The sequence below is a fragment of the Rana temporaria genome, chromosome 4, assembly GCF_905171775.1.
Source record: "Rana temporaria chromosome 4, aRanTem1.1, whole genome shotgun sequence".
Taxonomy (NCBI): Eukaryota; Metazoa; Chordata; class Amphibia; order Anura; family Ranidae; genus Rana; species Rana temporaria.
Window position 1 is genome coordinate 292066377 of NC_053492.1, and position 144179 is coordinate 292210555.

A 144179-nucleotide genomic window follows, 5' to 3' on the forward strand; every position below is an offset into this window, starting at 1 on the left:
TTGTTAACCCTCAAAAGTTGCATGAAAGTCATACCTGAATGTTTTACATTCAACAGTGGGTCCTTTCCAAAGGGACAAGTCACATCCATCCAAAGTAGCATCAAAGTTGCACTCCAAAGCCCCACGCCTTTGGAGTCGTACAAGTGTGAATGGAGCATTACTGCTGCCAAAAGACAAATCCCTGGCCTGCTTTTTTTGTAAACAAACTGGCATGGTCATGGGGATATCTGGCGGTCCCTTTGGTAAAATCTTCTTCAACGTGGGGACAAGATGCTTTGCAATTGGGGAGTGAAGAGGGGGCTTTGCCACCCTCCGCTCCCCTCCACCAAGGTAGTCTCCCAATGCTGAGGGCATGTGGACTGGTCTGGTTCAAGGATTCAAGAGTGCTCCGGTGGGGCTAGTGCCTTTTGAATAGTGGCCTCGGACTGAGGTTTTATGCCATATGGGAGTCTGCTGTGCTTTATGTGTGAACTGTCATTTGCACTGGGGGAATGTTTCGGTGATATATTTATGAGCTGTGTACTTGCTGTGATTTTCTTTTCTGTTTAAAAAAATGTTTTTGTTTTTCTCAATAAACATCTCTGATTTAAAAAAAAAGGATTCAAGAGTGAAAAAAAACACACGTTGGCTTCCCTCCCTTTCCTAGCCACCCAGGGTCAGGTAAAAATCTTTGCCATTTTTTAGGTGTACTGTTCCTTTTAAAAAATAAGGTGTGGTATCCTCCTTAAAAGTAACCTGGCCCTTGTTCTTGGTGTCCACATCACTGCCTGTGTGATATGGATAATTCCCATAATTTGGTGAGTGGAGGTGTCCTCTTATGTTTGTAGGACAACCAGGTGACATTCCATCCATGTTCCATGTTCCCCTCCTCGTGGGTAACACTCCCTCCATGTTCCCCTCCTCATTGGGTGCCAAGCGTGGGTCGCATGGAAGACCTACCCAGGGGTGGGTTCTTCTGGGCTATGCTGAGCACCTTGAACAGGGTCACTTGCCTTGCACATGGGGTACCTTTACTTGTGCTGTCCACGTACACCAGGGGTGCCCAACCAGTAGCCCGTGGAGCCCTCTGATGTGGCCCGCGACCTCTGCTCTGGGATGGAATAGAATACTGTTATTAAAGGTAAGTTTATAACTAAAATCAGAGTGTATATATGGGAATATCTGTTCTGCAGTGGTTACTAGGCTGCTTTCAAACTTACCTGCACTGGGCCATAGACTTCTATTACCTGCGAGTTTGGTATGCTTACTAAAAGTGCACCACACCTACAGGATATAATAGAAATCTATGTCAAAGTGCAGCTAACCTGCAGGAAAGCCACAGGTGAACTGTGCTGCACCCGCGGTGCGGGTAAACAGTGCATCAGTGTGAAAGCAGCCTTAGGCCCCTTTCACACGGTCAGTCAGACCCTCTATTCACATCTACGGAGTGGCAGATGTAAATGTCCATTTACAAAATCCTACCTCCAATCCCAAAAAGTACAGTGGGCTCTACAGGGTAAAGTGGGCTGCCATCCACCTCCGGTCATTGTGGCCTACGACAGGTTACAAAGTGTCCCTTGCTCTTCAAAAGGTTGGGCACCCCTGCTTTGTACACCGTACTGACGCTTTTGCATTTAGGGACAGGGACACACTGTGCCTATGTCCTCTCCAGCTGTCCAGCATATCTCCGCTATCTCACTAACAGTAATGGGATGGGGTCCAGCTAAGCACCTAGCATGGACTTATACATGCTCTACATTAACTCTTTCTCTTCCTTACCTGTGCACAGGTTGAGAACCTCTGTGGCGCTGATCTGCTACCGTTGCTATGGGAGATGGACCGCTCACAGAGAGAGTGCCGACAACAACTTCTTCTGCAAGAGGCTATACCACCTGTCACCTGTAAACACTTCATGACAGGCTGCTAGAGAAACCTTTGTTACCCTTGGTAACCACTTGCTTTAATCCGCACCACATTACTCATGCAGTGCTGCTGTCAATGATCTTTCTGACCCAGGCTGGAAATGATATGTGTGTACTCAGGTTACTTACATTACACCCCTTTAGTAACTTCAGACCAGGCAAGCACAAAGTTTCAAAGGCTTTACTGAAAAACATGGCCATTCCACAAAACAACAGTAACAGTCTTTCTTCTATCTTCCCCAATCCCTAACACTAGGCTTGTAGCTGCCACAGCATACCTACACAGGATGAGAGTCCATTCATGGCAGAGTCTATTGTGGCAGGTCTCCAAAACTGGTATCTTCAGGGAGGACTGCAGGTCCCAGCAATCCCACTATATGGTGGATGTGACAACAGGCATGCTTGCTCTCTGAGGTGGAACTGCTCCCCCTTCGCTCTTCTCTGTAAGCAGTTGGAGATTACAGCTTATGTGGCTTGTCTTTCTCTTCTTTCCCATGTAGCAAAATGTCCCTGTCTGGGCAGAGCCCTCCCGCTTTTATGAACAGCACAATGAGAGAGGCAGAGGTCAGCAAAAAGTGTGGGAAACCAGGTTAAATGTTACCCTCCCGGGTGGGGCAGCAGCTATTTCACTAACCATAGTTTCAACCAGCTTACAGATTTCTGAAGAGAGATTATGTCAGACCAATGGGAGTGATGGTGAGCTGTCCCTGCAGGAGGAGATGGTGTCAACAAGGAACCTGGTTGGCAAGACTGAGGTGAGTATAACTGACTTCACAAGGCAAAGAAGACTTTACTTTGGAAAGGATGGGTATTGGGGGGGGGGGGGGGATAATATTTTTTGGGTGGAGTTGGGCTTTAAGTTCTTGTGGCATCTTCTGATATGATTTATCCCTCAAACATTTCACTATTTTAATTGCCTATCTCTTGACCTTCTATGTCTTATTGATATCTTTTTGTAAGGTATCCAGGACTGGGCACAGTATTCTAACTGAGGTCTAACATAATATCTATATAGGAGAATCAAGACCTCCTTCCTCCTGCTGGTGACCTCTAGTGATACATCCCACATATCTAACCACTTTCCCTACAGCTTGGCATAATGTTTGCCCATTTTGCAATCATCTAAAATAAGCAGCCCCTTCAGAGGATATCCCATACTATTGCAGGCTCCACAAGGAGATTGTGAGTCTATAGGAGTCTAGACAAAAACATACCGTACATTTTTTAGCTTGATTTTTTCCACAACATATAAGAGCTTTAAATGAGAGACTTTTTCAGAATGGAAATAATATGAACCAATTCTGGGCTAGCTCAGTGCTGTCATCTGCTTGATTTACTATTTTCCATTGTTTAATTTGTTTCCGCAACTTTTTTAAAGCAGAACTCCAGCCTTACATACAGTCTTGCAGAGTTGTACAGCCTCGTTTTCTGTACTGAAATTGCTTATTCTGATTTCACTGCATACTATAAGCTTCCCACCATGTTCATTAGAACTAAAATGCAAGTAAGAAAGAGCCTGCCTCATTTCCTGGCTGGAGGACAGCAAGCATCACCTAAACCAGTGTTTCTCAACTCCAGTCCTCAAGGTGCCCCAACAGGTCATGTTTCCAGGATTTCCCTTAGATGAAACGGCTGTGGTAATTACTAAGGTCTCGTACACACGACCGAGTAACTCGTCGTAAATGAAACATCATTTTCCTCGACGAGTTCCTTGTTAGGCTTGTTGAGAATCTTGACAAGCTTTCTTTGCGTACACACTGTCAAGACAAAATCTTGTTGTTCTCAAACGCTGTGACGTAAAACACGTACGACGGCACTATAAAGGGGAAGTTTGATTCCACTGGCGCCACCCTTCTGAGCATGTGCGGGTTTCTAAGCATACACACAAACTTGTTTCTCATCGAAAACCAGCCCGACGAGGAACACGACGAGGAAATTGAGACTCCCGACGAGGAGAAAGAGAACTTGTTCTTTTTTTTTCTCATCAAGTTCCACGACAGTTTTCTCGATGAAAAACATACACACGACCGTTTTCCTCGGCAAAAAAGCTCTGCCACCAAGTTTCTTGATGGATTCTGTCGAGGAAAACGGTTGTGTGTACGAGGCCTAAGGCAGTAAAACTGATTAAATTGCCAGTGCAAAACAATGGAAAGCCTTAAAAAATTACCTGTTGGGGCGCCTTGAGGACTGGAGGTGAGGAACACTGATCTAAGCCTTTCCTCCTGAGCCTTACTGTTTAGGGGTCACTACTTTCATTATATTTCACGTTTTTCAACCATGGAGGCTAAGCAAACATCACATGTGGGCAGGGGCGGACCGACAACTCATGGTGCCCCCGGGCAATAGGAGATTATGGGGTTTCCGGGCAATAGGAGATTATGGGACCCCAGGCAATAGATTATGGGGCCACACAGTATACATACACAGTATACAGACACAAAGTACACACACACAGTATACATACACACAGAATACACACACTAAAAGGGCAGCTATAATCTTGGATTTTTTTTAAAAACACATATTTTTACATACTGTCCCGGGTTTTACTGAGGCTGGCAACCTTGATGGGGCCCCCTAGTGGCATGGGGCCCTTGGGCAGTGCGCCCCTGCATGTGGGTGTTACCTATGGCAGTCTTTATGCAAATACAGCATAGGCATTTTGATATTTGTATAACTCCTCCCAAGAGCCAGCCAACGGCTTGCATTAGGGTTAAAAGTACTGATGTATGTTGTTTGAATGTTTTGAGGATGCTATGAACAGGACCCTGCTATCCCCTCACACCAAGCATCATCTACCTGCATTGCATTGAGAAGAACGGAGACCCAGTGATGATGTCACAGTGTTCATAATAGCTAGATAATATAAATATAATGTTGTTTTTTTTTTAATGTATTTAGCATTTTGATGGTTGGAAAAGGAGGAACCAATGAAGGAAAAATATAAGCTTAAGTGTGCTAAAACTTTACTGCTGCAGACCAAGTCAACAAGATGAAAATCAAATGACTCATCGGTGATGAAGAGTTCAGATTTCTGGTCTAAATTTTTAAACTTTGGTACTATCTTGTTTTTTGTCTATAAAACCATTAGTTAACAATCTTGGAAACTGATAAAAAGTGACGAAATAAAAAAAAAATATATCAATATTAAACAATCATATCATTGTAATGTAAAACACATAAAACACTATGACACAGATACAAGATAACACTAAGTTCTTAAGTGAAATATAATATTTACCTTAATACAGACATAATAAGCAAGAATATTTTTGATGAGGCCTAACGATAACAGTCATTTTTATATATGGGGAGTCTAAACAAATGTTCGGAAAATAGGCATAGTATGCAAAAACAATTAATGTTTGTTTGGGTTAAAATAAATATTACCATATGAGATAAGACATGGCAATGTTGTCAAGGGCAAAAAAAAAGCAGATACAGTATGGGAATCCTTGCTTTATTGATAGGATGTGAATTTTACTAAATATTGTTATGAGACAGAATTTTGACAGGAAGATGTCACCATAATTACCCTTTAGAGGAATTTCACCAAAAACTTAAATAAATACAAGACTTCCTAATTGATCCACCTTTTGAATGTCCTCCGAGCAATGGGAAATAAAGCCACCAACAATAGGACGTAGGTTTTCCAGAGTGGATATTCAGACATCATGATGACAATAGAGGATCTAAATGCCTCCTTCGTCGACATGACTAAGGATTACACAAAAACCTGGTACTATGGGGTCCAATTCCAGCAAACCACTTGGATATTGTATAATTTGAGAAAGAGAAATGAGAGTACAAATTGGCAAAACAAATTTAATGGCTTGTCTACAATTTCTCTGTCAATACCCCCTTTAAATTAATCTACCTCCCCCAACCACCTTCTGCTCCTTTACTCTTCAATTTCCACATATACCCCAAGGTAGCTAACTATCTCTCCCCCAGGTCTGTCTCCCCATACACACTATGAGTTTTCCTGCAGGTTTTTCTCTTCAGGTTTACCAAAACCATCTAATATGAGGTCAAACCTTAAGAATTTCAATTTGTATGCAATCAGGCAGGCCCTTGCACTACATGGTTTTGGTAAATCTGAAGAGAAAAACCTGCAGGAAAACTGATAGTGTGTATGGGGCTTAAGACTCCTCTACATAGACAGTATCTATATTTGGACTAATAGGTAAACACTTCTTAACCTCCTGAGCGGTGTTCCCGAGTCTGACTCGGGGTGAGATTTTTGGGCTAAAATCGGTAACCCCGAGTCAGACTCGGGCTTGCCTCGCTGGATGTACAGGGAGTGTTTACTTACCTTGTCCCTGGATCCAGCGATGCCACCGCGCTGTGTGAGCGAGCGGGACCTCGCTCGATTCACACAGCATCCTCCTGTGCCGCCGATCTCCGTTCCCTGCGACGTTACGACGCACGGGGACGGAGAACGGCGCCAAATTAAAAAAAGTAAACAAACACATTACATACAGTATACTGTAATCTTATAGATTACAGTACTGTATGTAAAAAAAAAACACACCCCTTGTCCCTAGTGGTCTGCCCAGTGTCCTGCATGTCATTTTATATAATAAAAAACCTTTTTTTCTCCCTGCAAACTGTAGATTGTCCATAGCAACCAAAAGTGTCCCTTTATGTCAAAAATAGTTTTAGATCAGCTAGAAAACAGCGATAATAAATTATAATCACTTGCAGAATTGTGCGATAGCGATTTGTGGGGAAATTCGTCATAAAAAAAAAAATAATGACAACGACAATTCTGCAGCTGAGCAAGTTTCAGTGATTTTGATTTGATTACATTATTGAATAATTTTTATTATAATTATATTATTATTTGTTATAATTATTTATAGTTATTTATTATATTATAATTTATAATTTTGTTTTTAAAAAAATGTCATACCCGGGATGCCTATTAGAATCTTGTTTGGTCAGATTTAAGTGAGTTATTCCTAAGAATTACAGGCCTACAGTATAAAACGCCAAATTTCCTTGCAAATAATGGTACCGCTTTCAGCATGTTTTTTCTGAAAGAATCATACCGCCAGGGAGGTTAAGGATATAAAAAGTTTAAAAACATTTTATATGCTACACATTAAACTAGATCAAAACATTAATTAGATCAAAACATTAATTAGATCAAGACATTAATTACTAACCAAGTTAATTGAATATGGTGCAGTTACTGCCTATAAATAAGTTGGTGATATGCCTAGATTGTGAACTCTCTGATTCCTACTGTAAAAAATGTATTGTACTTGTACTGTCTGCTCTCATGTTGTAAAGTACTGCATAAACTATCAGCGCTATACAGATACTTTATAATAATAATAATAATAATAATAATGCATATATATGTGAAATGTCAAACTACTGTTATCATCATGTTCTGCCTTGTTCCTATTCAATGGAAATATTAAACAAAAGATGGAATAAATTATATAAAAGAGAAACTAAGAGAGTTAAGGGGATTTTATTCAAGTTTTTTTAAAATTAATACAATATAAAAAATCACATAAAAAAAACACCAGCTGCATTTGAATCACACATTACCTGAGTAAAAAAAAAAAAAGATAAATAGATAGATCTAGATAGATACAAACTGTTCTACTTTCTCCTTAAATGGTTCTCAAAAAAACATAGCACTGTGGCGGATGATCTGCATGATTTTTGAGGAGCCAGCCTCTGTTTGAATCAACCGGTGTCCGACCAATGCCCTATACACACGATCGGTTCATCCGATGAAAACGGTCTGATGGATTTTTTCATCAGATATCCGATGAAGCTGACTTTCATCAGTCTTGCCTACACACCATCAGTTAAAAAACCGATCGTGTCAGAACGCGGTGACGTAAAACACAACGACGTGCTGAAAAAAAAATGAAGTTCAATGCTTCCAAGCATGCGTCGACTTGATTCTGAGCATGGATTTTTAACCGATGGACGTGCCCACAGACGATCATTTTTTTCTATCGGTTAGTTAACCATCGTATAATTTTAAAACAAGTTCCTAGTTTTTTAACCGATGGATAAAAAAACGATGGGGTCCACACACGATCGGTAAGTCTGATAAAAACGGTCCATCAGACCGTTCTCATCAGACAAACTGATCGTGTGTACGCGGCATAAGTCATAGGCCCCATACACACGATAGAATCCATCCGCTGAAAAATCCCAGCGAATGGGTTTCATCGGATAGATCCTATGGTGTGTACACTCCAGCGGATCTGTTTCCGCGGATATTTATCCCCTGGGATGGATTTCCAGCAGATAAATATTTGATGACATGCTATCAAATCTATCCGCTGGAATCCATCCCAACGGATGGATCCGCTGGTCTGTATAGACTCACCGGATCCATCCGTCCGAAGGGATCCCCCGCATGCGTCGTAATGATTCGACGCATGCGTGGAATTCCTTATATGACAGCGTCGCGCACGTCGCCGCGTCATAATCGCGGCGACGACGCGACACGTCATCGCCAGAGGATTTCGGCGCGGATTTCAATGCGATGGTGAGTACACTCCATCGCATGGAAATCCGCACAAATCCTCGAGAGGATTTATCCGCGGAAACGGTCCGCTGGACCGTATTCGCGGATAAATCCTCTCGTGTGTATGGGGCCTAAGAAATATTTCTGAAAAGTTTTACCATTTTTTTATTATCTTCAATACATTTTTTTAAACTGGAGATGTAACCTCTAGATGCTTTCCGTTGAAACTCACAATTATTCGATGATTTTTTTAAGCTTTCCATCTACTTTATTATGTGAGTGTTTGTCATTTAGGTCATTTGGAAAATCACTAGTTCTGTGAGGGGAGAAATGAGGATACCACACTTCATAATATTACTCTTAGATTTCAAATAGATGTACATCTCTTGCCTCCCTCCCAAAAGCCATTTAAGCATTTCCTGAGGCAACTGTACTTTGCTTAAGTGGATAGCCTTCATTTTCATATACGATAAGTACAGAGCGCTCCAGAAATTTAAAGCACATAGCAAGCTGCAAAGGCGATGCAGTGCGAAAATATATCTTTCTGTTAATGATTTGCCAGCCTCTCACTTTGTCACATAGATTTTAGAATAATATATGTGGGGCTCATCTGTTGTGTTTTGATATTTCATTATTATATCATCTAAAGTAAAACTTTTTTAAGCCCCTGTAGATTTCTCCTATGAATGTATTGAAGTCTGAACTACATAACTATAGTGAGTCTTAGAGGAATAAAGGGAGATTGTCCTGAAAAACTAGGACACATTATAGCCCAAAGCATATTTTACTGTGACTATATATAGTATATCTTCATAGCAAAAAAAAAAAGCCCTTTAATACACAGAAAAGCAAAATAAATGTAACATAGAAAAATGAATGGAGAGGTACAAGTGGAGTTTTGTTTTTGCATTGTTGACCAGTCTGAAGTTGGCTGAATGCATTGAACACAATCCCTACACCTATGTACCCAAACATTATCCAGTTATGGTTCGATTTTCATGAAACAACACCTACTTTGTGTCAAGAAATCCAGACAAAAAGCTCCAACAAAATAACATAGTAAAACTCAAAAATTTTGATAAAAAATACTTTACTTTGTGTAAAAAAACATAATTTTAATAGTGCAATTATACATGGACCTTAATGATAACATTTGTGTAAAAGTATAATGCCTTCTAAAATCTCCCAGTTTATAAAATTTTGTGTATGAGCGTGCTTGCCGCAATCACCAAATTTCTGACCGTTGTTGCCGTTGAACAAGATAATAGTGAAGGCAATGGGGAGACACATTCATTTTCTTCTAATGTATAAGATTTCACGTCGGGTGGTGATATGAGCATTCCGTGAATCTGTAAGAAAAAAAAAACATTTCACATAGATGAAAAAATATCGTTAGTTCAATTGCACAGTTCCAGTTTTTGTTTTTAAGTTTTCATGGGGATTAGAGATAAGATTTTTTTTTCTTTTAATCTGGGTTTACCTAGGCTTATGGGGGAAAAGGGAAAATAGGTGTTGTCCATCATGTTTCCTAACTGCATTCCTTTTTTTTTGTCAAGCACACTTGTAAAGGAAATGCAAAATGCAAATTTATAGTGGGGGCCAGCTATTGCTGTCAGCACAGGCAGCATACCGCATACATAATACTCGAATGACAGGTTTTAAAGGAAACCTTGAAGTGTGATATTAAAGCCTTGTTTTTTTTATAACAAACATGATAAACTCCTGCTCTGTGTAGTGGTTTTGCATCCTTCTCTTCTTGGGCCCCCCGCTGACACTCCTGGCCTCTCCCTCCTGCCAAGGGCCTCTACAGCAAGCAGCTTGCTATGGGGGCACCCAAACAGGTTCACTCTCAAGCCGCTGCTCTCTGTGTCCATTCAGAGATGTGGCTTGGCCCCACCCCCTCTCTCCCCATTGGCTCACTGACTTTGATTTACAGCAACGGGAGCCAATGGCACCTGTTGCTGTCTCAGCCAATGAGGAGGGAGAGCGCCGGAAAGCCGATGCTCTCATGCAGCATTGCTGGATCTAGATGGGGCTCAGGAAAGTATTAGGGAGATGAGGGGGGCTGCTGCACACAAAAGTTTTTTTGTATCTTAATGCATAGAATGCATTATTTAAAAAAAAACTTCTGCCTTTAGAACCACTTTAACCCAACTCTGAAAATGATCTCTTAAAATGTATCTAATATTAAGAAAAAAAATGTATATTACAGCTTACCAGTGTTTAGATACAACAACTGCATTAGTATACCGTGCATGGAATTGAAATATGAAACAACTATATCAACTTCTCCAAATATCTTATTTGAACTACATAACACTCTCAATTGCCATAGGGATGATGAGAGAGGAAGGTTTAGTAGTCCAAACCAGGAAAGCAGACAATGGTGACCTCACTGTGCAGTAAGTGGCAGGAACAATAGGTGAAAATAAAAGAAAATAGCCTTAAAAAAGAAACTAGTGACGTCAAAGACAGCTAAATTGCAATATAATATAATATATACTGTAATCCAATTATAGACTAATTGAGGGCTGACCAAAAAAATCTAACATACTATATACCTCCACCTATGCTACACAATGCAGATGGATGAATCCCCCTACTGGGTTATTGTATTCTGACAGCCACTGGTGGCAGCTGTACAAAATATTTGTACAGCAGCTGCATATGACTAAAGGCAGCATCTATCTGTTCAGCTAACAATTTAATTGAATTTGATTTTTCAATCAAAGGATGTTGGGCTGGAGGGGGCCAGCAGAGTCACCCATTAAATGGACTTCTGCTGGTTCATCCTTTGTGATTCCTGATACTATTTGTGCCCCTCCTCTCAGCTGGATTCCAAGTATGGATATTTTTGCTAAGTTACATTGGTCCTACTCCTACTTTGATCAATGTACAGTACATATGCATATTTCATACCTGAAAAATCCCTGTGGAAGCTGAAAAATCTTTGTAGTAGGCAATGCACACTACAGTGATCACTGTTAGCTTCCTGGTCCTATGCCGATTGGCTGTCCTCCTCCTATATCATATTTATTAGCGTATAACACACACAGGCGTATAACACGCACCATAACTTTAAAAGGGAAGTTTCAGGAAAAAAACTTTCCACAGCCCCCTGCGTATGTATAATACGCAGGCACAGTTTACCCTCTATTTTCAGGGTAAAAAAGTGAGTGTTATACGCCAATATATATATATATATATATATTGTTGTACTTTTTAATTTTAGAATATGTATAGATTACATTTTGGAGGATATTACTGAAAGCCTTATGATACGGTCTTTGCTGAATTCTGAACATAGCATAGGTACTGTTTGAGAACCTGGGGCTTGTTAACAAGGGAGTTGGCAGTTCCGGCCAACCTGTAAAGATCACCAGACGTCACTTCACTGGAGTACAAAGTACAGGTGGGCTGTACAGACTTGGAATTATATATGGAATATACTATATAATACAATCATCCGTTCATTAAGCATGATTGTTATGCATCTGTGATGCAGCGGTCAGTTATTTTTGTGCTGTGTACAACAGATACCAGTAAATTTCCTGAGCACATATATTGTACAGTACAACTGGCAGGGAGGTGGCTGAACAAGGCAGAAGAAATTATTATTCAAAGCACTGGAAAAATTGCAACAGGTAATCAGATCAAATGTTCTAACAGTTGTGGTGTGGGGCATGATCCAGCAAATTTCACATGGCAACTTGTCAGTGCCATGACAAGCATGAAACCAGCACAGAAAAAGTGACTCATTCTTTCTGAACTAAAGCCCAATGCAAAGGCAGTCATATTCCTCCAATATTTGAAATTCCTTCTGCTAAGCAAACCTGGCAATCAGTTCTCCCTGGAGCTTAGTGTTTATAGCCCTTTATTACATTTAATTTGCTATTTATTTTGGTAAACGCAATGTAGTACTTGATTAGATTACAATGCTGGGGGCTTAAAAATCACAATGAACTGCACCCCTTCAACTTCTGGATGGTTACATGATGTTTAGGGTCTCTTTGCCTCTTCTTCAGTTCTCAGAGTCTCGAAACCAAGAGTAAAATATATCCACATGAACTGTACATTATTACACTGTGAGTGTAGGACACCATGGCCCATGACAACTTGTGCTAAAAAAAAGTTGGGGGTACCTCATGCTTATGTGCTTAAACGAAGTGCTTAAACAAAGTGAAATTATTTAATAATACAGTACATGTGAATATTAAAGGGGTTGTAAAGGTTTGTTTTTTATTTTCTAATAGATTTTTTTAAGCTAGTGCATTGTTGGTTCACTTACCTTATCCTTCCATTTCCCTTCTAAATGTTTTTTTCTTTGTCTGAATTTCTCACTTCCTGTTTCTCCTCAGTAAGCTTGCCCCCATCATCTGGCTGGGGTTAGTTAGCCAGAACAGCTTACTGAGGAGGAACAGGAAGTGAGAAATTCAGACAAAGAAAACAAAGAAAAAAAACATTTAGAAGGGAAATTGAAGGAAAAGGTTAGTGAACCAACAATGCACTAGCCTAAAGGGTTTGTAAAGGGTCGTTTTTTTATTTTCTAAATAGGTTCCTTTAAGCTAGTGCATTGTTGGTTCACTTACCTTTTCCTTCGATTTCCCTTCTAAGGCCACGTACACACGATCGGTTAAACCAATGAGAACAGTCTGATGGACCGTTTTCATTGGTCCAAACCGATCGCGTGTGGGCGCCATCGGTTATTAAATACCAGAATTGCATTCCATACAGAGTTAAGGGGGTTACAAAGCTGTCACTTGTAAACACAGAAACCAGACTTTTGTGTTTACAAGTGATTGTGGTGAGCCGGCACCAAAGGGTCTGAGCCAGAGGTGGTGGAACTGGGTTCCCCCAAGTTCCCCCTGAAAAAAAGCCCTGTATTTAACCATCGGTTAAAAAAAAACCAACTTGTTTTAAATTTAACCGATGGATTCCTAACCGATAGAAAAAAAAAACGATCGTTAGTAGGCATCGGTTAAAAATCCACGCATGCTCAGACTAAATTAGGGGACGGGAGCACTCGTTCTGGTAAAACTAGCGTTCGTTATGGAGATAGCACATTCATCACGCTGTAACAGACAGAAAAGCGCAAAGCTTCTTTTACTAACACAAAATCAGCTAAAGCAGCCCCAAGGGTGGCGCCATTGGATTTGACCTTCCCATTTATAGTGCCGTCGTACGTGGTTTACGTGTCCGCGTTCTGACACGATCAGTTTTTTAACCGATGGTGTGTAGGCACGACTGACCATCAGTCAGATTCATCGGTTAACCGATGGAAAAATCCATCAGACCGTTCTCATCGGATTGACTGATCGTGTGTACGCGGCCTAAATGTTTTTTTCTTTGTTTTCTTTGTCTGAATTTCTCACTTCCTGTTCCTCCTCAGTAAGCTGTTCAGTAAGCTGTTCTGACTGCCTTTCCACAGCTCGGATGATGGTGGAAAGCTTACTGAGGAGAAACAGGAAGTGAGAAATTTTGACAAAGAAAAAAAACATTTAGAAGGGAAATCGAAGGAAAAGGTAAGTGAACCAACAATGTACTAGCTTAAAGGAACCTATTTAGAAAATAAAAAAACTAACCTTTACAACCCCTTTAGCTGCTCCCCAATAGTGTAGATGTCCTATACTATGCGTAGTGAATATATATGTAAGGGGACGCTAGTGAGTAAGTATAGTAAATTGGCAAAACGTATTCATGAGTACTAAGTAATCCATGACATAGTTATAAAGTGAAAATAACTACATAAACTATGACACCCAAAATACAAATAAAAAGAATGTCCTTAGTATATGTTCAACAAATCTTCTATATTCAATCTTCACTTAAAATAGTGGGAGACCATCGCCAACTAAATTGTATCCAAAATCACCCAGGAGTGCTCGGGTAGATGTCCACTCACCGGAAAGACCAGAAAGAAGGTCAGTTAACGCTATACTTAACACATTCAGAGGCAGCTGCAGGTTATACCACAGTTCTAGATGTGGGGATACCTTCTTATACTGCACAACAGTGTTTTCTACCTCCAGCTCCTACATTATTACAGGACATACATGCCAGTGGGAAGAAACAATGCATGTGGCAGGGGAGTATTTACTTTACCCATCCAAAAAGTTGTTACTATTGAAGTGTGAAAGAAAGTGTGTGTGTGTACAGAAAGCAAAATAAAATAAAATTATTTGCACCTGTATAGTTAGTTTTGCGGAAGGTTTGAGTACTTACCGACCATTCTCCACTTTCATGTTTAGAACACCTCACATTTATTGGCATTTTCCTGACTCGCTCATTGAATGCATTTCCTTTCTTCCTAGACCACTGAAATGTGTTCATAGCTTCTGTAAAGGTTAGATTATTGTATCGTTTTGGGCTCTTAATTATTAAAGGCCAGGACCTGTAGGTGAAAAACATTTTTTTTTAAGTATACATTAATAAAACATCTTCAGAATCTATCATTACTATTAAAGTGAGGCATGTTAACCACTTCCAGACCGCCCACTGTATATAAACATCAGCACTTTAACCACTTGCCGCCCGCCAATGACAGATTGACGGCGGCAAAGTGGTTGTAGAATCCTGACGACGTCATATGACGTCCTCAGGATTCTGAGCCGCTGCACACCCCCGGGGGCGCGCATCGCGGCGATCGTTGTTGCAGGGTGTCAGTCTGACACCCCGCAACACCGATCTAGGTAAAGTGTCTCTCACGGAGACACTTTACCACGTGATCAGCCGTGTCCAACCACGGCTGATCACGATGTAAACAGGAAAAGCCGGTAATCGGCTCTTCCTCAATCGCGTCTGTCAGACGCGAGTAGTGGAGAGCCGATCAGCTGCTCCTCTGACAGGGGGGGTTTGTGCTGATCGATTATCAGCACAGCCCCCCCTGAGGATGCCCACTGGACCACCAGGGACGCCCACTGGACCACCAGGGATTCCACTAGATCACCAGGGATTTAAATCAAAGGTATACCACCCTAGACCACCAGGGATGACACATAATGGATGCCAATCAGTGCCAAAATGGATGCCAATCAGTGCCCACAATGGGCATCACTGATTGGCAGGCATTGTTTGGCACTGATTGACATCCATTAGTACAAAACATTAGTTAGTGCCCATCTATGCCCATCCATGCTGCCTATCAGTGCCCACCCATGCCGCCTATCAGTGCCCATCCATGCCACCTATCAGTGCCCATCCGTGCCACCTATCCCTGCCCATCCGTGCCGCCTATCCCTGCCCATCCGTGCCGCCTATCTATGCCCATCTGTGCCGCCTATCCGTGCCGCCCATCAGTGCCCATCCATGCCGCCCATCAGTGCCGCATATTGGTGCCCATCATCAATGCCACCACATCAGTGCCACCTCATCGGTGCCCATCAGTGCCACCTTATCAGTGCCAGTCAGTGCAGTACCATCAGTTCCCATTAGTGAAGGAGAAAACGTACTTATTTACAATGTTTTATAACGGAAACAAAAAAATGTTTTTTTTTTCTAAATTTTCGGTCATTTTTTTATTTATTTTTTGCAGAAAAAAAATCCCAGAGGTGATCAAATACCACCAAAAGAAAGCTCTATTTGTGGGTACAAAATGAAAAAAATTTAGTTTGGGTACAGTGTAGCATGACCGCGCAATTGTAATTTAAAGTGCAACACCACTGAAAGCTAAAAATTGGTCTGGGCGGGAAGGTGTATAAGTGCCCTGTATGGAAGTGGTTAAAGATGGATATCTGTGTTATGGCAGCAGGTAGCTGCCATAGCACAGGTATTTATCTCTTCTGACCGGTCCGGTTTACGATAACGGTGGTCTCTTCGGCGGATTTGATACAAGATCACCGTTATCGACATTGTGGCCCCCTCCGCCGCTTACCGGACCTGTCAACAGCGGTGGAGAGACGATGTGGTCCTCTCTCGTGCTGGGTATGGAGACGAGTGAAGGAAAGATGGCCCCCACCCATCTCCATACCATAGCAGGGCGGAAACAACGTCAAAACTTCAATTGCGCCCATAGCTCTTAAAGGGCCATTTTTTTTTGTCATTTTTTCAGATGACAACATTATTAATTTTTTATTATTGTATTTTAGTCCAAATATGAAATCTGAGGTCTTTCTGACCCCAGATCTCATATTCTCATATTTAGGAGGACCTGTCATGCTTTTTTCTATTACAAGGGATGTTTACATTCCTTGTAATAGGAATAAAAGTGACACATTTTAATTTATTTTTTAAAACAGTGTCAAAATATATATATATATATATATATATATATATATATATATATATATATATATATATATATATATATATATATATATATATAATTTATATTATAAAGCGCCCGTCCCGACGAGATCGCGCACAGAAGCGAACATATACGTGAGAAGTGCCCGCATATGAAAACGGTGTTCAAACCACTCGTGAGGTATCGCCACGATCGTTAGAGCGAGAGAAATAGTTCTAGCCCTAGACCTCCTCTGTAAGTCAAAACATGCAACCTGTAGAATTTTTTAAGGGTAAAAGTTTGTCACCATTCCATGAGCGGGTTAAATTTTAAAGCGTGACATGTTGGGTATCAAGTTAGTCAGTGTATCATTATCTTTCACAATATTAATAAAATTGGGCTAACTTTACTGTTGTCTTATTTTTTTATTCAAAAAAGTGTATCTTTTCCAAAAAAAGTGCGCTTGTAAGACCGCTACGCAAATATGGTGTGACATAAAGTATTGCAATGACCGCTATTTTATTCTCTAGGGTGTTAGGAAAAAATGTATAATGTTTGGAAGTTCTAAGTAATTTTTTAGCGGAAAAAAAATGTTTTAAACTTGTAAACACTGAGTCTGAAAAAGAGGCTCGGTCCTTAAGTGGTTAATTAATCAATAATAATATAAGCATGGTCAAAGGGTAATGGTATTACATACAGGTATCAACTGTATGCATTTTCCTGGCACCTAAAATCAATAAATATTTTGCAAGTAATAAGAAAAAAAATATAGGATTTGACATCAGCTTTAACTGCTACAAAAACTGTATTTACTTACGTAACTGGCCTGTATATGTCTTTCACACCAATGAACTGAAGTTGCTCATTTATTTCAGGGATGCTTTCACATCGAGCAAGATTAATCTTTGGATAGTAAATTAAATAGGAAAGGCACATCTCATCTCTTGCACTTAGCCCACCCTAAAAAAATTAAGAATGTAGAATTGATTGGCGTTGAAATTTCCAACCGATTGCAAATTTTTATACAATAATTTGTTAGTTAGCCCCATAGGCGTGCGCATGGGGTCTGCCAGTGTGCCTGGGCACACCCTTCTTCCCCCCCATGCGCTACTGGCTCCAGGGGCCCAAGCAGCATGGGATTCGGGTGTGGGCAGGAGAGGGGACGATTGGTGCGGCAGGGAGGCATTCATAAGAACCAATCCCGTTATGTGTCTGTCACTGCAGCAGCTGCCCCTGCTGCCATCTTCACCTGTTGCAGGGAGAGACACATAACAGCATTCGTTCTTATAAGTGCCCCCCCACCACAACTATCACCATCCCTGTGCAAGATTTGATCCCCCTGCTGCCCAGGCCTCCCCTGTGTGCTACCCACCCCCCCCTGCAGCGCTACTGGCTTCCCTTAACTCCTCTCCTACCAGCTGCTGCAGGGCATGGGATATTCAGGATAGAGGGAGGGTAAGGGGTCGGCAAATATGTAATTTACTGGCCCATTCCTTTTGTGAACGAACACAATGAGCGATTGGTACAAATCAGTTCTTCGAAATAATTAAATAGCTGCACGTCATTAATAAGTTGCTAAAACTGTTCCCAATACAATACATTTAGATATGTTTGATATACTCTTTCTCAAACTATGTCTGTTTCAGGATTTGCAAAAATTAGAACTTTTCAAAGGATTATTTTAATGTAGACATTAAAAATATTAGGCTCAATTTACAAAGCTATCACACCAGAATAAGTATCCTTATTTAAAAAAAAGAGACAGTTACTTTTATAGTCCAACAGAATTTTAAATTGCAGACACATGGCTGAAAACAGATTGCTTTGGGCTGGTGTTAGAGAGGAAGTAAATCCAGAAAAAAAACACCACCCAACTGCAAGAGAAAGGCATAATGAGCTAGTACTACTAGCTCATTATGTAATACTCACCTCTAATCAAAGCCCGCACAGCCGTCCTCTTCCAACGCCCGGGCAGCTGACATGTTGCCCGGGGGGTTACTTCTGCGTATCGTGGCTCCGGCGCTCTGACTGGCCGGAGCCGCGATGACGTCACTCCGGCGCATACATGCATGAGTCGGCAGTGGCGGCACGGCCTCAATGAGGAACGGCACACTACAGTGCGCCTGCGCCGCTTGACTACAGTGCATGCGCCGTAGACAGCGGCGCCCGTGATTATAGTAAATATCTCCTAAACCATGGAGGTTTAGGAGATATTTCAAGCACCTACAGGTAAGCCTTAATCTAGGCTTACAAAAATATGGAGAAACAGTGCAGCGCAAAACTAATACGAATCATATACTCATAAGAATAATGTATAAATTAGTGAAAGTCCATAAAACGAAATCCAATGTGCCAAAAATTAGGAATTTTCACCACGTGATAATGTAAAGCCAAACTTAAAAGTGATCTCTTCACCGATAAAGATGGGTACTCTCACCTCCACACCTGGACCACTGTGTTACCAGATGGTCAAGTAAGCAGATTTCCCAAGCATAGGTAACCAGGAAGCAGGGTGGTGACTCAGATCCTCATAAGGCAAGTAATCACAAACTAAGTGCTCTCTGTTGACTTGGGTATTTATTAAAAAGTTTAAAAATTCAGGCTACTCACATTTAGCCAGTGATCAATCGGCATTAAGAAGCAGGACATACAATCTTGAGTTGTCCAGGACGGCAAAGAGCGACGTAGTGACAGGCTCCTGAATCCCCATACGCGTTGCGTTTTACAACTTCCTCAGTGGGGCGGAGCCTGACACGTCACCGGCGACAGAGAGCACTTAGTTTGTGATTACTCTTTAATGGTAATGGTAATCGAAATGTACAGAAGGTTATAGCTGGCAGAATCAAGTTCCATATAATAGGGCTAAATAAATAATGCTGTTCTGGAAATAAATAATGGTACCTATGTGTCAATTCTATCTATGAAGTATCATTATAGGCAACAATGTGTATTAATTGCATCACTCTCTCTCTCTCTTACCCACGTCATTGTGGATCGGCTCTTTGTATTGTACTGGCATTCTGTAATGATGTGATCGCCCTGGAAAAAAAGTGGATTAATTGGTTGACTTTAGAAATGCAGTTGTTTAGTATGAATACATGCAGGTTTGTAAATTAGTGTATATTGCTTATTGTTTATCATTATTGATTACTAATGACGCAAGTTGAAAAAATTCTATGTAAGAAATTTTACAGGGGTTCGACAAAAATATGAAAACACTACATGATTCGCAGATGTAAAAGTGACATGTAGACGTGATGTAACATTCTTTTGCTTCTGCTGTGTGATGAGACACCTAGCTAACAGGTGGGAAGCCTCACTTTCGTCATTTACTGCTAGTAATACGGAGTCATGTCCAGAGCTTACTGAGTTTTAAAGAGGATAAATGGTTGGTGCCCACTTAGCTGGTGCCTCTGTGACTGAAGTTGCCAATTTAATTGCGGTGTCGCGAGGTACAGTATCAAAGGTTTTGACGGCATATCCAGTTTCCGATAAAACGTCATTTTATGAAACAAAAAAAAACGTCATCAGATGAGCATAAGCGAGGTCGACATGGTCAACTGACCGAAAGAGACAAAAGGACATTGTGCAGGATTGTGACCTTGATTTTTGCATGAAGAGTGGTATTATTAACTATTCACCAATCACCATTGTCCGCCATCCAAGACTTATATTTGTCAATTCCCAGGAGAATTCAGGCCGTCTTGGATGCCAAAGGAGGTCTAACACCATATTAGGTAACAATTTTGTTCTTTTACCATACTTGTTTTCATAATTTTTTCTAACCCCCTGTATATAGCATATTTGAGCTTCAGATAATAGGCAGAATTCACAAAGCTTTAACATAGGGATAAGGCTCTCTCAAAAAAAGTATGATTGAAGCTGCCATCTTATGCCCTGTACACACGATCAGTCAATCCGATGAAAACGGTCTGATGGATTTTTCCATCAGTTATCTGATGAAGCTGACTGATGGTCAGTTGTGCCTACACACCATCGGTTAAAAAAACAATTGTGTCAGAACGTGGTGACGTAAAACAACGTGCTGAAAAATATGAAGTTCAATGCTTCCAAGCATGTGTCGACTTGATTCTGAGCATGTGTGGATTTTTAACCTATGGGCGTGCCTACAGACGATCGGTTTTTATCTATCGGTTAGGTATCCATCAGATACTCTTTAAAGCAAGTTCAGTTTTTTAATGGATAAATAACCGATGGGGCCCACACACGATCGGTTTGGTCTGATGAAAACGGTCCATAAGACCATTTTCATCAGACAAACCGATCGTGTGTACGCGGCATAAGCCTTTGTATGATCTGTACGTAGTTGCCATGGTGCTGCACATGTGATCAGCTATGACAACAGCCTTTGATTGACTTGACATTTCAGTTGGGAACTAACATAAACACACTAGTACCGGTAACAGCTATCATATTAAAGCCCCCATACACACTATTAGATTTTCTGCAGATTTTTGTCTTCAGATTTACCAAAACCATGTAGTGCAAGGGCCTGTCTGATTGCATACAAATTGAACCTTTTAAGATTTGACCTCATATTATATGGTTTTGGTAAGTCTAAAGACAAAAATCTGCAGAAAATCCAATAGTGTGAATGGGGTGAATCATTGTGTTTAGTTTCACTTTGAATATATTTTCACAGGTAGCTCTAGAGGCTTAAAGTGAACCTGTGGCTGAAAAAATAAAATAAAAATTTTAAGCAGGCACTTAGAGGTGCTTACACATTGCTTTAAATTCCCTTTTAGTTAAAGCCAACCTTCACCCATTTAAGTAACTCATTTGTATCTGACTGCTGCCCCCTTGTAATGCTGCCACATAGTACTTTTGTTTTTCTCACCTAGGTGTGCACACGTGTGCGCAGATATGCTGCAGGACTTTGGGACCACCAGAGAACTGTAGCAAGTCTGTGCATGTGTAGGGGGTTTTCCCACACATGCAGAAAGAAGACAAAGGTATGAGGTCCCCAATGTCAAGGGTGCCTCTGCATGCCTGGGAACCCACCGCATGTGTGCAGGTGTGCTGTAGGTCTCTGCTGTCTGCTGGTTCCCATAGTCCAGGCAAAGCCCATCTGTGTACCCACCAGATTTTTGAAAATGGATGGGGCCAAATCATTGTGGCCTGAAAACTCTTTAACCAGAGAGTTTCATGCTAGAGTTAGGCCTCGTACACACGACCAAGTTTTTTGGCAAAAAACAGCAAGAAACTTGCTGGGAGATATTTTTTTGCCGAGGAAACCGGTCGTGTGAACATTTTTGTTGAGGAAACTGTCGAGAAACTCGACGAGCTAAAAAGAAAGAATGTTCTCTATTTCCTTGACGGGAATGGAGAAAATTGGCTTGTCGAGTTTCTCGAAGGCTTCACAAGGAACTTGACGAGCAAAACGATGTGTTTCGCCGTTGAGTTTCTCGGTCGTGTGTGCGAGGCCTTAGTGTTAGGGATAAGAATGTATTTTAGATGTTCACTTTTAGAGGATAAGGATACATTTTAAGGACTAATTTTCTGAGTTAAGTTAAGCATTATAGTTCGATAAGTTAAATGTTCAGGACTTTTTTAAGGGGTCTGCTGTTGGGAACATGATTAATTGTTAACACTCTTTTTAAGGAGTGCTTACAAGTAAATGGCTAAATATACAATTAAAATACATATATGAGAACAAAATGGTTGATTTACTAAAGGCAAACATACTGTGCACTTTGCAAAGTGCAGTTACACTCTACAAAGTGCAGTTGCTCCAGAGCTTAGTAAATGAGGTAAAGCTTCACTACACAAAGAGTACCCAATCACGTGCAAGGAAAAAAAAATATTTTTTTGCTTGCACATGATTGGATGATGGAAGTCAGCAGAGCTTCTGCTCATACACTAAGCTCTGGAGCAACTGCACTTTGCAAAGTGCACAGTCGAATTGCCTTTAGTAAATCAACCCCAAAGTGTTTATATTTTTGACCTTCCTGTCCTCAGATTTAGAATTATCTATTCAACAACATATGCAACCTGGTGACTAGACTTTGTTTTTCTGCGGTAGCCATGGAAAACACCTTATATTGATTATACACAATGGGGGAGATTTACTATAACTGGTGCAGCTGTACATGGTAGCCATTCAGCTTGTTCAATTAAGCTTTGGTAGACAAACCTGGAAGCTGGTTGGTTTCTGTGCAGAGTTGCATCTGGTTATGCACTCTCCTGCTTTAGTCAATAACCCCCAATGTACAGTTGTATAATTTGAAGCTGTTGAAATGATAGATTTCAATAAGAAACTGAAAATGTCTGCTGGGCCTATGAGTGTATGCAGAGTCTGTATACATCCCTGTGTGCGGGGGTATGGTGGTTGTTAAAAGAACTCAAAATGTGTCTTGGTTTGTGTTTGATTTTCATTTGGAAGGCTGGGCTGTTTTTCTTCTAAAGAAGATACACAATGCTATTATTAAAATAGTGTTAAGAAACCTATATTCTGAAAGCATGCCCTTTTTTTTATAAAACACATACAGGTAAGATGGTTCTTTCTTCATCCAGATATTGGAACTCTTGAAAATTGAAATCAAATTCATTGTCATAAGCAAGTAACTTCTGCTCAACTCCTTTCCTGAAATGGCGAGTTCGGAGGACATGACCAGCTTGATGAGCATGTAGAAGAACAGCAAATACATGGATACCATCTGGCTTTTCATAGTTCAGGGCCTAGCAAAAATAAAAAAATAACATTTTATTGTACAGATGTCCTAATATCCTACAAGAAAAGATTTGCTTACATTTCCCTGATAAATGTGGTTATGGATAATTTGATCCAAAATATTTTCTCTAAATGACATGTTCCTAAGAACACTGAATGTCAAAGGAAAAAAACATTTGTTGCTGTCAGAATTTTTTTTTTTTTTACATCTTTGACACATCTGGTACATGGGGAATGGAGACAATTATCAGCTTCTTGATTTGGCCTCAAATAAAGGTTTTGCTTTTATATATTTAGTGGAAAATGTACCATAGTCATGTAAAAATTAATGAACTTCAGAAAATGCCATCATTGTTTTAACTGTTAATGTCTTTTCCCAGAAAAAATGCTGTATTGGCTGAAAAAAAATCCAACCCAGTCAATAGACAGTCATTGTCACAAAAAACTCAACATGTAATCCTAATGAATTTGCTAGGACAGCACAATTGTATAAAGCCTCGTACACACGACCGAGAAACTCGACGGGCGAAACACATCGTTTTGCTCGTCGAGTTCCTTGTTAGGCTGTCGAGGATCTCGGCGAGCCAAATTTCCCCATTCCCGTCGAGGAAAAAGAAGACATGCTCTTTTTTTGGCTCGACGAGATCCTCGACAGATTCCTCGTCGAAAAGTGTACACACGACCGGTTTCCTCTGCAAAAAAAATAAAAACAGCAAGTTTCTTGCTGTTTTTTGCAGAGAAACTCGGTCGTGTGTACGAGGCCTTAGGTTCCCATAAAACAGGGTTGTGCAGATTGGCTCTGGTGTAGATTTAGTTCAGTTCAGAGATGGGTTTTTGCACCTTGTTTCTTCACATATTTGTATGTATAACCATGTTTTACAGCTCTAGCTGTTTAGCACCTAGACTGAGCATTAATTCATGAACAGAAAATATAAGTATTTGCATTGTGATGGAATACCGTATTTGCCGGCGTATAAGACGACCTTTTGCACTTAAAAATATGGCTCAAAAATTGGGGGTCGTCTTATACGCCAGATGAAGACTGTGGGCGTCTATTTTTTAAAAGCCGCGCTTCCTCCTCATGCTGTTCTGTGATAGGCGGAACACTCAGTTTCCCAGCAGAGCCTGTGTTCAGTGTTCCGCTTATCACGGACATTGTCTCGTCCTTGGCCTCGGACGAGAGGACGTTCGTGATAGGCGGAACACTGAACACAGACTCTGCTGGGAAACTGAGTGTTCCGCCTATCAGGGAACAGCACAAGGAGGAGGAGCGGCTTTTAAAAATGGACGCCTGCAGTCTGACTCACTCTGCTAGGCATAAAGGAATGAAGATCGGCGAAGTGAGGTGAGGCAATGGCACGGTGAGGCAATGGCACAGTGAGGTGAGGCAATGGCACAGTGAGGTGAGGCAATAGCACAGTGAGGTGAGGCAATGGCACAGTGAGGCAATGGCACAGTGAGGAGAGGCAATGGCACAGTGAGGGGGGGAAGGGGGTTGTCTTATACAGCGAGTTTATCCCAAAACCAACATTTTAGCTGGAAAATTAGGGGGTCGTCTTATACGCCCAGTCGCCTTATACACCAGCAAGTATGGTACATCGAAAATTTGATATTGAAAAGGCTCTGAACAAGCAGAGAGCCCATTTCACCCTCAAAAAAGCCCAGCTATGATAAAATTTGGCAATTTTAGCTATTTGTGAGCACCTTTTAGTTAACCCATTATTTAATTTCTAAAACAAATTCTGTTAAACAATTTGATTGGTAATGTGGCAGTCATTAAACCCACCTCTTCCAAACATTCCACAGTGCAGTGTCCTTCGGAGCTGAATGCAGGCATACCCGGTGGGACCATGTGATATAGGCTAACCCAAATGCCTGCCTCTAAAACACCAGCATCATATTTTCTTGTGTGCGGAGTATAATAGAGTTTAAGTCCTGAGTTATCAATTAAACCTTTCAAAACAAGAAGAAGACACGGTTAAATAATACAAAAACGATTAGACTATACTGTATGTATTAGTATGGAATGGACATAATCCAATCCAGTGAACACTGAAATTACAACTTGCTTTGGAAATTAGCCTTTATATTGTTCAGGACTACAAATTACATATTTTAAAGTTTTAAATATTAACCATTTATGCAGATGGTATTTGGTGAATATAAAAGGTAGTGGGTTTCTTACTAAGCTGTAAATACTGTATATCAAATTACACACACACAAAGACAGGCACGAAAGTCAAAAGGAGGCTAAGGCAGGCCATACACAGTGCAAATTTCTTTCCTGCAACCAACCCGCCGGGAGAAGACAGTGATTATCACTAGTGGGTATAGCAGGCGCTAGCGATAATTGCAAGAGAATCTGGCAGTCTGGTTGTATCCAAGTTAACCACTTAAGCGCCGGACCATTTTGCTAATCAAAGACCGGGCCACTTTTTGCGATTCAGCACTGCGTCGCTTTAACTGACAATTGCGCGGTCATGCGACGTGGCTCCCAAACAAAATTGACGTCCTTTTTTTCACACAAATAGAGCTTTCTTTTGGTGGTATTTGATCACCTCTGTGGTTTTTATTTTTTTGTGCTATAAACAAAAATAGAACGACAATTTTGAAAACAATGCTATATTTTTTACTTTTTGCAATAATAAATATCCCCAAAAAATATATAATTTTTTTTTCTTCAGTTTTGGCCAATACGTTTTATTTTAAATATTTTTGGTAAAATAAAGCGCTCAATAAGTGTTTATTGATTGGTTTGCACAAAAGTTATAGCATCTACAAAATAGGGGATAGTTTTATGGCATTTTTATTAATATTTTTTTGCTAGTAATGGCGGCGATCAGCGATTTTTATCGTGACTCCGACATTATGGAGGACACATCGGACACTTTTAAAACCATTTTGGGACCATTGTCATTTTTACAGCGATCAGTGCTATAAAAATGCACTGATTACTGTAAAAATTACACTGTCAGTAAAGGGGTTAACCTGTAGGGGGCGCTAAAGGGGTTAAGTGTGTCCTAGGGAGTGCTTGTAACTGTTAGGGGGCGTGGCTTGCCGTGACAAGTCACTGATCGTTGTTCCCGATGACAGGGAACACGATCAGTGACAGTGTCACCTAGGCAGAACAGGGAGATGTTATGTTTACACTAACATCTTCCGGTTTTTCAGCTCTGTGACCTGATCACGGGACACCTGTGGCGATCGGGTCCCGTGGGCATGGTCACAGAGCTCACAGCAGGGTCGCAAGCACGCCGCCGCCGGCATCCGCAAACTAAAGGGGATGTACCTGTACGCCCATTTGCGCAGCTGTCATATTCTGTCGACGTACATCATCGCGTGCCAGTCGATCAACATTCAGTCAGCCCATTAACGGTTCAGCAGGAACCAGACACGATTCAAACCATGTATGGCAAGCCTAATGGCACGTACACACGATCATTTTACGGCATGAAAAAAAACAGCGTTTTTCGGCATGTAGAAAAAACTTTGTTTTTTCCAACTTCATCATTAAAACGACGTTGCCCACACACAATCGTTTTAAAAAAATGCTCTAGCAAAGCGCGGTGACGTACAACACGTACGACGGCACTATAAAGGGGAAGTTCTATGCGGATGATGACACCCTTGGGGCTGCTTTAGCTGATTTCCTGTTAGTAATAGACGATTGGACATGATCATATTTGGTCAATGACAGCATGTAAAAAGTATTGGTGTTTTCAATGTCAACCTTGAAGTTTTATAAAAAGAGAACTTTCTCACCACTGTACCCAACTTTTTTTTATATATTTTTTGTTGCATTGGTACAAGTCCAACAGAGCAGGGCCCAGTTCCCAGTGACCTTTGTTTAACAATCCCTTGCCTATCGGCTTTGAAAATGGCCAGAATTGATTGTTAAGACCCCCCCCCCCGTTAACTTCAATATAGTTCAGATTTATGTTTGCAATCATCACTAACTACTTATTGAACTACAGTTTGATGCAGAAAGCATGTCTTCTAGGTCCTTTCTTCAGCAATACAAAAGGCCTTTACCTCAACAAAACTATGTTCACCAAAAAAATACTTAATACTAATTACATCTATTTATATTAATATTAAGGAATTAAATGATGACATTTTTGTGTTAGGCCTCATACACACAACCGTTTTCCTCGACAGAATCCATCAAGAAACTTGGTGGCAGAGCTGTTTTTCTGAGGTAAACGGTCGTGTGTATGTTTTTCCTTGACAGGAGTCTCAATTTCCTCGTCGTCTTCCTCGTCGGGCTGGTTTTCGACCAGTCATTTTTTTTTTTTACATTTCCTTTAACCCCCTTAGCGGTAAACCCGAGCGTGACTCGGGGTGGGTTTCCAATGTTAGGATCGGTATCCCCGAGTCACGCTCGGGGTGGACGTGCAGAGTGTGCAGCGGCGCGGCTTACCTGCTCGCTGAATCCACAGGCAAGTTACTTACCTTGTCCCTGGATCCAGCGATGCATCCCCGCTGTGTGAGCGAGCGGGTCCTCCTCGGTCGATTCACAGTGTCCCCGTGTGCCGCTGATCTCCGTTCCCTGCGACGTTACGACGCACGGGGGCGGAGAACGGCGCCAAATTAAAAAAAGTAAACAAACACTATACATACAGTATACTGTAATCTTATAGATTACAGTACTGTATGTAAAAAATACACACCCCCCTTGTCCCTGGTTTTAGATCAGCTAGAAAACAGTGATAATAAATTATAATCACTTGCAGAATTGTGCGATAGCGATTTGTGGGGAAATACATCATAAAAAAATAAAAGTAATGACAGCGACAATTCTGCAACTGAGCAAATTTCAGTGATTTTGAGTTGATTACATTATTGAATAATTTTTATTATAATTATATTATTATTTGTTATAATTATTTATAATTATTTATTATATTATAATTTATAATTTTGTTTTAAAAAAAAAATCATACCCGGGATGCCTACAAGACTCTTGTTTGGTCAGATTTAAGTGAGTTATTTCTAAAAATTACAGGCCTACAGTATAAAACGCCAAATTTCCTTGCAAAATAATTGTACCGCTTTTGGTACGTAATTCCAGACAGAATCATACCGCCAGGGAGGTTAACAACTAGCTATGAACAGGTAAAAAAAAAACGCAAATCGCGGCAAAATCGCGGCAATTTGATTCTATTGCATGCAAAACGCGTGCTTTTTGCTGGAAAAAAAGTCCCTGACCCTTTCCAAAAACGCAGAGGCACAAAAAAGCATTGATGTGAACATGTTCCATAGGAAACCATGTTAAAAAAATTCCTTGCATTTCTGCAAAATGCAAAATGCACCAAAAAAAGCATTAGTGTGAATGGAGCCTTACAGACTGAAAAGTGCAAATCGTCTCTTCCCAAACTTTTACTTAACACGCAATAACACGAGATTAGCAAAAGCAGCCCCAAGGATTGTGCCAGTGGAATCGAACTTCCCCTGCCGTCGTATGTGTTGTACGTCACCGCGTTTGAGAACGTTGAGATTTGGTCTTGACAGTGTGTATGCAAAAAAAGCTTATCAAGTTTCTCAACAAGCCCAACAAGGAACTCGTCGAGGAAAATTATGTTTCATTTACAACGAGTTCCTCGGTCGTGTGTACGAGGCCTCAGTGTGTTGAGAGCATCCTATACTGTCAGGCCCCGTACACACGTCCGAGAAACTCGACGGGCAAAACACATCGTTTTGCTCATCGAGTTCTGTGTGAGCCGCCGAGGATCTCGCCGAGCCAACTTTCCTCATTGAACAACGAGGAAATAGAGAACATGTTCTCTATTTGGCTCGACGAGGAACTCGTCGGCTTCCTCGGCCGAAAGTGTACACACGGCCGGGTTTCTCGGCAGAATTCAGCTCCGATCGAGTTTCTGGCTGAATTCTGCCGAGAAACTCGTGTGTAAGGGGCCTCATACAACTGGTAGTTTTGTGGGGCATTTTAGAGGACTTTTTAGATGACCTTATATATTATTAATAAATATGTTTGCATTTTGATAATAACTGATTTTTTTTATTATCTTAACTTCTCATTGTTAGTTTGGTTATGTTACCATATACCTGATTATGTGTCCTCTAGGCTACCCACTAAACACAAATCTCTTGCAATCCTTCTTAACATGCCTTTAAGGAACACGACTTCAAGTATGATATATCAAACAAGCTCCAACTTACACTTGTTTATGTTACTCATTATCTAAACATTTCTCTCTTCAACCTTTCAACCTATTCATGTGATGGGTTCATAATATGCTATTCTATTATGACAAGCACCACTTCATTACAATGGTAAAGAATCCCTATTATTTTAACTGCTACATACCTATAAAATGCTGTACTCAAAGTGCAATTCCTATTCGCATTCCTTTCTATGAAACAAGTAATCACCTTTCCTAATATACTCTTTTCTTATTTATTTAGTACTTTGTTATCCTGCCATTTTTCACCACTCCTGTGTATTTCTGCTCTCAGACCAAAGACTTTTGTTAATGGGATTATTTAAATAAGGATTGAAATTGAATTAGATGCCAATGGACTTTGTTTTAAAGCTTTACCCAACTACTTTACCCAAATTTCTGTACTGGAGAATCTCAAATACAAATATACAACACATTATTTGCTACTTGACACGATCAAAGCAATGACCAAAATGCAGCTGTATATACTCGAGTATAAGCCAAGTTTTTTTTGCTGAAAATGCCCCCCTCGGCTTATACTCGAGTCACCTTTTTGGGTCCGATCTCCTAGGCTTTGGGGACCCGGTACTTGGCACACATGTAGCCCCACTCTTTCTCTACAAGTGTGCACCGCTTTTTTCAAAGCCGGGCACCCCTTCCATAGACTCCCATGTTAAACGGTCATTTCTCCGGTAACTTTGGGGACCCAAAGTGCGGTTGTCTGGGGGACCTACGGTTGGGGAGCACCGATTTTTCAAAGCACTCCTTCCATAGACTCCCACGTTAAACGTCAGTCTAGTCATGGACACAGAGAGGCATGGGCACAGAGAGGCATGGACACAGTGAGGCATGGGCACAGAGAGGCATGGGCACAGAGAGGCATGGGCACAGTGAGGCATGCACATGGACACAGTGAGGCAAAGTGAGGCACAGTGAGGCATGCAGATGGACACCCTAGGCTTATACTCGAGTCAATACGTTTTCCCATTTTTTTGTGGTAAAATGAGGTGCCTCTGCTATATTCGGGTCGGCTTATACTCGAGTATATACGGTAATTTGGTTAAGAGTTTTAGATATAGCTCACTGTTGAAACAATACTTATTTTCACTTACTGGTTTCACAGGCTGTAAATAATAGAATGCTATGTGCACACACAGTTAGTGTCCATAAATATTCCAGTAGACAAACTGATGATGTAGAGGTGGTCCTTTAGATGTCTCCTTGTAACTAAATCGTTTTCTTTTAATTTAATAGTTTGTTAGAAAAAAATGGCAGATTGTTCTTGATGACTGACCACTAGGAAAGAGAAATTCTGCCTCAGCTCAACTCCTAGAGATACAAAAAAATCACTGGCGCTCAATGGGAAATAACTAATATCCCATGAAATACTTGAAACCCTCGTATGGGCTGAGAACAGTCCGTGCTGCAGAGATCCGGATACCCTGAAGTACCACAAATACACAAATACACCAAAAAGGAAAACTCTGCGCTCCTGAAAGTTCACCAATTATAAATCCACTTAATGTTTGTGAAGAAAAAAACATACATTAACACTTTAATTTTCGGAAGATCCAGTCCTTTATATGGTTAAAAAAGGGAAAGTTTCCACAATGTGCACAATATGATAAAAAATATGATAAAAAAAAAGTATAAAAAAAACTTTCCAAATGTCTGCATCAGACCAGCACCCTCTTCAGACTTCAAATGGTTAAAGCTTGCGGTTTTTGTGGGCTGTCTAGCAAGACATCATTAGTGCAAATGGTGAGCACAGTACATTACCCAGCCAGATGTAAACATCGATCGAATGTCCTTCTCCTGGCTGATGTAACAATGTCCGGGATCCTAAGCTCTCTCCTATGCGGGTCTGGAAGCTTCACAGACCCGATAATGTGACTGCTGGAGACACAGGGTGGATCAGCCTATCAGAAAGGACGCTCTCCCTGGGTGAACATGCAAGCGTCCCACGTCTGAGACACTGTTTCAGTAAACCAGCTGTACTGCAGGGAGAAGTTTAGGCGCCCTCCAGTGGGCAAATTGCAGTATGCGCTTGTTGAAAAATCAACAGCGTTGCATGGCGATTAAAATAATCGGATATAAAAGTTCTTATGCATGAATAGGATCTTCCATCATAAAAGGGGGATATTAAGAGGGGTCCTAGACGACGCGTTTCGCCCTTACAAGAGCTTTGTCACAGTCAATAGGACCTAGGTATAAAGTTTAATTAAATAGACTAAGATAGGGGGGGGAATTTGAGGAAGGGGAGGAGAAAGGGGAGGTGTACCAAACCGAGAGATTTAACCCTTTGGACATCCAAAAAGACAAACAGACAAATAAATCACATATATATTGCAAGAGAATTATTTTAAAAAAATATATAGCAAGAGAATTCGTTTTTTAAAAAAAACATATTAGCATATCATAAATTACTAAAAGATAAACAGCAGTTTTTTTGTGTCTTAACTGGTCACTAGATCTCATTATAACAAATCTATATTGTTGCAACATAATATCCACAATAGGTTGTATGGGCACTCTATCCAGATGGTGCCCTCTAGTGGCAATTCATAAAAACTATATTCTAAAAAATGTTATAGAATATAGAATAAAAAGCTATATATAAAATAGGAAGAGTTAGATAAGAACGTTAACTTCAATTTCCTCATTTAACCCCTTAGGTGCCAAGCTGTCGAACTTATGTATCCAGAAGACCTCCCTTCTGCAAAGAAGGGAGAATCTTTCATTGGTAGTCAGAGTTCCTTTCGGAATGTGCTCAATTACAAAAACTTCAAGATATTTAAAATCCCTGTTGTGACAACGATCAAAGTGCCGAGGAACGCTGTGTTCAGTACAGCCCTTTTTAATCAGGCGACGATGATCGCCGATTCGGGCGCGTAGAGCTCTGATAGTTCTGCCAACATAGAAAAGACCACAGGCACACCGTAGGACATAAATAACAAATTCTGTAGAACATGTCACAAAATGTTTGATACCAAATGATTTTCCAGGAGATAGATGAATCTTCTCTGTGCCATGGGAAATGAATTGGCATGTCAAGCATGCCCGTTTTTTGCACTGAAAGATCCCCTTACGGTCATTAAAATAGCTTCTAATATCTAGTGGAGAACCTGATGGTTTCTTCTGAATTTTACTAGGGGCTAAGATATTTTTGAGTGTACGGGCCCTCCGAAAAGTAACCTGCGGGATGGCTGGAAGTATAGGAGCCAATCTTTGGTCTAAGTGAAGTATTTTAAAATGTTTCTTTATAATATTGGCAACTGATTTGTAACAATCATTGTATGTAGTAACAAATCTAGTGGTATATTCACTAACCCGTTGTTCTTTGGTTGTTACCGTCTCAGGGGGTTTCAGAAAAAAAGAAAAGGCCTCATTGACTAACTTTTCAGGATAGCCCTTCTCTTCAAATTTCTTCTGCATTAGGATGCTCTGTTCAATATATTCATCATCCCGAGTACAATTCCTTTTGAGTCTATTGAATTGTCCTTTTGGAATATTCTTCTTCCACACAGGATGATGGCAACTGTCATAGTGCAGATATGAGTTACCATTAGTTGGTTTGTTATGATTCTTGGTAATTATTTTATCTTGTTCATGTGTTACCACTAGATCCAAGAAGACTATTTCAAGGGGATCTATTACATATGTAAAGGATAAATTGAAAGTATTGGAATTACAATACGAGACAAAGGAGAGAAAAGTCTCCATTGTCCCACTCCAAATGAGGATCACATCATCAATGTAACGTCCAAAATAAACTATAAATTCAGCATAGGGATTGTTTTGCCAAATATATATGTCTTCCCATTGGCCCATGGTTAGATTGGCATATACAGGTGCATAATTAGCTCCCATCGCCGTCCCCTTTAATTGTAAATAAAACTGCTCACAGAACGTAAAATAATTGTGTTTGAGACAGAACTCCACTGCCTCCAATAAAAACTGGGACTGTAAAGAATTAAAATCTCCACTCTTGTTTAGGAAATATTGGACAGCTCTAGTTCCCACTTCGTGCGGAATAGAGGTATATAGCGATGCCACGTCCAGAGATGCCCAAAAGTATCCTGGTTCCCATTTGTAATGTTGGAGGGCGTCTATCACTTCTTTTGAATCTTTTATGTATGACGGCAATTGGAGAACCAGAGGTTGTAACATATGGTCGACAGACGAGACAACAAAAAAGAGAGAGTAGAAAGGAACCAAGTACTGACACCATAAAAATCTACAATCTCTCTTCACACATATTGTCTCCCTTCGAAACTCGGGTCCTCCAGAAAGGGTTAAGTTTCTCACCCTCTAATGGCCCGAATAAATTTGGCTTATTTAAAGACCTACATGTATTTATCAGGCAGCTTACTTTGAAGCGTCACTTTGCGACTAATCCTTTGGTGCACCATAAAGGTAATTACAACAGCCAAATGGTGGCAGTAACACCTTTGCCATCAATTATGCCGGAGGAAGAGGTACTACAAATCCTCGAGGACCTATGGCAGGATGGTCACGTAGAGGGGGATGTCGCCATATCACAGGTGGAGCCCCCTATGCTAACCACCACTTTTAAACCCAAATCCACATTTTACCCCAGTTCCTCTAAAGGGCCGTACATCGAGACCTACTATCAAGCGGTCTACAAAGATCTGGTCGTTTTGTGTGAAAAACCAAAAAATACAAAACATTTGAATTTATCATTTGAGGAGAATCAAGCTCTTAAAGTTTTAAAGAATAATGCTGACCTTATTATTAAACAGGCGGACAAAGGGGGCAGCATAGTGATCCAAAATAAGGTAGATTATCTGAAAGAAGCCAGCCGTCTTCTAGCGGATACTGACACTTACCTTAAACTGTCTAAAGACCCTCTCCCCGAATACCAACAGCTACTGAAAACGCTGATTTATACAGCGTGGGAAAGTGGTGTGCTCACGAAAAGAGAAAGGCAGTTTTTCCTCCCCTTTGAATGTAGTACCCCCCATTTTTATTTTTTACCGAAAATTCACAAATCTCTTGTAGATCCTCCAGGCCGCCCTATTATAGCCAGCACGAACAGCTTCCTTAATGGCCTTTCAATGTATATCGACCATATGTTACAACCTCTGGTTCTCCAATTGCCGTCATACATAAAAGATTCAAAAGAAGTGATAGACGCCCTCCAACATTACAAATGGGAACCAGGATACTTTTGGGCATCTCTGGACGTGGCATCGCTATATACCTCTATTCCGCACGAAGTGGGAACTAGAGCTGTCCAATATTTCCTAAACAAGAGTGGAGATTTTAATTCTTTACAGTCCCAGTTTTTATTGGAGGCAGTGGAGTTCTGTCTCAAACACAATTATTTTACGTTCTGTGAGCAGTTTTATTTACAATTAAAGGGGACGGCGATGGGAGCTAATTATGCACCTGTATATGCCAATCTAACCATGGGCCAATGGGAAGACATATATATTTGGCAAAACAATCCCTATGCTGAATTTATAGTTTATTTTGGACGTTACATTGATGATGTGATCCTCATTTGGAGTGGGACAATGGAGACTTTTCTCTCCTTTGTCTCGTATTGTAATTCCAATACTTTCAATTTATCCTTTACATATGTAATAGATCCCCTTGAAATAGTCTTCTTGGATCTAGTGGTAACACATGAACAAGATAAAATAATTACCAAGAATCATAACAAACCAACTAATGGTAACTCATATCTGCACTATGACAGTTGCCATCATCCTGTGTGGAAGAAGAATATTCCAAAAGGACAATTCAATAGACTCAAAAGGAATTGTACTCGGGATGATGAATATAATGAACAGAGCATCCTAATGCAGAAGAAATTTGAAGAGAAGGGCTATCCTGAAAAGTTAGTCAATGAGGCCTTTTCTTTTTTTTTCTGAAACCCCCTGAGACGGTAACAACCAAAGAACAACGGGTTAGTGAATATACCACTAGATTTGTTACTACATACAATGATTGTTACAAATCAGTTGCCAATATTATAAAGAAACATTTTAAAATACTTCACTTAGACCAAAGATTGGCTCCTATACTTCCAGCCATCCCGCAGGTTACTTTTCGGAGGGCCCGTACACTCAAAAATATCTTAGCCCCTAGTAAAATTCAGAAGAAACCATCAGGTTCTCCACTAGATATTAGAAGCTATTTTAATGACCGTAAGGGGATCTTTCAGTGCAAAAAACGGGCATGCTTGACATGCCAATTCATTTCCCATGGCACAGAGAAGATTCATCTATCTCCTGGAAAATCATTTGGTATCAAACATTTTGTGACATGTTCTACAGAATTTGTTATTTATGTCCTACGGTGTGCCTGTGGTCTTTTCTATGTTGGCAGAACTATCAGAGCTCTACGCGCCCGAATCGGCGATCATCGTCGCCTGATTAAAAAGGGCTGTACTGAACACAGCGTTCCTCGGCACTTTGATCGTTGTCACAACAGGGATTTTAAATATCTTGAAGTTTTTGTAATTGAGCACATTCCGAAAGGAACTCTGACTACCAATGAAAGATTCTCCCTTCTTTGCAGAAGGGAGGTCTTCTGGATACATAAGTTCGACAGCTTGGCACCTAAGGGGTTAAATGAGGAAATTGAAGTTAACGTTCTTATCTAACTCTTCCTATTTTATATATAGCTTTTTATTCTATATTCTATAACATTTTTTAGAATATAGTTTTTATGAATTGCCACTAGAGGGCACCATCTGGATAGAGTGCCCATACAACCTATTGTGGATATTATGTTGCAACAATATAGATTTGTTATAATGAGATCTAGTGACCAGTTAAGACACAAAAAACTGCTGTTTATCTTTTAGTAATTTATGATATGCTAATATGTTTTTTTTAAAAAACGAATTCTCTTGCTATATATTTTTTTAAAATAATTCTCTTGCAATATATATGTGATTTATTTGTCGGTTTGTCTTTTTGGATGTCCAAAGGGTTAAATCTCTCGGTTTGGTACACCTCCCCTTTCTCCTCCCCTTCCTCAAATTCCCCCCCCCTATCTTAGTCTATTTAATTAAACTTTATACCTAGGTCCTATTGACTGTGACAAAGCTCTTGTAAGGGCGAAACGCGTCGTCTAGGACCCCTCTTAATATCCCCCTTTTATGATGGAAGATCCTATTCATGCATAAGAACTTTTATATCCGATTATTTTAATCGCCATGCAACGCTGTTGATTTTTCAACAAGCGCATACTGCAATTTGCCCACTGGAGGGCGCCTAAACTTCTCCCTGCAGTACAGCTGGTTTACTGAAACAGTGTCTCAGACGTGGGACGCTTGCATGTTCACCCAGGGAGAGCGTCCTTTCTGATAGGCTGATCCACCCTGTGTCTCCAGCAGTCACATTATCGGGTCTGTGAAGCTTCCAGACCCGCATAGGAGAGAGCTTAGGATCCCGGACATTGTTACATCAGCCAGGAGAAGGACATTCGATCGATGTTTACATCTGGCTGGGTAATGTACTGTGCTCACCATTTGCACTAATGATGTCTTGCTAGACAGCCCACAAACTAAAACCGCAAGCTTTAACCATTTGAAGTCTGAAGAGGGTGCTGGTCTGATGCAGACATTTGGAAAGTTTTTTTTATACTTTTTTTATCATATTGTGCACATTGTGGAAACTTTCCCTTTTTTAACCATATAAAGGACTGGATCTTCCGAAAATTAAAGTGTTAATGTATGCAGCTTTTTTCCTGGCGTCTGTACTAGCTTTAAAGCCCGTTTTTTAAAATGTCCATGGAAATTAAGCCTAATGCTCCAGCAAGTTCAATAATATTTAGTGAATTATCAAAAATGTCCAAAATCACAAACAACACCACGTGAATTTTCCAAGAAACTGTCTCTAGTAGTGTTCCCTTCACCACGCTTAGGAAATGCACTTACCAAAAGTTGGCATGCACTTTTAGTAAGTGCATTTCCAAAGTGTAGTAAAGGGAACACAGACAATTTCTTGGACGATTCACGTGGTGCTGTTTGTGATTTTAGAAATCTTTGATAATTTGCTATATTCTACATGTTGATGTGTATGTTTTGTTCCTAGAAACTGTTTTTACACTTAGGCCCCTTTCACACTGGGGCGGAAGGTGCGGTGGGCAGTATAGCGCTGCTATTTTTAGCGGCGATATACCGACGGAATTGCAGTGGTATTCAGCCGCTAGCGGTGCGGTTTTAACCCCCACTAGCGGCCGAAAAAGGGTTAAAAAAAGGGGTAAAACCGCCCACAATGCGCCTCTGCAGAGGCGCATTGTTGGAGGTATAGCCGCGGTTTCCTATTGCTTTCAATGGGAAGGAGTGGTGGAGGAGCGGCTTACACACCACTCCAAAGATGTGGCTAGCAGGACTTTTGGAGCGGTCCTGCTAGCGCACTGCTCCAGCGTGAAAGCCCTCAGGCTATCTCACTGGAGAAACAGCAGCCGCTGTTTAGGGTCGGTCTGCAGATGCTATTTTTAGTGCAATAGTGCCTGCAAACCACCCCAGTGTGAAAGGGGTCTTACACTAAATAAAGAATTTACCAAAAAAGGGCATAGGAAACTGGACACTGTCATGGGAGACAACAAGGAGGGGGTCCTTTTAATGTAACTTCAATATCAACATGAATAAAATACCAATCCCATGAACTACATTCTTTGGACATGCCTTTAAAGGGTCACTAAAGGAAAAAAAAATGTTTTGCTGAAATGACTGTTTACAGGGTATAGAGACATAAAAGTTAACTGATTCCTTTTAAAAATGATTAAAAATAGATTAAATTCAATCATATAATGTGCCTCTAGTTTCACTTTCGGTTTTAAAGGTACATACATGAAGTTCCGGGTGAGAGGTGAGTCGGGAAGACTCACAGAACAAAAACAAACAAATCCAGGGCAGTGTTTTGTTTTTAAAATGAATCTGAGTTTTAGACACACAGTAATGACAGCTTAGACCACCGTAAAAAGCTCCCAGTACCATGGTTATAATGAAACAGGCAACCAGGAAGTGTGGAGATCACAGCAGAATTACAGCTACTTCAAAGCAAAAATGAACAATGAGGACATGAAACCAGTACTGCAGTAAGGTAAAGGAAGCTATTTAGCTAAAAAAAAAAATTCCTTTAGTGACCCTTTAAGCTGTATGTGGTGTTACAGAACAGTGTGATTTTCACGGACAGCATCAGCATCTCTATATGCTGGCGTCACATATTTTGGACAAATTAGGTGTCCGTTTAATAAAATGTGAAGTTTTTTCTCCGTTCAGTTCACAGCAGTTCACGGCAGTTCTCATGAATAGAATTATCTCCTCTGCAACCAGTATAATAAACTGAGAACTTCAGGGCCAAATCCTCAAAAGGGATACGCAGGCGGAACTGCTGTTCAGCCTGCGTATCCCTGTGCCTATCTTTGGAACTGATCCTCAGAATCAGTTTTCCAAAGATAGGCAGAAGATCCGACATCTGTAAGAGACTTACACTGTCGGATCTTAGGATGCAGTACCGCATCCGCCGCTGGGGGCATTTCGAGTCGAAATGACGCTTTGCGTATGCAAATGAGGACTTAGGCAGATCCACAAAGCTTTTTAGCTTTGTGTTTTCTGCGTAAGTTACGTTTTGCATGCGTAAAATTAGGGATGCTTTTACAAGGTGTAAACTAGTAACACCTTGTAAAAACATACCTTTTTTTCGATCGCCGCGTTTTTTTTTTAATTTCAAATTTTATTTTTCGCCGCGTAACTTTTTTTTTTCCCGACGCAACTTTATTGTCCCGTCGCAATCCACAAAGCCCGACGTAACGTAATTTTGCGCGCTGCCCGTCGGGAAAAATGACGTCACACGCATGCGCAGAACGTCCGGCGCGGGAGCGCGCCTCATTTAAATTGTCATCGCCCCCTGGATGAGAAGACCGCCTTGCGACGGAGGCACTTAGGTTACACAGCCGAAAATTTCTAGGTAAGTGCTTTGTGGATCGGGCACTTAGGTAGACATTTTCCGCCAGTGTAACTTAACTGCTAAAAGTTAAGTTAGGCAGGTTTTTTGAGGATTTGCCCCTTCAGTTCTCAGATAGTGAACAGAGGTGAAGTTTTTTCTCTGAAAACAGCCGAGATCTGTGTAAAAGTGGGTGGACTGCCTGTAATCTCGTGAGATATTGTGAGATTATGGTGCAGCCGAATTCAAAAAGTGAAACTAAAGTTTAAAAGAACATGTAATTAATGTTTTCAGACATGTGATAACATATTATATATATATATATATATAAATACTGTATGTATGTATGTATGTATGTATGTATATATATATATATATATATATATATATATATATATATATATATATATATATATATATATATATATATATATATATATATACATACATACATATACACATATATACATACATATATACAGTATTTATCAGCCTATTGTGCGCACCCGCGTTTAGCGCGCACCCCTACTCTGGACGTGAAATTCCTGAATTTTATTTATTTTTTATTACTTACAGTTTTGGTGTCTTGCCTGGCGTCCATCGGCGGCCTGGTCCGGTCCGGTCCAGCGTCCGTCTGCGGCCTTCGTGGTGTCCTCCCCGCTGCTCCTGCGCTGTCTCTGAGCCGATCCCTGCTTCCCGCGCTGTGTTTGAACGCCTGCCGCCGACAACATATACCCGAGCGCAGTACACTCGAGCACGCTCGGCTTCTCTCGCATAACCTAGAAGGGAGCCGAGCCTGGAAGCGGGAAGCAGGGATCGGTGGCAAAGTTCAAACACAGTGCGGGAAGCAAGTATCGGCGTATATCGCGCACCCACAATTTTGCCCTGATTTTAAGGGCAAAAAAGTGCGCGGTATACGCTGATAAATACGGTATATATATATGTGTGTGTGTGTGTGTGTGTGTATGTGTGTATGTGTGTATATATATATATATATATATATATATATATATATATATATATATATATATATATATATATATATACACACACACACACACACACACACGTGTATATTGTTGTTAATATTCATTTTTAACCCACTGGTGTTGAAATTAGGAAGAAATAAGCCTTCTTCCTCTTATCACACCAGCTTCTCTCCCAGATTCTCCACCTCTGAGCTGGTGAATCTGGAAGGGAGATATTTCAGGTGAAGAGCTGTGAAATCTTCAGATCACGGTTTATTAAACTGGCCGTTTGTGACAAAACATCCATGTGATGTGATGTGAAGTGGAGAATGTGTTCTCTGCTCCTTATCACAGTTTATTAAACCGGCAATGCTCTGTGATAAGCAGTGATCAGCCGTGATCATCATGATCTCGGCTTATCACGGTTTATTAAACGTACACCTAATATAGAAGCAGCCCCCCAATCTTGAGAAAAAGGTTGATCAGTGGAAGTAGCAACAACAGAACTAAACACTTTAGGAAAGCTTGCTTCCGTTTTAGCAGTACCACACTGCATTGCCTTAACTACTTGGTAACCGCCCTATAGCCGAAATACGGCTACAAGGCGGTTCCCTAACTCTAGGAGGGCGTCAATATACGTCCTCCCAGAGAGTCAGAATTGCGCGCCCGAGCGGGCGCGCACACGCGATCACCGGCGCTCGCTGGGTCCACGGGACCCGCAGCAACACGGATCGCGGTAAGGAGCCAATGGAAGCGGCTCCTTACCACGTGATCGCGCCGTCCAATGACGGCGCGATCACTTGTAAACAAACCGGCGTCATGTAATGACGCCGGTTCCTCCCTCTCCTCTCTGTACCGTTCGGTACAGTGTGAGAGGAGAGGGAGGGGGGGGGATCGGGCGGCAGCAGCAGCCGCCGCACTGTGGGCTGGATCTGTGACAATTGCAGTCACAGATCCAGCCATCCCTGCGCAATACTCTGCAGTAAAAAAAAAAATGATAAGCGCTAAAGTAAAGTGCAATACTCTGCAATACCCCCCCCCATACTCTGCAATACCCCCCCATACTCTGCAATACCCCCCCCCCCATACTCTGCAATACCACCCCATACTCTGCAATACCCCCCCCCATACTCTGCAATACCCCCCCATACTCTGCAATACCCCCCCCCCATACTCTGCAATACCCCCCCCCCCCATACTCTGCAATACCCCCCCCCCATACTCTGCAATACCACCCCCCCCATACTCTGCAATACCACCCCCCCCATACTCTGCAATACCACCCCATACTCTGCAATACCACCCCATACTCTGCAATACCACCCCATACTCTGCAATACCACCCCATACTCTGCAATACCACCCCATACTCTGCAATACCACCCCATACTCTGCAATACCCCCCCATACTCTGCAATACCCCCCATACTCTGCAATACCCCCCCAATACTCCGCAATACCCTCAATACTCCAATACCTTGCAATACGTCGCCTATGGGGATTTTTAAGTAGCAACGTTTGGCGCAATTTCACGAGCGTGTGCAATTTTGAAGGGTGACATGTTGGGTATCTATTTACTCTGCGTAACTTCATCTTTCATATTATGCAAAAACATTGGGCTAACTTTACTGTTTTTTTTTTTTTAAGCACAAAACATTTTTTTTTTTAAAAACACGCGTTCAAAAAATTGCTGCGAAAATACCGTGCAAGATAAAAAGTTGCAACAACCGCCATTGTATTCTCTAGGGTATTTGAAAAAAAAACATATATAATGTTTTGGGGTTCTATGTAATTTTTTAGCAAATAAATGATGATTTTTACATGTAGGAGAGAAATGTCAAAATTGGCCTGGGTGCTCCAGAACGCCTGATGGTGCTCCCTGCATGTTGGGCCTCTGTATGTGGCCACGCTGTGTAAAAGTCGCACACATGTGGTATCGCCATACTCGGGAGGAATAGCAGAATGTGTTTTGGGGTGTAATTTGTAGTATGCATATGATGTGTGTGAGAAATAACCTGCTAATATGACAGAAACTAGAATTTTTTTTTTATTTTTACAGAATTTTCAGTCTTTTTTCTTTTATAGCGCAAAAAATAAAAACCGCAGAGGTGATCAAATACCACCAAAAGAAATCTCTATTTGTGTGAAAAAAAGGACAAAAATTTCAGATGGGTACAATGTTGTATGACTGAGTAATTGTCATTCAAATTGTGAGAGCACCGAAAGCTGAAAATTGGTCTGGTGATTAAGGGGGTTTTCGTGCCCAGTGGTCAAGTGGTTAAAAGGTTAAAGCAGTATTAAACCCCAAACCAAACAAGTAATATATTGCAGCTTGCCAATCCTTAGATGTGGGGGTCGCATTTGTTTTATTTTTTTAGCTTTTTTCCCTCAGTTTTTACCTGGTGACCTGCCAGTAACACACCTCCTGTATTAGAGTGGATGCAGGAGCCTGTAGGGTACATTTTGACAGCAGCATTGTCAGTCTGAGGGGTGGGGAATGCTAGATGGACTAGCAGCTTTAATACAAAAATTGAAGCCAAACACCAGCTAACACTGCAGTTATACAAGCAGTTACAGCAAGTTTTTTTTTTTTTTGGTTAAAGGTTTTACATAAATAAATAAAAGATGATCATTGTCAGCACCTCTGCTAGTGTTAAATAGTTTGTCTCATCTCTGTAACTTATACCTTATGCTGGAGAGCTAGTTCTTTTGAAAAACAACAGACTTACTGGCTGTATCAACAAGAAAATATACAAGAAAGAAAGCCTAAAAAGGAAAATTAAGGCAGCCATCACATCTAAGAAATTGATTTATTTAATTAATAAACGTTTAATTTTGGGTTTAATACTACTTATAATTCTAATAAAAAGTCAAAACAGAGTTCACAAAAACACTTCATTTTCATTTTTATTCCAAATTATCCCCAGAATATTTCAAATATAGACTTCATGTATGTGTTTGGTAGAAACTGGATAGCATGGGGACAGTCCACAAGCTCTTGAATAGGCAACAAATAGAAACAAGCTAGGTTTTATCGTGCAACCAAAATATTGTATTAGGGGTGAGACAATAGCCACAAATTTTCAGCAAATGAAACCATGGAACACTGCACTTGTTTTAGGTCATGAAGTTAACTATGTTTAATTTGAGTTTTAATCAACTGCAGCCACAGTAACTCTGTTCGGGGTTAGGGGGAGTGCTATGCCGCGTACACACGGAAGAAAAGTTCGATGTGAGCTTTTGGTTGAATATTCCGACCGTATGTATGCTCCATCTGACTTTTTCTGTCAGAGTTTTCTGGTTCTCAAATATTCAGACGGGAAAAGTTCTTGTCGGAAATTCCGATTGTCTGTATGCAATTGCGACGCGCAAAAAAAACATGCATGCTCGGAATCAATTCGACATATGCTCGGAATCATTGAACTTCATTTTTCTCGGGTCGTTGAAGTGTTGTACGTCACCGCATTCTTGACGATCGGAATTTTGTGTGACCGTGCGTATGCAACACAGGCTTGAGCCAAAATTCCATCGGAAAAAAATCCACGGTTTTCTTGTTGGAATTTCTGATCGTGTGCATTAGGGGGAGGAGAACAATGAATGTGACTTTCACTAAACATTCACTGACTGTGAATTAACCACAATTTTTTAAAATCCATGCAGATAGAACATTCAGCCGAAGTGAATGTTTGGCAAGGTTCAGATTCTTTGCTTTACAAATATGCCTCTCAGGCCGCGTATACACGGTCGATCCATCCGATGAGAATGGTCTGACGGACCGTTTTCATCGTTCACCGCTGAAGCAGACTGATGGTCTGATGTGCATACACACCATCGTTCCAAAAACCGATCGGGTCAGAACGTGGTGACGTAAAACACACGACGTGCTGAAAAAAATGAAGTTCAATGCTTCCAAGCATGCGTCGACTTGATTCTGAGCATGCAGGGGTTTTGAACCAATGCTTTTGTGTACTAATCATCGGTTTGGACCTATCGGGCAGCGGTCCATCGGTTCGATTATAAAGCAAGTTCTCTAACTTTTGTCCGAAGGACAACAGACCGATGGGGCGTACACACAGACGGTTTGGACCGATGAAACTGAACTTCGGTCCGTTTTCATCGGTTTGGAATGATGGTGTGTACGCGGCCATAGAGATTACAATCCATTTTAAATTGGGACAAGCCTCCTTACCTTCTTGCTGAGATGGATTATCATAGTGGATTTCCATTAAGACATATGTTGGGTCCTCAGGCATCCCAATTGACAAGCCAACATTAGGTGGGTATGTGAATCCCTGTAACAGTTTTAACACACGAGAACAAAAATAATAAGTAAAAACACAAAACAACAGCAATCTATAAGTGTACTACAGGCTGGGAAACGGTAAATGAGTGAATGAATTTGTAAGGAAAATGAATGGAATATTGCATGTAATCATACAGTATATTCACAGAAAAATAGAAACAAATCTGATCCACATCTTGTGCTGAAAAGATCATTGTGTGTTTTGAAGAATAGCCTGTTATCTGATTTGTCATATATCTGGTACACTTGTAGTAAAGTGATGGTGAGAAAATAAAAGCTTACCTCTCCTCCGATAGCCCAAGCATATAGTACTGTCTCACATGTAAGAAATACATCAGGCATATTGGGGTGGTAGCATTCATGCCCATATTCAAGGACACTGTCATTTGCATCTCTTTCACATTCGTACAGTAGTATGTGATGTACCAAACTCTCGTGACCCTTTTGTATTAGTGGTTCAACCTAGAAAACAGGTGTCAAAAAAGATTACGTATCTCATAAAGCTCGCTAAAACACCATACGACAAAGAGGAGAACGTGTACATGTGTTAACCACTTCAGCCCCGAAAGGATTTACCCTACTTCCTAACCAGGCCATTATTTGAACTGCGTCGCTATAACTGACAATTGAGCAGTCATGCGACGCTGTATGCAAACAAAATTGATGTCCTTTTCCCCCCTCACAAATAGAGCTTTCTTTTGGTGCTGATTGATCACCTCTGAGGTTTTTATGTTTTGCGCTATAAACAAAAAAATGTTAAAGAAAAAAAAAAAGCTATATTTTTTATTTTCTGCTATAAAACACACCCAATAAAAAAAAAATTAAAAATTGAATTTGTAGGCCAATTTGTATTCTTCTACATATTTTTGGTAAAAAAAAATCCCCAAGAAGCATATATAAATTGGTTTGCACAAAAAGTTATAGTGTCTACAAAAAAGGGTATTGATTTATGGCATTTTTATTTTTTTACTAGTGATCTGCGATTTTTAGCGGGACTGCGACATTGCAGCGAACAGATCAGACACCTAGCTGACATTGTTGACACTTTGTTTGGGAACCAGTGACATTATTACAATGATCAGTGCTATAAATATGCACTGACATTGTACTAATGTGGGAAGGGAAGGGGTTAACATCAGGGGACAATCAAGGGGTTAAATGTGTTCCCTCACTGTGTGTTCCAAACATATGGGGGGTGGGTTGCCTGGAACAACACACAGATGTGTTTTCCTGCATAACAGAAAGACAGGATATATGTGTCATCCCCTGTCAGAACAGAGATCTGCCTTGTTTACTATGACAGGTCCCCGTTCTGTCAATGCGGGGAACGATTGCGCGCAGCCTGTGGACATCGAGTCCACTGGACCCGCTGATTGGCTCCCCGCTGGCCAATGGGCGTGTGCACGCACCCAAAAATCGCAGTGTACGAGCCCGACGTACACCTATGGCGATTTGCACAGCCGAATCTTGGCTGGTCGGCAAGAGGTTTTCTTTGACCAGCAACAATATTTACACAAAGATTTTTCATATTTAGATTTGATCTTGTGTAGTGTTATTATTGTGGTTGCTGGTATAAATACATGTTTGGCACATTGATGCGAATGTAAAATCTGAGCCAAAGATTCAAAAACAGAGGAGTTAAGAATTAAGCAGAGACTTTGCTTTTTAAGTGTCTTCAGGAAATGTGGCTTCATGTAAAATGTGAGATTGTACTTTTGACCAGGTCACCATCTTTTGTGATACGGCACTGCATTACTTTAACTGACAATTGCGCAGCCTTGAGAATGCTGTATCCAAATAATGGCCCTTTTTCCCAACAAATAGAGCTTTCTTTTGGTGGTATTTGTTCCCTTTTTTTTTTTTTACCCATTATACAAAAAAAGACCAACAATTTTGAAAAAAAACAACAATATTTTGTACTTTCTGCTATAAAACACACTCAATTAAAAAGGTGTAAAAAATCGAATTTCTTTATCAATTTAGCCCAACGTGTAATCTGCTACATATTGTTGGTAAAAAATAAATAAATAAATGTGTATATTGATTGGTTTGTGCAAAAGTCACAGCGTCTACAAACTATAATATATATTTATATTTTAATATTTTTTTATTTTTTACTAGTTAAAAAATACTAGTGACTTATAGCAGGACTGCGATATTGCAGCGGACAAATCGGACACCTAACTGACACTTTTGACACTTTTTTGGGACCAGTGACACCAAAACAGTGATCGTGCTAAAAAATATGCACCGTTACTGTACTAATGACACTGGCAGGGAATGGGGTTAACATCAGGAGTGATCAAAAGGGTTAATTGTGTTCCCTGGGAGTGCTACCTAACTGTGGGGGGGGGGGGGGGGGGGGGCTTTGGCTGGGGGAATGTAAAGATTTGTGTTCCTGCTTAGCAGGAACACAGGATCAGTACATTCCTCTCCACAGAGCGGCGATCTGTGCCCCAGACCAGGAAGTCTCAGATCACATACCAGGTATGTGATCTGGCGCAGAGCGACCATCCTGTCGCAGTAATCTACAGTGGGCAGTCGCTAAGCGGTTTATAATCAACAATAATTAGACAATGCTAAATTATCACTCTTCCCTCCCCAATCCAACAAACACTTACCAACAACTGTAAAATGAAAGGGTCTGCCTAATTTGTTATTAATTAAATAGATTGCGACTGACCTAGTTTAGTACAAATATACTGTACCTGTGATTGTTATCATATGTGTCAATAAACATTCTTTTTGAGAAAAAAAAAATTAAATAGATTGCTTAGGTAGGACTTCACATCTCATAATGTATGGATATTCTAGTGCATGCTTGCGTAAAATAAAACAAAATGTGATATACGTATCTCTGCAGTACATGCACATTATGTTTTACCTCTTTTAAAAACACTGCAATTACAGGAAAATACATGTTGACCCTGCCAGAAATTCAGCGAGCTTCTAACATCCTGTGCACTCTGTCCCTGCTGCAATAACATTCCAAGCAGCGTTAACAACTCTGCCCAGTTATTTTCCACCGCACTACAAAACATTTCACCCGTGTGTTAAAGCGGAGCTCCACCCTAAAGTGGAACTCCCGCTGATCGGAACCCTCCCCCCCTCCGGTGTCACATTTGACACCGGAGGGGGGAGGGGGGTGCAGATACCTGTCTAAAGACAAGTATTTGCACCCACTTCCGGCCACACAGTCTCGGGCAGACTGCGGTCAGGACGTCACCTCCTGTCCTCCCCCCGTTGTGCTCTGGGAACACTCGGCTCCCAGAGCACAGCGGGAGCCAATCAGCAGGCGCAGCGCAACTCGCGCATGCGCCGTAGGGAACCGGGTAGTGAAGCCGGAACGATTCACTTCCTGGTTCCCTCACTGAGGATGGCGGGGGGCAGCAGAGTGACAAGCTCATCGCTCGTCCTCTGCTGCGGACGGCGCTGGACTCCAGGACAGGTAAGTGTCCTAATATTAAAAGTCAGCAGCTGCAGTATTTGTAGCTGCTGGCTTTTAATATTTTTTTTCATGGCACATCCGCTTTAAGGAAATGTTGAGCGTGGGAAGAGTTCTTATGTGCAGCAGAAAGTGGGCTGGTAGTAAATATAGTTTATATTGAATTTTTGACATTATTATTATTATTATTATTGGGCTCATATTTAGGAGATTTATTTTTATTTATGGTGGCTTACAGCCAGTAATGAGGGCACTTTTCTATTAACTATAGTATTCTCAGTGTGTTAAGTATGAGTAGTTAATTCCTGCCCTTAAAAGGCAAGTGTTATTCTGAGTTATTGTATTGTCCATGTAACTGCTGTTATTGCGGTATTTTTTTGTGAAGCGGTGCCTATATGTGTTTATATACTGCATGTTATCAAGTCAAGAAGGTTTTTTTCTCTTTCTTTTCTTACGATAAACACATGGATATACATATACACGTAAAATATTACACACGTAAAAACACTGTAGAGCATGAATTAGATACACAACAGTACGTAAGATAGGAATGGAATGTAGGTCCTCTGCTTGGAAAGGAGGAATCTTCATGCATGCCCCCCACCTGTTACCTCCCGTTCTCTGTACCTCGTTGGCTGTGGACACGTCCATGCCTTTCTCCCTTCTGTTTGTTCTCATCTTGCTCTTCCTACCCTTTTTTGTTTTTCTACCTTTCCCCCTTGTTTTTGTGGGTGTGGCTTAGCTGGTTTTAAATACAGTAAAACCTTGGTTTGCAAGCATAATTCGTTCCAGAAACATGCTTGTAATCCAAAGCACTTGCATATCAAAGCATTTTTTTTACAGGGTATAAAAGAGAAGAGGGGCGCCTCTAAGTGTAGCAATAAGTTGCTAAATGTTGTACCTTCATTAAATGTAACCCTATTGCTACACTTAGAGGCGCCTCTCTTTTTTATACTCAGTTGTGACACATCGCTTGTATATCAAGGCAAAATGTATTAAAACATTTTGCTTGTCTTGCAAAACGCTCTCAAACCAAATTACTCTCAAACCAAGGTTTTACTGTATTGTATAGAATCAAATTGATATAGTAATAAACAAAGAGTTGAGATACAATGTATAGGAGTATGGATGGAAGTACATTTATAATGCTTTGCTTATTCATTTATTTATTTGTGTTGTTTTAAATGTTTTTATATATATATATATATATATATATATATATATATATATATATATATATATATATATATATATATATATATATATATATATATATATATATATATATATATATATATATATATATATATATATATATATATATATATATATATATATATATAAAATTGAATTATATAAAAAAAGGAAAGTTGTTTAGGCACCCTGCACAGATAAAGTCCTCTGTTTCGGCAGCAGCTGACTTTTGAGGCTTTAAAAGAACACTAAGGCTTCATTTCCACTGGCGTTTTTACAGCCACTTTTCTGAGCATTTTTTACAGCTTAAAAACGCCTGTCCATGTTATTCTATGGCATCATGCCCACATAGGCGTTTTTGAGCTGCAAATGGCATAGGCGTTTTTGAGCTGTAAAAAAAACGCGGGACCAGGGCGTTCTGTGGCTCCAGCAATAGAGCTGTAAAAACGTCAGACATTAAAAACCGCTCAAAAACGCGCAAAAACGCTCAAAAACTCCCAAAAATGCTACCGCTGCGTTTTTGAGCTCACAAAAAAAAAAAAACATGGACAGGCGTTTTTAAGCTGTAAAAAAGACTAACAAAAGTGTCTGTAAAAACGCCAGTGGAAATGAAGCCTAAAGGTTTGTTTTTTATTAGATCAATTGATTGCTGTAAGCTAGAGCATTTAAATATCACTTACCTCGTTTTTCCTTTTGACCTCCAAAATACAGTAATCCAGGTTTGAAAATGCCATTTCCTGTCTCTCCTCTTCTTGCTTTCCACCAGCATCTGAGCTGTTTTGCATGGTGGAAAGCAGAATGTGCTCACCCCCTCCCTATGACTACAGCCCTGCGTGAAGATTCTCTCTTATCCCTCACAGGCATGGAGGCTAAGCCTAATGGGAACTGTAGGGCCAAATCTTCAAAAGAGATACGCAGGCGGAACTGCTGTTCAGCCTGCGTATCGCTGTGGCTATCTTTGGAAACGATCCTCAGAAGGATTTTTCCACAGATAGGCATAAGATCCGACATCTATAATAGTATTACACTGTCGGATCTTAGGATGCAGTACCGCATCCGCCGCTGGGGGCATTTCGAGTCGAAATGCCGCTTTGCGCATGCAAATGAGTACTTAGGCAGATCCACAAAGCTTTTTAGCTTTGTGTTTTCTGCGTAAGTTACGTTTTGCATGCGTAAAATTAGGGATGCTTTTACAAGGCCTAAACTGTTTAGACCTTGTAAAAACAAACCTTTTTTTCTATCGCCGCATTTTTTTTTAAATTTCGAATTTTTTTTCCCGGCCCGTATTTTTTTTTTTTACCCGACGCAACTTTATTGTCCTGTCGCGATCCACAAAGCCCGGCGTAAAGTACGTTCGCGCGATGCACGTTGGGAAAAATTACGTCACACACATGCGCCGAACGTCCGGCGCGGGAGCGCGCCTCATTTAAATAGGAATCGCCCCCTCGATCAGACGTCCGCCTTGCGACGGAGGCACTTAAGTTACACGGCGTGTAATTTCTAGGTAAGTGCTTTGTGGATCGGGCACTTAGGTAGAAATTTTACGCCTGTGTAACTTAACTGCTGAAAGTTAAGTTAGGCAGGTTTTTTGAGGATTTGGCCCTGTAGTTCCCATTAGGTCGTGATGTAGCAAGAATGAATGCGCACCGCAAACCAGGAAGTCAGTGAGAATAATGATTCAGGAGTGACGGAGGTGAATAAAACAGCTCGATTTCAACAGGTATCAAACTAGTTATAATGCAAAACATTACTTTTTACTTTATCAGCTACTGTCAGACTTTAATTTAAGAGGAAAATATGTTTGTCTTTACAACCCCTTTAAGACATTCATCAGTTTACTGAATGAAGCTGAACATACACTGAAAGGTTTTAGAACAGATTCCTCCATCCAAGCTATTTAGTACACATGGACAGTGCAATGCTTGCTATTGCATTCTGACAGCAAGCATTTGGCACTAAGTTTAGTCACCAGATAACATGAAAGGTTGGGGCAAATACCTGCTAAATTTTGCCATCACTGAGGATGACCACATTTGTTATATATTGGGCTACCCACTATAAGGTTGAATAAGTCATTAACACCTAATTAGCTCATGCATGCATAGCCTAACAATAAACCAATCTCACAAAATATACATGCAGAAGTCAAAATCATAAATACCAAAAAAAATGTAGGCACAATAGCTGCTACAAAGCTTTGCCCTCTTTGTGAACTGTGCATATTTATCCATTGACCACTTTTGGAAAGCAATTGAACACTGCCAAGCCTAAAATCTAAATCCTTTAAAGCTTGTGCTTAGAACAACATCAATTGCCGAAAACAGATATATCTTTGTTTGAAATCTATTGATGTCTTTCCTCTAAGCCTTCCAAATGTCTTCCAGTCAACTGATGTTCTAACAAAGAAATTCATGACAAAGTATTACATTGTTTTTAACATAATTTTAACCCTTTTGCTGTATGCAAGTAGTATGCAACATTAGGACGTAGTATTATGAATACAGTCATATTAAAGCTTAGTGTAATTTTACATTTCTCTGCATTTAACATAAAAGACAATGAGAAGCGGGGGGGGGGGGGGGTGTCGCCGATCGCCCAACATAAAAAAAAACAATGCCACATAATAACTTGAGAAGTGGGAGGGGCCGCCGATCGCACATCATAGAAGACACTGAGAAGTGGGGGGGTGGGTGGGGGGTGCCACCGATCGCCCATCATAAAAGACACTGAGAAGCGGGGGGGTGGTCGGGGGGTGCCGCTGATCGGCAGACATAAAAAAAACACTGAGAAGCGAGGTGAGATGGGTGGCCTTTTGCCGCCGATCGCCGGACATAAAAAAAAACATTGTGAAGTAGGGGACCGGCTGCCGCAATCGCTGGACATAAAAAAATTTGAGAAGGGGGGGGTGGGTGCGTTGCGGTTGCTGCCGATCGCCGGACATAAAAAAACATTAAGAAGCGGGGGGGGGGGGGGGGGGGGGAGTTTCCGGGTGGCTGCCGTCGATCGCCGAACATACAAAAACATTGAGAAGCGGGTGGGGGGTTGGGTTTGCCGCCGATCACAGGTCATCAAAAAACATTGACAAGGGGGGATTTGCCGCCGATCGCGGGACAGAAAAAAAACATTGAGAAGGGGGGGCGATTTGCCACGGGACATTGAGAAGCGGGGGGGGCATTAGCCATGGATCGCGGGACATTGAGAAGCGAGGGGGGATTTGCTGCGGATCGCGGGACATTGAAAAGCGGGGGGGTCGATTTGCCGCGGATCGCGGGACATTGAGAAGCGGGGAGGGGGAGGTAAACCGATCGCCCATGCCAGTTGTACATAAGTGCTAGAAGTGGAGAAGCTGTTGGTTTGTTGCTACTTCTTTCTCCCACTTCACTAGCGTCCTGCTTTATGGTGTCGGGAGGAAATCAGCTGCCCCTCTAGACACGATTGACCAATAAGAAAAACAGGAGGGCGTGGCATAGGCAAATCTGTACATAGCAAACTACTGCCTTCCCAGGAGGCATTGCGGATGGGGGATGACACGCTCAGGGCTCCGCCGCGACCGGAGGCGATCCATATAACTAAATAAAACTGTGAGTTTTAAAAAAAATAATAATAATAATATGCCAAATGTATTTAAGTGGACAGAGGAGCAGGACATGAAGAGGACTTGAAAAAGTGGGTGGAGCTCTGCTTTAAATACAGCACAGTTAACCTCATAACCAGTTCGAACAGATCCTAAATTTTAGGAAAATAATTTAATTAATTTAAACATTTTAAAAACTCTACAAGAAAGATAAGACATAGGGGGACATTTACTAAAACTGGTGCACATGAAATCCAGTGCACCTCTGCATAGTAACTAATCAGCTTCTAACTTGAGCTTGCTTAATTAAGCTTTGACAATAAGCCCTGGTTCACACTGGGTACGATTTGGAACGATTTGAGATGCGATTTGACATGTCAAATCGCATCTCAAATCGGCGGCAATTGTCGGCAATGGCACTGTCCTAATCAGTGCGACGCCGCATCTGCGATTTCAAAAAGTAGTTCCTGTACTACTTTTTGCGATTTCGGGCCGCGATTTACATTAAATTGCGGCCGAAATCGCGGCAAATCGCGGCAAAATCGCGGCCGCGAAATCGCGGTAAAATCACGCATTTTACCGCGATTTTGAATTCGCAGCAGTGTGAACCTAGGCTAAATCCTAGAAGCTGATTGGTTACTATGTACAGCTGCACCGGATTTTGTGTGCACCAGTTTTAGTAAATCTCCCACATAGAGTAAGATTGGCTTCTAATGTATTTAAAGTACCCATATATTTAGTAATTCAAGTTTGGCTGTCAAACAGGGATTCACAGTTAATGTGACAAAGAATTTACGGTAGATAAAAATATCTGTAGCATAAGTATGAAGAAGAGGGGCACTACTGCCTATATGACAATGCCTAGGTAACTGCCATTTTTTTTTGCCTCGTATGTGCCTGTTGGGTCTTTGATATCATCAGAGGCATATTCCACCTTCCCCTGTCCCTGATTATTGGTGTTATGTACAGATATCAGCCAAGTGATCCGACAAACAGTAATGTGCAAATTGAGGTTTATAGAATATAGATTTAGATTTATAGATATATACAATATCTCACAAAAGTGAGTACATCCCTCACATTTTTGTAAATATTTTATTATATCTTTTCATGTGACAACACTGAAGAAATGACACTTTGCTACAATGTAAAGTAGTGAGTGTACAGCTTGTATAACAGTGTAAATTTGCTGTCCCCTCAAAATAACTCAACACACAGCCATTAATGTCTAAACCGCTGGCAATAAAAATGAGTAAACTCCTAAGTAAAAATTTCCAAATTGGGTTGAAAGTGTCACTATTTTGTGTGGCTACTGTTAGTTTCCTTTACTGCCTTTACCCTCTTGGGCATGGAGTTCACCAGAGCTTTACAGGTTGCCACTTGAGTCCTCTTCCACTCCTCCATGATGACATCACAGAGCTGGTGGATGTTAGAGACCTTGCGCTTCTCCATCTTCTGTTTGAGGATGCCCCACAGATGATCAATAGGGTTTAGGTCTGGAGACATGTTTGGCCACTCCATCACCTTTACCCTCAGCTTCTTTACCAAGGCAGTGGTCATCTTGGAGGTGTTTGGGGTCGTTATCATTTTGGAATACTGCCCAGTCTCTAAAGGGAAGGGATCATACTCTGCTTCAGTATGTCACAGTACATGTTGGCATTCATGGTTCTCTCAATGAACTGTAGCTCCCCAGAGCCCACCACAGTAACTGTGTGCCCTTCTGCGCAGGCGTGTTTGATGCAGCATCTCCTTGAGAGATGTTCTCCCTCTGCGCAGGCGCGGTCTGTGCGGCTCCCTTGGGGAATCCCCATGACGGCCGCCGCGATATCCACGCCCATTGTAGAGCGATATGCTGCCCCCCACCCAGATGAATATCATCTTTATCTGATTGGGAGCAGTTTATCAGGGAGCGGCACAGCTGATTCATCAGCGTAAGCTCTGTCAGAGGATTCATTCCTCTGCTTACTGAGGTAGAAGCAGGTCACAGGTATGTTATTATCCATAGATTTTTTTCTTTTAACTTTAATTCAGTGCTGACAAATAGCCTGTCTGTGATACTTTGTTGCCACTGGCAGACTCCTGATCACTTACATGTTTGTCAATACCGAGGAAATATTTTTCCTTTTGATTGATTTTTTCTTTTTTTTTTGATGTTTTACTATTTAGTATCTGGATATATCTGGCATATCGGCGACTCTGTCCGCCCAATTGTTGGCAGATATTGCTGTAACTTAAACCAGGTAATATTATTACCATTATCTATAAATATTTTTGATCCTTTTTGTCCTTATCCTTAATTTATAGTATTAATAACCATACTGCTTCAAAATCTTTTATTAAATTAGAGATATATATTTCTTGAAAAATCAATTTTTCTTTAATACCCTGTAGTCTATTTAGGTGTTCATGTTAACACTACACTATATATCGCCGCGATATGCGGATTTAACTTCATTAAAATATTGATTTATTGAGAATACTAGATAGAAGCCCTATATGTATGCTACATTTTATTTATTTCCAAATTTAATATCATTCTGTTTTGTGCTATACAGTACTGACAGAACAATAATCTCTTTTGAGACAACTTCATCATAGAACTCTCTTATTGTTTTGAATACAACCTGTATCAGGTAATAGTGGCAATAATATTATTATTATTTTTCTCCATGTGTTTATTTATTACATTTTTCTTTCTTGTCTACTTACAACATTTCTATCCTGTACTTGCAGTACCTGCCTACCTCCGGCTCCTCCTCCTCTATAGGCTTGTATCCACAGGCTTTGTGTGCTGCACAGCAACCTTATACGCATGTACAAGAGGCTCTTCCTTCCCCCCCCCTTTTTTACATCTGGGATTCTCCATCTGGGACCCTGAGTTAGCCACGGTTAACTATCCAGGTCATTCATTCCATTGTTACAGGTAAATACTCTCGTTAAAGTCCACAGTTATCGCAGACACCTTATTCATTCTATTTTTGCCTTCTTTAACCACTTGCCGACCGGCCACCGCCGTTATACGTCGACAAGTTGGCTCGGCTGGGCGAGAGCACGTAATATGACGTCCTCTCTCCCAGCCGCCCCCGACTCCCGTGCGTGTGCCCGGCGGGCGCGATCGCCGCCGGGCACACGCGATCGCTCGGTACAGAGCGGGGACCGGGAGCTGTGTGTGTAAACACATAGCTCCCGGTCCTGTCAGCAGGGGAAATGCTGATCTTCGGTTCATACAATGTATGAACCGAGGATCAGTGTTTCCCCTAGTGAGGCCACCCCCCCCCCAAAGTAAGAACACACCCAGGCATACTTAACCCCTTCCCCGCCCCTAGTGTTAACCCCTTCACTGCCAGTGGCATTTTTATAGTAATCCAATGCATTTTTATAGCACTGATCGCTATAAAAATGCCAATGGTCCCAAAAATGTGTCAAAAGTGTCCGAACTGTCCGCCATAATGTCGCAGTACCGAAAAAAAAAATCGCTGATCGCCGCCATTACTAGTAAAAAAAATATAATAAAAATGACATAAAAATACCCCCTATTTTGTAAACGCTATAACTTTTGCGCAAACCAATCAATAAACGCTTATTGCGATTTTTTTTTAACGAAAAATATGTAGAAGAAAACGTATCGGCCTAAACTGAGGAAAAAAAATGTTTTTTTATATATTTTTGGGGGATATTTATTATAGCAAAATGTAAAAAATATTCATTTTTTTCAAAATTGTCGCTCTATTTTTGTTTATAGCGCAAAAACTAAAAACCGCAGAGGTGATCAAATACCACCAAAAGAAATCTCTATTTGTGGGAAAAAAAGGACGCCAATTTTGTTTGGGAGCCACGTCGCACGACCGCGCAATTGTCTGTTAAAGCGACGCAGTCCCGAATCGCAAAAAGTACTCTGGTCTTTGGGCAGCAATATGGTCTGGGGGGTAAGTGGTTAAGACATATACCTTTGCATTATAATAAATTATTATCTTTTTTATATTTATGGTCAAATATATATTTTTCTCGTATTTATTGACACATTACATTTATGCTATGTTTTTGTATATTATTTTGTTCTGTTACTGATATACTCTCTGTTTGCATAGACTACTGCCCCCTATTGGTTCCTGACAAAGCCCTTTTGGGCGAAACTAGTAGAACCGCTATACGCGGGTTGAAATGAAGATCACCTGCATTCTTATGCATTTGAAGTATCATTTTATTTGTTAGTCTGAATTTTTTCAAACATGCATTCTATAGTATTTATTGTACATTTCTCTATGTATGTTTCTATCTAAAAAACTTTTTTATGAAATAAATTTTTGATATTTATACTTGTTGTTGTGGCTCTCATGATTGAGGTTTGACCAGGCCTGCGTATCTGCATATTGTACTACTGTTTAAGCTTTAATTACAGTCCCTATACTTTTCCTGTTAAAGGAAACCTCTATAAATATTTTTCTTTAGAGGGACTTGAAAGCTGACAGTCATATTCATGTAATCAGTGTTATGCTCTGCCAATCCATTTATATTCTGTGTGCCCTTGGGCTCTCATTTGGACTACAACACAAGAACATTAAAGTAGAATCCCCTACCTGGTGTCAGCTAGCATGCTTAGACATGTGCTGTTAGGTTTAGTCTCTCTGAGCACCCAGGGATGGGAAACAGTGAAATTGAAATCCCCTGGGCATGTTCAAAATTCATGTGGATTGTCGAAGCCCACTGGACCATAGGAAAAGGAATTAAAGAAGCATGAAACAAGGAAAAAACGCATATATGGAGTCCGTGTGCCGCGCACCCCGTAAATGCAAAAACAAAAATGGGAAGGTCCCCCAATGGGGTTTTTTAGCGGCATGATGTTCTCAATGAATAAGAGTGGTTGGATGATATTGAAGTTAAAATCTTTACTTGGTTTCAACATTAAATTACAATAAAATGTACAACATGGTTGGAGCATTTGTAAAATAGTGTAGATAATATACATATAGTACACTCTGATTATACATGAATATAAAAATAACAGTGGCAAAAATCAACAACAATACAATACATGTTACATCGTGATTCAATTGGTTTCCGTATGAGTACCCCGACGCGTTTAGACCTAAACTGTCACGGTTTTCTTCAGGGGAATTGTACTCTGATAGATATAATTAGAAAAATTATTTAAAATTGCATCCCTCTAACAAAAATGTTTAACATCTGCTGAGAGAATATTGTTGAAATTATATTTACCACTCAAGGGTTAAAGAATTAACATGTAATCAGAGATGGTTGCTGAGAAGTAAAAATGATCCGAAGACCCCCCATAACAAGAGAAACCCCCGTTCCGCTTGACGGGAACCCACCAAACCGGGCTTACAAGGAGTCGCAAGTGTGGACCATAGGGGGGAGGAGACAACCGGATGACACCTGTATTGATTGAATATTTAGTTTAATTTAATATAAGTAATAATGTGAGTACTAATAATATTGCATAAGCATAGATAACATCCATTAGGCTATGACCCCGACCACATGTAACGATCTAATGGGATCATAAACATGGGCATATGTAGGAGGTAAGTATTGAAATGGAATATGTTAGTAAATCTTAATACACCAATGCTAGTATTGCAAAGGTGTAGATGGGAGTATATCAAAACCAAAGGTTTTGTACTGGTACAATGAACATCATGCTGGTGTCAGTGTGATGTGAATAAGGGGGGGAAAAAAGGTTTAAGAAAAATGTGTTAGGCCCCGTACACACGAGAGGATTTATCCGCAGATACGGTCCAGCGGACCGTTTCCACGGATAAATCCTCTCAAAGATTTCCGCAGATTTCTATGCGATGGAGTGTACACACCATCGCATTGAAATCCGCGCGGAAATCCTCTGCCGATGACGTGTCGCGCCGTCGCCGCGATTATGACGCGGCGACGGGCGCGACGCTGTCATATATGGAATTCCACGCATGCGTCAAATCATTACGACGCGTGCGGGGAATCCCTTTGGACGAATGGATCCGGTAAGTCTGTACAGACGAGCGGATCCATCCGTTGGAATGGATTCCAGCAGATGGATTTGTTGTGCAGCACAGCAAATATTCGATCTGCTGAAATCCATCCCAGAGGAGATTTCTCCGCGGAAACAGATCCGCTGGCGTGTACACACCATAGGATCTATCCGCAGAAACCCATTTGCTGGGATTTATCTGCGGATGGATTCTATCGTGTGTACGGGGCCTAAGAGTATGGTGAACAAATGGATGTGAGTGTATATGTCAATGGAAATGTGTGAAAGGGGAAAAAAAGGGGGATAAAGGAAAAGTGAGAGTGTGTGCCAGAAAGAATGTGATTGCAAGTAAGGGGAGGGAATATAAATGGTGGATGAAAGTGTGTGTGAGGAAGTGAATGGCAGTGCTGAGTGCATGTCCCAGTGTTAGTTGGTAGCATTAAATAATAATATCAAGGAATTATAAGGTATACCATGGGGGTGTAGCAACAAGGGGGGGATAAATGGAAGTATGCTCAGTAATAGTACTTACATAGGCTCTATCCTAATGTGTGTATGGAGGGAGCTGTCCCAGGATCACATCCAGATCCAAGGAAGGTGAGAAGCTTAAATAGAGTAAAGATCAATTAGTATCAGGTGTCATCATCTCCCTCCCGGGGGGGAGGAGGCGACCAGGAGGACACCTGTATTGATTAAATATATAGTTTAATTGAATATGAGTAATAATGTGAGTACTAATAATGTTGCATAAGCATAGATAACATCCATTGGGCTATGACCCCAACCACATGTGACGATCTAATAGGATCATAAACATGGGCATATGTAGGAGGCAAGTATTAAAGTAGACTGTGTTACCAAGTCTTAATACACCAATGCTGGTATTGCAAAGGTGTGGATAGAAGTATACCAAAACCAAAGGTTTTGTACTGGTGAAATGAACATCATACTGGTGTCAGTGTGATGTGAATGAGGGGGGGGGGAGGGTTAGGAGAAATGTGTGAGAGTGTGGTGAACAAATAAATGTGAATGTGTATGGCGACAAAATGTGTGAAAGGGGCAAAAAAGGATAAAAAATTAAATAAAAAGTGTGAAGTAAAGAAGCATGTACCTACTGCTGGACAAGATGGGTAAAGATGGATTCCCCTACCCTGGATTATATTGATGATGTAATTAGGAGTCTAGGAACAGATAGCTTGTACATCCACTAATATGGTAGCTGCCTTGCATCCACACAGAACTGAATAATGCTGTCTCACACATTGTATAAATAAAAAGTTTCCCTGAGTCTTAGTCTAGGTCTGCTTTAACAAAAAGCCTCTGTATGTGGCAGTCTATCTCTGTATTTTTTGCACTATAAACTATTCAGGTAGGACTTACGCCGACGTATCTTCTTATACGCCGCGTAAGTCCACGAATGCGCCGTCGTATCTATGCGCCGTATTCTTGAAACCAGATACGCCTGAATTCTGGCTCTATCCGACCGACGTAAGTCTCCTACGCCGTCGTATCTTGGGTGCATATTTACGCTGGCCGCTAGGGGCGCTTCCATTGATTTACGCGTCGAATATGTAAATGACCTAGATACGCCGATTCACGAACGTACTTGCGCCCGTCGCAGTAAGCTACGTAAGGCGTACATCCAGCATAAAGTTATCCCACCTAAAGCAGGGGTAAGTCATGTTAGGGTATGGGCATCAGAACAGCCGTCGTATTTTACGTTGTTTACGTAAGTCGTACGTGAATGGGGCTGGGTGTAGGTTACGTTCACGTCGTACACATTGTGCCATCGTATCTTAGGGAGTATATGCACGTGATTCTGAGCATGCGCGCATGTGCCGTTCATTCGGCCATTCATTTACATGGGGTCACAGTTAATTTTAATACAACACGCCCACTACCTTCCTAATTTGAATTAGGCGGGCTTACGCCGGCCCATTTATGCTACGCCGCCGTAACTTAGGGAGCAAGTGCTTTGTGAATACTGGTCTTGCCTCTCTATGTTACGTCGGCATAGTGCATATGAGATGCGCTACGCCCGCTCAAACATACGCCGCTGTCTGTGAATCTGGCCCAATATTTTTTACTTTTAGCTATAATAAATATCCCAAAAAAACTAAACAAAAAAATGTCTTCATCAGTTTAGGCCAATATGTATTCTGCTACAAAATTTTGGTATAATTTGTGTAACGGCTACCCGAGCTAGTGAGAGGGTATCAGCCATTGGAGACGTCCTTTTCCCTGGCAAGCTGCGATATGCAAGTACCGCCGGTATCCCCATCCACGAGATCCAGAGAGAGTCCCCCTTTCAAGAACGAGACGAGGCTGCGTTTGAAGGGTCAAACAAGACTGTTTTAATGGGACATTTCACCTCGCTTATATGTGCTTACAACTGTTACAGGCACAATGACAATCTCCGCCCCCCCTCCTCACACAGTGGGGGGGCTTCAATACAGATACTTTGAAATAATGACATCTCCTTGAATCAATCAGTCTCTAGACGTTCCGGCACCGAGATCCACTTAACATGACCTGGCCAGGCACATTCCTTTCTCAATAGAATTCAATTAACCTTTAGAACAATACACACTGACAGATGATCACGTTAGCATACACCTGGCAGGAGGCTGTTAACTGGTAATACACAACAGAGAGTCAATTAGCATTTAGCAGTGAAAAAGTCACTCTACAATTAACCCTTTGAGCTCAGAAAATAATGTGGTAAATCCAATTGTAACAAGTCATGCAGCCCTTGTAGGCAGAATAGTTCATAGGTCCGTTACAATTTGTATTTTTTTTACTAGTAATGGCAGTGATCAGTGACATTGCGACTGCGACATTGCGGTGGACAGATCGGACACTTTTGACACTTTTTTGGGACCATTGACATTTATACAGCGATCAGAACTAAAAATTGCCACTGATTACTGTATAAATGACACTGGCAGGGAAGGGATTAAAACTAAGGGGCGATCAAGGTGTTAAGTGTGTCCTAGGGAGGTATTTCTAACTATGAGTGGACTGACAGGAAGTAGAGAGAGATCACTAGCATCGGCTCCGGCATTGTGCGCGCACCCCCCTAGGGCTCTTAAAGCGACTGATGTACAGCTACGGCTATTCGCGCAGCCGTGCCAACTTGCTGCAGTATAACTGCGACGGCTGGTCTGCAGGCGGTTAAAGCATATTTCCACTTTTGCAATCAAATTTGAGAAAAAAAAACACTATATGTTCGTTATTTGTGTTCCCATTCACACATCATGCCTATTTTTTTTAAATATGGCTTACCTGTGTCATAGCTGACTGCAAGATGTTTGAACAATGTTAGAGTGAGCCTGTCCTAAGTCTGTCCTCTTACATTGCAAGAAGCCCAGCCTCTACACCTTTAACCTTTTGTTAGGACAAACTGTGTACAAACTAGTTACAATTGATAGTGAGGGGCTGCCTGCACAGTACAGATGAGATTATTTATGGCAAACACAGCTGCCCAGACCCTCATAAACAAGAAGAACTACTTATGATTTGTCCTTGCTGGAGGGTCCAGAATAAAGCATCTGAATGTTAAGTTGCAATTTTTTAAATATAATCTAGTCAACTGTCTATCTGCTGTCAAACTATCTATTTGGTGAAACACGTAAATCCATGACACTTACTTAGGACCATAAGATGTGGAGTTACATAATTGTTTTTTCTTTACTTTTTATGATGGTTTTATACTTGTAATAAAATGGTGTTGTTTTTAATGCAGTGTGTGGAATTCCCTGATATTCAGGTTGACAGCTGATAGACAGTTGATGAGATTGTACTTCTAAGGCCGCGTACACACGATAGGATCGCCAGAGGAGAACGGTCTGAAGGACAGTTTTCATCAGTCCAAACTAATCGTGTGTGGGCCCCATAGGTTCTTTAACCTTCGGTCAAAAAAATGAGAACTTGCTTTAAAATTGAACCAATGGACGCCTAACCGATAGGTCAAAACCAATTGTTAGTATGCAAAAGCATCGGTTAAAAACCTGCGCATGCTCAGAATCAAGTCGACGCATGCTTGGAAGCATCGAACTTCATTTTTTTCAGCACGGCGTTGTGTTTTACGTCACCGCGTTCTGACACGATTGTTTTTTTAACCGATGGTGTGTAGGCGCGACGGACCATTAGTCAGGTTCATCGGTTAACCGATGACAACAGTCCTTCGGACCGTTCTCATCGGATGGACCGATCGTGTGTACACGGCCTTAGGGATGATGTCCTTAGGGAAAATTATGTATGTTATTTGGCATCACCCCGAGTACTAATTGAATAGCAATTTTTTTTTAATTCTGCTTTGTGAATGGGAACCTGTAAAAAACATAAAGCAGGTGTTATTCCAATTTGGCTGCAAAAAAAGTGGAAATATATTTTCAGATGAAGTACTTTCGCTATATATACCCAATCATTCATGCTTTTGGGATATACCCCCTTCTTCTAAAGTCCAACCAGTTTCCATTAAAGTGTACAGTATACTCTATTTGAAAACCAAATCAAAATAGAACAAAATGGGGTGGATTTACTAAAACTGGAGAGTGCAAAATTAGGTGCAGCTGTGCATGATAGCCAGTCAGCTTCTAACTTCAGCTTTTTCAATTAAAGCGGAGTTACACCCAAAAGTGGAACTTCCGTTTTAAGCACTCCTCGCCCCCTTACATGCCATGTCATTTTTATGGGGGGGGGGTGGAGTGGGTGCTTCAGTAGGAGTGGGACTTCCTGTTCCACTTCCTACTTCCACCCAGGGACCACCTAGGCGACTCCTCCTCTTGCCTTAAGCAGTCCCTCCCTTTCAGGCGATCTCCTGGGACACGTCACAGGTCCCAGGAGATCGCCTGTCCACTCTTACCGCGCAGCTGAAACGGCCGGGTGCCCACACTATGAATGGAGGCGCCGGACGGAAAGGAGGGGAGAGGAGCGGAGTGTCTGTTTATTAAAAGTCAGCAGCTACACTTTTTGGAGCTGCTAACTTTTAATAAACAGTAAAAGGCTGGAACTCCGCTTTAAGCTTTGACAGTAAAACCTGGAAGCTGATTGGTTCCTGTGCACAGCTGCAATGGATTTTGCACGCTCCAGTTTTAGTAAATCAACCCCAATGTGTCATCTGCTTACGAGCTGTGTGCTAAGGGTATATCTCTTTCCCATTTCGGAAAGTTGGAAGGTATGTAGAAAGTGAGGCCCTGAGTGTACTGTAAAAAAGTTATATTCTATTGGGAAATTGATATACTGTAAAGCAACAAAAGTTATGGCTAAAAACTGTTTATCAGTGTAGTGGAATTTTCATTTATGGTTTTAGCTGAATCTTCATATAACTATGTGTAGACATTTTCCTTGGATGACTAGTATAAAATTGAAATTTAAATGAATAAAGATTTGTTAGTGAGTAAAACATTTCCATGTGTATCAGTTCGGAATCAGTATGAATCCCAGCAAAAGTACAAACAGTATCCCTTTGGTTATACAGTTCACATATTTGTGGGGTAGCACACTAAACATTGTATTAATTAACAGTATATGGTAGTAACTGTAAGTGGAAACAGACAATGCTGTCTGGATCATCCTGTTTATATGTGAGTCTAATTATCGTTGAAAAAGTTGAAGAAATAATGTAGCTTTGATACAGAATGTATTCATAATGTTTTCAATGCACCTAAAATAATTTGAAAAGCCATTTATATATTTCATGTATTCTCTGCAAACATTCTATAGTCATCTAAATGCCTGTGGTCAAAGGTAATCATAAAGTCATTTTTTCCTTTTGTTTAGAAATAGGTGCAGGTGTTGTCCAGTTGTAGCTGCCATATAATCAGGCTGTATACCAAAGCAGCTGTTATCACTCTACATTAGCATTAGGGCCGGTTCACATCAGGAATCACAAAGGAATGCGCTTGCATTGCTGTGCGATTTCAGTGCAGTGTGTTTTCAGCATATTCATTTGCAAACAAAAAACAACAATGATAATTGTGACTTGACTTTTACATACAAAATGCCAATCAGATGTGTGTGGCAAAAAAAAAAATATATGATTTGCAAATAATGTACTAAAAATATATAAAATAAAGAAAGACGATAAAAATACTAAACCCCTTAGCTCTTGTGTACTAGGGCTATTGTGTTCTCAAATATCAGAGGGGCAATGATTTTAAATTGACACCGATATAGGATCTGCCAGTTTTCACTTGTGAAATGTTTAAAGTCATGAAATTTTATCTACATTTGTGACTCATAAAATTAGCCACCTTTTACAAATATAACAGCTGAACACACTTGTGCCATTGTTTCTACAATGGAATTTAAGTGTCATTTGTGGAAGGGATAGTGATTGCAGTCTTTTTACTCTACTTAAAGTTACACTAAACAATATCCTTATTCTCCAAAAATGATTTTTCATAAAATCTGTTTCTTCCTGTGTTTTGTATTTGTGCCTCCTTGTAAGATCCTCTATTAGCTTCAAAAGCTCTCATTTTCCCTTTCCCTTCTGTTTGTTTGCACATTCGTTGCTGTTAAGTACACTTCTCTATGCACATTACAACTCTCATAGTCTATACTACATTGCAGAAGCAAGCAAAATAGAGTGGCTACATTCTTACACATAGTGGGACTAACTATAGAAAAGGAACATAGCTACCCCCCTAACAGTAAGTCAGATCACAAACATTTGGAGGAGGCTGGGAGCAATAGAAGTTACCTTTTTTTTTTTTGTACTTTAACAGATTTTCTTTTGAATCAGAGTTTAGTATCACATTAAGGCTCAGTTTACACCACCATGACCTGAAAGTTGCATGCCTTATAGTGTGACTTTGCCAGGGGACTTCCTGGCAATTTGCTAGCAAATTGAGTATGACATTGAAGCGACTTTGAAGAAAATTTCAGGGAACGCCTGGGTAATCTTTCTGTAATGTCGGATCCAAATTACACCAATATAGATGAGGATCCCACTTGGAGGTGACTTCTATTAAAGTCTATGGGCACAGGTTGGATAGAATGTCTCTTCCTAAATTTAGGTAGAGTGGGAAAAATGGGCAAGATTGTCTTAATAGTTTACAGATATATTTACATTTACAAATATCTTCTGCAAAAAAAGGAAATAGAATTGCTACTTCATGTGTAAAATTCACAAGTGGACTGATATTATTAAAAATGTACAAGACAATTTACCGTGTAAATGCTTACTAACATTAAAAAAATGTGTTTGAAAGTGAAAACATGTATCTATAAAAATTAGTGCCTGCTCATTGCTCATTATTTGTTATTATCACTTGTGGCAGACTTATGTCTTTCAGGGAATAGGATGTGGGTATGAGGCCCTGGCTTTACTGGACCCCTTGAAAGGTGCCCTTCCAATGTTTGAGACATGTATCCTCTTATGGTTTAGGAGGGAAGGATGCAGCACACTCACTGCCCACTTTCCTGGTCACCCAGTCTATATGCCTGGATAAGGTACTAGAATACATTTTTAGGGAGACCCCCCCCCCCGGCAAGTTTTTTTTTCTTAAAAATAACAGTACACATTGTTTACAAAATTGTTACAAAAAGAAAACATGCTGTCCCCCTAAAACTTTATACCATACTTTTATCCAGGCATGCAGCCAGGGTGGCCAGGGGAGAGTAGTGAGCAAGGGCATTCCCTCTTAAGCCATACTACAGTAGATCAGATGCCTTCAACATTTAAAGATTATTTTCAAGGCACCCAGCCCTTCCCCCTACATGAATGGATACAGAGTATATTGAAGCCCTTGTTTATCATTAACAAGCAAAAAAAAATGAATAAACAGTAAATTAAATAAACCATATCCTGAAAAAATTCCTGTATTAATTTTTTTTTAATAAACAAGTATCAAGGATGTCAATCCAACTTCAATCACATTGTCCAGCTATGTAGACTCATGTCAATTAGGAAGACATGCTGACATGATAACACACTGCATCAAATGATGTTCTATATTTAAATAAAGGGACCGGATGTGCTGGGTGACGACATTGATCGAATAGGGTGATGACCGTATTTGCTCAATGATTTCACCTATGATCCCTTCCAGCTTGTTTGCAAACCTAAGCCAATAGGGATGTCACTTAGCATCAGTATTGTTACCACTACTAACTTATAGATCCCCTGGTTTGTTCACAAACAGAAGTCAGCAGGAGATCTGTCAGTGACAGATCCTTGGCCCCCGTTTATAAACACACAATTTATCTTTTAAAGGAACACATCGCATGCTGCACAAGTACATGTGCAGGTTTGAGGAATCATGTTATTAAAAGGATTTATGTATTTTTACTGTTGCCCTTTATGTCAAAAATACTCAAAGGGTATTCTGAAAAAAAAACTTGCATTGGTACATACAGTTTCCCCTATGTCAAGTTACTCATGCCTTTTTTTTAAGCTTGTACATTAGCCATATAAAAAATATATATATATTTAGCTGCCATAGACTATGTTGGGGTTTGGCACCAAGTTTGCCATTTTCAGATTTCACACTGGTCTCACAAAACTTTCTGTAAACAGAATCCAGGTCAACTTGCTCATCCCTGAAAGTAACAAAGTGTGGTCACTGAGGCAGAATGTACACTTTCTTGCTCTGCCTCAATCTAAGCTCATGGGAGAAAATTATAATTTTTCCATGTGAATGGTTTATTGCGTGTGTCGCCCTCTGGCTGGGACATATACATGATGTGGGCAGGGGAGGGGAGAGTCTTCAAAAAAGCTCTAACTCTTCCTCTTGCAATCAAAAATGAAAAAAAAAGCTGGGCTTTAAATCAGAGGTAAGGTCAATACACTGTCAGATCACTATTTCCAAGCTAGCCAATAGGATGCAGTCACAAAGCTTAATAAACAGCTGTTTTTTTTTAACAAAGTCACAGATTTAGGATGATTAAGATATAAAAATCACTTATTAGTTTGCCTGTTTGAAATTAGTTTTAACAGATAACGATGATGAAAAACTCTCATCCCCAGGCAGGCTGCCATATCTTTTTCTTTTTCTCTTCCTTTCTTTGATTTTTCTTTGATTATATCTCGTTGTCTTATCTATGAGGATCGAATCCTCGCTATTTCTCATTCTCAGTGTGTTATGTTTAGGAAAAAAAAAAAAAAAATATTATAAACATTTGTATTTGCCTATGTTTAGGTTATTAAAGGATTACACCAAACTTTTGGGGATATTAGGTTTGATGAGGGTTTTGAGAATATATGATTACAGAAACCGGTGGGTTTTAGTAATAACTATTGGAGGGAGGGAGGGGGGATTGAAGGGGTTGCTTGACCTCTTGGACACAGACAGTTCCCGTTGGGGGTGTCGGAGGGGTTATTGTTCTCCAGAAATCCTATCCTTTTTTCGTTCCGTGAACTTAGGTCTAGTACACCCATGGGGGTTTTTTCTTATATATAATTTATTGTGTGGCAACGGTAGCCCTAAGGGATCCTATAGCATATTGAATTATTCTTTTATTTAATTATAAATTATTAGTTACACCTAATTTTTCTTCTTTGCTTATACAAACTGTTTTACTCTCACCGTATGGTGATGAACATAAGAAATGGATAGATATGATGGACAGTTACTACGACAAGAATGTCTAATATGTGGAGTAATGCACTTGCTTTATTGTTTTTTTTGTATATTATTGACTTGTATACTGCTGTTATAGTACAAATGTATGTACTTTTATTGAAAATAAACTTAAAATTGAATGAAAAAAAAAAGAAAAACTCTCATCCCATGCCGACAGCATGACTGTAAATGACATAATGACTTATTATCAGTTATGTTGGTCACCTATTTTTATAGTATACGTTTTAGATGATCTGACCTTACCAGTTCCATCTGAGAACTGCTAAACAGTCTTATGTCTGCATGATTGATGAATGGTGATAAAACCATTTTGTCGCCAGCTGTTGCAGCTGATAGAAAGCCAACTGTGTAGCTGGTTTTTGGGCATGAATAATCTACTTTATTTGCAAATGTTGTGAAAGAAATATGCAAAAAATGTCTTATGTCCTGTTAGGACATAAATTATACATATAATAGAAGAGAAATTAAATTTATATGTGGTATGTTATGACAATATAACTTACCATGTAACCAGAATACATAATGTATGTTTGACAGAAGGATAATGAATTGGCTGTCTGTCTCCATGAGCATGATGCAATGTAAAGGGAGGGCAACAAGCAAGGGACTAGAATAAAAGCACTGATTATACACGGGATTGTATGCTGTCATTCAGTGACATTTATTAGGTAATGGAGGTCAGAATTTGTCTCTTCTGCACACTATCATTAACTCTCTTATTGAACTTTAGTCCATTTGTCATTTGGACATACACAGACTATGACAAAACTGAAACATTCTTTACTATGAATGGGTTTTCCTAGGACACGGCATATTTTCTACTGGACAATTACCTTTTACATTCTTCCCCAAAGAATTGCAAATTAATAGAACATAATTCACAAGTGGCTGTAAGCATAGTCAGCTTGCGCAATTTGTGTCCAGTGCAGTAGCACATAGTGCAATTCAGTGGGGAGTGCCCAGAGTCAGATTACTAGCTGGGGTTCCTACTCACTGACCCATTAAACCTCTGTACATCCCTTCAGTATTACAGAATTACATTTGCTGTTTTTTTTTGGTGTGTAATTCCAGATGTGTAATGTATACCCCTTACTTTAACATTAGCCTGCAATGGTCAAAAAGATATTAATAGTGGGTAGTATATTTTGCATAGTTATAAGTAGATTATTTTTAAGACTGCATACCTTCTACTGCACTTCTTAACAAGCTTCCAGGGTGGTCTAAGGACCTTTGATATATAATAAAAAGGGACAAGGGAGGACTGTAACTCCAAGAAGGTGGCTGCCCACGTTTTCTGTCTCTGCAACATGACTCTTATTTATTCAGATAATTTTCACTGGCTCTGATAACAAGGGATCATTAACTCAGATATGGTGGCATCACACTAGTAATGTGGTATAACTCTGGTAAAATTGGATTACACTTTTTAACTCAAATCAATTTAACTGGAATTCATGTACTTTCCATTTTGTTTTCTACTTTATATGATTGGATTGTCTTTGTAATCCGTCAAAATGTGTTAATAAAAATATATTCAACCTTAACATGAATCAAGTAAAATACTAAAATATAATGTTGCATGACTTTGGCATCATGTATTTGTTCTGCTATCAGAAACATTGGTATATTATAGCCCTACAGTGGGTGGCTATCTTTGTAAAGGATTTCCTGTTACATGATGCAGGACCGAAAAAAAAGTCTGTGCAGCAGGACAAGTGGTATTTTTGTTCAGGAATAATGATCATGTTTAGATTGAAGTAGGATTCGGTCAAACTAAATGTGGTGTCCACTTGCCCCACAAAAGTGAACCATTGACTGCTTCTGGAAGTCATACACTTAGATGCAGTATTACTACAGCTGCTAAATGTACCAGGTTCGAGAGGTCTCCCTGGCAATGTACCCTACTCTAGCTGAGAGTCTTTTATTGTTCATCTGCTCCCCCTTTCCTTGCCAATCAGGCTGCATGCAAGGATAAGGGTCTTGTATGGATTTTAAAGAGACCTCATGGCATTTTTTTGGGGATCCCCCTTCAAATCCATACCACATCTTCACCTAAGATAAGGGACTAGTATGCTTTTTCAGGGGGAAACCCCAATAATTATTTTTTGCTGTAGGATTTACTATAGAAAAGGTGAAATTTTACCCTGGGAACCCCGCAAGGGTCCCCCAAAATAAATACCAGAGCTCATGGGGTCTTGTCTGTGTATTTTGCAGGTCCCCATGCCATTTTTTACAAAAGAAAAAGCTGGCAGGAATATATAAATTACCAGAAATATAAATGATATTATCAAATTTGTATATGTAAATTTTGCTGTTGTACATTATATATATATTGTACAGGTGCAACATTTCACAGACTGGTATAAGGCATCCTCAAGTTTTTTAAGGGAAGTGTACTTTTTTAATGTTTTCCCTTTGGCTGTATTAAAATTGGCGCCCCCCACATAAAAAAAAAAAAAAAAAGTTTGCAGTGGTATATGTCCCCCCTGGCAGTTTGCAGGCACCATGCCATTTGTTTGATAATCCCTTGCTAATTCGTCATGAAAATTACAAGAATTAATTTTAAAGATTTTGTCCTCATTGACAGTTGGGTTTGGAATAACATTTGAACTTGTGAACTATCTGACAGACCTCTTGCAAACCAAACACAGGTATGTTGGCTTCGTCCCTATTCAGGATCGCCAAAAAAAACACACAAACCAATAAGCACCGCTACATCGAACTTGCAGACTTTTACATACATAGCTGCAAGAGCGCAAGAGCATTATGATGAAGCCAGCTAAAAAATGGTAAAATGGTAAAATTAACCAATGTATAGTTTAGCCGCACTTCCCACTTTATAATCAAAGCACAGCAAAGTAATTTATTTTTCTTTAATTGCATAGGTCTGCATGGGTTTTACTTGGATCATGTTGGGACCTATAGCAATTTTCGCTGTCCTATGGACCATATAATAATTCTTGTAGAGAATTTCTAGAACCGTTTAAAAATGAAGAGAGTGCATCTTTAATTTATTGTTTTATCTTCTTAAATTTAAAATTCAATTGTTTATAAAAACTAAACAAGGAGCTGCTGGCCAATCAGGAGTGGCAGATTTATATGGAATGTTCACACACATTTACAAAATACATACATTTTGATTATATTAAATTTAATCTGTAACTTTGCCCATGCAGAGCAAAGTGAACAGTGAGCCAGGTCATGCTGATACAGGGGATATCTCCTAAACCGTGCAGGTTTAGCAAATATCCGGGGTAGCTACAGGTAAGCCTTATTATAGGCTTACCTGTAGTAAAAAGTGGTCTGTAGGAGTTTATAACCACTTTAAGGCAGGATTTTTTAACCAGGAATCCTCCAGAGGTAGCTAGGGGTTTCTTGAGCAATGAGCATTTCCTTCTTCTCAGATAAGCTCCAACTGACACCACTGATATTTTTAGCTATCTGTAAGGCGGACCAGTTTCAGCAGACATGTTCGGTCGTGTATAGGCCCGAGCGGACAGGATTCCAGCGTACATTTGCCCGCCGGGCCTTTTTCCAGCGGGCAAATATTTCCAAACTTGTTTAGAAACAGCTCGCTGGAATCCTGTCCGCTCGGACATGTTCGGTCGTCTGTACAGACCTACCGTACATGTCCGAGCGCCCGCCATCCCTCGCATGCGTCGAATGACTTCGACGCATGCGTCGAAGCATTGAACTGGCAGGGCCGCCCACGTCGCCGCGTCATTGTCGCGGCGACGGCGAGGCCATGCCCCGCGTATTGTTTACGCGCGGATTTCTGTATGATGGTGAGTACAGCCATCATACAGAAATCCCCGGGCAGACATGTACAATGAAAACGGTCCAGCGGACCGGTTTCATCGTACATGTTTGCTCGTCTGTACGCGGCCTAAGTGGGTAAATATTCCCAATGACCACAATTATAAGGAACATTCTTCCCGCTGACCATCTCACTAATGTATCATGAGTTGTACTGTAGATATAGTATTTTTTAGCAGGGCATATCAGAGACCGGAAAGTTATTTTAAGGGTTCCCCTGTGTTGAAAAGTTTGGGAAAGGCTCACTTAAGGTTTTAGTTTTGGATAGAGTGGGGAAGGGGTACATTTTCTATCAATGTTTCATTCCAATAGGATATTTTTTCCATGAGACCATTGTCACTGAGACAGAAGGGTGGGGGGTCCAAAACGTTTCAGTTGTCACCAAAGCAGGGTGTGGAGGAAAATCATCCAATACATTTTTAATTGGCAATTGTCTAAGATGATCCCTCATTTTGGGGAGATTTCCTCTAATTTCCTGTTGCTTCTTTAGGACTCATAGTGAAGGGAAATCTTCCAAATGAGAACACAATTTGACCATTCCCTCTTTTTTAAAAATTAAAAAGAAAAATTGCCTTAACATACACAAGTAAAATGGTTTGTTTCAAAGTGATAATGCAGATGCATTTTATAATTTAAGATTAAGTACAACAAACCTACCTTAATAATGTGATGTTTCTTGTCCAGTACTGGCATCTTAAACATCTGGCACCAATAGGTTGTGTCTTTATATGGAACAGGAACCTATCTTAAAAAGAAATAAGAAGCTTAAAGTTGAACTCTTTCTAGACATATAGAAATTAAGGCAGCTCTGTCAATATTATTACACCATTGAATGTATTTTTATAACAATTTTTGTTGATTTTTTTTCATTTTAGTACATGCAGTGTAAGTATCTGAATTTGACCATACTTACTGTATAGCAGGAGTGGGGTGAGAAAGGAAGAAGCAGCAGAAGGAGCTAGTCATTTATTTTTGCTAACAAAGAGAGTGTTAATAGGATGGTGATCAGAGAGATGTGCTCATTACTGTGCTTACTAAGCTTCTCCATTTACTGTTCATTAACAGGCTGAGGCTGGTCCAAGAAGATTTGGGTTCAGAGTAAGTGGGTTAAATGATGATGAAGAACATCAGGGGTAGCTCTGGACTGAAGGTGAATATTGCAGTGAAAACAGTTTTTTATATTTTATTTTTGCATGTGCTATTTATTTTTATGCTGTTATTTTTGGCTGGAGTTCTGTGTTAAACATTTTAACAGCAAAAATAATACACATAGCAGGGTATAATGTATTTTCTTTTAAATTTAATGAAACTGAATTCAAATGTTGACCAAAAAAATCACCACTACACATTTAAGTTATTTCCGCCCACATTTTGTTTTTCAGAAGTGTATTGAGATCAGCATGTTATAGCACATATACCATTGGAGCTCCAAATAATATATTGTCCTGGTGGGTTTACTGTTTATTGTCCCAATATGACCTTATTTAGCTTTAGTGCAAAAAAAAATGCTTTCTACTTTGAATCTTCTATGAAATTATTTAAGAAAATGGAAAGGAAAAAACACAAATGTCTTTCCTGGCTTAAAGAAAAAATAGTTAATGCAATGCTTGGGAGGGATACAAACAGGAGTTCTGAGAGATATAAAACAATTGGCCAGAGAGTAATATGCTAGAACCTAATGTTAAATATCAGTTCTAGGCAGAGATGCCTGATGCCTTGATTAAAAAGTAATTTGTTAAGAGTTTTAATTTACATGTGACATTCTTACAACATTTCTAAGCATACTGACTCTCAATTTCTGATTTCAGAATAACACATTTACATTATTGTTTAAAAAAAAAATCAGTGTCTGCTCATCAGTGCCGCCCATCAGTGTAGCCCATCAGTGCCACCAATCAGTGCACCTCAGTGCCGCCTATCCGTGCCACCTATTAGTGCCCAAAAGTGCTGCCTATCAGTGTCTATTAGTGCAGCCTATCAGTGCTCATCAGTGTTGCATATTACTGCCCATCAGTGCTGCATATTAGTGCCACCTCACCAGTACCCATCAGTGCCATCTCATAAGTGCAACCTCATAAGTGCAACCTCTCAGTGCCCATGAGTGCAGCCTCATCAGCGCACACCAGTGAAGGAGAAAATGTACTTTTTTTTGCAAAAAAAATTTAACAGAAACTAAGAAAAACATATTTTTTTCAAAATGCTAATTTTTTTTATGCAAACGATATAAAAAAAAAAAGTGGTGATTAAATACCAGCAAAATAATTTTATATCTGTCTAAAAAATGATAAACAAATGTATTTGGGTACAGCGTTGCATGACCACGCAATTGTTATTCAAAGAGTAGCAGTGCTGAAAGCTGAAAATTGGCCTGGGTAGGAAGGGGATGAATGTGCCAAGTATTGAAGTTTTTCATTTCCTGGCCAAATAATGCAACAGGAAGTGAGTGGAAATCTCTACTAAATGATAAGAATAAAAACTCCATCCAGTTCTCCATTCTCCACTCCATCCAAAACAAGAAAAAAGTTTTGGCTTAGATATGCTTTATCTGATGGGGGCTGTCATCAGCATGACCTTGTGTGGAGTCAACATCATTCTGCATCCCCCAAAAAGTAACATCTTAAGCTATTTGAGTTGCCTAATAACTCAGTGCGATTACCGACAAGCAATTCTTTACATCCTCCTAAAATAACGCAAGGATTGTAAAAACCAGCTGAAGTCATAACTATAGCAAATACTCATCACATTAATGTGAAAAAAGTTTAGCTTGTATAATTCTTTATAAATTTCTGCTGTTCTGCTCTGTGTAATGTGCGCTATTGAAAGAAAATGTTGTAAAGACACAATATTTTTGTGTATGTGAGCTCCAGGGCTAATGGCTACTCACCTCTATATGAAAGGTGCAGTGACATGACAAAACCTGCCTCGTCTCCCCCTCTTAATTGCTGCCTAATCAATCTGCTTACATACTCTTCAGTAAATGTACCATATGTGTGGGTATTGTCTCTGAAATAATAAACACTAACATTTTTATTTCATGATAAAAACTGCCATATCTCTCCCTTTTATGTTGTAGCCTAATTAAGCTACTTTTATACTTTGCAGCAAATGTGCAATATTTATGGCTATTGTCTCTGAAATAATACCCTCTAACTTTTATTTTATGAGGAGACTGCCCTGTTTTCCCCTTTTACATTTCAGCCTAATCAAGCTGCTTGCATACTCTCCATTCACTGTATTATATGTGTGGTTATTGTCTGTGAATTATTATATCCTCATTTTTATTTTATGTTAAAAACTGCCATGTCTCTCCCTCTTACATTGTAGCCTAATTAAGCTACTCTTCAGCAAGTGTACACTAATATGGCTCTTGTTTCTAAAATAATACACTGTTTCTGAAATATTTTTTTTCATGTTAAGGACAGTCTAGTATCTTACTCCTACAGTGCAATCTAATCAACATGCTTACACACTGTACAGCCAATGTTCAATATTGTGGCTAATGTTTAGTTCTGGATAAAAACTACCTTGTCTCTGAAATTTGGGGTTTTCAATTTGAAGTGTTTTGTGCACTTTTAACATAATACAGTGTAGTACTGCCAAAAGCACTCACATATGATAATATGAAACAGTTTTTCCTGGCCATTTGGTACATACTGTAATTGATGGCTCTACCATTTTTTTGTTTAAGAATAAACTTTCTTATAGAATTTAGATGTGTTGTGACTGCTACTTTCATCATTCAGGCCTATTACTATTGCATAACTGACTCTCCCATGCATAGAACTGCATCGTTGTATGTTGTTTTTTGTTTTTTTGGTAAATGCTTTCCATGACAGTACAGCTGCCCAATAAACTCAATCAAGGCTTTTAAACATTACATTGATTTACATCTTCTTGTAGAGTTTGTGGGTAGAATTTATGGAGCAGCCAGTGATTCCCTGAAGCAAGCACCCTGAGTTAGAGGTTTAGATCCCTTTCACACTGGGGCGGTTTGCAGGGGCTATTGCGCTAAAAATATTGCCTGCTAACCGACCTGCAACAGCGGCTTCTGTTTCTCCAGTGTGAAAGCCCGAGGGCTTTCACACTGGAGTGGTGCGCTGGCAGAACGGAAAAAAAAGTCCTGCTAGCCGCATCTTTGGAGCGGTGTGTATACCTACCGCTCTCCACCGCTCCTGCCCATTGAAAGCAAGGGGACACCCCGGCTATACCACTGGCAAAGCGCCTCTGCAGAGGCGCTTTGTGGTGGTTTTTAACCCTTTTTTGGCCGCTAGCGGGCGGTTAAAACCGCCCCTGCTAGCGGCCGAATAGCGCCGCTAAATTAGCGGTAAAGCGCTGCTAAAAATAGCGGCGCTTTACCGGCACCGCACCTCCCGCCAAAGTGTGAAAGGGGCATTAAGGGGGATGTGTGTCTGTTGCTTAACACAGTTTTTTGCACCCGACCACTGCATATTAATGCACCCCACCACTCAAAACAGATGTGTTAATACATCCTCAGACTGAAATTCTAACAAAAAAATGAAAGATTTACTGCTAATGCCATCTCCTAACTTGAGGTAAATTTTTGAAAATATTGTTTTTGCAAAAGGTTATGATTAATTATTGGTGATGAAAGTTTGGTATCAACAGAACAGGACAGAAGCTTACGTTCTGATGCGTAAAGCTGAAAGACTGAGATTCAACAGACATGACATTTTTTTCTGGGTTGAGTAGGCGTAAGCTCTTCTGACCCCGATTTGACCCATGGTAGGTTGGCCCAGTGCCCTCAATATCATCATCATGATATGCCCAAATGATTCGTATTGTGCTTTCCTGAAATAATATAAAAATAAAATTCCTTCCATTCAATATTTTATCATGACATTAAACACTAAAATTTAATTCTATTCATTTAATATTTTCATCAGGATATTAGAGACTAAAGTGCAACTTACCGTTATATTTTTATCATACAGGTCACAGGTTTGAAGAGCTCGGCTGAACTTAAGGGTAGTGTGTGTGCCATTTTCTATTGCATACTTAAGTTTATAATTTTGCTGGGTGTCTCTGTGAAGAACTCTCTTACTATCTGTAAAGTAATCCTACGAAAACACAAAGATAAAAATAGCAAAAGGAAGTTTGATCAATGATCCCAAAGGCATATAAGTTTATTTTGGGCCCATTCATTTTCTATATTTTAAGGTACATGTATATTTCATTGAAATCAAAGTAAATACATGAAAACATGCATGAATGCTCATAGTATTGTGTGTTTACATTACACATAACCAAATGTAAAAAAAAAAATCAGATCTGACACAAAGAATAGGTATAGATAGCTATTTGATCTGGAAAACATCTAAATAGGACATTTTGTTATTTGACTAATATACTTTGGACACAGAAGTACCCTATTGTAAATACAGTTATACCTACAAGCAGCACAATTTATTATTTTTTTATCAGAAAAAGGAAATCCTTGCAGTGCATGGCATGGCAGTACCATTCAGTGCATATCAAAGAAGCTGTTAGTTCTGTATGTGAATTTATTACATTATATAGGGGTTATAAATGAAGGAAGGCACCTTAATAGTGGGTTGGGATCAGACGGGGCGAGGAGGAGGCATTTACTATGGGGAATTCATCAGCAGAGGACATGAAGGTAGATGCATGGAGACACATCAGAAAGGAATATGAATGCTGGGGGGTGGCCTACACTCCTAAACCTTGTGGACAGTCTTCCTAGAAGAGTAGAAGCTGTTATAGCTGCAAAGGCTGGGGGAACTCAATATTGAACCTTACAAGCTAAGACTGGGATGCCATTAAAGTTCAGGCGCGTGTAAAAGCAGGTGTCCCAATACTTTTGGTAATATAGTGTATATTTTTATTTGGACCCCAGAGATTAAAAACAAAATGTTTGCTGTCAAAACTAACATACAATTACTTAGAAACCTGCAAGGAGAGGGATAAATCATAACAGATTGTTATTTTAGCACTTTTCATTTACCTTAAAATTAAATGGACATTCCGAGGCATGTTGATAAAATGTAATCTGTAAAATACCCTTCAACTTACAGCAGTTTTTCTGTGACAGCTAAAAATCTTTTCAGTTACCTGAAAAATACCCCGCTGTGGTTACCCAGCTATCATGTCCTTCAGGACCACTCTAATGAGCTGTGGATATGAGTATTTGAGAAGTACTTTAGGCTCTATACTGTATCTTGCCATTTTTCGGGTCAACACAATTATAAGCTGTTTTTGCACAATACAAATTTATTTATATCAAGGTCAAACATACTAAGACATTGTTGTGCTATAACTTTTTTTAGGCTAAAAGTTCTTAGAATTTCCCATTCAATTAACTTGCTCCCTATGGGGAGATTTCCTTCCGTTTATGGAACAGCTGTCTTAGCACTCTCACTCTGAAAATCCAAGCCTTCATGTGAATTTACTTTCATGTTTCTGCATGTTTCCTTTTATCTCTGAGATCTTAGAGAGAGTCATGGTGAAACAAATAATGCTACTTGTCATCCCAGTCTAAACTCCTGTTGCTCTTTTTTCCTACACCAGCAGAAATCATTTTGATGGTTTTTTTTTTTTGTTCCCAGGGGATACAAAGATATAATTTTAAAGATTTTAGATTCTCAGCTCATCCTGACAGTGTCTGATGGAAAGCACAAAATGAGGCCTTAACTCTTTGCATACTTATAGGATGAGAATTTCATTTATTACTTACATTTTTATTATAAAAAAAACATATAGAGATAAAGTGCTCAAAAAATTAAAGGAACACTTTGAAAATTTTTTAGATCTCAACGGGCAAAACAAAAATCTCATGCTGGATAATGTGTTAGGTATTAAAGGATGGCACACATTTGGTGGAAAATGATCCACCTACAGAGGGCTGAATTCAAAGACACCACGAAAAATGTAAGTGAAAAAATTATGCAGCAAGCTAGTCCATTTTGCTGAAATTTCATTGCAACAACTCAAAATGGTCCTCAGTAGTTTGTATGACCCCCAAGTGCTTGTATGCATGCCTGACAACATCAGGGCATGTTCCTAATGAGACAACGGATGGTGTCCTGGGGTATTTTCTCCCAGATCTGGACCAGAGCATCACTGAGCTCCTGAACAGACTGAGGTGCAACCTGGCGGCACCAGATGGACCGAAACATAATATCCCAGAGGGGTTTGTTTGGATTTAGGTCAGGTGAGTGTGGGGGCCATTCAATGGTATCAATTTCTTCATCCTCCAGGAACTGGCTGCATGCTCTTACCACATGAGGCCGGTCATTGTCGTGCACTAGGAGGAACCCAGGACCAACTGCACCAGTGTAGGGTCTGACAATGGATCCAAGGATTTCATCCCAATACCCAATGGCAGTCAGGGTGCCATTGTGTAGCCTGTAGAGGTCTGTGCGTCCCTCCATGGATATGCCTCCCCAGACCATCACTGACCCACCACCAAACTGGTCATGCTGAACGATGTTACGGGCAGCATAAAGTTCTCCGCGGCTTCTCCAGACCCTTTCACGTCTGTCACATATGCTCAGGGTGAACCTGCTCTCATCTGTGAAAAGCATGGGGCACCAGTGGCGGACCTGCCAATTCTGGTGTTCAATGGTAAATGCCAATCGAGCTCCACAGTGTCTGGCAATGAGCACAGAGCACACTAGAGGATGTTGGGCCCTCAGGCCACCCTCATGAAGTCTGTTTCTGATTGTTTGGTCAGAGACATTCACACCAGTGGCCTGCCGGAGGTCATTTTGTAGGGCTCTGGCAGTGCTCATCCTGTTCCTCCTTGCACGAAGGAGCAGATACCGGTCCTGCTGATGGGTTAAGGACCTTCTACGGCTCTGTCCAGCTCTTCTAGAGTAACTGCCTGTCTCCTGGAATCTCCTCCATGCTTTTGAGACTGTGCTGGAAGACACGGCAAACCTTCTGGCATCCTGGAGGAGTTGGACTGCCTGTGCAACCTTTATAGGGTCCAAGTACCAGTAGTGACACTGACCCTAGCCAAATGCAAAAACAGTCAGAAAATCTGAGTAGGGAAAAAAAAGGTCAGACACCTCCACCTGAAAAACAATTCCTGTTTTGGAGGTTGTCTCATTGTTGCCCATCTAGTGCACCTGTTGTTGATTTCAATTAACAGCAAAGTGGCCCCCCCACCCCAAAGCACCCTGTCCCCATGTTGATAAGGACAGGGCCTCTTCCCGACAACCCTGGCCGTTGGTTGTCGGGGTCTGCGGGCGGGGGGCTTATCGGAATCTGGGAGCCCCCTTTAATAAGGGGGCCCCCAGATACCGGCCATCCACCCTAGGTGAATGAATATGGGGTACATCGTATTCCTACCCATTAACCTGGAGGAAAAGTGTAAAAGAAAAGAAACACACAACACAGGGTTTTAAAATAATTTATTAGTCAGCTCCGGTGGGTCTTCTCCGCTCTCGGGGGGTCTTCTCCACTCTCCGGGGGGTCTTCTTCCAACTTCTCCGCTCTCATCTCGGCACTCCCCATGTTCTTCTACCGCTCGCTTTCCGGTGCCTTCCTCGGGGCTGGCCTCTGCTATCTTCTTTTTAGCTCTATCACTAGCGGCGGCGCAGCCCGCTCTTCTTTGCTGTCTTCTTCTTTTCTTCCGATGTTGACGCTTCTTCCCGCTGTAATGCCAGGTGCGCGGCTCACACCGATTTATATAGGCCTCTTATGGCGTCACAGTCCCATCATGCTCCGGGACCCACGTGGGGCTTATTAAAGGGAGCTCCAATATTCCGATAAGCCCCCCGCCCGCAGACCCCGACAACCTACGACCAGGGTTGTCGGGAAGAGGCCCTGTCCTTATCAACATGGGGACAGGGTAACTAGAGCTGGAGCCTGGAGGAGTGTGTCTGTCCTAGAAAGAAAGGAGAACAGTTTTTCTTTCTTTAACATTCTCTATATTGTAAACAATAAAAGTCCCAGTGGTTACTAAATTACACAAGAATTTTTTATCTGTCTCAGAAAACTGATGTAAAATGTATTTGGGTACAGTGTTGCATGATCAAGTAATTTTTATTCCAACTAACACAGCACTGAAAACTGAAAAATAGCCTGGACAGGAATGGGATGTAACATGCAGGTGTTAAGGTGGTTAGATGGTTAAATAATTATCCTTACAGCAAACATATTTCTTTCCAGCTGCTGGATTGTTGGCTATACTTACCTATTCTGAAGTCACTCCATTCCAATCACATGATCAGGTCCCAGCACCAGCTGGGAGGAGTAACAGCCGACAATGGCTGCCCCATAGCTAGCCTATGGATGACATCATCACCCAGGTTTTGCAGCTGTTGTCGGTGATCTTTCCTTTACACTGAAGCACTGCTGGAGAGATCATGCGACCGGACTGGAGCAACTTCAGAATAGTTAAGAATACATATCTTTCCTTTTACAGGGTAGATAGTATAGACTTAGAATGGGTGTGGGAGTCAATTTAAGCTTAGTTAGGTTTTGACTGGAATTACATTTTTTATTTCACATTTCCTACACTTTACCGTCATTTCAATAAAAAATAGAAATTCTTGCAACAGTGATGCCGCGTACACACGACCATTTTTCATGATGAGAAAATGAGCAATTTTTTAAATTGGTCGTTAAAAACGGTCGTGTGTAGGCTCCAGAGCATTTTTCTCAACGAGAAAAATGGGCATTAAAAATTTAGAACATGCTCTATTTTTTCTCATCGTTTTTCACGTCGTCGTTTTTCTCGTCTTGAAAAATGGTCGCGTGTACGCTTTAGCGACGGGGAAAAAAACGTGCATACTCAGAAGCAAGTTATGGGATGGGAAATTTGCATAATCAGCCCAAAGGGTGGCGCCATTCAATTGGAACTTCCCCTTTATAATGCCGTCGTACGTGTTGTACGTCACTGCGCTTTGCTCGAGTATTTTTTTATCACAATCGTGTGTATGCAAGGCAGGCTTGAGAGGAAATCACGTAGAGAAAAACTTCATATTTTTCCATGACATGAAAAACGGTCATGTGTACGCGGCATTACAGATGTAAAGTATTAGTAAATAGTTGTAAATTAGGAACAATATACGTACTCTCAATTGCTAAAATAGCTACCTGGGTCTGAATTTTAGTAAGATATACAAAAACTTTGTTTATTATCAGACTTTTGAGTACAATATCCCTAAACTCTGAATAAGTTGCACACACAGAATGTTGACTGTGGAAAAATGAGATGATAATTAATTTTGAAATGCATAGCTATAGGAAAAACCTTGAGGCCAGCTGGGTGACCCAGGAAGAAACCTCCCTATACCAGCAGTTCGCACACACAACAGTCATTCTATTCCTGAGAGTTACTGTCAGCCAAATGGCATTAAAAAGAAAAGGAGAGGCCAGCATAAGATGAAAAATTATAAATTCCATAAAACAAATGCTGTATTTATATAAGCTTAATGTTTACATGTATTATATTTATTTTTACGTGTATTATATTTCTCTTTTTTTCCATTCAAAACTATCATGATAGTGATAGTGATCGTGATAGAGTATCAGTGAGACTCTATCACCTATTTGTTAGTCCCATGCAAAATCACTTGATCTAAACTAAAATCATTAGCAATAGCAATAAAATGTAAAAGTTACTTATTTTATAAAAAAAAAAAAACCCTGCAAGACAAAGGCACAATGAGCTAGTATGCATAGCATACTAGCTCATTATGTATTATTTATCTTAGATCGAAGCCCCCGCAGCCATCCTCGACCCCCCCTCCGACTGCGTGTGATTGGCCGGAGCCGCGATGATGTCACTCCCGTGCATGCACTCAGGAGCTGCCGGTAACGGCACATCTAACTAAAGTGCATGCCGTTGCTTCAGTGCGCATGTGCCGATCACTTCGGCACATTCAGACACAGGGGGATATCTCCTAAACCGTGCAGGTTTCGGAGATATCCAGGGTAGCTACAGGTAAGCCTTAATATAGGCTTACCTGTAGCATAAAGTTCTTATAATGGGTTTACAACCACCTTAAGCTTCATTTTCATGCCCATTCACCTAGGCACGCAGGAGCACATTCTCACAAAATTTGGGATCCTCTGTTTTTTCAGGACTCTGCATGACTTTACTGGTGCCTAGGTGAACAGGCCATGAACTGGAGTTTAAGGTGAGTAATTTTTACGTTTTAACACATTTTTTTTTATAAGATCTAGTGATGATGCATAGGGTAGTAGAAGGCTAATATATAATAGTCTTTGAACATATAATTGAGAAGCAGAAAAACAGAATCACCTTTTTTCATCCAAAACAACTATACCGGACTGGCATTCCCCAAGCATGGCAGTAAACATAGAGATACCTGCATAGGTCACTCCTTCTTCCCCCGAAACATACAGTATAAATGCTTTTAACCATTCCCTCGATATATGCACACAGTAGTAATTAGGGTTTTTCCAGAGAATAGGTGCAGAAACTCAACCATGTCCTTCCAAAACAACCCCTCCCCCAACATGCACACCCAACAAGCGTCATCAAATAATAGGTGTGACCAAATTTCACTAACAGTGGTCACTTAAAAGGGCATTAAAGAGTGTAGAGTCCATGGGTACACTACATACAGAGGGAAGAGTCCAGGGGTGTGCTACACACAGAATGCAGAGTTCAGGGGTACGTTACGTACAGAGTGCAGAGTTCAGGGGTGCGTCACATACAGAGTGTAGAGTTCAGCCTTCTTCCACAGCTGCTTACCTCTGCATTCTCCATAGACATCTTAATTCTGCCCCTCTTCAGCTCTGACCTCTGCACAGAGTGCTCCCTCCACTTACCTCATTTTTTTCCCACTCCTCAAAAGTTCCACCATCTTACACATATCTTACTTCTGCTGCCGTTTTAGGCTAGAGCACCCAGTCAGCTTTAATACCCCCCTGCACACTGTAGGCAGCTCTGCCTCTCACTCTAGCAGGGAGATCATCCAGTGGAAGCATCAGCATCTGGGCACCATGGAAAAAAGGGGATTACAGAGGGTGCAGCCTAACACGCGACACCCCCCCCCCCACCAGTCCCACCCATGACTGCACTGCACCCAGGCACCTGCATATCCTTTATCCCTGTCCTGCAGTGGCATTTGCTCAGGAGATCTGATCTGTAGAAGCCACTGGGAGACAAGCTATCACTTGTAAATACAGAAGCCAGACTTCTGTGTTTAAAAATGATAGTGGTGAGCAATGAGCAGAGGGCCTGAGCCAGAGGTTCCATCAAGTTCCAGCCAAAAAAAATCCCTGGCAGTAACACATATTACGCTTTCAGGAAGTGCTGAGGTGTCTTCTACATGTGATCTGAGTTTGACAGTCTGTCCTCACCTTCCCTATACGGTTTTAGGCAAGCATGCAAAGCCCAATGTGGAAATATTTGGGCCTTTGCGGACAGCCTGGAACAGAGTTTTCTTTTCACTTATGATGCAGTTGGGATTTATTAATAACATCATTTGTTTGTTTTTGAATATTTGCTAGCAGTTATCATTGAAAGCAAAAGTAAAAGAAAATCAAATTTATTTTGGTTTCTAATAAAGACATTGGTTCTGGGGATCCTGGGGATACCCCAGGATTCTCTCACTTTGTAGGGATTCCCTCTAATTTCCTGCTTTAGCTATGGGACAGGAAGTGAAGATAAATCTCCCCAGAGGCAAAAAAACTGACAAGGGCTATAAACGTTTGTTTTCTATCCTAAATAATACAAAAATGTTTGGCATTTAGATAGCTTCTTGATGTTCTTTATATTCTATGTAGAAATACTTCCTGTATTTGGAATATTCCTCTTGTGGAATCTTCAATATGCTCAGTCACGTTTAGTGCATGTGCTCAGCGTCATATGCAGAGGTTGTCTTTAAGAAATAGACCTATGAGTGCTGCCAGCATTGCTGCAGAGTTTGAAGAGGTGGGGGGGTAAGCCTGTCAGTACTCAGACCATACAATGCATCAAATTGGTCTGCATGGCTGTCATCCCAGAAGGAAGCCTATTCTAATGCATAAGAAAGCCAACAAACAGTTTGCTGAAGACAAGCAGATTAAGCACATGGATTACTGGAACCATGTCCTGTGGTCTGATGGGACCAAGATAAACTTATTTGGTTCAGATGGTGTCAAGTATGTTTGGCAGCAATCAGGTGAGGAGTACAAAGACAAATGTGTCTTGCTTACAGTCAAGCATGGTGGTGGGAGTGTCATGGTCTGGGGCTGCATGATTTTGGCACTGGGGAGCTACAGTTCATTGAGGGAACCATGAATGCCAACATGTACTGTGACCTACTGAAGCAGAGCATGATACCCTCCCTTCGGAGACTGAGCTGCGGAGCAGTATTCCAACATGATAATGGCCCCAAACACACCTCCAAGACGACCACTGCCTTGCTAAAGAAGCTGAGGGTAAAGGTAATGGACTGGCCACACATGTCTCCAGACCTAAACCCTATTGAGTATATGTGGGGGAACCTCAAATGGAAGGTGGAGGATCGCAAAGTCTCTAACATCCACCAACTCCGTAATGTCATCATGGAGGAGAGGAAGAGGACTTCAGTGGCAACCTGTGAAGCTCTGATGAACTCCATGCCCAAGTGCCGGGAAATAATGGTGGCAACACAAAATATTGACACTTTGGGACCAATTTGGACATTTTCAGTTAGGGGTGTACTCACTTTTGTTGCCAGAGGTTTGGACATTAATGGCTGTGTGTTGAGTTTTTTGAGCGGACAACCAAATTACACTGTTATACAAGCTGTGCACTCACTACTTTACATTGTAGCAACATGTCATTTCTTCAGTGTTGACACATGAAAAGATATAATAACATATTTACAAAAATGTGAGGTGAGTACTCAGTTATATGAGATACTGTACCTGATCTGGGAACCCTCCAGTGAAGCAGCTTCATACAGGTATCCCCAGCCTAGCCTGAAAGGCCTTTTTCAATCTGCTCTAGCCCTCACTTTTAGCCAAAATGTCTACAGCTGGCTCCTCCTGCATACAGGTTCACTTGACCCACCCTTCTGTTCTGTCCAGGACCTACATATGCTGGTTACATGTGACACATGTGGAGTGTTTGGCTCTCATGCCCCAAGAGAGTGTGTGCTCCTCCCCACCTAGCTTATATGTGGGTGCTGACTCACCCCTGACAACACTGTTGGAGGGATTTATCTAAAAGGGAAAGCTATCATTCACTTCTAACTTTCCACTTTACAGGCTATAATGTGAACAGAACCATCTAGTGGCCATCTAGCTCCCTACATATGTTTACAGGGATTCCAGGGATTCATCAAAGTCTGTGTTTGGCGGCAGTGGTGCGTCCATAAGGGGCACATGGTCGCCACCCACTCTCTCCTGGCACCGTTTTATTACCATAGATATATTCAAACATTGCATGAATCTATCTATGGTCGCCCCTGACACCTCCTATTCAGGTGCCCGGCCCCTTCTCGGTGCCGGTCACCTGAATTACAGCGGCGGGGGTACTTTAGGCCCCTTACAATGTTTGGAAAAAAATTGAAAAGTTACTGTGTGCTGCAGAAGCCGGTTTTCCTGCCACTATCTACTTTACTATTTTTTATCCAGGTTTGAGTGGAGAGGACACAAGCATTCTTTGGTCTATAATATTCATAAAAAAGTAGAAAATAGCACTGATCCAGACAAATCCCCAAACAAAGAAGACTTACAGTTTTCATCCAAAAGTAAGAAGGATTTTCAGAAGTTTGGTAGATGAGATATATTTCAATTGTGTGAAAAGCTTGATTTTTTTTAATTCTGTCATACTGTAGAACTATACTAGTATTTCTGTCTGGTAAAACAACAAGGTATTCTGGCAAAACAGGCCTCAAGTAATTTTATGCAAACATGTATTTTTTGTACAGAATAGGGAAAAAAGACTGTTAAATGTATTGTACACTTTCAAATGTTTTCATTGTTTTAATTAGGTATTATCGTAGTAATGTTCCCAGTGTCATTTGTTTGCCTTCCTTTTAATATTGGGCTCACATGTTGCAGCTGCAGTTTGTAGTGCTATAGCTAATTGTCAGAGAATTAATAATATTAATTAATAAATTAATAATCTTACTTCCAAGTCTCCCCCATATGCCTCATTCTTGGGCGATCCAAAATTTAATCCAAATGCACAAGACTCAGTAGATCTCACATGGTGGATAAACAATAACCTGACTTCACTTTTCAATTTTATAGAGGGTACCAATTTTATCTCTTTCTCCTCACTGAAGTCAAAACACCAGGTCCCAGATTCAGAGTATGGCTATTTCCTTCAGATCAAGCAGTTCTTTGATACACACTTCCAGACTTTGAACACTCAGCCCCCCACCCTTTTCGTGAATCTATGTCTTAAATCACCTAGAAAATGAGGTTTCATTTCGGAACTTTACTCTAACTTAATCATAACATAGATATAAATAAACTTTCATACATGCTTAAATGGGAACAAGAAGAAAACTTCACATATTCTACGGTTAATTGGGATATTTGTATAAATAATTTACAGAAGTGGACTAAGTCCATCTCTATTAAAGAAACTGCCTTGAAGCTATTTACGAGATGGTATTACACCAATTAAACTTCACTCTATCTTTCCTATGTCTTCTCTGTCCTGTTTTAGAGATTGCAATTCCTTGGGCTCGTTCCCTCACATCTTCTGGTATTGTGACAAAATTAAATGTATTTGGTTACACTTAGAGAAATTTGCCTCCAAAATCTCTGACAATATCATTACTTTAATTTCCCCATGCTTGTTAAATGCTAGGGAAACTTGTTTGATTTTTGCTTGATACATTATTACTCCCGTCTTCAGTTTACCTGCTAATCAGAATAAATGATTGTAGCCTTTAAGCGTGGTATTAACGTATGTACACAGACTGACTTCTCATATGTGTTATCCTTCTTTTTGTATATGCCTCAATTATATGGATTTGTACCACCATTTATCTTCAATAATAAAAGTTTGTAAACAAAAAAAAGAGAATTAAAGCGGTTCTCCACCCTAAAGTGGAGTCCCGCTGATCGGAACCCTCCCCCCCTCCGGTGTCACATTTGACACCTTTCAGGGGGAGGGGGGTGCAGATACCTGTCTAAAGACAGGTATTTGCACCCACTTCCGGCCACACGCTACGGGCAAAAGACGGGTTTTTCTGACTTCCCGTCTGTCGCCCGTTGTGTGCTGGGAACACTCGGCTCCCAGCACACAGCGTGTGAGCCAATCGGCGGGCGCAGCGCGACTCGCGCATGCGCCGTAGGGAACCGGGCAGTGAAGCCGCAGCGCTTCACTTCCTGGTTCCCTCAGCGTGGATGGCGGGGGGAGCAGCAGAGAGACGAGCGATCACTCGTGCTCTGCTGCGATCAGCGCTGGACTCCAGGACAGGTAAGTGTCCTAATATTAAAAGTCAGCAGCTGCAGTATTTGTAGCTGCTGGCTTTTAATATTTTTTCCCCATGGCACATCCGCTTTAATAGTAACCGGATTTGCCAATATCGGCACTTTCCCGTACGCATGCGTGGTAGAACAGTGCGTCGGTGCGTACCAGTACGTGATACAGCACTTCGGCGCATGCGGGTGCGCGATACAAAGGAAGGCGTGGGCATGTGCGCTTTGGAGCTTGCATACTGTGAATTCCCTTTGCTGGCCTATAAAAGGCTGCTCAGCTCCATGGTTAGTTGCTGATTTGTCTCTCACCTTACTGTGTTTCCTGCTCCAGTACCCTGCTATCCTGTGATTACCCGTTGTGACCCAGATTGACCCTGACCTGCTCTGATTCTCTCCTGTGTTTGACCCCGGCTTGCCTAAGGACTTCTCTACTCTGCCTGTATTTCACTTGCCTAAATGACTTCTCTGTTCTGCCTGTCTCCTGTGTTTGACCCCCGGCTTGCTTAAAGGACTTCTTTACCTCGCCTTCCTCCTGCGTTTGACTCCCGGCTTGCCTAAAGGACTTCTCTGCTCTGCCTGTCTCCTATGTTTGACCCCCGGCTTGCCTAAAAGACTTCTCTATCTCTCATAAGAACATATTCACCAGCACACCGTGGATCGTACAGAACGTCAAAAAATGTATTGCAGTGAAAACATCACAAGGATAGCAACGTTTTGAGGTCACGCAGGGCCTCTTCGTCAGGCAAGTGATACAAAATCAGTGCAACACCATTACATATATAAAAGACAGCCACCAATGAGAACATGTGAAGCATTACATAAAACACACCCTCCCCCTCCTATTCCTCCTCCCCTCTCCCATGTGACATATTGCAGCGTCAACAGCAAGAAAATGAGTGGATAAGATAACACTCACCCATATGAAATCCCAATAGTGCTCGCCTAAAGGAGTTCTCTATCTCTCAGACTTGCTGGGTTAGAACCCCATCCGGGCCTCAGACCCCAGACCGGTGTCAAGCCAACCACAGCACTGTGAACCAGCTTCCTAGCCTGCTGGTGACTCATGCCTCTCTGTGCCCTTCACCCTCTGTATCATCTCCAGGGGTGAGCACGCTTAGCTGCAATGGGAGCCGCTCTCAGCATCTTGGTCTCGGTGAATATCTTTCTGACAGTACAAACAAGCCATGTCAGAAGCCGACTGTAACGGCACTGGTGAAGGGAGTGAACCACAACTGCGGTTAGCAAGGATTTCGATGCGATTCTCATTATGACAACTCAGTATTGGGCCCCAGGCGTTACTCCTCGTAACAGGAGTTTGGGGGATCTATACATCATCTCTGTGTCACATAAAGAAAGGCGTTGAGCTACAAAGCATGGACGCATTACAAAATGCGACCAAAGCTTAACGTTTAAAATTATATTATGTACTAAAAGATTGCAACAATTGTACGCTAATGATTATGAGTATAACATAGCGTCGTGCATTAGGCGACTAGCATGGAAAGTTTTAGGCGAACATGTTCCGCAACTTTAGGGCATAGGCCCATATACAAGTAGCACTTATGTCAGCACGTAGTAAATAAGCGTTCTAGTAACAACTAATAGTTGCATAAGAATAGAAATTATAGCGTAGGTACTTTGAGAGTACACGTAGTAAATATAGAAGTTGTAGCGACAACTAATAGTTGCATATAAGCGGCAAATATAGAGAGGCAATTATATTGCACGCATAATATTAGTTGTATGTGAGAGGCAATATAGCTCAGGCAATTATAGTTGCACATATGAGGCGAATATTGCATAAGAAATTTGAGGGTTGCTGACCCTTTAAGGTACTCCTTAGCAAACAGTCATTAGCACAGCAGTATATCCCAATAAGTATATTGATATCCACAAGGCATATTTAGTAACGCAGTTATAATAGATGGAACACTAGCAGTAGATCTTCTTATAGGACTACAAGTGATAGAATGGATACTTATCCGTTTGCAGACTTCAATGCAGGAGATAGGGATCCGTGGTGTAGGGTGTTCAGCAAAGGCCTCAAAGGTTATTCCCAGCAATGCTGTGTAGTAGTAGGTGCAATAGCACTAAAGAGGTAATTTTTGCCTGGAGCAGTGTTGCAGCATGGGGAGCGAAGGCCGCCTGGACTCAATAAGGCTCTGATGCTAGCTGGCCAAATTGTTGCCTCTTTGTAGCGTGGCCGGAACAGCTGACAATAATAGAACAACCCCTGTATGTTGAAAGGATGCCTTTATAGGCAGTGAACAGTCTCGTGCAGGTGCAGTGCATAGCACTGAATCAAGTAACCACCGTAATACGGCGCATCATGACGCCGGGCGATGACATCATCGCGCGTGCGCCGTATGCGTTCCAACATGGAACGCACTACGGCGCTAAAAAAGCCTGGCTAGCAGGAAGTAACAGGCGCACAGAGCGCCTGTTACACCGACAGAGCGAGTTCCCCACTTGAGGCTCTGTGCCAGCAGGTTACGGCTCCCATGCAGGCAGTTCAGAGGTTACAGAGGGCTATTTCCAAATTGAAGGTTGTCTCCAGCACCTGATCATGTCTCCTGCTCCTGCAGATGCAGCCCCGGCATCTCCCAGTGGGGCTTCCTCTTCTCAGGTCGGGGTCAGTACAGCCCCTGCTGTAGTGATGACACTTCCTGAAACAAGGGTCCCCACAGCAGAGCGGTTTTTCAGGTGATCGAAAGAAGTTCAGGGCATTCAAAAATGCGTGTTTGCTGTACCTGGCCCTCCAGTCTGGGACTTTCTCTACAGAAACTGTGAAAGTGGGATTAATTGTCTCCTTGTTATCCGAAGAGCCTCCACCATGGGCCCATAATCTCCTAGAGCAAAAACGCCCTATATTAAACTCAGTGGACACTTTCTTTGAGTCTATGGCACAACTTTATGATGATCCCCAACACACAGCCACCGCTGAAACCATCATGCACATCCTGTCTCAAGGGAAAAGACCAGTGGAAGACTACACCGTCAAGTTCCGAAAATGTTTAGCTGATATAGGATGGAATGAGGCTGTTCTTAAATATCAGTACCGTCAGGGTCTTTCCGAAACGCTTAAGGATGAGCTGGCACAGGTTTAAACACCTACCACTCTGGAAGATCTAATCCAACTGGCCATAAAGATGGACAGGCGCATGCGGGAGCGGCACTCTGAATGTTTTCAGTCCTCACGACCCACCTGGGTGCTACCTAAGATCCCTCCAGCTCACTCTTCTCTCCCGGTTCCTTCATTCACTTTCACTCCTCAAAGTGAACCTATGCAATTAGGACTGGTCCGGTCTCCTCTCACTCCTGACGAAAGACAACGCCGGTGGCAAGTCAACTTGTGACTCAATTGCGGAAGAGCAGGCCACTTTCTATGCAATTGCCCCGTGAGTTATGAACTTTCAAGTTGCTGGTCCTGCTAAGTCTCACTTTATCCTCCCCGTCTCTCTGCAGGTGGCGGAAGAGGAGATCCGGCTACTGGCCATCATTGACTCTGGGTCATGCAGTTGCTTCTTGGATGCATCGCTGGTCCAAAGGCTGTATATCCCTCTTCAAAACAAAAAGCAAAGCCTCCAGATACATTTGGCTGACTGGTCCCTACCCTTCTCAGGACCCGTTACTCAGGAGACTAGACCCATCCTCATCATTACAGACTCTGGCCATCAGAAATTCTTATGATTCGACATCATATGTTCACCCATGTTCCCCATCATCTTGGGACTTCCGTGGTCCAGGCCCATGATCCTCAGATTAATTGGAGTAAGAAAAAAGTCTCCTTCTCTTCTGTTTACTGCTCCCAACATTGCTTTGTTCCATAAGGCCGATACATTGCCACCTCATCGGCCTTATGACTGCCCTATCAAACTTTTTCCTGGTTCTGAAATTCCTTTTGGTCGCATATTTCCATTATCCGAAACCGAGTTGGAAGCCCTTCTGGTATACATAGACGAAAATCTTAAGAAAGGCTTCATCCACCCATCCTCTTCTCCGGCCAGAGCGGGTATCTTTTTTGTTGAAAAGAAAGACGGCACCTTAAGGCCTTCCGGTCTTGCCAGAGCTGTTTCAATGGTTCCGAACCACCCGAATCTTTACCAAGTTAGATCTACGGGGCGCTTACAACCTCATCCGGGTTTGTGCAGGGGACGAGTGGAAAACCGTCTTCAGGTCCAGGTTTGGACAATTTGAATACTTGGTGATGCCGTTCGGGCTATGTAACGCCCCTGCCACTTTTCAACATCTAGTAAACAATATCTTCCGGAAGTACCTTGACAACTTCATAACTGTTTACCTAGACGATATCCACATCTTTTCCGCTACAGTAGAGTTGCATCAAATCTATGTGAAGAGAGTACTCACAATCCTCAGAAAACACAGATTTTACCTTAAAGCAAAAATATGTGAGTTTGAGAAGACAGTTATCCAGTTCCTAGGGCTTATCATCTCCACATAGGGGGTCGCAATGGACCCACAGAAAGTCAGAGCAATTCAAGAATGGCCTGCCCCCGTGTATAAAAAAGGAGTCCAGCGATGTGTGGGCTTCGACAATTTTTATTGCAGGTTTATAAAAGGGTTCTCATCAGTCATTTTACCCATTACTCAGCTGACCCACTGGCAGAATCAATTCCAGTGGCCCCAGGAAGCTCAAGAAGCCTTCAACAAATTGAAAGCCCTGTTTATTTCCGCTCCAATTCTGCAGCATCCAGACCCTACCTGCTGGAGGTAGACGCTTCCGAGACAGCTACTGGAGCTATTTTGTCCCAGAGACAGGGTCAGAAGGCCCTTCTTCATCCTGTGGCCTTTGCATCCCGGAAGTTAAGCTCACCTGAAAGAAACTATGATGTGGGTGACTGAGAGCTGCTAGCCATCAAATTTGCCTTGGAAGAATGGAGATACCTGCTGGAGGGTGCGTGCCATTACATCATGATCTTCACGGATCATAAGAACTTAGAGTATCTCAGGACAGCAAAACGCCTGAGCCCCCGACAAGCCTGGTGGGCACTCTTTTTCTCCAGGTTCAACTTTTACATCTCTTACCAACCTGGCTCCAAGAATGGGAAAGCGGACGCACTCTTCCGGATGTTCCCAGAGACTCCCAGATAACGGAACCCAGTAACATCCTGTCCCCACAAAAAAAATCTTCTTACGCAGCCCGATCTAAAGACTGCAATTAAACAGGCTTTCAATCACTGTACAGAACCAGAGGTATCTTCCCTGAGAGAACAGGATGGCTTGCTATGGGTTTAGAACAAAATATTTGTCCCACAGGAAGTAAGACTCCTAATCTTAAAGACTTTCCACGATCACAAACTGGCAGGTCATTTTAGAGTACAAAAGACCTCCAAATTAATACATCATTCATATTGGTGGCCGGGTTGGAGACAGGACTGTAAAAATTCTGTTAGAACCTTTACCCATCCCGGAACAACCCTGGAAGAAAGTCTCTATGACTTTATCATTGACCTCCCCCCTCAGAAGGGTTCACTATTTTGCCCTCAAAATTCATTGGCCCCTTCAAGAATAAAAGGATGGTAAATCCCATGGCTTTTGAATTAGCCTTACCTAGCTCTTACAGGATACATCCCGTTTTTCACACCTCATTGCTGAAACTAGTGGTCCCCAGACCTCTTTTTGGAAGAGAAGAATTGCCTCCTCCTCCAGTTGAAATTAATAACGAAAATGAGTTTGAGGTGGACTCTATAAAGGACTGTAGGAAGAGGGGTGGTAAAGTCCAGTATCTGATAAAATGGAAGGGGTACCCCTCAGAAGATAACTCTTGGGAACCCTCAAATAACCTTCACGCCCCTTGTTTGGTACAAGCCTTTTACAAGAGACACCCAGGAATCCTGACCAAGTTGGACGTCTGGAGGCCACCCCATGGTGGGGGGCACTGTCAGAGAATTAACATTAACCAGATTTGGCAATACCAGCACCTTCCTGCACGCATGTGCGGTAGAACAGCGCATCGGCGCATACGGGTACACTATACAGCGCTTCGGAACGATTCTCATGCGCATTGGAGCAAATAACACAATAACACAAATTCCCTTTGCTGGCATATAAAAGGCTGCTTAGCTCCATGGTTAGTTTTGATTTGTCTCTCAGCTTCCTGTGTTTCCTGCTCCAGTACCCTGCTATCCTTTGATTACCCGTTGTGACCCAGATTGACCCTGACCTGCTCTGATTCTCTCCTGTGTTTGACCTCGGCTTGCCTAAAGGACTCCTCTGCTCTGCCTGTCTCCTGTGTTTGACCCCCGGCTTGCCTAAAGGATTTCTCTACTTTGCCTGCCTCATGTGTTTAAACCCTGGCTGGCCTAAAGGACTTCTCTGCTTTGCCTGTATTCTGTGTTTGACCCGGCTCGCCTAAAGGACTTCTCTATCTCTCAGACTTGCTGGGTTAGAACCCCAGTCGGGCCTCAGACCCCCAGACTGGTGTTAAGCCGACCACAGCACGGTGAACCAGCTTCTCAGTGATCGTCATGCAAGACCTTCCTAGCCTGCTGGTGACTTGAGCCTCTCTGTGCCCTTCACCTTCTGTATCATCTCCAGGGGTTAGCTGCAAGGGGAGCCGCTCTCAGCATCTTGGCCTTGTGAGTATCTTCCTGACACTAATTAATTCCACTATGTCCATTTATCAACCTAGTTTGTCCCTATTTGCTAAAGGCCGATAGGCAACTTGTTTTGGGTCACACATGGGTTGATTTACTAAAACTGAAGTATGCAAAATCTGCAGCTGTTCATGGTAGTCAACTTCTAATTTCAGCTTGTTCAATTTAGCTTTGAGGCTTCGTACACACAACGTTTTCCTCGACAAAATCCATCAAGAAACTTGGTGGCATAGCTTTTTTGCAGAGGAAAACGGTTGTGTGTATGTTTTTCGTCGAGAAAACTGCCGTGGATCTCGACGAGAAAAAAAGAGAACAAGTTCTCTTTTTTCTCGTTGGGAGTCTCAATTTCTTGTGTTTCTCGTTGGGCTGGTTTACGACGAGAAACATGTTCGTGTGTATGCTTAGAAACCCGCACATGCTCAGAATAAAGTATGAGACGGGAGCGCACCTTCGGTAAAAGTAGCGTTCGTAATGGAGATAGCACATTCGTCACGCTATAACAGACTGAAAAGCGCAAATCGTCTCTTACCAAACTTTTACTTAACACGCAGTAACATGAGATTAGCAAAAGCAGCCCCAAGGGTTGTGCCAGTGGAATAGAACTTCCCCTTTATAGTGCTGTTGTACGTGTTGTACATCACCGCGTTTGAGAACAACGAGATTTTGTCTTGACAGTGTGTAAGCAAAGAAATCTTGACAAGATTCTCGACAAGCCTGACAAGGAACTCGTCGAGGAAAACGATGTTTCTTTTACGACGAGTTTCTCGGTCGTGTGTACGAGGCCTGACAAAAAAAAAAAACTGGAAGCTGATTGGTTACAATGCAGCGTTGCATCAGATTTTGTACTCTTTAGTTTTAGTAAATCAACCCTCTTAGGGCCAGATTATCGTACATCCGCGTATCTTTGCGCGGGCGTAACGTATCCGATTTACGTTACGCCTCCGCAACTTAGACGGGCAAGTGCTGTATTCTCAAAGCACTTGCTCCGTAAGTTGCGGCGGCGTAGCGTAAATCGGCCGGCATAAGCCCGCCTAATTCAAATGTGGAACAGGGGGGCTTGTTTTATGTAAAATATCCATGACCCGACGTGATTGACGTTTTTCACGAACGGCGCATGCGCCGTCTGTGGACATATCCCAGTGTGCATTGCTCCAAATACGCCGCAAAGACGTATTGGTTTTGATGTGAACGTAAATTACGTCTAGCCCCATTCGCGAACGACTTACGTAAACGACGTAAAATATTCAAAATTCGACACGGGAACGACGGCCAGACTTAACATTGGTACGCCGCATATACGCCTCATATAGCAGGAGTATCCTTACGCCGGGAAAAGCCTAACGTAAACGGTGTATCTGTACTGCGTCGGCCAGCCGTACGTTCGTGAATTCGCGTATCTAGCTGATTTACATATTTCTAGGCGTAAATCAGCGTACACGCCCCTATCGGCCAGCGTAAATATGCAGTTACGATCCAACGGCGTAAGAGACTTACGCCGGTCGGATCTAATAGAAATCTATGCGTAACTGATTCTATGAATCAGGCGCATAGATACGACGGCACAACTCAGAGATACGACGGCGTATCTGGAGATACGCCGTCGTATCTCCTTTGTGAATCTGGGCCTTAGTGTCCAAAGCCTGACTCACCATTTCCTCTGTGTTGCATCACAAATGGTAAGATATCTGTTAATCTGCTGGTGGCGCTGTCAGATCTAATTAATGTTTAGCTCACCTGAATAGCACTGAGACTGAGAAAAATAGGGACTGTGAGGTATATCATTTTTTCCATGGGCAATTTCAGTTCTGTCTAGTGCCATGAGGCATGCCTCATGTTTGAACACAAACAGAAACTTCTGATGCAGGAATGTGAAGATTTACTCTACTATAGGTTGTGTGCAGAGGGCAACAAATAACATCTGGGCTGGAGTGTGAGAAGTAGCACAGGGAGCCAATCATGTCATTTGACAAGATGCTTATTGATAAGGAGAAAAAGCAGAATGAGGGATGATCTCATGACTGTGATGCTCTTCTTTTACTGTCCAGGCACAAAATGGGGTTAGTCCAGGATGACCTTGATTCCAAGGTAGTAGGTTGAACGATGCTGAAGTTGAATTTTACTGGTTTTGTTATTTTATCTTTTAAAGGGTTCATTTTTTTTTCTATTATTCATCTATTTTAATTAACATTAAAAAGGAGATTGAAGCTTGCAGACAACATGATTCTTTCTTTAGGAAAACTACAGCTAAAGTTCTGCTTTACCTATTTTAACCTTTCCCCACCCAAAAAAAAGGTATTTTTTTTAGAAAAAAAAAAAAAGCTTGGAAAATAAATGCTACTTCTAGCATACGTTTCGTTCCAGATATTGTAGCAACATATTTTCTGAAAGCACACTTCTATTTTTGACTAAATAAGTTCTGCTTTATAGAGATACATCTTTCTATGTTCCTAGATTAGTGCAACTTTTAATACACATTGGATGAACGTGAACTCTTCAATCTAACACAGCAATGTATTTTTTGAGAATAAAAGTTCTACTTCTCCTAAATAAGTGCAGCTTTTGTAGCTCAAACACCCTTCATTCATCCAGTCTGAATTTCAGCTACCTCCTCAACCACTTGCTGACCGCCGCACACACATATACGTTGACACAATGGCACGGGCAGGCAAATGGGCGTACCTGTACGTCCCTTTAAATTTGCCGCCCATCGGGCGCTCGCTCGCCACCGCGTTGCCTCGTGAGTGTGCTCGCGGGTCCCGGGAATTCGATGTTCTTGGGCAGCCTGCGATTGCGGTTGGCAAAGGCAGAACAGGGGGATGCCTTTGTAAACAAGGCTTTCCCCTGTTCTGCCTAGTGACAAGTCACTGATCTACTGTTCCCCGTGATCAGGAACAGGGATCAGTGATGTGTCACTGGTAGCTCCTTCCCCTAACAGTTAGAATCACTCCCTAGGACACACTTAACCCCTTCAGTGCCACCCAGTGGTAAACTCCTTCACTACCAGTGTAATTTTTACAGTAATCAGTGCATTTCTATAGCATTGATCGCTGTAAAAATTACAATGGTCCCAAAAATGTGTCAAAAGTGTCCGATGTGTCCGCCATAAAGTTGCAGTTACGATAAAAATCACAAATCGCCGTCATTACTAGTAAAAAAATAATAATAATAAAAATGCCAAAAAATTATCCCCTATTTTGTAGATGCTATAACTTTTGCGCAAACCAAACATATATAGAAGAATACATATAAATTGAGAAAAAAAAAAGGTGGATATTTATTATAGCAAAAAGTTCAAAATATTGCTTTTTTTTCAAAATTGTCGCACTATTTTTGTTTATAGTGCAAAAAAAAACCCGCAGAGGTGATCAAATACCACCAAAAGAAAGCTCTATTTGTGGTAAAAAAAAGGACGTCAATTTGTTTGTGAGCCATGTCGCACGACGGCAAAATTGTAAGTTAAAATGACGCAGTGCCGAATCGCAAAAAGTGGCCTGGTCCTTGGCCAGCCAAATGGTCCGGGGCTTAAGTGGTTAATGAGGACCTTCACCCTCCTGTGCCAAGAAAAAAATTGAGGTTTTGTGATAAATGTCCCTCGTGAAGAAAAAATGTACTTACAATGCTTATAAATTCAGTGTTGTCCTCTGCTCATCTGCAATATCTATAGTATACTTCTCGTTCCATGCCACCATTTTTTTGCCATTGGGAGCCAGCTGACCGTGAAGATCTCACCCATGCATGGTCTCTTTTCTCTATTGTGCAGCTGCAGAAGCAAGATATTTCACAAGTTTGTGGATCTTACTGCTTTCTGAAATATGGGATTTGGGTATCCCAGGAGACTCCAGAAACAGGCACAAACATCATTCTCAAATAAGGTGAGAATTGAGGAAAGGTGTATGTGCAAACAAAACATAAAAAAGGTGAATGTAAAGGGGGAAAAAAAGTAGATAAAAGCACAAAATATGAAAGTTTTTTTTATTATTTGTTTTTTTATTTTTTAAATGGTGGCTGTGGTGGTGGTAAAATTCTGGCTTTTTATATTGTGTGGTGGGAAGATTTAAATGGGGAATAGTGTGTTTTTAGGGTAAAGGTCAACTTTAACATTAAAAAGGAGGTTGATGCTTGCAGACAGCATACAACTGTATTTTAGAAAACTACAGACATGTGCCTGACTTCTAATTTGTAATCTGCCATAATAATGAAAAATTAGGACCGCAATCAGGCACAGCAGACAGATAGGGAAAATAATCATGCAGGCTAAGTGATGCAGTGTGATATTGTTACACACTAAAAATTTGGGAAACAGATTGATTGGGATAGTCAGGGGTGTTCTGGGGTGCATTGACTGATGCCTGCAGACCTTCAGAGCTCATCATAACCCACATTATTTCTAATTCAATAATTATGGTATAAGCCTACACATGCATAGCACTGTTGTTTTTATGAATAAAACAAAAATATTTGTTTCCAATGGCTGAAATGAGTCAGAGATCACTACTTATTAGCGGAAGCCAAGGAAATTGTGGCCTGAGGGGCAAACGAGTTGTCCTTATGACACTTTGTCCACTCTAAACATAGCAGTTGGCTCTTATGGTTATTGTATTGGACATTGGACATCGGAAGCACAGAGCCTAAGGATAGGATCCTGGAATGCTGAAAAAGATGAAGCATGAATGCTGAGGAGGGTATCTTGTGACACTGAACATAAAGTAAAGCAAAAGATGCTGACAGCAGGTGAAACATTTCTAGGACTAAAGGTTCTTTGTCAAGGAAATCTTGTATCATGATTGAGACAAGGTGGGACAAAAGGTAATGAAGCACACCCCCTCCCCCCCTCCAAGTAAAAGCCTTACAAAAGCAAAGCAATGCCGTTTACTGTATACATGTGCAATCTTCCTTAAACTGAAATCTAAAACCAACCCTGTTTAAATAGTGTAATTAGGATAAGGTCAAAATTGCTTACCCTGATTAGGGTAAATGTATGTACAAATGTCAGCCCTTTTGTGCTGTAGCATGTGATACCAAAGAAGGTTTTCCTGTCATAGAGGGAGAGAGCTAAAATCGCAGTTCTGTACTCTAAACAGTAAGCTAAAACACATAAAAGGGTAACATATAATTAAAAATGTAACATATCCTGCTTTATGACAATTCAATATGTTTCAATGCTTAATGCAAATTCCTAAAGAAGAACTTTGCCCTGGAAAAAAAATCATCAGCTACAAATACTGTAGCTGATGACTTTTAATAATTGTGCACTTAGTAGTCCAGGGATCCAGCGTTGTCTTTATCCAGTTCTACACCACCATTTTGGATGTGGAAAGCGAACTGTCACTTCCTGGTGCTTCACAGCTAGAATCCCACTGCCGATGCAATGGCCCCACAGCCTCCTTGGACCAGCTGAAACCTGTCCAAGATGGTTGTGGATGAGAGTACGCCAAACCTCCGCTTGGATCACCTAGGAGATCTGAGCAGACGTGGAGTGAGTACCTGTCAGAAATAAGTATCTCATCAAAAAAAAAAAAACATCCAAAAGAAGTAAAGAGGGAGGAAAGGCAGTACTTCAGCTTTTAGGTAAAGTTCCGCTATAAAGTGGACCAAGGTAGAAAAGTCAGAGACACAGTGTGAACAAAGCACAGTAAAGTCTGGTTCACACTGATGTGGCTCTGCGAGACACGTTTTGCTCGAGCGCAGCACCCCATTCATTTGAATGGGCTGCCGTGTCTCCTGGAATCCAAGCAGAATGTCCCTGCTCCATTTTTGGAATCACAGCCAGCACAGGAACTGCAAGTGCAGTTCGGTGTCCAGTGTGCAAGTGATTTCCAGTGCTTACGGCATACCATTAAGATTGTGGCAGCACAGTGGTGCAGTGAGTAGCACTTTTGCCTAGCAGCAAAAGGGTTGCTGGTTCGAATCCCGACCACGACACCATCTGCCTGGAGTTTGCATGTTCTCCCTGTGCCTGCATGGGTTTCCTCCCACACTCCAAAGACATGCTGGTAGGTAAATTGGATCTTGTCCAAATTGGCCCAGTATATATATGTATATCTGTGTGTATGACTGTGTGTCCCAAGCGTGTCACGATCCTACGGGGTAAAATGACCGCACCAGCCAAGCAGACTCTGGCTGGAAAAAGCGCCCAGAGGCGATTCAGTTCGCATGAGTAGCGCTATACAAGTCATTCATTCATTCATTGATGCCACCCAGACACATCTCCTGCATTTTTTTGTGCGAGTGGTTGTGACTGCGGTAACCAGTGTGGACCCACAGTGGGAGCCATCTGCACAGATGTGACCTTGTCTAAGTTAGTCCTGGGAAAAAGGTCAGCTGCAAGGTGTAGCTGGTGCTCTGTTGGACTGGTGATCACTTCCTGACCAGTGCTGCACTCTTCATTACCCATATTAAATTACATACATATTTATATTAAATTACATAACAATATGCTTGAATAATCCTGTGGTGCTCTAGGCCAAATAGAAATGCCAAATCTCCAGAAACTCCTCGTTTAGCTCAAAGTGTATGATTTCTTGCAGGCCCTGTCCTCTGTCATGTGACCCGATAGAAGAAGAAAACGAGAGGTGGTGGTATAATCCAGGAAACAGTGTTGGAGGGAGTAATTAAATTAGGCACGGAAAAGGACCACTTGATGACTACTACTCAACAAAAGGATTGTTCCTTAATGCACTCAGAGCCTGGACACAGGGTTGACCTAGGGCCGGTTCACATCATGAATCATACAGGAATGCACAGTGCATTCCTGTGCAATTCACATTCAATCCAGATGAATTGCATTTTTTTAGCCCATTTATTTGAATGAGCTGAAATCACACTGGACCACATCAAAAGTAGTGCATACACTACTTTACAAAATGCCCAGCAGCTGAATTGTATAGTACTAATGTACCATGAAATCAGGTGCAGGAAAACACACTGCATTTGTGACCTGCGTTTGGGGTGTCATAAGGTTAACAATGTCACCTGCTGCAGATTGCTACAGTAGTACAGGTGGTCCCTGGGTTACAAACAAGATAGTGTCTGAAGGTTTGTTCTTCAGTTGAATCTGTTTGTAAGTCGGAACAGGTACATTTTTTAAGTGTAATAGCCAAGAAAACAGTGGGCCGGCTTCAGTGACAGTGACCGCCGCCCCCCTCAGCTCCTCTGTCTCTCCCTTCCCTCAGCGCTCACCTCATCGCCCTCCCCACAGTGCTCACCTGGGGGGAACAGAGAAGCAGGGGGAGGGACCAGAGGAGCAGGGGGGATGACAGAGGAGCATGGGGGAGGGGACAGACAGCCAACTCAACAGCTATGGCCTGGGAGTTTCTCACTTCTGCCTAATCTTGTCCTATAAGGGGGGGGGGCACCGAACTGATTCTTTGCCCCAGGTGAAATAATGTCTAGCTTCCCCACTGGTACTGCCTATAAAAGTACCAGTACCAGCCGTTCTACTCTAATAAAGTAGAACGGCTAGTGGCTAGTGAAGGGGGAGAGGGGGCTTTGGTGGCCGTGGGGGGGGGGGGTGCAGGAGTTGTCCGGCCACCATGGGAGAGTCCTGTCAAAGTGGGCCAGTCTGGATGAAGTCCAGGGCCAAATTTTTGTCCCAGTCCAGCCCTGACTGTAAGGCTGTAGAGCCTCTTGTATACCTCACCTGTTCTTTTTTCCTGTTGATGGTTCCAGTCTCTGCATCCATATGAATAGCCCAGGCATGCTGTTCCTAGGCATCTATGTATACCATCTGATGGAAATACAGAATGCAATGCATTTACCTTTCAAGCAGAACTGCGACATTACAGGAGTTAGGCCGGGTACACACGGACAAACATGTATGGTGAAAGCGGTCCGTCGGACCGTTTTCACCATACATGTCTGCCAGAGGGCTTCTGTACGATGGTTGTACACACCATCGTACAGAAGTCCGCGCGTAAACAATACGCGGGGCGTGTCCGCGGTGTCGCCGCGACAATGACGCGGCGACGTGGGCGGCCCGCCTTTAAAATGCTTCCACGCATGCGTCGAAGTCATTCGACGCATGCGAGGGACGGCGGGCGCCTGGACATGTACGGTAGGTCTGTACTGACGACCGTACATGTCCGAGCGGGCTGAATTCCAGCGGGCTGTTTTAAAACAAGTCCAGGAATATTTGTCTGCTGGGAAAAGGCCCGGCGGGCAAATGTTTGCTGGAATTCGGCCCGCTCGCGCCCACACACGACCAAACATGTCTGCTGAAACTGGCCTGCGGGCCAGTTTCAGCAGACATGTTTGGTCGTGAGTATGGGGCCTAAGAATTAATATTGTTCTGTATACTGGATCAATTGCTTGAGCAAAAAATATTGTTTTAGTACTTTGTTAGGTGATCATTCTTTTGGTTTTGACATTGGCCTATCCACCAGCATTGGCTTTTTGGTCTCTGTTGCCTACCCTGATTTGTTCAATGTTAGGACTTTATCTGAATGTTGTCTGTTCTGCTGTTTTCAGAATATATTTTTGCCTGTTGATTTGGTCATTACCTGTAAGCATGGCACAAAATCCTTGTGCGGGTTCCTGATGTTGGGGCTCAATATCAAAGCAGATCAAAAACTTAGTTCTGGTGACACTGAGGGTTAATATGGCCCATTATAACATCAAAAAAGGGTGAGAAAAACGCTGCGCTTAACCTAATGAAAAAATATATGATAAAGTAAATTGATCAAACAAAACAATGGTGCTGCTACTCAAATATAAACAAGCGCACAACCACTATAAAAATCTGTGAAAATTCATTGATAACATTCCTATGTGAAAATTAATTGAGAAAATTCCTATGTGAAATAGCCAACTCAGTGATAATAGTGCATATAAAACACACACATAAACCAAAAAGTGAGCGGCAGTAATATTACACTCTTTTGGCTGAAAATAGATCCAGGCTTCTTCTAAATACTTCACTGATTACTGTAGTGATTATTGAATTAATCCCTAGAAGTGTCCTATTACAAATATCTCCTTCACTTTTATGTTTTTTACACAGTATTTTCCAAACATATAGTTATTTTGGAATTATTTTGTTTCACCTTTTGTTTCACTTTTTGGTTTATTTGTGTTTTTATATGCACTATTATCACTGAGTTGGCTATTTCACATAGGAATCTTCTCAATGAATTTTCACATAGAAATTTTTTCAATGAATTTTCACAGATTTTTATAGTGGTTGCGCACTTGTTTATTTTTCATTATATAATTTTTACACCATTATAACATCAGACAGTGACTTTTAGCTCTGGGTTTCAGGCTGTAGATTTTAGGACAAATTTACTCCGCTATTATGATAAATTTAAAGTACAGTGGAACCTTCGATTGCAAGTAACCTGGTAATGAGCGTTTCGCAATACGAGCTCTGTATTTAAAAAAATCCTGACTCGGTTTGCAAGTGTTGTCTTTCAAAACGAGCAGGATTCAAGCCAAAGTGGTGTGCAATACCACGTTTGGCCTGAGGTGGGGGGGGGTGCCAGAGTCGAGCAGAGCCGAATGGCACCAATCAGAGGCGATCAACGCCGTTCGAAAATGCTCAGAAGTTCTCGGAAATACTCAGTTCCTGAGCCTTTTCCGAGGCTTTCCAAGTTTAGCTGAGGTGTCCTCGGGACTTTCCACTGTAGGTCTGTACTGACAAACACTCAATGTAACAAAGATGCTGTAAAATAAATTCCATGAGGTGGCCGTGCCCACCTTCCCAGCACAACCCATGCCCATGTTTAACTGCTTGCCCCATTTAAAATGTAAAAGACCCAACCATGGCATATTACGTTTTACTGATCTCTGTGAAACATGGACTGTGGAATCGTGGTATTTCTTTTTATACCAGTATACTTGTAATGATTTTATTATGCATTATGATGACTTGGCAGCTGGCAAATGTGTAATAATATTTTTATGCAGAAGAATTTCTCAGGCTGGGTTCACACTAGTGCGAATTGGATACAGTTTTCTGGCTTTCTATATTTCTTTCACTTTAGTGATGCATTAAAGATAAAACAGTTAATTGAAGTCCCTATAACAACAATAGCCCATTGCTTTCAAGCAGTCTTTTGGTTTGCCAAGTCTTTCATCTCACATTAATGATCCATGTATCTTGCATTTTATATTTAACCACTGATCATTCAAGCTTTACCTTTGTCATTGTTCCTAACACAAGTAGTTATATTTTCAGTGTACATCTTTTCTTAAGGTGAAAATCTATTATTATCATTTTGGAATAGAAATGTGTATGCACTGCATGTGTAATATTATCACCCTCTGAAATGCATGTCCAAACTCAGATATTTTGACTGCCTCATTGTTCTCTATTCATTGAACCAAACTCTACACATAATGACACCATGCCACACAGTAGTAACAAACTTGTCTTGGCTTCTAGGGTCTACAGTACTAATAGGTTGCACTTGGACGAATCATGTCTCAGGGTTTGATGAGGAAGCCACAGCTGTTCACGGCGAAGGACAGCAGCTTCTTCATCAGGCCCTTGTGACATGAATGGTATACCGCACAGGGCCGGATTCCAGACAAGGCCAACAAAGCCAGGCCTCGGTGCGGCAGAGGGTGCAGGGGTGGCACTGCGGCTGAGAGGAGAGGACACTTTTACTTTCATATCGGGTGTTCCCCCCTGTCATGCAGATGGTGAGAGGAGAAAAAACAGAGGGAAGAGGAGGTGAGATAGTTCTTGGCAGCAGCAACCCCCCTCCCGGTTCTCAATGTCATTTTGTCATTTTTGGCAGCAACACCCCCCCCGCTTCTCAGTGTCCTGCCGAAAAAGTCCCCCGGCGGATAATGTCCCCCCTGTACTGCGCAGGCGGGGGGCGGCATTGAAGGACCTGGCCTTGGGGTGGCAAAGGGAGTAAATCCGGGCCTGATACCGCGGCTGGGGTTGGACAAATTTAGATGGGGATGAGCATGATTTCAGTCTTGCCTAGGGCAGCACAAAACCAAAACATACCTCTATACTAGACCACATTGCAGTCTCTCTCTCTCTGTGGAGATAGATGAAGAAGGAGTGCTGGAGAGAGGTGTGATGATAAGCGCTGAAAACCAAACATCTACTTTATAGAAAGCAAAGAAAGTTCCAAAAAATTGTTATAATAATAATAATAGGTCCTATGACCATTTGCAATCATTCCACCATGTCACGTGCATGTTCTTGTAGAGCTGTGTGCAAAAAATCATTACTCATAACAAGTGGATCTTTCAACGCCCAACCAGCATCTAATGTCTATCGTGTATAGCCACCTTTACATTAAGATACATATAAAGCCAGAGTAATCCCAACATTTTCGAAGACTACCCATACAAATTATAAATATTGAACGCATGGCACATCTGACCACAGTGAAGAAAGGAAATCTTATGAGTACTGAAAGCACTTCATTAACTGGGTTATTTCTGTCAGCCTAGCAAGTTTATGTAAATAGAGAGGGGAGGAAGAGAGCATTGTAGGTAGGCTATGCTGGCATCACTTATTTGAAGGGGGAACAGTTGCAATCAGGAAAGGTTTTCTAACAAGCCCAAGGTATCTGGAAGAAGGACACATTATATTGTTGTCTGATTTGGCTGGATTAAGTATCTGACATGTTACAGCTTTGGGTAACTTTACACGGCAGAGTACAACTAAATTATCTCTGGAACTTTCTTCCTAAGCTAAAACAGAGGAACATTGTTCAAGGTAACCTGAATATTTTTTTGGAAAATAATAGCTCCATATGTAAGCAATAATCATTCATTTACAAGCACTGGACATATCTGAACAATAACTCTCATATGCAGACATTCTCTTTTACAGGAACTTGCACAGCTGAATGGTAGCAGATTACTGTGGTTATGGCATAAACTTTCAACTAAACATATGACAAAAAATAATACTTGCAAGTAAGGTCAATATGATTAAAAAATAAAAAATTTAAATAATATGACACCATCAGTTAAGATACAGTATTGACTTTGTAATCAGACTAATATTCACCTGTGCATTTGTTAAGTCAGGCACTGATGTGAACAAAAAAGCCTGGCTGGAAGTCTCCGCTCTAATTCATCCCAAAGGTGTTCTATCGAGTTGAGGTCAGGACAATGTGCAGGCCAGTCAAGTTCTTCCATCCCAAACTCACTCATCCATGTCTTTATGGACCTTGCTTTGTCCAAATAATTTGGTGGAAGGGGGGATTATGGCGTGGGGTTGTTTTTCAGGGGTTTGGATTGATCCCTTAGTTCCAGTGAAGGTACCTTTTAAGGCTTCAGGATACCAAGAGATTTTGGACCATTTCATTCTTCCAACTTTGATAGAACACCTTTGGGATGAATTGGAGCGGAGACTGCGAGCCAGGCCTTCTCATCCACATCAGTGTCTGACCTTTACAAATGTGCTTCTGGAAGAATGGTCAAACATTCCCAAAGACATACTCCTAAACCTTGTGGACAGCCTTCCCAGAAGAGTTGAAGCTGGTATAGCTGCAAAGGGTGGGCCAATTCAATATTGAACCCTAAAGACATATAGCTGGATTCAGGATGGTGGGCGCATAGTTGCGGCAGCGTAGCGTATGGCATTTACACTACGCCGCCGTAAGTTTGCAAGGCAAGTACTGTATTCACAAAGTACTTGCCTGCAAAGTTACGGCGGCGTAGCGTAAATGGGGCCGGCGTAAGTGCGCCTAATTTAAATGAGGATGTGGGGGGCGTGTTTTACGTATGTGAAGTGTGACCTGACATGATTGACGTTTTTTAAGAACGGCGCATGCGCCGTATCCCAGTGTGCATTGCGGCTAAGTACGCCTCACGGACATATTGGTTTCGATGTGGACGTAAATTATGTCCAGCCCTATTCACGGACGACTTACGCAAACGATGTAAAATTTTCAAATTTCGACGCGGGAACGACGGCCATACTTAACATTGGCTACACCACCTAGGGGGCATGTTTATCTTTAGGCGGCCTATCTCTTACGGAAACGGCGTATCTTTACTGCGACGGGCGGACGTACGTTCGTGAATAGGCGTATCTAGTGATTTACATATTCTACGCCGAACGCAATGGGAGCACCACCTAGCGGCCAGCCTAAATATTGCACCCTAAGATAGGACGGCGCAAGCCGTCGTATCTTAGATAGGTTTAAGTGTATCTCTGTTTGAGAATACACTTAAACTTAGGACAGAGCAAATTCCGAGTTAGGTCGGCGTATCTACTGATACGCCGGCCTAACTCTTACTGAATCCAGCTATAAGACTGAAAAGAAAGCAGAAAAACACCTCTAAGTGCAGCATTTATGGTACAGATACAAAAATATATGAGCGCATCTATGTGCAGCATTTATTGTACAGATCTTCTAGGTGCAGCACCAATTCTTTTGGTAATATAGTGTATCAGCTCAACACTTTAGAAACCTTTTGCATATACAGTAAAACCAATGTGTGCTCAGGATACTGCTTAGCATTGACCCTCACTGGCAACATTGTCTTTGAAAGCATAATTATCAATGTGCTCCCTGTAATTACGACATGTGGAAATGGCAAATGTATGCTCCATATCTAAGTAATAAATAATTACCAAGAATAAATAATCATTTAAAAAATTGCATTACCAAGTATAACGACTAATAATATAACAATATAGTAATAATATAGTTATAAAGTTATAAAGTTGGTATCACAAAAATGATATGAAATTGATATTTCTCTATTTTGGCCACGCATGGCCTTTCTTTAGCTTCTATCCAAACTCATTTAAAAAAAATGATTTGCTTATTACATTTTTTTGTTGAAATTCAATATTTTTAAGTAAAGTTTTTCACCTTAGTCAGGGAAAAGTGACATATTCCCCAACCCCTAAACACATACATACCCACTCACTATTTCTATGCTCCCCCAATGTTACCTGCTTTTGCAGAGGAGCATGCAATTTTCTCCTTTTCCTCCTAAAGCCTTGTCCACACGACCAGTTTTCCCATTGGGAAAACTGCCATGACAGATTTTGGCTGGGAAAACTCCCATGTGTATGCTCCATGGCGGTTTTCCCGACAGGAAACATGTTTCCTTTTTTCCTGCCGGGGTTTTTACCCCAGCAGTTTTCCTATGGGGAAAGCCTGCGGGAGAGCATACACATGGCCCGGTTTCTCGGCTAAAGCTCTCATGGCAGCTTTCTTGCCAGGAAAACCGGCCATGTGTTGGGGGAAAAAGCTGCCGAGCCGGGTTCTCGGCTTTCCCCTCGGGTTTTATGGGCGGTAAAAAGTCAGCCGGGAAACCCGATTGTGTGTACGAGACATATTGGATCAATTGCCTGTGCCAAACATGCTCATGCAAGTAAAGCTGCCCCCTGGCTAGTATTTTACAAGCCTGGCCAGTAAAATTAGCTTTGTTGCCTCTGTTATTAATAGCAAAGAGGTCATAAGGTCATAAGCTTTTTCCTAGAAAAAGTAGAAACTTTACATGTGAGAGAAGGGAGCAGGTCACTAACCCCATGTAAACTCTGATACAGAGCTTATATAGAGTTTAGACTTCATGCTTCTTCAGGTGAATGAAGCAGTGGAAAATTTAAGTATCAGTAAGGGAGAATCTGTCACTTTTGTACCTTCCAACTGTCCCAGGTTCTGTGTAACTATCCCAGGATTTTAACACAATCCAAGTGTCCTGCATGTCTGTCCTGTGTCCATAGGTTTTCACAGACTATTGCATTAGGGTGTGCACCCCAAAGCTCAAACACACACGCACGTGTGTTTTATTTATATGTATGTACACATATATATACAGTATATATATTAGGGATGCACCGATTATCGGTGGCCGATACATATCGGCCGAAAATAGCATTTCTGGGTCCCTGCCGAAATAAAGTTAAAATGCCGATAATAAAGTTGGGTGATACCATTTTTTACTAGAGGGGGGGGAGGCAATGTTCATATTCATAATATATGCAGATATATGCACACGCTGGCTGCCAGACCTGCACATAGCGCGAGCAGCGGCAGTGGCACTGTACAAACTGCTCGCGCTCCACCTTGTCCTCCTAGCTCCTATTACCTGTTGCTTGGACTCCCCCTATGGGGGAGTCTCTTGGTTCAGTCCAGCGGCGTGAGCTGCGTGACGTCACGGCCGCAGGCGAGGGAGGACTCGGAGAGTGCAGGGAGCTGTGTCGGAGCATCAAGCTGAGGCTGTAATCAATGCCATCACACTGCCTGCCTAGGAGGAACCTAGCAGTGTCCTCCACTAAAGAAGTAAGCATTACACTAAGTTCTGTACAAAACCTGTAAGGAGTAACTGTGTTAAATGGCTAGTTCCTGGTGTGCGGGGTGGGGTGGGGCGGAGGCAAGTGGTTAACTAACTGAAAAAAAAACATTATCTGCCATTTTTTTCACAGTGGCACAGTGAGGCTGCAATGGATATTTGTTTTGGTAGTTGGATAAGGCAAGCATTGCTCAATAACACACAAACGTTTTTTTTAAAAAAAACGTTTGTGTGTTATTGAGCCATGCTTGCCTTATCGGACTACCAAAAAAAACATTAATTGCAGCCTTACTGTGCCATCACATACAGCCACTGTGCCCATAAAACACAGCCACTGTGCCATCACATGCAGCCACTGTGCCAACACACGTCGCCACTGTGCCCATCAAACGCAGCCACTGTGCCATCAAACGCAGCCACTGTGCCATCACATGCAGCCACTGTGCCATCACATTCAGCCACTGTGCCATCACATGCAGCCACTGTGCCAACACACGTCGCCACTGTGCCCATCAAACGCAGCCACTGTGCTATCAAATCCAGCCACTGTAACCATCAATTATTATTGCCACTGCCAGTTTGCCCCATCAATTGCCGCCACTGTGCCCATCAAACGCAGCCACTGTGCCATCACATGCAGCCACTGTGCCATCACATGCAGCCACTGTGCCAACACACGTCGCCACTGTGCCCATCAAACGCAGCCACTGTGCCAACACACGTCGCCACTGTGCCCATCAAACGCAGCCACTGTGCTATCAAACGCAGCCACTGTGCCATCACATGCAGCCACTGTGCCAACACACGTCGCCACTGTGCCAATCAAATGCAGCCACTGTGCCATCAAAATGTCTCATGTAATACATACAATTATTGAAAAAAAAATGAAATAGGGGAAAAACAAAGAAAAGTCATTTTCGGTTTCGGACTGAATTTTTTATTTTATTTCGGTTTTGTTTCGGTTCTGAAATTTCTATTTCGGTGCATCCCTAATATATATATATATATATATATATATATATATATATATATATACACACACACACACACACACACACACACACACACACACACACACACACACACACACACACACACTATATAGCAGTAGGGCAATAGACAGTGTCACTAGAGCAGAGGACAATGCCAGTAGGCCAGAGGTTGGTGTCAATAGTTTTTTTATTTTTATTATTTGTTACAATATTTGTTTTACAATAATTTTTTATTATTTATTTTTTACAATTTACAATTTTTTAGGAGCTCTAATGGGGGACTTTTGTGAAATATCACAGGTCTAATCAGACCCCTGATGTCTCAGGCCCCGTACACACGGCCGAGGAACTCGACGTGCCAAACACGTCGAGTTCCTCGGTGAGTTCAGGGATGAAGCCGCCGAGGAGCTCGGCGGGCCGCCTTCTCCCATAGAACAACGAGAAAATAGAGAACATGTTCTCTATTTTCTCGACGAGTTCCTCGGCGGCTCCATCGGGCCAAAAGTGTACAGACGACAGAGTTTCTCGGCAGAATCCGGATTTGACCGAGTTTCTCGGTGAATTCTGCCGAGAAACTCTGTCGTGTGTACGAGGCCTCACATTTGAGACAGAGAAATCGACTGAGAACAGAGATTCCCCAGGTCTTGACTAGGCACACCAGGCACACCAGAAATAGAGCTTTCTTTTGGTGGTATTTGATCACCTCTGCGGTTTTTATTTTTTGTTAAAAAAAAATAAAAAAATAAAACATTTTTAATACAAAACTGTTTTATATTTTGCTATAAAATTTTGCAAACAGGTAATTTTTAATCCTTCATTGATGTACGCTGATGAGGCTGCACTGATGGTCACTGATAGGCTGCACTGATGGGCACTGATAGGCTGCACTAATGGGGTGCATTAATGGGCACCAATAGGCTACATTGATGGGCACCAATAAGGTGGCACTGGTGGGCACTGATAGGTGGCACTGGTGGGCACTGATAGGTGGCACTGGTGGGCACTGAGAGGTGGCACTGATGGGCACTGAAAAGTTGCACTAATTGGTGGCACTGATAGGTGGCACTGATGGGCACTGAGAAGTTGCAGTGATGGGCACTGATGGGTGGCAGTGATGGGCACTGATTGGTACTGGTAGGTGACACTGATATGGCACTGATTGGCACCACTGGTGGGCATTGATAGGTGGCACTCATGGGCATTGATAGGTGGCACTGTTTTGCACTGGTGGGCACTGATTTGTGGCACTGTGGGCACTGGTAGGTGGTACTGGTTGGCACAGATGAGGCAGATGTTCCTCTTCCTCTTCGGGACCGATGTCCCTTGCACAGAAGCCAGTGATAGGCTTTTTTTTTTTTTAAATAAACGATTACTGAGCTTCTGTTTACATCACATGATCAACTATCACTGGCTGACAGCTGATCACGTGGTAAGGGGCCGGGATTAGCCCCTTACTCCAATCTGTGATCACCCGAGTCTCAGTGACTCAGTGATCACAGCATGCACCACGCACGGCCTGCAGGGGGCGCGCAGGGAGTGTACCTATTTACAGCCCGCTCCAGTCATGTAATTCCCCCATTCCAGCCAATGGCAGCTACAGGAGAAAGTAGAGAGCGCAAACAATGGCTGTAAAATCCGGACGCAATGACATCACCCATAAGCTCTCATGGTGCAGCCACTGCCAGCAATACTTCCTCTCCTCTGCACCGGCTGTTGCCTGACACAAGGGAGCCAGATCATGAAACTGGACCAGAGTGGGCTGAAAATAGGTAAGTATATACATCTTTTTTACACAGGTTCGTAAGTGTAGGTGTCAGGCCTCGTACACACGACCGAGTTTCTCGGCAAAAGCCAGCGAGAAACTTGCTGGGAGATATTTTTTTGCCGAGGAAACCGGTCGTGTGTACATTTTCGTCGAGGAAACTGTCGAGAAACTCGACGAGCCAAAAAGAGAGCAAGTTCTCTATTTCCTCAACGGGAATGGAGAAACTTGCCTTGTCAAGTTTCTCGACAGCCTAACAAGGAACTCGACGAGGAAAACGATGTGTTTCGCTTGTTGAGTTCCTCGGTTGTGTGTACGAGGCTTTAGAAGGGGGGGGGCATTTTAAAGACTAGTTAGGCCCCATACACACGAGAGGATTTATCCGCAGATACGGTCCAGCGGACCGTATCAGCGGATAAATCCTCTCGAGGATTTCAGAAGATTTCTATGCGATGGCGTGTACACACCATCGCATTGAAATCCGCGCTGAAATCCTCTGGCGATGACGTGTCGCGCCGTCGCCGCTATTATGACGCGGCGACGGGCGCGACGCTGTCATATAAGGAATTCCACGCATGCGTCAAATCATTACGACGCGTGCGGGGAATCCCTTTGGACGGATGGATCCGGTAAGTCTGTACAGACGAGCGGATCCATCCGTTGGAATGGATTCCAGCAGATGGATTTGTTGTGCATGTCAGCAAATATCCGATCTGCTGGAATCCATCCCAGAGGAGATTTCTCCGCGGAAACAGATCCGCTGGCGTGTACACACCATAGGATCTATCCGCAGAAACCCATTTGCTGGGATTTATCTGCGGATGGATTCTATCGTGTGTATGGGGCCTTAGGCTTTAGCTGGAATCCTACTTTAATCCTTGCCCAATATTCCCTGCACTCTAACAATGCCCATTTTCCCGACAGCACACTCCATTCCCATGTCTTCCCCATCCCAAGGTATCCCTCTTTCCCAAGTTCAAAAATTGGGAGGCATGCATTTTGAATGGACAAAACAAGGAATTCTCTATAAGGTGTGTACATATATTACATATCAATAGTAATGAAAGGTTTGAGCTTGATTTTTTAACCATTTTTAGCAAATAAACAGTCAAACCAGACCCTGAAAACTGAACAGTATATGCCCAAAATTTGATTGGTCTAGTGAAACTACTTTGAACATATAGACATTTGTCTGGAATACTTGCACATTCAAGAAAGAGCTGTTTGATTACAATTAATCAAGCAAACTTTTCAGTCAGAATATTTTAAAAATGTGATGTGACATCAGGCTGTTGTTATAACCTCTGCCAGGTTTTAGTTGCCGTTTTCTGTGTCCCTGTATAGAAAGTGATGTAGGATCCAAAATATTAGACTTGCTATAGGCACAGGAAAGGGAAATCTTAAAGTGGATTAATCTGTTCTTGTGATAACTATCCGGGAGGGGATATTTCCTCATTTTGGCAAGATTTGATGTTACTTCCTACAGTGTCTCTGTGACATGAAGTATAGAGTAAAATTTCCGCTACATGACAGAGTCAAAAAAAGAAATAAAATTGGGGTTGATTTACTAAAAGTAAATCCGGTGCAGTTATGCATTGTAGCCAATCAGCTTTTAACATCAGCTTGTTCAATGTTTGACAAAAAAACTGGAAGCTGATTGGTTTCTATGCAGAGATGGACCAGATTTGGCACTCTCAACTTTTAGTAAATCAACCCCAGTGGGTCTTAACTATTCCTTTCTCTACCCCAAAATGAAATCTTACACAAGTTTTAAGACTAAGCAAGTTCAGAATTAAAAGCAATATAAATATATCACACGTTTTCTGTGACTATACAAGCAAGCACTCTAATTTTTAATAAAGATACAATGGAATTGTTTTATAGATTAACTGTAAAACTTTTGCAATGCAACTTTTGTTGCCTTATCAAATTAAAACTACTGCTATTTCTTAAAAATTATCAATTCGTTTATCAATATTTGATACAGATTATTATATTCATAATTATTATCCATTGCAATCATTTTTATGTGATTTATATTCACAGGAACTCTAAACTAATGTAGACAAATGTATCCATTTTTATATTACTATTCATTATTAATGTTTATTGATATATCCATTTGACATTTGAATTGATTAATTTATATGAATCTTGTTATATTTATTTGCACAATTTTGTATGTATATACTGACCTTTTTGCTCATTAGATATAAAATACCCTTTAGCAAAGATTAATTAAAAAGTTAATCTTATACCACTTCATTTTTTTGGGATGCTACATTCTAATTTCCTGACAGTGAAATTCCTCACTTAAAAAAATATTCAGGCATAAGTGAAACAGTTTAGAATTTTTACATATGTATAACAGTTCTAAATGTCATGACAAAACTCTAGCATTTAAAGACCTATTATGTCAGTTAAACAAAGACTTTAGCAACACAAAAGTTAAATATAAAAATGAAATGTGCATGCTTAATGCATACCTGGAAATAGGGCTTTCCTCTGTAAACTCCTCCAATAACTATATCGGAAGATGCCATGGCTCCATTTGGTGAAAATCCAAATCCAACATAGCCCAACGTTTCCACTTGAAGCAGAAAGGTAATGGTGCCGTCCTTGTGGGTCCAACTTATTTTATATTTACCCTGGGCATCCAGAACAGCACTATGACTATGTGTCACTAGGTCCATGTTCACTGATGTAACAAATAGCAGTAAAATTGTGTATATATGCATCTTCATTTAACGTTTGCTCTCTGTTAGGCAGGATAAGAGGTTTGTAATATTTTACCATTCAGCTCCTTCCCATTCACTATACTACTTAATGCTCTCTGCCTTTGCTTAGTAATGTGTTCTCTGAAGATTACAGGAAGAGAGTGCTGTGAGCTTGCACTGTTTGTCCCTATCAGAAAGAAATAAACATAGTTAAAGCTCTAGCCAGTCAATTATGTTCCTTGCTAGCCCGAGGCAATGCTGTCTTGATGTATAGTGCTATTGGCATGCTGTTACAAGTGGGTACTCGTCTTTGTGTGGGAGAGAAGTTCCCTTTTGTATTACTGCTCTGTGACAAAAAATAAAGAAACCTTTACAGCTGCAGAAGCATAAGCTTTTTTTTATATCTATAGGACATTTTACCCCCTCTCGTGGTGAGATGAAAACCTGCATATGAATTTTAGAAATCACACACATTGTAGCTTTGACTCAGGACAAAAACAAAATTGTATAACAATGTAAAATAACATACTGCAATGCAATAAAAAATATGTTATGAATGCAATAAAAAGTATTTATAAATAAAACCTAAACAAAATACTTTAACTTTAAAGGCTAAGTTTACATTTTCCAGAGAATAGCCTATGTAGTCAAAGGGCCTTAGAAGATATTAACGATCTGTGCAGCTTTGGAAAATTATCTTTAATTATATTGCTTTACCTGTAGAACATTTGGGTTATTTTCCTATCTTGTGTACACAAGTCCGTCAGACAAAAGTCCAAAGTACAAACACGCATGCTCAGAATCAATGCTCACCAAACACGACATTGTGGGGGCGGGATTTGGGGGTCCCCTTGTTAAAGGGGACTTCCAGATTCTGATAAGCCTCCCACCCACAGACCCCCAAAACCACTGGGCAAGGGTTTTAGGGGTGAGGCCCTTGTCCCCATCAATATGGGGACAGGGTGTTTTGGTGGGGACCCCAAAGCACCCTCCCCATGTTGAGGGCATGTGGCCTGGTAACGTTCAGGAGGGGGACGCTCTTTTGCCCCCCTTTTCCTGCAGCCTGCCAGGTTGCTGCTCAGATAAGGGTCTGGTATGGATTTTGGGGGGGCCCCAATGCCATTTTAAAAAAAAATTGGGTTCAGGGTTCCCCTTAAAATCCATGCCAGACCTGAAGAGCCTGGTATGGTTTTTGGGGGGACACCTGAGTAATTTTTTTGGCACGGGGTTCCCCTTAGTATCCATACCAGACCTTAAGGGCCTGGTATGTATTTTGGGGGGACCCCCATGCAATTTATTTTTATTTTTATTTTGGAGTGGGGTTACCTTTAATATCCATACCAGACCCAAAGGGCCTGGTAATGAACTGGGGGAGAGGGGACCCATTCTGCTTTTTTCAATATTTTTTATCTATATATATATATATATATATATATATATATATATATATATATATATATATATATATATATATATATATATATATATATATATATATATGGGATCCGGCAATACATTACAGCCACGAGCAGTTTTAAATGACATTTTTTCCTTTACAAATGCAATTTTGCTGCTCAGCCCCCTGAACCATAATTGGCCAAAAGCACCCTGCCTTTGGCCAATAATGGCTCTCACAGCAGAGTGCGCTGTGATTGGCCAAAGCATGCAGGTCAGGTGCATGCTTTGACCAATCAGCAAGCGATCTAGCAGTGCATTGACTGTCTCGCCGTTCATTATGGGGCGTTCCGCGGGTCCTCTAATTTCCCACGAACGCCCCATAATGTTCGGTATTCAGCGAACGGGCAAACAACCTACGTTCGACTTGAACATCAGGCTAATCCCTACTGCCCAGTATCTTGTTACCAGCCTCTAAAACATCACTTTGATCACTGTATACAGACACTTTATACCTGGATTGCCTAGAGCAGTGTTTTTCAACTCCAGTCTTCAAGGCACCCCAATAGGTCATGTTTTCATGCTTTACATTATTTTGCATAGGTGATTTGATCAGTTTCACTGCCTTAGTAATTACCACAGCTGGTTCATTTGAGGAAAATCCTGAAAACATGACCTGTTTGGGGGGGCCTTGAGGACTGGAGTAGAGAAACACTGGCCTAGAGGATTGCTACTAGTAAGAACCATCTGTATAGCAAGAGCAATCCGCGCTAACCCCTATTCAACAAACAAAGTGCAAAACATGTGTACAAGTACACCAATAATTGGTAAAGACAATACACCTAATAGATAAAATGAAAAATAATATGTGAATAAAGGTGCAGCACCTAAATACAAAAAACCTGAATACTAGGCTTGAAACACGTGAAAAATTAAAACAAATGGGTGCGCAACCCAAATAATTAACTGATTAGTGAATGCAAATGTCCTTTACTCCTGAAAAGGAAAGAGACCAACCAAACAAATGATATATTGCATAAATGGTTTAGGGGTACAGTCCTTATAACACTGACAAAGAGGATCCAACTTCCATCCACTAGCAGGGATGATGCATGTATCTTCAATTACAATCCCACCATCAAAGGTAAGTAAATGGCCGCTTACCAGATCAGTAGGACCCCCGCAGGGATCAAACAGGCTCTGCACAAAAGAGTATTCTCGGCTTGTTCCAAACACTCAGTCCTGGTTCACTCCTCCACAGATGATTCGGGGGACACTGCTGTCTCAAATCTCTCCAGGGATGGTATCCACATCAAACGGAAATGCAGGAACGTGTGCATGAGGAGGAAAAACAAGGCTTCATGGTGCAGTATTTGGTAAAAAAGGGGGTCACTTTATTCCATTCAAAGGAAACAAAATACTGACATCTAAAGAGCTCTTGGTATATAGGTTTAAGAAACTAGAGCAAAAAAAGTTCAGCCAGCTTCGTCTCAGGCCGATCAGCTGGGAGCGTGGTGATGTCAGCTGCTGATGGGTGGAGCATCAGCAGCTGACGTCGCCACGCTCCCAGCTGATCAGCCTAAGCCGAAGCTGGCTGAACTTTTTTTGCTCTAGTTTCTTAAACCTATATACCAAGAGCTCTTTAGATGTCAGTATTTTGTTTCCTTTGAATGGAATAAAGTGACCCCCTTTTTTACCAAATACTGCACCATGAAGCCTTGTTTTTCCTCCTCATGCACACGTTCCTGCATTTCCGTTTGAATGGGATACCATCCCTGGAGAGATTTGAGAAAGCAGTGTCCCCCGAATCATCTGTGGAGGAGTGAACCAGGACTGAGTGTTTGGAACAAGCCGAGGATACTCTTTTGCACAGAGCCTGTTTGATCCCTGCGGGGGTCCTACTGATCTGGTAAGCGGCCATTTACTTACCTTTGATGGTGGGATTGTAATTGAAGATACATGCATCATCCCTGCTAGTGGATAGAAGTTGGATCCTCTTTGTCAATGTTATAAGGACTGTACCCCTAAACCATTTATGCAATATATCATTTGTTTGGTTGGTCTCTTTCCTTTTCAGGAGTAAAGGACATTTGCATTCACTAATCAATTAATTATTTGGGTTGTGCACCTATTTGTAGTAAGAACCATCTGCCTTGCTTTGATTGCTTAGTGCTGTGCCACTAGAGATGAGCTTTGTGTTCGAGTCAAACTCATGTTCGACACGAACATCGTCTGTCCGACCGTTCGCCGTATTTCGAACAATATGGGATCTCACTTCAGAGTTTTCCTGTTATTCTCGCTGCAGTATATTAGGTCAGTGAAGTGTATACTGGGCTCACTGATAATACAAGCAGTTGATTGAGTTAACCTGCAGTTTCTTAATCAGTGTAGTCTGTAGTCTGGCCACAGTGTGCATGTTAAGCTCACTGCAGACTATTGCTTTTCTATTACTGATAATACAAGCAGTTGATTGAGCTAACCTGCAGTTTCTTAAGTCAGTGTAGTGTAGTCTGGCCACAGTGTGCACGTAAAGCTCGCTGCAGACTATTTATTTTCTATTACTGATAATACAAGCAGTTGATTTAGCTAACCTGCAGTTTCTTAAGTCAGTGTAGTGTAGTCTGACCACAGTGTGCACATTAAGCTCACTGCAGACTTTTGCTTTTCTATTACTGATAATACAAGCAGTTGATTGAGCTAACCTGCAGTTTCTTAAGTCAGTGTAGTGTATGCTGGGCTCAGTGTGCACGTAAAGCTCACTGCAGACTATTGCTTTTCTATTACTGATAATACAAGCTCCGTTGCTATTTGCAAAATATGTGTCAATCGTATCTCGCGTGGCCAAAACACCAGCCACTTGGGCACCACATGCTTGACCAGACATATGTTGACCTGCCATGCAGTCCGTTGGCAAGCATACATAAAAGACCCACACCAAAGAACACGGACCTCTCCTTGCTCCTCATCAGCTGGGATCTCCAACCCCACTATACCTTCAGTCCTCTCAGAAACCTGCACTGAGAGGAATGAAGGTGTAGAATTAGGTGTGTCACAGCCAAGTACTTGCGGGCAATCTGCTATCGGTACACCAACATCAGATTGTACCAGGCAAATTTCCCTGCCCCAGCTGCTGCACCGCTGAAAGAAGTTCGCTCCCAGCCATCCACATGCCCAGCGGTTGGATGCTAGCTTGGCTAAATTAGCACTTCAACTGCTGCCTTTTCAGTTGGTAGATTCTGCCCCCTTCCGTGAGTTTGTGGAATGTGCGGTTCATCAGTGGCAGGTTCCCAAATGCCATTTTCGGCTCTCTACCAGCATGTGGAAGGCAATGTCTTGGCCTCGCTGGACAGGGCGGTCAGTGCTAAGGTGCATATTACCGCTGAATCATGGTCCAGCAGGCATGAACAGGGATGTTACCTATCTTTCACGCCGCATTGGGTGACTCTGCTGGCATCTGGGAAGGATACAGGACAGGGTGCAGTAGTGTTGGAGGTTGTTCTGCCACCACGCCTCCAAAATGCTACTACTGGTTGTGACACACCTTGCTCCTCCACCCCCTCCTCTTCTTCTTCCTCTGTGGCCTCTTCCTGTGCTGATGGGTCCTCGGAACCAGCGGTGCTCTGTAGGCGTTCTAGGGGCTACGCAGGTATGCAGGCAAAGAGATGCCATGCGGTGCTTGAGCTGGTGTGCTTGGGGGACAGGAGCCACACTGGGGCAGAGGTTCTGTCAGCTCTGCAGGGGCAGGCTCAGAGATGGTTGACGCCACGCTAGCTTAAGTCAGGAATTGTGGTTTGCAACAATGGCACCAACCTCCTCTCCGCCCTGCGACAGGGACAACTGACCCATGTGCCCTGTTTTGCTCATGTACTTAACTTGGTGGTGCAGCAGTTCTTGGGCAGGTACCCGGGCTTACAGGATGACCTGAAGCAGGCCAGGAAACTCTGTGTGCATTTCCGACGGTCATATAATGGCAGTGCTCGGCTGGCAGACCTCCAAAAGGAATACAACCTGCCCAAGAACTGCCTAATCTGTGACATGCCCACCATGTGGAACTCTACGTTGGCCATGCTGCAGCGGCTGCATATGCAGCAGAGGGCCATCAATGAGTATCTGTGCCAATATGGCAGCAGGACAGGGTCAGGGGAGCTTGTTTTTTTTCCCCACGCCAGTGGGCCATGATCAAGGATGCATGCACTGTCCTGTCACCATTTGAGGAGGCCACGAGGATGGTGAGCAGTGACAGTGCATGCATCAGTGACACTGTCCCTCTTGTCCACCTGTTGGAGCACACGCTGTGGAATAATGAACAGGGTACTTAAGGCAGAACAGAGGGAGGAAGAAGAGGACCCCTTTATCCAGACAGTGTTCCTGCTGGCCCGCCAATCACATAGGAGGAGGAGGATTGTGTCAGCATGGAGGTGGAGCTTAGCACTCAGCATCAGCAGCAGTCTTCAAGGGATCATTTACAGTCCCAAAAAAAACATGGATTTGTACGTGGCTGGGAGGAGGTGACTGCCGATCATGTTATCCTTAGTGACCCAGAGGACTCTGAACCGAATGCCTCAGCAAACCTACGCTGCATGGCCTCTCTGATCCTGCAAAGCCTGCGGAAGGATCCTCGTATTCGTGCTATCAAGGAGAGGGATCATTGCTGGCTGGCAACCCTCCTTGATCCACGTTACAAGTGTAAGATTATCTTGCCGTCGCAGAGGGAGCAGAGAATGAAACATCTTCAGGAGGCCTTGCAGAAAGGTTTGGGCAACGCGTTTCCAGAGCTTGGGAGGTTACAAATTCCTGGTCCTGGACAACGTGTTGCTGAGGCTTCGGTCAGTCACAGAAGGAGTGGTGGAGAAGGTGGCCGTCTGACCGATGCGTTCAGACAATTTTTTAGTTCACAGCCCCAAGGTATGATCGGTTCCAGCAACCATCGTCAGCGTCTGATTTACATGGTGCAGGAATACCTAGGGGCAAAATCAGACTTGGACACCTTTCCCACCGAAAATCCTCTGGGTTACTGGGTCTTGAGGATGGATCACTGGCCAGAGCTTGCACAATATGCTATTGAGCTACTGGCCTGTCCTGCATCCAGCGTTCTTTCAGAAAGCACATTCAGTGCTGCTGGAGGCTTTTTAACCGATCACAGGGTGCGCCTGTGTAACAGCACTGGTGAAGGGAGTGAACCACAACTGCGGTTAACAAGGATTTCAATGCGCTTCTTTATGTGACAACTCAGTATTAGCCCCAGCTGTCACTCCTCACAAACAGGAGTTTGGGGGATCTCTACATCATCTCTCTGTCACATAAAGAAAGGCGTTAAGCTACTAAGAATGGACGCATTACAACATGCGACCAGAGCTTAGCGTTTAAAATTATATTGTGTACTAAAAGATTGCAATGCACAATTGTACGCTAGTGATTATGAGTATTACATAGCATCGTGCATTAGACGACTAAGGTAGAAGGTATAGAATACATGAACCCTTAGCATGAAAAAGTTTAGGCGAACATGTTCCGCAACTTAAGGCATAGGCCCATATACAAGTAGCACTTCTGACAGCACGTAGTAAATAAGCGTTGTTGAGACAACTACTAGTTGCATAAGAGTAGCAATTAAGGCTTAGGTACTTTGAGAGTACAGGTATTAACTAGGAGTTGTTGCGACAACTATTAAATGCGTATGAGAGGCAATATAATTCAGGTTATTATAGTTGCATCTATGAGGTGAATATTGCATGCATAATAGTAGTTGCATGTGAGAGGCAATATAGCTCAGGTAATAGTAATTACATACATGAGGTAACTATTGCAGACGTAATAGTAGTTGCATGAAAGAGGCAATATAGCTCAGGTAGTTATAGTTGCATATATGAGATAAATATTGCTCTAGTAATTTGAGGGTAGCTGACCCTTTAATGTACTCCTTAGCAAACAGTCCTTAGCACAGCAGAATCTCCCAAATAGTATGTTGATATCCACACGGCAGATTTAGTAACTCAAATATATTATATTAGAGGGAAAACTAACAGTAGATCTTCTTATAGGACTACAAGTGATACAATGGCTACTTATCCGTTTGTAGACTTCCATGCAGGATATAGAGGATCCATGATGTAAGGTGTTCAGAAAAGGCCTCAAGGTTGTAGTAGGTGCAATAGCACTAAAGTAGTAGTTGTTGCCTGGAGCGGTGTTGCAGTATGGGGAGCAATGGCAGCCTGGATGCAGTGAGGGTCTGTTGCTAGCTGGCCATCGTGTTGCCTCTACTGTAGCGTGACCGGAACGGCTGACAATAATAGAACAAAGTTCTTTAATAAAATCAATGCCTTTATAGGCAAGGAGCAGCTGCAGTGCATCAGCACTGAATTCGACGAGAAGCGCCGATTCGCTGCGGTGCACTTCCGCATTCCAAGCTGGAACGCAGCATGGTGCCGGGCGATGACGTCATCGGGCGAGCGCCGTATGCGTTCCAGCATGGAATGCATTATGGCGGCAAAAGCTACTGTCATTAGCAAATAAAAGGCGTGCAGAGCGCTTGTTATAACAGGGAACAGCCGGCGAAAAAGCGGCTGTTACAGCCTGTCCACCAACTCGGTGGATCAGCTGACCTTCATTAAAATGAATCAGTCTTAGATCACCAGCTACCAATTTTTTTTGGTATGTCAGATCTAGGGATGTCCCGATACTGATAATAGTATCGGTATCAGGACCGATACCAAGCATTTCCCCGAGTACTTGTACTCGGGGGAAATGCTCCGATTCCTCAGCCGATACCTGGGCAGGCAGGGGACTTGCAAGTCTTCTCCCCCCGTGCTATCTTTCCCCCGTGCTGTGTTGTCTTTCCCCCGTGTTGCGTGTTGTGCTCTTTCCCCCGTGTTCCCTGCTGTGCTCTTTCCCCCATGTTCCGTGCTGTGCTTTTTCCCCCGTGTTCCGTGCTGTGCTCTTCCCCCGTGTTCCGTGCTGTGCTCTTTCCCCCGTGTTCCGTGCTGTGCTCTTTCCCCCGTGTTCCGTGCTGTGCTCTTTCCCCCATGTTCCGTGCTGTGCTCTTTCCCCGTGTTCCGTGCTGTACTCTTTGCCCCGTGTTCCGTGCTGTGTTTTTTCTCCCGTGTTCCGTGCTGTGCTCTTCCCCCCCATGTTCAGTGCTGTGCTCCCCCCCCCCCCCCCCGTGTTCAGTGTTGTCCTCTCTCCCCCCCGTGTTCAGTGATGTCCTCTCTCCCCCCTCAATCTGTCAGGATGGAGAGCGGAGGTAGGAGCCGCTAAACCCGGCTCCTACCTTTTCAGAATGAACAGAGTCAGCGATCACTGACTCTGTCCATTCATATAACTGAGCATCGTAACCTGTGTTTACGATGCTTCAGTTTATGAATGGAGAGGAGCTTCCCTCCATTCATTTCAGCTGAGGCTGCAGAGAAAGGGACTGGGGAATCTGTGTCCTTAGTCCATTTCTCTGTCTTAAAGGGGAGATGTCAGGGTTCTGTTAAGACCCCTGATATCTCTCCAAAGACCCCCAACAGGGCTGATTAAAAAAAAAAAAATTGCAATATTTTTTTTAAAAAATAAAATGTAAAACAAAAAGAAAAACACTGACCCCCCCCCATAAAAAACACAAAAAAATATCACTGTAAAAAAAAATTTAAAAAAAAAAATCGGTATCGGCGAGTACTTGAAAAAAAGTATCGGTGCTTGTACTTGGTCTCAAAAAAGTGGTATCGGGACAACCCTAGTCAGATCCCTTCAAGACTGCCTATGCTGATGCTGAGTGACTATCCTGTTATGCTGAGTGACTGTCCTCTTCCTCCTCAATGATCATGCTGATAGCTTGTAAGAACATTTTTGGTTCTGGGCACTGCCACCATTGGCTAAGGCCCAATTTTTCTGCCCCTGTTTAACAGGGGCTTGTAATTAAAATTTTTGATGCAATACTTTGCAGCAGGGCTCATTCATGTGCTCCATCTAGAGTTTCTGTGAGTGGTTGCAGTGTTTTGGCACCAGCACCAGTGCCTAAGGCCCAATTTTTCTGCCCCTGTTTAACAGGGGCGTGTAATTACAATTGTTGATGCAATACTTTGCAGCAGGGCTCATTCCTGCGCTCCAACTAGAGTTTCTGTGAGGGGTTGCAGTGTTGTGGCACCAGCACCAGTGCCTAAGGCCCAATCAATTTGTGTCTGCCCCTGTTTAACAGGGGCATGTAATTACAATTTGTGATGCAATACTTTGCAGCAGGGCTCATTCCTGCACTCCAACTAGAGTTTCTGCGAGGGGTTGCAGTTTTGTGGCACCACCATCAGTGCCTACGGCCCAATTTTTCAGCCCCTGTTTAACAGGGGCATGTAATTACAATTCTTGATCTAATTGTAGCGCTACCCCCGCAGGAGCCGCTGATTTGTTATTGGGATCGGCACATTGAGTTACCTTAGTGTGGCGTATGGGTGCAGTTAGAGAACAAAGCAGTGAGCGAAGGTCCAGACAGTGAATGAAAGATTTTCCAATGCTTTATTCCAGGCCAAACACGGCCAACATCAACATTACATGGGAAGAGCAGGTTAACGAAGAAAAAGGAGAACCTTGCCGTGTCAGGACTGGATATTAATTGAGCAGTCTTAGCTCAATAGAGTACCAAATTATTATTCATCGGCAATCTAGTTGGAGTGGGTAAAGTGCCCCCGGACAGACTCCTCTCACAAGCCTGGCAGCCGAAGTGTCACTTAGGATTTGCTGGGAGGAACAGATCTCTCTCACAGACCTGGCTCTAGGGCCTCTGCCACAGGCCAATTACTTTAGGTGAGTTAGATGGATAAATGGAGCGAATCCTCCCAGTAGGTTTTAGCATAGGTCACCAGATGACAGCAAAACGTACCTGTCAACATTCCGGTCAACAGATCCCCGATTGGTTCGGTCAAGCCCTGTTGGACAACCTGCCTCTGGGTTCTCCTCAAGTCGACCCCCCAATCGAACGGCACCCAGCCTGGGATCCTTTCAATAGAACTGTGGACCCAGTAAGTCACTGGAGTCCCCTTTTACCTCCAGATGAGGGTTTGTGTAGACTGCAATTCTGGCCTGGTGGGCCGCGCTGGTGGGGTCCATGGATGTGCGCACCCTGAAGGTGGATGCCGCACCTGGAACCGGGACCCCGCGAAACTTGCTTAGCACATGACACCTGTCACAGATATACCCCTCCCCAGCATGCCTTGCGAGGGAGAAACTTCTCTAATTGGCTGCTGGGGAAAGTTGCTCTGCCAGAACCCCTCTGGTGCCAACTGCTGGCCAGGGATGGTATTGCATCCCTGGATCACAGACTGACCCAGTGGAGGTTTCTGGAGTGACAGAAGTCCCAATTTTAGCAAATTGTGAATGGGAGCAAAATAACTCTCCCATTCCCCACTAACTTTAGCGTAGTGCCCATACTGAAAGTAAGGGGGCGCTACATAATATTTCAGAGCAGGGCCCTTTCCTGCGCCCACCAAGAGTAACTGTGAGGGCTTACAGTGTTGTGGCAACACCAACACCTAAGGCCCAAATTTCTGCATTAATATATAGTATATAAGGCAGGCCCCTACTTTCAAAAATCAAACTTACAAATGAGTCCTACTTGCAAACGGAAGGAGACAACAGGAAGTGAGAGGAAATCTACCCCTAGAAAGGGAAATTCTCTCCTGTAAGAGTTAATATGGGAAAAATGTGTCTCCTCTACACTTATGCTTTATCACCAATCCTTGTTTCACTAAAAACCCCAAATTTTCAAAAACCAATTGTCATTGGGACAGAAAGTGAGGTGAAATGTTCTGAACAGGTGCACAGACAGCAAAACAAATGTTACAGGGGTGATAACCCTTCCCTATGTTTTCCAAAAAGCTTAAAAATAGATTTTTTGCCTGGAGCTACACTTTAAAAATGTACCAGTTCAAAATAACAAACAGATTCTACCTAAGAACAAACCTACAGTCCCTGTCTTGTTTGCACCGCCTGTATACTGCTACTCAGAGTATATAGGGCCTGGGGGCCCTACACCTTTCCTTTTTTTAATTTGGGCGCGGGGTTCCCCTTAATATCCATAAAAGACCCAAAGGGGCTGGTAATGGGCTGGGGGGGGGGGGTACCCATGCCATTTTTCAATATTGCCAGGACCAGACATTACATTAAAGCCGCAAGCAGTTTTACTTTTATTCCTTTATTCCTTTAGAATTGTCATTTTGTGCAGGGACTGTTCAAAACACGGGAAACACATGCCACTTCACAGGTATACTATAGACACCCCCCAGGTACGATATTTAAAGGAATATCTCACTTTTATTTTATTTTTCACTTTAAGCATCATTAAAATCACTGCTCCCAAAAAAACACAGTTTTTAAAACTTTATTTTGCATTGATACATGTACCCTGGGGCAGGACCCAGATCTGCAAACCCATTTTAGGACAATAACTTGCATATTAGCCTTTAAAATTCACACTTTTGATTTCTCACGTTCGAGTCCCATAGACTTTAACAGGGTTCTGGTGTGAACCGATCTGGGGGGTGTTCGGCTCATCCCTAGTGAAGACCTGAAATCTTTTAAAATACATTAAAAGTTGTAATTTTATGTCATTCAGCGGTAAACATTACCTGAACTATACACTGTAAAAGTTTCACAGAATAAATAGATGATTTCAAAACACAAAGTCCCTTGGCAGTATTTGTTTTCTGCCATTTCAGTGCCAATTGCTCTGTGAAATCACCTGGACCCTTGATAACTATCAAGAGGATAGGTAACCATAATGAGGCCCACAGGAGTCCTTTTATCACTGGCAATGTGTTCTTGTGAAATAAACTGTGAAAAGCTTCAAGTCTCTCTTCTAACACGTTAAATTGAAGTGTTAATTGCTGTTCAAGTGTATGGTACTTTCTTTAACAGATCATTAGTATAATTAGTAGTGTCTGCAGATGGAAGTTTTTAAATCATTCTTTATAGCAGTTGGTGTTATTATTGTACCAGATGTTTTTGTCAATGTGAAGAGTAAAGTTGTTAAGTTTATATAACCAGATTGCAAAAGTGGGATCCTTTTTAAATGACATGACAAAGAACCTTAATTTGCTCACATTCTGTAAAAAGTGCTGAGAGATATTTACTTTTTTGGGGTATAAATTAGCCAATAAATGTAATTTGAAAAAGTGTGTTTATTTTAGCACCAAATATAATAAAAAGATCATTGGTTTTATGAATAAAATAAGATAGACACGTAGAGCTATTTTACTCTTCTACTTACTTTATGCAGTGATTTAAAGGGGAAGTCCACCCTAACACTAAAATATCTTTATCTACAGTACAGGCATCCACAATCTAAGACTGACCTATCTAAGCCTGTAAAGAAAAAAATCGCTATACATACCTTTTATGAAGCCGATCTGGTCCGGTTCAATGCTGAGCTGTCAGCTGCGGCTTTGCTGTGGAGGTGGGTGCCTGCTCTGCAGAGCCTTCACTGCTGGAGATCCAAGCAAAGCGGCTTCAAAAAAGGTATGTATACTGATTTCTTCTTGACTGAGGGATTTCCAAGGTTCAGGCTTCTTGTAAATGGAACCCCATTCCTTCACCCCCCAAAGATTGACCAGACTACACATATTATTTTGGAGTCAAATGAAATACAACTACATAAACAATCGTAATGCAAATACAGTGGAACCTTGGATAACGAGCATAACCCCGTTCCAGGAGAATGCTTGTAATCTAAAGCACTCATATCAAAGCAAATTTCCCCATAGGAAATAATGGAAATGAAGATGATTCGTTCCACAACCATTTATTAATATAAAAATTATTACGGCAAAACAAAATAAAGTGTACTGTAAACAAAAAACAAATGAAACTGCACTTCAAAATATTGTACTGTACTGTACCTCTGTGTTGCAAACATTTTAAGGTAAAGAAAAAGATTGTGCACACTCACAATGTTAAGGAGTCTGGTACTCACCTATTAAAAGCTGCTGTATATACTGTATGTAGAGTAAAGCCGCTGGTGTACAGTATACAGCTCTGTATGTGGCCAAAGTTTGGTGCTTATCCATTTAAAGCCGCTCTGTATACAGTACTCTATGTTCAGTAAAACCGCTGGTCTACAGTACAACGCTGTATGTGGCCACAGGTTCAGTTTACAGCATTTCCTAGAAAACTCGGGAACTATTGACATCACTTCCGGGTACGCCCGCCCTTGTTGGGAATGTCTCTAAATGTGTCTCCAGGAAGCGATGGGAGCCACCATCCCCCGCAAATCTCTGGCCACATACAAAGCTGAACTGTATACTGTACACCAGCGGCTTCACTGTATATGTACACAGCAGTTTTACATGGATGAGCAGCAGACTTCTTCACATTGTGAGTGTAATTCTTATTTTATATATTAAAAAAACGCTTGTATATCAAGAAAGGCAATTTATTTTTTTAAACCAAGGTTTCACTGTAATACATTTTATACAAAACCATTAAACCAAAAAACCTCATCTTAATCCTACCCAGTCTAAAGGTCTTTAAAAGGCTATTTTTCTCTTAAACCAATCGGTTGTATCTGTCACCCCATAAAGGCCCCAAGCTACAACTTACACCGGCTCAGGGACAATTACCAGTTACTACCTACCAGATACAACCAACTTAAAATCATTGTTAGCATTGTATTATTAGGAAGGGACGGGACACCCATACCTCCAGATGGGCCCAACCCCCCTAATTCTCCATTATCTTATCCAGCACTGCCTTCAAAGACCCCATAGACCTCCCACCACAGCACATGAGCGTGACACCTTAAGTTCATGGCACCCACAAAACTCAGAAGGCCCGCTGTATACACTCGCTGCGCCTCGCCAATAGAGTCTAATAAGGGGGAAGCAATTTTCAGAGGCCTTCTCACCCATGAAGCTCTCAAAAATTGCAAATGCCTGCAACCAGTTTGAAAACATGCAATCAATCAGCTGATACTGCTGTTTTTCTTCTCCTCTTTCTTACTTTCATCAGGTTTAACTTTGTCCAAGTTAAACTTCTCTAAGGACAACAAACAAAATATCTCTATATACTCACCCTTCCATATACGCTCCTTCATTTCCAGGTTCCACCCAAATGACCCTCAAAACACATGAACACTTCGCATTTTGCGGCATCTGAAAAACACACCCCATCCACCCCTGCACTACCTTTACCAGCCGTAGCGGCTTTGGAAACCATAGCCGCCACACTGGCTCCAGCCCCCTCCATCTGTTGCGGACCAGGCAACACCTCCGTTACCGCTCTAGCACCAAGTGTGACATCCACGGCCGCACCCACATCTAAAGGAGGCGCAACCGGAACGTTAACCACCTGACTCCCACCACATGGGATGGAAGCATGTGCCGCGGACCACGCAGCCACTGCCGATGAACCAGCCACAAACCACGCTCCAGCCTTGCAGTGTGCCAGCACCTACCTAAGGCCTGCCAGCAAAGTATGTATAACCCCATCCACCTGGGCCTTTGTCAAAGAAGGGAGAGAGGAACTTGTACCATCGGCCACTCTAGCAGCTGCCCCCCCTGCACCTCGAGACCCCCAGAGCCCCTTACCCTGCCTTTGGAGCCCCCCAAGGCAGAGATAGTTGAAGGAGAATGAGAAAGTACATAATTCTTACCTGGCTGCCGCTGCTCTTAGGACATCCAGCCGCAAGTCCTGCTCCCTACGCTGCCTCTGGAAGCTCTCCCTCCTCCGAGTCGCTGAGTTCACCTTCAGACATGCAGTCCTATGTCCTCCTCGCAGTCCCCCTGCAATCCGCACGAGCATGTAGGACTGATCTGATGCTCTAGCTCCCAGTGTGACCTGTGATGGTGCTCCAGAGGACCTGCTTTCCTGAACCACCCAAAGCTCCAGCCGCAGCAGTCAGCCATAGGATTCACTACCTTAGCCGTGATCTCCTGACCCCAACAGTTTGCATCTGTCACCTGGCCTCAGGTGACCTGACAAGCGACCAACGGCTGGAACTGTAAACAGTCATAGAGATCATAAGTTGTGCCATTTGTCACATGGACAGAAGACAGATTCCTAACGACACATTCTTTTTGAATACCCTGGAATATGTAAATGGCTTTATGCTGCCCTGGTATAACCCTGCTGCCCAAGGCTACTTTCTAGGTGGGTTATAAACAAATGAAGCACTGTAGATAGATAGGCTCGGATTCACATACATCGGCGCATATATATGCCGCCGTAGCATATCTCTTTTACACTACGCCGACGCAACGCAGAGAGGCAAGCATGGAATTCACAAAGCAAATGCTCCCAAAGTTGCGCCGGCGTAACGTAAATTCGTAGGCGTAAGCCAGCCTAATTCAAAGTAGGTGGAAGTGGGCGTGATCCATTTAAATGAAGCGTGACCCCATGCAAATGATGGGCCGAACGAACGGCGCATGCGCCGTCCCGTGGACGCATCCCAGTGCGAATGCTCAGAGCCACATCAAAAATACTCCCTAAGATACGTCGAATTACTGCCTACGACGTGAACGTAACCTACGCCCAGCCCTATTCACGTACTACGTAAACGACGTAAAAAACGACGGCTGTGTTCCCTGGCGCAGCCATTTGCATTGATGCTGCTGACTTACACCTGCTTTATGAGTCGTAACTTTATGCCGGACATACGACTTGCGTAAACCGCGTATATTAATGCGCCGGCCGCAAGTACGTTCGTGAATCGGCGTATCTCACTCATTTGCATATTCAAATCGTAAATCAATGGGAGCGCCTCTTGCTGCCAGCGTAAATATGCGCCCACGTTACGACGGCGTAGGAAACTTACGTTGGTCGGATGAAGCCTATTTACAGGCGTATCTTGCTTTCAAAGTCAGGCGCATAGATACGACGGCGCATATGTGCACTTACGCGGCGTATCTCGAGATACGTCGGCGTAAGTGCTACGTGAATCCGGGCCCATAATGTTTAAAATGATTTCAGTAACATGCTTTCATTAAAAAGTATGTTTCCATGTATAACTCTGGTAATGACAGGCATGTATTTAACAGTTTTTTAGTAATAATAATAATAATAATAATAATAATAATAATTTTAGGGTGAAACTCAAAAAATGTTTATATCATGCAAAAGTTCATTTATTTCACTAATGCAACTTAAAAGGTGAAACTAATATATTAGATAGACTCATGTCATGCAAAGCAAGATAGTTCAAGCCGTGATTTGTCATACTTTGAATATTGTGAAAACGTACAATATTCTAGGCTCAAAGTGTCCCACTCTAATCAGCTATTTAAGCTATAACACTTGCAAAGGGTTCCTGAGCCTTTAAATGGTCTCTCAGCCTGGTTCAGTAGGAATCACAATCATAGGAAAGACTGCTGACCTGACAGTTGTGCAGAAAACCATCATTGACACCCTCCATAAGGAGGGAAAGCCTCAAAAGGTAATTGCAAAAGAAGTTGGATGTTCCCAAAGTGCTGTATCAAAGCACATTAATATAAAGTTATGTGGAAGGGAAAAGTGTGGAAGAAAAAGGTGCACAAACAGCAGGGATGAGCGCAGCCTGGAGAGGATTGTCAGGAAACGGCCATTCAAAAGTGTTGGGGACTTTTACAAGGAGTGGACTGAGGCTGGAGTCAGTGATTGCTGCAAAAGGGGCCCAAACCAAGTACTGAGGGGCCCAAACCGAGTACTGAGGAGCCCAAACCAAGTACTGAGTACATATGCCTGATTATATTTTTCAGAGGTCCGATATTGTTCTATGTACATGCCTTGTTTTATTGATTGCATGTAATATTCTAATTTTCTGAGATTGTGGATTTGGAGTTTTCATGAGCTGTAAGCCATAATCATCACAATTATGACAAATCGCGATTTGAACTATCTTGCTTTGCATGTAATGAGTCTATCTCATATATTAGTTTCACATTTTAAGTTGCATTAGTGAAATAAATGAACTTTTGCACAATATTCTAATTTTTCGCGTTTCACCTGTATATATATTATTGTTTTCATACATACTTGTATTAATAAGACAAACTTCACTTACTGACTTAATACAGTTCCCAAAAAAGCAGTTTGGACTTCCTAATACCAATTCCATTTTTTCAAAGTGGTGAGATTTATCTATAGACATACTAAAACATCATGTGTTGTCCAGAGTGCAATATGTCTACACTTTCCTGGGGGGATTCTTTACAGTGATGTTTTTATTATAGATAATTAGCTGCCCATGGTAATAGAAGCTCTCTTGGGTGCTTATCTGATAAGATATAAGCTACAGATAATTAACATCTACCTGCCTTGTGTGGGTCAGTGTACTCTTCACTAGACTGTAAGTCTGATTTTTTTTTTTTTACTGGCTGCATTGAAAGTGACTGCATTCAAATAGACCTCTATAGGCTATGTCACTAAATTAATTATTAGCAAAAAAGTGAGTGTTTATCCTAAAATATAAAAGCAACAAATGATCAGCCATTGTTTGCTTGTATATATGGTCCATTGTAATCTGGACTGGAAGTTTCACAAGATTCCTGAATTTTAATTATCCGGTATGTTTGCGGCATTCCGTATTTTTAATCCTTTGTCTGTTCGTATTTTCATTTGTATGTTCGTATTTTCATTTGTGTGTTTTGTAAATCCGTTTCTTTGTCTGTTCGTAAATTTGTGTACTTGTAACGTTCTTTCGAATGGGCACTGGACAGTGTAGTTAGTGAGTGATTACTTAATATCTTAGCCAATCAGCTTATCTCTTTTGTGCTGAGTCACATTGTACAGTGTAAAGCATCGTACACACGATCGGACTTCAAACAAACTTTTCCGTGGATTTTTGTCTGAAGGGAGTTGGCTGGACTTTTGAAACCGAAAAAGTTTGTCCGATAGAGCGTACACACGGTTGGATTTTTTGGAAAACGCTCATTTTGACGTTTGTTGGCAAAAAGTCAGACCGTGTGTACGGGGCTTAAGAGAAAGTATATCTTAATATGGATTAGCCGTGTGTTGCTATGTATTTACGAAAGTACAAAATTACGAATCCATTAAACGAAAATGATTATCTAACAAAATTACGAATTTCGAATCAACGCAAATAAATTAGACAGAATTACGATTCATTCAGTATAAACGAAAATAAAACTGTTACGAAAATACGAACGGGTCCGAATCGGAAAACTTGCGTCTTACGAAATACGAAGGGGTCAGAATAGGAAAACTTGAGTCTTACGAAATTACGAATCTTTACGAATCTACGGAACGAAACAAAAAAATATGAACATTTTTGTTGTGCAGACGAAATTGAACAAAAAAATATGAACATTTTTGTTGTGCACATGTCTAATGTTTAACTAACAAAAAAAGACCTTTGAGTGCATTCATACATTTGGCATTTTTTTGGAGAACACATTGGTGTGGAAGGCAAAACTCACCCATGTAGATATATTTCTAAAGTTGCTGCAATGAAATCATTTTTTTTTTTCAATTTGACTTTTATCAATGGTGCATAAAGTAATCCAAAGGGAAGGTTCAATTAAAAGGGATATTCTACCAACTTCAAATTAAATAGGTGGACATTTATGACGTGTAAAAAATAAAAAAATAAATCTGTGCAACAGAACTAAAAATATATGTTAAATATAGCGGGGAAGATTATAAATTTGATTTAAAAAAGCGAGACAGGTAGTTAAAAAGAGGGAAAGAGTTAATTAGGTGGCTGCCTCTACATAATTATCCCACCTGGATGGGTTAATGAATGAGTAAGAAATAGTTAGTAGACTCGGCGCCTGCCTAACAACCTTTGATGCACTGGTACTGATGTGTAATAGATTGGAATATAAATGTATAAATACAGATTTAAATATAGAGTGATAAATAGGTGATATATTAGTCGCTATGCAAACATGCAGTGAATGTGCTGAATAAATTAAGTGAATTTGTGAAATATTATGAGATACATGAAAAATAATTAAATAATAAATTGATGAATATAGATATTAATATCAGTCCATTATATCACAGGAAACAATATGAAAAAAGTGCTTTGTGCTGTGTCCAGAAAATCCTGGAGATTGCTTAAAAACTGTGTCCGTGTTCCATGCAGTGACACCTTCTTCTGTGGTCTGATAGCTACCGCACTCACCAGATCCAGCCCCCCTCTTGGGGTGGAAAGCATTCACAGTGTATGCCCTGTGCTGCACTCTGGCGTTTCCTCGTTCCCTGTGTTCCACTTTCAGTGTCCAACATTAATATATATATGGAGAGAATGGATCCCAATAGTGTGATACCGTTTTTTAAAAACATATTTCTTTATTTGGTTTATCTCGGAAGTGTATGGTGACAGCAAAATTGTGAGTACCTAATTGTAAACCAAATAAAGAAATACGTTTTAAAAAATTGTATCACACTATTGGGATCCCTTCTCTCCATATATATATTAATGTTTTAAGCAATCTCCAGGATTTTCTGGACACAGCACGAAGCACTTTTTTCATATTGTTTCCTGTGATATAATAGACTGATTTAATATTAATATCTATATTCATCAATTTATTATTTAATTATTTTTCACGTATCTCATAATATTTCACAAATTCACTTAATTTATATAGCACATTTACTGCATGTTTGCATAGCGACTAATATATCACCTATTTATCACTCTATATTTATATCTGTATTTATACATTTATATTCCAATCTATTACACAGCAGTACCAGTGCATCAAAGGTTGTTAGGCAGGCGCCGAGTCTACTAACTATTTCTTACTCATTTATGACATGTAAAGCCAGCAAAAACGATGTCTTAAAAAAAAAACTTGTAATAAAAAAATTAAAAAAGCTAATTAAAATTCATTGCATTGCTTGCCTCTCAAGGGACAGTTTACTAAAAGTGCAAGCACACTAAGACAGGGAACCCTGATAATGCAGAAGGATAGGCACACATTTTCTAAAGAGCAGAACTGCCTCTTTTCATTGTTTAAAAAAAATATTGAAAATTAGTATTGTGTAACAATCATACTGTATCATACTGTATATCTTATAGTTGTCAATGCATGTATAAACATTGTAAAGTTTATAATGTCACTAAAAAGTATCTCACACAGTTTCATAGATGTATTAATTATCAACCCCCTAAATAAAATGTTCAAATATTAAAATAAATATTTTAAACAGTCTACCAAATAATATAGAGAGGGAATTTCTGTGGGCATGAACAGACCTATTCACCAGGAAACAGTGAACACAGAGGCTGTTCGCTTTGCTAAGAGTATGCTGAATCGGCAAAGTGAATATTCACTTAGCTTAGTAATTAAGGTGAAGGTGTGTTCAATTTGAATATCCTGTCAAAATGTGCAAGAGAATTAAAAATATGATTTTTATTTACACATGTGTAGCACCCCCCTGGACCCTGGAGGCATTGTAGTAACTCCCAGATATAGGGTGAGCTGACATTTAACTTCAGGGTGTAGATTACCTAGGCAGTAGTGGGATGTGAAGAGATGGACACCAGTCACTTTAATGTACAAACAAAAAGGAGTTCATTGACTCACACTCCAAACTCCTGTTAGAGAGGGGTAGAGAGTTTAAAGATGTTACTGGCCTGGGGACTCAATGTCACTAACAAAGAGAGACACCAGTACAGAAAATAGCTTTTAGGCTGATTTCAGCAATCTGTACCTTGTTATTCACAGCCATTTCCAGCAATCAAGTCTTCCCAGTAGCAATAGCAGTAGTCCTGATGATCCCCTCTTGATGCTTTACTTGGCTGTCCACAAGTTCCTTACCCAAGACCTCAGGTGGCAGACTTAATTACAGACATCATGTGTTCCTCTCCTCTCTTCTCCTCAGCCAGGCTTCCAGAACATAGCGCCTTAAACACCAGCATATAGTGGACAGGCAGATTTATGCGGCTCCAAGCACAGTCTTCAGGCCTAATGATCAGCTGCTCTTCACACACTCCCCCCAGGCTAGAGCCGGCAGGGGGGGGGATAGAGATTATTTGGCTCTCCATAGATATTTATACACTCCCCCAGCATGCACAAGTGGGTATTGCACTGCCCTCCTACTGGTTGGCTAGGGGAAGTATAAATATTCATAAGTCACTTCTACTGAAGTTCCTCATACTAGTACCAAGGGTATCAGTGACACGTACTGGCAGAAGGGAGAAACCATATCTTCACTGAGTTTAGGGAAAAAACTAAATAACTAAAATTGATTAATAGCCCCTGTTTAGGACAGGTAGGAATAGCAGCGTAGGGTTGGGACTGCAGGATTTGAGTCCAACTGAGTTGCGAAGGTTCAACTGGACGGGGAACCAGTTGTGGTAGGAGGTAGAGGGAAAGCTGTCACCACTAAGGGACCATCCACCTTGTTAAAAGAGTTTACTATGAGTAAGCTGAAGCAAGTTCCTGAGAAGTCTTTTCACCAGCTGGGGACGGTGAAGAAGTGGGAAAGCATCAGCAAGTGCCAAGCCAGGAACCCAGCAGGATATGGGGGAGGGGGGGTGACGCTTGAGGAGTGTGCAGTGGGATAGCTGTGGAAGAGCTCAGGGGATCCAGTTATGACTGGGATCTGGAAGTCTAGTGAGAGACTGGGAGCTCAGTGAGTGAAGACCTACAGTGGGATAGTGTGAGATAAGTAAAGGACTGTTCTGTGTTACCAAGAGTTATGTATAACTACATTTAGTGACTGTTGGAAGATTAGTTGCCATAGGAGACAGCGGCCCACCTATACAGAAGTGTTATCCGTCTGGAGGCCCTCCACTGTATAGCTGTCTACCTATAGAAGTCTCAGAGTCTGTCAATTATCATTGCATCTACTTAGGCATTTGGGACCCGGGACCTTGCTACACATAATTAGATGACCGTGGTAAACACAGCTTTAACAAAGCTAAGTGAACATTCCCATAAACAGTCTCTATTTCTTTAGTAAATCTAACCCAAAGCCCCACAAAACTGTATAAGCGAATGTGTTTGCAAAGATGTGCCATTTACTGCAAAAGGCAGTGAAGGAACATAAACATATTCAAATAAAAAAAAAGCTAGCTCCACCTAATTCAATTTGAGTATTTGAAACTGTTTTGATATGGTTACAATAACAAATGATTGTGGACTCTTGAGTGGACCCTCTAGCACTCACATTGTTGATTATATTTGGTCTATCAATATCAATGAGATACATATTTGAAAGATCAATACAGTGGAACCTTGGCTTACAAGCATAATCCGTTCCACTACTTAGATCTGCAGGTATGGTCCCTTTAAATGGCACCCATCCACTTATAGTGTCCATCGCTCTCCATTCCTTACTCTGTAAAATTTGGATGATGTCTTCAATTTACATTTTTCACCCAAAACTTTTAAAGATTGTAATTGGGAAACATGCACAGATCTGCATTCCACAAAATCCACAAATTCACACAGTCAAACATGAATAACGTTTTCCTTCCACTCTTAATTGAACAAAGTGCTGAAAATACACTTAACATACCTGTTCCCTATTCACACCTGAGACCTTGTAACATTTACGAGTCCCATGACACCAGGAAGGGAAAATGGCTAATTTGGCCCAATTTGGACATTTTCACTTAGGTGTGTACTCACTTTTGTTGCCAGCGGTTTAGACATTAATGGCTGTGTGTTAAGTTATTTTGAGGGGACAGCAAATTTACACTGTTATACAAGCTGTACATTCACTACTTTACATTGTAGCAAAGTATAATTTCTTCAGTGTTGTCACATGAAAAGATATATTTATATTAAAATATTTACAAAAATGTAGAATCGAACATCACAATTATTTTAATTGAACCCATTGCACCTTATCACCTTATATCTGCTATTCCCTAATTTCTTCATCTTAATTCCATTGCATGTATGCACGTTTGTGAATATGTTGGTATTTTTGGAATCACGTATGTTTACACATGTATGTTATCCATGATGTTTTACAATTGTCAGGCTCATGATTTTATCAGTCAAAAATATTTTTACATTATATTATGTTTTATTGTAGCCCTGATGAAGAGGGAGTTCCTTTGACCCCCGAAATGTGTTGGCTGTCTTTTATCACAATCAATAAATGTATTTGGACTCCTTCCATATATGCACGGCTTCTTCTTTTGGTAGCCAGTCACCAGCCGGGTCGGAATAGATCTGTAAGTGTTACGTAAGTGAAGCAGAGAAAAATCTGGTATCCTGCACAGTTAGAGAGGGGTCAGGTGTATGGCAGTGTTGTGTGAATTTCAGGATAGGTTGGTCAGAAATACAAATCTGTTGGCAGGTAAAATAATTACGTATTTTAATTTAATTATTGGATAACACTATTCGCTTGCCTATATCTCTCATTTTAGAGGATCTAGAGGAACATTTCTACAGCAAGACATTTGGCATGGATAGAACATTCACTAATTCAGTTTGCTTGCAATTTGAAAATGTCTCATTTTTCTGCCCAACTGACAGGCCTCTTGTTACACGTCTTGGAATGTACATTTTTCTTACTGTCTGCATAACAATAACAGTCTTCGGAAATCTGGGAATCATTATCTCCATCAGCCATTTTAAAACGTTGCATTCCCCAACAAATTTTCTCATTCTTTCCATGGCTGCCACAGATTTCCTTCTTGGTGTCCTCATAATGCCTTGTAGTATGGTGAGATCTGTGGAAAAATGTTGGTATTTTGGAAAACTGTTTTGTAAAATCCATTACAGTTTTGACTTAATGCTTAGTGTCATCTCAATTTTCCATCTTTGCTCTATAGCCATTGATAGATTTTATGCTGTATGCGATCCTCTCCACTATCTAATTAAAATGACTACAGATGTCATTAAAAAAATGGTATTGGTCTGCTGGTCTCTGCCAGCTATATTTGCTTTTGGAGTTGTCATAACAAATTCCCATGTATCTGGAATAGTTGGATATGAGTCATTAGTGGAATGTTTTAATTTATGTCCAATTACGTTCAACAAATTGTGGTCTGTGATTATGTTTTTTGCATGCTTTTTTATTCCTGGCTCGGTTATGGTTGGAATTTACATACAAATATTCATAGTGTCTCAAAGGCATGCTAACATTCTGAAACACGTTATGGGGAACTTGAAGGACAAATTGCCATCTCAAATTTCCAAGCAGAAGGACCGGAAAGCAGCAAAGACACTGGGAATTGTGATGGGAGTGTTCATATCCTGTTGGATGCCAGTGTTTATAACCATTTTAGTCGATCCATTTCTCAACTTTTCCACACCTGAACTTTTGTTTGATGCTCTCAACTGGCTTGGCTATATCAACTCAACATGTAATCCACTAATATATGGATTTTTCTATCCATGGTTTAGAAAATCACTAAGACATATCATTTTTGGTAAAATATTTGAACCTGACTCTAGCTTAGCGAATCTATCTTAAAGTGTGTTTAAACCCAAGAATAAAAAAAATATACTGCAAGTAGTTAGATGTGTTTTTTTTTCACCACAATCCTGCTAGTAACACATAACACATTTCCTGTCCCAGGGTAACAGTGTTCACTCACTAGAGCAAAAACATATATAGGAAGAGCACCTATAACATGGGACCTTAATGGCACTGGCATGAGAAGAACCACATATAGTAAGGTTCCATTCACACCTAGTCGATCTGAATCACGGGCAGAATCACCAGTATTCTGCCCACAATTCCAAATCACAGCAAACCGCAGGAAGCATTTGCAATACCATTACTTCTTAATGGCACCCTAGTAACGGTGTGATTTTTTTCTCTGTAAATCGCGCTACATTTGAGACAAAGGTGTGGTGCTGTCGCCCAAAAGAAGCTCCTGCTCCCTTTTGTGCAACAAGCTTCGCACATTGTGATTTTGCCGCAATTGCAGCGCCATTTATCTGGACAAAATCGTACTGCGATTGGGATGCCATTAAGAAGCAATGACATTGCAAACTTGTCCCGCATTTTTCCGCAATTTGGGATCGCGGGCAGATTCTGCCCATGATTCAAAATGCCTAGGTGTGAATGGAGCCTAAGACAGAAAAAACTTTATTTACATATCATAGTAAAAACATTTGTGCATGTGCACATCAATTTAAAAGACCAAAGTTGTCAATATTCCATGTACATAAACCTGATATAAAATATACCCCAATGGAGCAAGATTTATTCACTAATGTTGAAAATCCTTTACAAAATAGATAGAGATATGTAGGTCCAAAATTATAGGTCAACACGTTTCAACTGATATATGGCTTTCTCAGGACCATGACATATGGGGTATCAAAGTTTATATTCAAAATGGAGGGATGTCAGCACATATCAACAGTCTATTGGGTGGACACTAGGGCCTTTAGAGTCCCCAAACATCCACAGCATCCTCACGTGTTGCTAAATAATAGGATGTATTTAGGTGTACATGTTAATAAATTCCCATATTTCTGCTACAAGCAGGTACGTGTGTTCATATTAAATTAGGGAGTAATGGTAGATGTAAGTTCACACAGGTCTTACACAGATAGACCCAAATAACCCTACCAATACACAGTAGTACACAACCACCAGTATAACGTACTAAATCATCCCTTGTTGATGTTGGTAGCTAGTATTTTTTCTCTAGTTATCAGGGATGGGGCACAATGGAGGTCATTCCGCTAGATACCAAATCTCACTCACTGTAGCATATCTAAGGGACGCAGCACTAGAATCCTAGGACAGGAAGTATGTGGACTTCTTTTTCTCTATAACTCAAAGTTTACCTAGGCAGAGAGGATAAGACTACTTGAGATAAAACTGCAGAGAGCAAAAGACAGCTCTGGGGTTCTGGCAGGACCCACAGGCATTTTTTCACTTATCAAACAGAGCAAGTGTAAAAAAAAGTCTCTTAATTTTGACATTGAGAATCACTATTGGACTTCTTCTATTCAACCACTTTCCTATTCAAGTTTCCCTTCCCACCCTGCAAGTTGTGACTGACGTAGTACTTGTACTTCAGGAATGCACACTTTATCCAGTGTCTGGTGCCAGGATCGGCAACTCAGAGTAACCACAAGCACACATAACCATAGTACATCCTGTTGTGGAAATGTTATTATATAAAATTGATGTGGACATTTTATACTAGGATGTGTGTTTTATAAATTGTCATCTGCCTCCCTGTGTCTGATTTAATCTAGGAGCGCTCTAGCAGAGCACACTTGGGTTGAATCGAGACCAGCGATAACGCCGTCAGTATGAAAACCTTCTTATGGGATTGGAGATGTGTTCTCTGTGTGTGTGGACGTTTGCTGGTTTGTAGCTATCAAGCGCAATGCACTGGGCTTCTTGCCTTCAAATGGCTATGCACATTAGAGAAACCTATTATATCTGTCTTGTGTCTACGCTATCCCCTTTTGGATACATATCTGCATTTATAAGAGGACATTGATATCTGCCTTGTTTTTTGTCTGAAAATCTGAATGAATTAAGGTCGAATCTGTCATTGAAGTCTTATGTTGTCTGTCGAATGTTCAAAAAAGATTCGACGGAGCAGCGAAACTGTATGACGCCGAGATTGTAAATTTACGGTCGAATGTGCCGCCTACAAGCTAGCTATAGTAGAATTCTAATGTTGTATGACTAGTAATAATTATATTTAAGAATTATTATTACTAGTCAACCAACATTAGAATTTTTCTATAGCCCATGGGCCGAGCATTTGACCAGAAATGTACAATTACGGCGTCGTACAGTTTAGCTTCTCTGTCGAATCTTCTTAGAACTTTCGACAGACACCATAAGCCTTCAATGACAGATTCAACGTTTGTATGTTTTTCGATGCTTTGTTGAATCTTCGTCATTCATTTTGAATTGTCAAGTTAGTTGTAGCTATTTTACTGCTTCTCCTCTTTGGTTATAATCAGCCAATAACATTCATCGTCACCATTATTTTTATTTTACTTCCCCCACTCAATTCCAGCAGCAATCTTTTCTCTCTACAATGTCGAATCATTTCTCTCTATAATGTCGAATCTTTTCTCTCTATAATGTCGAATCTTTTCTCTCTATGTCGAATCTTTTCTCTCTATGTAGAATAATATTGGACTAATAGAGTTAAGGTTAGGCATATTCGACCGCAGGTTCGATAGACACAGATTGATATTGTCAGCGTCATGTCGAATCTCCTATCTATATCGAAATGTTATTGCAACCAAAACGAAAATAAAGCATTTGTTTATGTCGGATCTTTCGGTTTTCGTATTCTGTGCATTCGTTTTCGTTTGTTAAAACAATAACGAAAATACCTGAAATTCGGACGAAAATGCATTTGAACGAAAACGAATGCACATGTCTAATAATGACAACAGCAGTAGCAATGTCCCCGCAGATCCTCTCAAGCCTATAAGAACAAGTAGAATGATCTTACTAGATACTGTTTTCTTTGAGCAGTATTGAGTGGGCTACATGCTGACTAAGATGGTGGATGTGCATGCATGTGGCTAGGCGGAGGGCAGTGTACATGCCTCAAGTGGATGAGGTGTGTGACCTCCCCCCCACTCCTGTGTATGCCCTCCCCTTTACTGTTGTCATTTCCTGTAATGTCATTAGATCCTCTCAAACCTGTAAGAACAAGTAGAATGATCTTAATAGATACTGTTTACTTTGAGCAGTATTGAGTGGGCTCCATGCTGACTAAGATGGTGGATGTGCATGCATGTGTCTAGGCGGAGGGCAGTGTACATGCCTCAAGTGGATGAGGTGTGTGCACTCCCCCCCCCCAATCCTGTGGATGCCCTCCCCTTTACTGTTGTCATTTCCTGTGATGTCATTTTGTATGGCAGAAGCGATTGGCTGTTGGGGCCATGTCTTTCTGTTTGTAATTCCTTTTGTTTCCGTTGAATAAAAAA

General features: G+C 41.5%; 2 protein-coding genes across 2 annotated transcripts; one reads left to right on the plus strand and one right to left on the minus strand.

The window, feature by feature from the left end:
* Positions 1-8685: 8685 nt before the first annotated feature.
* Positions 8686-116340, minus strand: MOXD1 (monooxygenase DBH like 1). The gene is made up of 12 exons (XM_040350443.1): positions 115747-116340; positions 77225-77371; positions 76938-77102; positions 72951-73034; positions 44980-45159; positions 44584-44686; positions 25105-25271; positions 23135-23326; positions 19607-19666; positions 17445-17587; positions 14629-14797; positions 8686-9755 (listed from the first exon to the last, which is right to left on the minus strand). Exons 1-12 carry the CDS (start codon positions 116002-116004, stop codon positions 9597-9599), a joined length of 1827 nt encoding a protein of 608 aa, XP_040206377.1. The 5' UTR covers positions 116005-116340; the 3' UTR covers positions 8686-9596.
* A 22938-nt stretch (positions 116341-139278) lies between these two features.
* On the plus strand, positions 139279-140760 carry LOC120935392 (trace amine-associated receptor 3-like). The gene has a single exon (XM_040347499.1). The coding sequence runs from the start codon at positions 139708-139710 to the stop codon at positions 140719-140721; it is 1014 nt and encodes a 337-aa protein (XP_040203433.1). The 5' UTR covers positions 139279-139707; the 3' UTR covers positions 140722-140760.
* Positions 140761-144179: the final 3419 nt, after the last annotated feature.

Excerpts from the sequence above, each read along its gene's own strand:
- MOXD1 (XM_040350443.1), bottom strand. The coding sequence starts at position 116,004 with ATGAAGATGCATATATACACAATTTTACTGCTATTTGTTACATCAGTG. Across the intron at positions 77,103-77,224 it reads TGTATGATAAAAATATAACG|GAAAGCACAATACGAATCAT; the intron begins GTAAGTTGCACT and ends ATATTATTTCAG. Across the intron at positions 25,272-44,583 it reads TAATCCATCTCAGCAAGAAG|GTTTAATTGATAACTCAGGA; the intron begins GTAAGGAGGCTT and ends TTGTTTTGAAAG.
- LOC120935392 (XM_040347499.1), top strand. The coding sequence starts at position 139,708 with ATGGATAGAACATTCACTAATTCAGTTTGCTTGCAATTTGAAAATGTC.